At 42.9% G+C, this 144,179-nt stretch overlaps 1 protein-coding gene across 1 annotated transcript; it reads right to left on the reverse strand.

Annotated features, from left to right (window-relative positions):
• Positions 1-20,929: 20,929 nt before the first annotated feature.
• Positions 20,930-95,566, reverse strand: LOC137795618 (cadherin-2-like). The gene is made up of 16 exons (XM_068593212.1): positions 95,404-95,566; positions 88,415-88,547; positions 60,807-61,024; positions 57,898-58,071; positions 55,331-55,486; positions 53,256-53,400; positions 52,999-53,171; positions 52,117-52,254; positions 51,445-51,630; positions 49,788-50,041; positions 45,974-46,116; positions 42,113-42,346; positions 40,101-40,334; positions 35,045-35,184; positions 28,614-28,775; positions 20,930-23,840 (listed from the first exon to the last, which is right to left on the reverse strand). The coding sequence occupies exons 1-16, from the start codon at positions 95,443-95,445 to the stop codon at positions 23,634-23,636; spliced, it is 2,739 nt and encodes a 912-aa protein (XP_068449313.1). The 5' UTR covers positions 95,446-95,566; the 3' UTR covers positions 20,930-23,633.
• Between the last annotated feature and the right edge of the window lie 48,613 nt (positions 95,567-144,179).

The raw sequence follows: 144,179 nt of genomic DNA on the forward strand, positions 1-144,179 counted from the left end.
TTCAACACTTCTGTCAACAAAGATTTGCGTCATAGCGTGCAACACATGTTTCTTTTCAGGCAGGTGGCTGTCGCCAACAAACCTGCGGATGTGTGATGGGCCATGGATCCCAAGGGGAAAAAGAGAAAGTTAGCTGAGGAGAACAGAGGATTCAACAGTTCTTGGACCAAATCATTTGCTTTCATTGACAATGCGGAAGGATCGCCTGCATGTTAGCTTTGTAATGAGCAGATGATCCGAGTGTCTGTTGAGTTCACTGCAGAAGTTTGCTGCACTATATGAGTTTATCACCCACTTTGGGTCGCATTCACGAACAACCCGACTTAAAAAAGACCAGACCCGGTGCGACGCTAGCCGTTACCGGCCCGGACCCCGGTACGACCGACGCGGGCTGTTTCCGGCACCTTCGGCCCCGTTATCAGCCTCACATCGGCGGCCAAGCGGTCTTCAGACCGGCCCCGTTACTGGCTTCACACCGCCCCTTTTCTTTTCTTCCGCAGAGAAGAAGAATTTCTGTAGAAATTCAAATATGCTTAAATTCAGCGGGGAAGCAAGAAAACAATGACACAAACACACGATTTTAAACGTATTTGTAACAAACAATGAAACTAAAATATGTGTATAAGCAACATATTTGTAATACGTATTACAAATAATAAGGCTAATATAGACACTTACAGCATGTATTGCCTTCATTATAAGGCTTATATAAGGCTTTTATTTTTTTGCGGCTCCAGACAGATGGGTTTTTTGTTTTTTTGGTTCAATATGGCTCTTTCAACATTTTGGGTTGCCGACTCCTGGGTTAGCCCTTACCACAGTGAAAAACCTAGCGTAGAATGGAGCGTTCATTGTGTGCCACCTGAGTTAACGCCAGTTGGGGCTGAACCGAGAGAGACTGGGACTTGTTTGTCACTCGCTAGAGGCTTGTTAGTGTCGGTCAAGTTAACTTGAACAACACTCTTTTCCAAAACCTGCGTGTTCTTGTTGCCTCAACCTAACTTCTTGTGAAGACAGAAGTATATTTCAAAGTGGACGCTATGACAACTAAAGCTAGAGTGGTAGTGAGTCAATCTCCGATGCCAAGGGTCACTGATCAAGCCTCAGTATTTGACGTAAAGTAAAAAAATGTGTGAAGTTAGCGTGACCAGAATAGAGTTTGTGAACAATAGGACACTTTGTCGCGGGGCGGGCTGTGGGGGAATGTGCACTTTTCTTTTTTCAATATTTTCTTGTTGACCAGATGTGCAGTCCATTGATCTGTAGCTGTTGTGATGTTTTATTGTATGAAAAGCAAGGGTACCCTCTGCAGCTGTAACAGAAGTGTCTGTTTTACTCACAAAAATGTCTGTCACTTTACTCGATGAGCTCTCTCCTCTTTCTGCAGTTTTGTGTTTTGCAGAGTGCATGTGAGCTTCCAAATCGCTGCCACCTTTATTTGCCACTGACACGTAAGTGCCTGCCCTGCATGTCATGCACTCAGCTTCCAAAGCATCACGACCGAGGCAAAAACATGGGTATTTTTATAGGAGTTCATCCGTGAACTTACATTTACGTTTCGGCATGGCTGCAGATGTCATGTGCTGTTGTAAACATTGTAACTAGTGGAGGTGACAAGGTGCTCAGCGTTGCCAGGTTGGAAATGGCAAAGTATCGTATCAAAGGCTCAAAATGGTCGGATTTGGAGAATAATTATGTGCATCAGTCGACCAATGACTTTACAGTCAGAGCTCGCACAAAAAGGTGGAAGGTAAGGGAGATACCATTTAAAAAAACTTGTAAGGGTGTAATAACAGTTTGTGAAAGACCCAGAGAAACACAAATGTCCAACGAGGCAAAATCCTGGACGTTTTGGAATCTCTGCTGGACGCAATTTTTAGGTCTCGAAAAGAGGACATGTCCAGGAAAAAGAGGATGTCTGGTCACCCTCGTAAAGTTATAACGACACACTATTTGGTATGAGTAAAGCATGAATGAACTTAATTCATCATTAAAAAGCATTGTCCCAACATTAACACTTACTAGTAACTCATTAGTATGCAATTCATAAACACAGTTATAAATGTTTCATTCTTGATTAATAATCTCGACTATTATGCGTTTCATGAAGGAGTTGTAACGGTGTCTTTAGAAGAATGCTCATTCTGCCCGGTAACGGTTCGTGGCTCCCTTGCTACCAGGCCTGTCATGATGTGTTTGTCTGTTTCCTGTTTTATTTTGTAGTCCTTGTCTTGTGTGTCCTCTAAACTAAAACGTAAACCTTCCATAAATAACACTCCATGAGATATCGGACAATGGAACAAATATACAAATGTGTACAAACACAACTCCCTAGGCAAGAGACACAAGACATGCATCCCAACAAGACTACATTAGAGCCAAACACTGTATATCTGGTCCTCTTTGTTAACCATTAGTCTGCAATACATATAAAACGGAGAGGACCTAATCCATTATATGTTTCTTTTCTCTTCCAGAGGCTAATGGCTATCTTGTGTGTGTACCGAAACGGGGACAAGTATCCATGTTCTTCATAAAATATGACGGAGGAGGCTTCAGCAAAGAGACTCAAGAGCATTGTAAATTATGGAAAAGATTGTGTTTATCAGGAGGACACACGGCTGCTGTTGACATGTGGGATTGGGTACTGCAGCCGAGCTGATGAAGTTGATACAAAAGGAGATGTAAAACACGTCTTTGGTCATAGTCAGGGAACTCAGACTTCAGTGATTTACTACCCCCTGTGTTAGGATTGTATCATTTTTTAATGAAACTAGAAAAGTGCATATCTCTGCCTGGTGTGTGTGTCACAAACAAATATAAGGGCAAACATAACAGAAACAGACATCTGTTTTTTAGCTTTATAGTCAATAACAGTGTTAAATGTGACTTAAAAAGCAGTAATTACCGCAACCACGAAAGGTTCTTCAGCATGCAGTCAAATGAGCACAAAATTCATTTGGCTTAAGGGTCCAGCGAGATCAGCTGTGGACAGACAGACACAGAGATCCACATACACACATATGACCAATTACATTATCTCCTGGCAGATATAATGATACAATGTTGCTGTTTATCTCTTCTTGTGTGGATGTTATCTTTAAGCAAAAGACTTCTGTTTAGTGACACTAAAGCAATAAATCAGACAGGACACAGATATTTTTAGACATGGCCTTACATCATTCTCCCCATACTCTCATTTCATAAATCATAAAAGCTGGTGGATTCCTCCTACGAGCAGAAACAAAAGAATAAATGTCATCATAAATATTTGCAAGGTAAATTCAAAGCTGCCAGTTAAATGGATTAACTTGTGTGCGTTTAGTCTACACTGACCTTTCAAAAATATGTTTTCATCTGAAAATAGTCCCCGGTTGAAATTAGTCATTTCCACACAGCCCCATAAATGTTTAGATGAGAAATCAGTGAGGTTTTATTGGTTTTGTGTGGTCGTTGCAGACATTTATCTGCACTTTCACTGCAACAACTCACAGCCCTGAGCTGTGCTAATGGCTCGAAGATTGTGCGCGTCATTAATAATAATACAACAAAGGTTGATGAACGGCTGACCTTTGGTGTAAAACGTTGCAGTTTAATTTTCTCAGCATGTGAAATACACTTTGATCAGTGCAGCCTGTTACGTCTGTAAGATATCGTACAAACCATTTCATGACAATATATTGCATCTCAGTTCACAAAATATATGTTGCCTCCATTCTTTTTGTTCTCACATCATGACAGGTTGACGGCAGCAAACAAACACAACGTGTCATGTCTAGTTATTTATATTCTGAGAAACAGAATATAAAATCGCCTAACAGTTTTGATCAATGCATCGTATTGTATTGTAGTCCTTTTGATACATCAATGGGGATCTAAACAATTTCTTTTGAGGTGGTTGATATTCTTTTTTGTTTTTTCTCCTTAGGGGGTCAATATGAGCAATAGATGATTGTAGCTTCGTCCTGAAATGATCATCAACCAATGAAGGCAGAGCTGGCAAAGACATGTTATCTGTATCCATGATTAAATCTTCTGCCATTTCACATGTGAGATATTGTCCCTCACTGACCCACTCCTGGATCCCCTGCAGTTCGCCCCCACTTCATTCTCCAGCATCTGGATTCCCCAGAAACCTACACCAGGATCCTGTTTGTGGACTTCAGCTCTGCTTTCAACACCATCATCATGTCTCTGCAGCGTGAAAAGCTCTTTCAGCTGCACGTGCCCGGCGACTCCACCTGCAAGTAGATCACAGACTTCCTGTCTGACAGGAAGCAGCCCGTGAGGCTGGGGAAACACGTCTCAGCCTCTCAGACGATCAGCACCGGTTTCCCCCCAAGATTACGTTCTTTCCCCTTTGCTCTTCTCCCTGGACACCAACAGCTGCACCTCCAGTCACCAGCTCAACAGTCTAAAGACAATGGAGATGGCCGTAGGTTTCAGGAAGAAAGCAGCCCCACTAGCCCATATCCCCCTGTGTGACTCTTCTGTCGACACTGTGGAGTACTTCCTCTTCACTAATGAATACAAATGTAAGAATATGGATTGAATTAAATACCCAATTAAAAACAGAGCAATGAGGATATAATTCATTAACACACCAAAACAGCGTCCCGTTGATGCCTTAGAAACTCGTTCTCCCTCCAAGCACCCCTGCATGGCACTGCAGAGCCGTCCTCTTTAGCTTTTAGTTACATCATCTAAAGTAGAAAAAAAACATCTACTGAAATGTACAAAATAAACAGCACCTGTCCATGTGCAAAGTCTAGTAACCGTACTGTCTTAAAGCCCTCAGGACAAAGTAGATTATTAGAACAAAATTGTCTAGCGATGGTGGAACATTCTGATGATGGTGAAGAGCTTGTCTTTCTGAGCTTGTCTTCCGGGCAGCAATTTCCTCCAGTTTGGAAACAGTCAGGAGGAATGAGTCACACTCAGATTGACAGAGCATCTGTCTTGCTGTCTGTTAATGTCCACAAACTTGTTAAAAGCTTGAGATCAACGTTAAAAGTCCATTTAAGATTACTGCTTTGTGAGTTGAAACCTTTTTTTGCATCAATAACTTCTCATGATCTTCCTCCAGCTGTACGTTGGAGTTTAGTCAATTACCTTGAGTGTAATTGACTAAACTCAAGGTAATCAATTAGACTCAGGCAGCCACTTCCGGCGCTCCCTTTTACAGCAGCTTACGCTCACTACTGAGCTTTTCTTTATATTGTAATGGTAAAATATGTTATAATAATAACGTATAATACTAGGATATGTATTATAATGTTTCTAATGGTTTTAACTTGATAAGAGTACAGAAGGGCATTCCTAAATAGGTGTATATGTTACAACTGGGCCTTCAGGAGCAAGACCAGATCACACCACACCCTAAAGCATAAACATGCAGAGGTGGAGAATGCACACAGAAATGTACACAGAAATCTACACAGAATTCTTAAATGTATACATGACTCCCTTGGCTGTTGGCCTTCTCGAAAGATATTACGTCTTCTTTCAAAGATGCTAATTGCTTCATTTTATTTTCCTTTTTTGGTAATGACATTAGACCTATGCATGATGTTGTATGCATTCTAATACCTTTTTTGGTAAAACCTATATATTAATGTATTCACGCCTTCTCTTCACTTCTTATGTGGTCATCTTGGACCAATAGGAGAGACGCTTAAGTTCCTATAAAATACCGTGTCTAACATGTTAACGTTGAAGACTTCTTCACAAGTCACTGGATTTGTGTCTGTGAAGCTTTGTCCCTTTTCAAGTCGAAATAAATGAAGAGACATATGTTGATCCGTCTAGAACTCTGTTCATTTTTATATTGATTAAGAGCTTAGATTCTTCTCCTGAACCACAAAGACATTTTCTACAACAATATTGTCCTTGTTTTTTTCAGTTATTTTTAAAAATATCCAATTACATTTTTTTGCGATGCGCCATGCGATGCGCCATCTTTAAAAAGATCTGTCCTGTGCTCCAACCACAGTCCTTCCACTTCTGCTTCCCACTTTGCTCACACGCTCTGCATCAAACTGAGTACACTCATCACAAATATGGAGACAGCTGGAGGCTCAACCTGTTTCCAAGAGAAAGAAGGAATTGAAAATGGGACTGAAATGTAAAAAAAAAAATCAGATGACTGAAATTTGACATATGCATGCATTTTCAGTAAGACACTTATATTAATAAAAAATCAGGTGCCAAAATCCAAACATTATTCTTTCTGTAAAATTGAGCACTGGAGACGATGTGGCCCAACTTATACTGTCGGATCTGCTGGACCAGGTCCAGCGAGTGCAGCCAGGCAGAAGACCTTCACCTTGTAATGGGGATTCAGCTTCACGTTGAGAGAGCCCGCCCGCTGCAGCGCAGCTTCACTCACTGGTTTTAGTCTCAACTCTGAATTATTCAGCTGGAGTATAAATAGGGAAGCACTCTCTCCCAGTGAGCGGCCGTGGGGTTAAACTGAAAAGACCCGGCAACATGCCACTTCATCCAAGAGCTGTCAACATGGCTTTGTTGAAGGGTTCATGCTCTCCACCGTCTGCCCTTGTGTTGGAAGCTCAATAGATGATGTCTTCATACACTACTGCTTATAGGCTGAACCTTTACATACACAGTATCATGTGACTCAAAGTTCATTTTAAAGTGAAAAAGTTGACTATTGATAGCTGTAAAATATGAGATAGTATTTAGAGATGTTGTTTGGCATAAAGCAGACAGATGGCAGAGGGGATAGATGACCTGTTTTGCAGGTAAAACATATTGACATCCTAATGGATGCAGCAGAAACTATTCTCCAGCTAAGATGTGCTCTGGTATGAACATTTGCTCTTGGTGAAGAGCAAATGGCTCCATGTTTCACTCCAATAATCTTTGAACAGATGTTAATTACATTGCTCTGGCTTTTTGTTGGCTGCCCCGCAAAGTTATAAAACCAGCACATCCAGAAAAAGGTGAAAGACTTCGACTAAAGAAAATGATAGAAGTGACCGAAGATACCTGCAGATACCTGTCTGTTGGTCACCAACAGTCACATTTTGGGTCCTATAGTAGACTGTGACACTGACTGCGGTCGAATAGTCAAATAATCACCTCCTACCGTCTAACCCTAAGCACTTTTCCCTTACCTCTGTGGAAACGTCACGGGGTCAAGGAAAGATGGGAAGGAGAATTCATGAGGAGTTAGGAAAAGACAACCGTGGTGTTTAGAGAATCCCACTCCACTTTCACTAAGCGACGTGACGGCAGGCGATGTTAGTGACGTCAGTCTGTCTGCAGCGGTGAAACTACAACGTTGTTGTCCATCTCCACCACAATAAGCATCTTAAATACTTCATCTGTCTTCTTGCAGTGTTGCGTCATGCAGACGATTAAACAACCCGGTTCATATATTACTTTATTATTGAGGTTGGAATAGAAATGAACCAAGGAATATGAAAGTGAAACCCAGGGATTTTACACTAAGTACAAAGCTACTTAACTGTTTCTGTTCAGTTTCAAACCTGCTGAATTAAATTCTTTATCCCACTAACAATGTGTGTCATATGTGTGTCTCAAATCCATTTATGTTGTTTTGGTTTATATGCAGATTATAATCTGATCATAAAAGATTTATGAAACACCATACAACTTCATAGTGCTTTATTGAAATGTAACAAAATAGTTGAATAAAAAAAGATGATATTCATAAACATAAGTCAGGCTGAAGAGCTCGTCCAGTTTAACTCTTTCATTAAAGCTTCTGTAACTAAAGTAAAATAAAAGAATGAAGACTGAGGCTGCAGTTCAACACCAGAGAAAGAATATCAAATACAGCAGTTTCATCACTTTACAGCCGTGTTCAGCAACAGCAACGTAACATTCATAGTTTTCCAGCCGGTTTAACAGATTATTGAAAGTATTTACAAGTTACGCTATTTATTATTTACATGATCTGTGTTTGTTGCTCATGATCGTTTGTTCTCGTGAACGGCCGAATGAAATGTCACATTAAATGTGGCCGCCGCAAGGGACTGTGGGTCGGCATTATCTCCTTTCCTTTCGTTAAGGAAGGTCCAGTGGATCCTAAGCTAAAGAAGCTAAGTTAGGAGGCATGAAGCTCCTTTCCTTAGAGAATTCGACGGGCACTTATCATGGCGGCCACTTAGGTACTTCCGGATCATTTCCCTCAGTTAGGAAGGTTCCAAACCAAAAAGGATTATTCGACCTCAGCCTTCGTTCCTGAGTTCCTGACGAGAGTCAGCTGATTACCACAGCACTTTGAGAAGCACGACAAGCACCCTATGAGGGTGTGGAAACAACATGTTACATCTGCAGCTCTTACAAGCTGCACAGTAACAAGTCAGTGAGGTTGAACCCTCCTGGAGTGGAACCCATGGGTCTTGGTAGTTTCAGATAAATGCCTGCAAGAACACTCTGTTCCTGTGAGGTCAATAATGTGGCACATTCTGGGAACCGCTGAGAGGCCACTTTCACCCTGTAGCATTACAACCTCTATAATTGCAAATTAGAATTATTATTTGCAAGTTAAAACATTTTAATATGTATTTAGTATTATTTGTTTTAGCCTTTGATTAAAACAAGTGGCAATTGCACTTTTAATTTTTGATAAACTGTTCATAAATCATAAAAAAGTTAATCATGTTTGAGCTAACAAACATTATCCAGTTCTTCAACGATGCAATCCAGTTTAGGTGAAACTGACAGCATCGATGCTTTCCTTTGGAGGAAGAAGCAGCTGAAGAGAGAACGAGTTGGATGAGTGCATACAATCAATCAGCTGTGCTGACTATCTATCTATCTATCTATCTATCTATCTATCTATCTATCTATCTATATATATATATATATATATATATATATATATATATATATATATATATATATATATATATATATATATATATATATATATAATGGGACTTCAAATGTATGAACAACATAGAACACAATGTTTGGCTAGAGCATCAATCAGAAGATAAGAGTGAAAAATGCATTAAAAAGCTGAGCAGGTTATTAGAGGAAACGTGGATAAATGAAGGATGAAAACACATGGTCCAAGCAACTGCAGCAATGTCACATGAATGTATGAATAGTTGTATTATCACAAACAACAATGGAAATTGAACTTCTGATATTTATTCAAAACACACATAACACAATAGTGAACAAGACAGGCTTTGTTATCTTGCTCTCGGTGACCAGGGGAAGAAAATAAATATTGTAGCCGACACAGATCAAAAAGAAGAGACAGAGAGAGAGATGCTGCAACAACAATAATATAACTGCTGTAATAAGAATAGAAAAAGTAACAATATAAATAACAGATAATACAATGATATTAATAGCAGAAATAACTATAGAAATATGACAACAACATAAATAATAATTAACATAACAATAACTATAATTAAAGCAATACCAGAATAAACAATTTTCCTTCTTTTTACCATACCGCTTAGCTATGGAACCCGTTTAAACATATGCATTTGTTCCACTTTAACATATAAACAGCTAAATATTATTTCAGCAGTCACCTGTATACTTTCCTTCATCAATTTGTTACATTATTTTGTTCTCATAATGAGGGGTGGCGTAACTATCCGAGTGTGAGCACTATCCTGCCCCATTGTTCAGTTACTTCACACCACTATGAACACATTGTTTTTCTATAACAATATCATTAAGGTGTAATAGATTAGTCTGTCATGAAATGGTCAAAGTAAAAAAAAATAGTATAGTATGTCATGACAAAAAAGCCATTGAATGCTTTAGCAAACATGTCATAAAAAACGTAGCACAGCAGCATAGACGAGCTCTCCGGTTATGGGAACACCACCTCGCTAGCAGAAAACACCACCATTGATCCCCCGGTTGTGTTGGAGTTTTCCCCTGAGAACGAGAGGCTTGCGGAGAGTAATGCTCTAACTGTTTGTGCTCATGCAGAGATCAAATATCGACATTGTAATCGTATCATCTGATCTGCGGCCGTATGTCTGGACACTCGGGTGAAGAGAGGAGCCGAGCCATCAACTCATCACCACCTGCTGGTGAGTTGGATCAGATGGAGCCGGCTAGAAAGACCTGGCAAGCCCAGACGTGTAAGGGGTGAACTGGGAACGTCTGGCGGAGCGTCCTGTCCGGGAGGTCAACGCCCACCTTTGGAAGAACTTCTCACACATCCCGAGGGAGGTTGGGGACACGGAATCTGAGTGGACCGTGTTCAAAGCCTCTATGGTGGACGCGGCCAACAGAGTCTACCCCAGGCAGCTTCCGTCAGGTTATTTTGAGGGGGGCCTCGAGGGGAAGCCATGACCTCTTCCTCTTGCCTCTACGGCCTGAACACAGCACGGTGGCCCTGAACACAGCACGGTGGCCCTGAACGCAGCACGGTGGCCCTGAACGCAGCACGGTGGCTCTGTGCAGGGGTGTACTTAGGAAAAGGCTTGTGCCTTCCGGGAATAACAGACACATTTAAACTTGATTTGTTCAGGGTTTTGTAAGTTGTGTTGAAATTCTGGGTTCATCTTGTTGTTTTGATGTCTTTGAAAGATTCAAGTGAGAAGTGATGCAATTCCCTGTCATTCTTGCTTTTCTGGTCCATCGCAGGTTCATAAATGACACCTAAAGTACACAAGATGCATCATAACTACAATTTTTTTTACACTAGTTAAATATTAAATTGTAATGTACATTTATTTGTATTTGGCTGGAAGAAGACGCTGCTGTCGGTTGAAATCTGATTTCAGTTGTGATGAGTGGTGACGTTCTTATACCAACTGAGGAGGTGTCGTAAGAAGCTACAGTAGGAGCAAGCTCAATTTGTGGCTCAGGCACCTCATAGAGGCATGTACGGTTTTTACCGCAGATGCCCCTAATGACTTAGAGGCATGTCCGGTTTTTAAAAGCACAGGATTATTTTTGCTCACGCAAAGACCTGTGACTCACTGAAAACGGGTCTGACACCAGCGTTCTACGTCGTGCTGGTGACACGACTTAAAAACGAGTGGCAAATACGTAGCATTAGTGGAAACTGCCCACGTAATTTTTTGTCCGAAGTGAACCGGACATGCCTCTACGTTATTTATGGCATTTGCGTTAAAAACCGGACATGCCTCTATGAGGTGCCTGTGCCACGAATTGAGCTTGGCCTCTCTCAGAAGCTAAGTACTGTGTACATAACATTAACAATATAATATAATAATGTAGTTCTGAACAGTTATTCTAGTTCCAAGTCCTCTCTAAACAGTCCTTTAGAGCTTATTCCCAGCTATTTTAACCTATCCTGACACCTTACCAAGAGCCAAGATCCATTAGAGGAAAGCTGTCATTAACTGATGCGACAGAGAGCTGCATTCGACGAAGAGGGCCTCCCGCTCAGGTGGGGTTATCAGTGAAAGCTGGTAGACGTCAGGACGGACAGCAGTGGGACAGCTAGCTTAAACAGATCTTCAACCATTAATGGAGATCCCGAGCCTTTAAACGGAGAGCAGGTATTTTAGATAGCCCTGTCTGACAGGCTTTTCTCCTGGTAGGAGGTCTTCAGCATCATCAGATTATCTTTACACCACAAGAACTCTATCTGTGTTAAAATGGCTGCTCATTCCGTTCAGGCGCTTGGATAAAATGCTTTTTTTTTTAAATCTCAAAGTCCCGGGATGTATTTCAGTCCCAGTACATTCCTGCTGAGAGCTGTGAGCCAGCTTTCTCCACTCTGAACATTATTAAAACCAAGTACCGATCCAGGCTCACCAATGAGCACCTACACGAGTGCATGAGAATGGAATGGCACTCACTCCATTAAAATACTTGCAGGGCAGTTAAATGCCCATTTAATTCTCCAGGAAAGGAAGAGGAAATAAACATAAAAAGGTGAAGAGAAACGGATGCTGCTCTGAGCTCGGTTTGCAGTCCGCCGGGCTCGGACTAATGCTAATGTCGTAAAGATAGCTGTTTGTTTTCCATTCTGTTATTGTTGAAACGATATGGAAATGCATGTTGTTGATGTTATGTATGAGACATAAGGTGACTACAGGATGGAATCGTAACATTTTGAGGTTGTGACCTTTCGATAGGAGGATATTTTAGTATATTTTAATTGAAAAGCGCTGCTTTAGACACATCCAGGCTGCCTCTTTGGCCAGATTTCCAGTCTTTTAGCTGGGCTAGCTGGCTTCTGGCTGTACCTTTACATTAAACCCACAGATGCTCTATGTATCAATATTCTCATCTAACGCTCCACCAATAGGTCAAACGTTAGCTTTTAGCTCCTCCCACCTCATAGAGAACACCCTGGCAGCTCTGCACAGGTCCTTCAGCTCCTTCAGCTCTTTCAAGTTCTACTGTTTTTCACTGATAGCACTTTTTTTGTAATGTCTCTTGTAAATGGACCCATACACGCTTTTCTAGTCTTCCGACCATTCAAAGCACTTCAACACTACATCATTCACACCCTTATATACTGATACTGATGGAAGGAGCTACCATCTTATCTCATCTCATCTCATATTGTTGCATTACTGTTTGTTCACTGGCTTTATGGTTCTCTCCTACTGCTTCTGCTGCACTCCCTGTTCACATTCACCACCATGTTGTAATTGTCACTTGACAATTGTTCAGCCAGCGCTGCAAGGTTTTAGGGACAGATGTTCCAACTGGAGCGGACATGTTCAGACATGTTGTTGCTGTGTACAGTCCGAGGTATTTCACGTGGGTTCTAAATCCTGTTCCCGTTTCCTGAATGCGAACAATGCACCCACATTAACACATTTGGATGAGTTCCTTATGAAAAAACATGAAGCTGAAACACATCAAAATGCAAGTTGCACTGGAGCCAGGGAGGAAAAGCCCCCGAGTAAACGGGTAATAAAGAAATAATTACGTAATTCGTTTAAAAGCAGGACATCAGTTAGAGGAGCAGCAGTGGGACACGCCTCATTTGTCACTTAATAACCCGAAGATTACTGCTGTCTATGCTCGCATTTAGAAAATCGAGCTGCAAAATTCCTGCTTGTTCAGACAAAAGATATTTAATATCATAAGCAAAAAACATGGAGCAGATGTTTTACTGAAACAATATGAGCATCTGTCTTCAGCAACCCATAAACCCATATCAGTCATACTTTCTCTCACACACACTAACACACACACACACGCAAACACACACACGTACACTAACACACACACACACACAAGCACGTACACACACACTAACACACACATGCACTTACACACACACAAATAAAACACACACAGGCAGGAGGACGAGAAATAAGAGGATTAAGAGGAGCCGTGTTGTACGTTCTCGGCTAAAAAAACAAATGAACTCCTGTTCTGCTGGGAGCTTTATTTGGACACTATCTGCACTGCAACACCTTCAGACACTATTGGACAAGCAGGAAATGACATGGGAAATGCAGACAAGTGGAAATGTCACACATGGTGCATACACACACATGCACACGCTTCACATCGCTTATGGAGAAAAAGAGACATGGGTTAGGGATAATAATCAACGTTTTGGGAGGTTCAGGGACACTCGGGTCCGAGAGCAGATCTGAGAGGTTTCAAAGAGGTCTTCTTGTTCTCTGATAGTTCCTCTTCTGAGCCACGTCACGAGAAGCCATGTTAAGAGCTGTGCAGTAACACCATGTAAGTATGAGGACAAGATGTCACGTTCAAAGGAAGGAGCTTCAAGGAATGTTCAGACACTGAACCTCCAGTTGCTCCGCTGCGCTTTTCAGTAGCCTTCTGCTCCTGAAATGCCGAGGAGGCTAAATGCAGAAAGCAAACTCCATGTTTGTATGTCAAAATATGTAATATGTCGAAAGTAATAAAGCTCAAACCACAAAAATCTTTTAAAGCCTTACTTTTTAAATACGGTCTCATGCCGGTATACCTCGTCCAAATTGTTCAACAAACAGTAACCTTTGACCCTGGAGAGTGCTGTTTGATTCCCGAGTGAAAGTACAACTTTATTTTGAAAATTCTGTCTGCTTGTAATGAAAGAAAATTGTCCAGTGTTGCACATGAGGCGTATATGAAGACGTTTTACAGAGTTTAAGTTCTTATTTTAAGCTACACCCTGATGCTTTTCCTCAACCTAACTAACGGGTTATGTTGGGTGAACCTTTTTGTGGCCGTGCTTTTTGTGGTGGGAATCAACCTTTTTAATTTTCTTGAAATGTATGAGGAGAAACAAACGTGGAGTGAAAACTCTTAAATGTCTTTTAGTATTGAAAAGACACTTGGAATAACCCAGAGGAAAGGCGTAACAGAGTCTACATGCAGTCATGCACCTTCCAAGGCCAAGGCCATTGTCCCTGTCTCGGTGATTGCATGGTAAGTGCTGCTGTCTCCAAGAAGAGGGGAAGTGGGGCGATCAGGACGACACGACACATCAGACATAAACATTTGATAAGATAACTGTGTTATTTGGGTTTGGTGACTTTGGATGAGCTGTCTCTCTCGGGCACACAATGTTCAGAGTTAAGCGATACAAGTTACATCTGAAAAGAACAACATGATACATGTCCACAACACTTCTCTAGACTCCTCCTGTGAGTCCAGCTGTGTGGAGAGACCTCTAGCTATCTGCTCTGCAGCAACGTGGTGGAGTAACACCGTGATGAGCGGAGCATGGAGTCACACTCCCTCGGTTTGTGTTGCCAAATAAAACCTGAAACTTCATGGACGTTGAAAGCAAGCGACAGTGGAGCTTCACTAGAGCGCTGCTGTACTTCTAGAGTAAACCTCATGTTTATGTTTTGGCTGCATCGTGAAAGATACAATACGCAAACAGGTTTTGGGCAAGTTACTCAGAGAGGGACTATTTACTTATTACTTCTTCAAAATTAATTGTATTTCTTGGTATTCCAACTTATTAGATTACTAATTATATTACTTTTGCAAGTCCTTATCATTCCCTTTCCTTCCTTTTTTATCAAACCATACCAAAAAAGATGTTCAAAGGTGTGTGGCCTGTAGTCTCCCAACTATTGATATTTTAGATCTGCCAACCTGTATGCATTTAACGTAGCAGCAAAGTACGCTGGTACAATGAATCGCTCCAAACTCTGCAGCAGGAACACGTTCAGCATGTTAGGATCACATAACACATGATGAGAAGCTTCCAGGCCAGCATTTACCTGAGGACACAGAAAAGCCCCCATAAGATACTGTAAGAGGGTGTGTGTGTGTGTGTGTGTGTGTGTGTGTGTGTGTGTGTGTGTGTGTGTCTCCAACAACCTAATAACTACATATTAATGAAAAACTATCATATAAAACTCTAATAAGGCGGTAGATGTAGCTATAAAATGCTCTTCCACAGTAGAGGTAATGGTGCGGGAAAGCACCCATCACACCCCTAATGACTGAAGACCGGGTTTCCTCCTTTCCATTACAAGTGTCACACATACGGCTACTCTTTCTGAACACCTTGTGTTCTCAGTGGCCAGCTCATGGTGATACATACGTCACATGACAACATTGTGTGTGTCAAACTATTTCTCCAAAATGTCTACAGTTGATTACAAACAAGATTCATACATGTAACCATCTTTCATCCATAAAAGGACTAAACTTAATTTGACTCAAACTAAGATTGGAACAATCAATGTCTTTGAAATGCATTCACAGGTTACACACATTACACATGTGTGTTCATATGCCTCAACCTCACCGATATGTCTAGTGCTTTTGTGTATGAATCTGTAATATCAATTTCACTGTTACTTCAAACTGAATTAAAGAGTCAATGTGAAACATTGGCTTTTTAATTCAATGCTAGAAACCCTTAAAAAATGAAGGGTGTCCTAAAGTTGTGATTGTGTGGTAATGCCCACTTGTTCTTTCCCTCCCTGGTAAATGTTCTAACAAATACACAATGTAATGCATTCACCACTATTGTATTGTGGGAGGGGCACATGGGCCTGCAAGACAAAGCAATAGAGCTAATGTAGCGTGAATGTCTTAATGAGACCAAGCATACTTAAAACGTCTCCAGAAGCTTCAAATGTATGCATCAGAAACACATCAAATTGACACTAAAGATGTAGATTGCTTATAACTTAGTCCATCAGGAATAGGTTTCATAAAAACATAATTTCACTAAACATTAAATCCACCTCAGGGCACCCTTCAAGAAAGGAAACTTGATAGCCAATCAATAAATTCAGTGTCAATTCTGAAGATTACTCTTTTATACACACAATGCCAAATCAACCACCTTAACGTGTAGCACAGCAGCGCTTTATACCACGCTAATGAGCCCTTTCTCTACAGAAAAAACCATTGAGCGAACCTAAGTGCACTGAAGCCAGCGCTGAGCACGACATCTCGTTCTGTGACAGGCTCTTAAGTTAACGTCAGGCTGGAATTGGAGGGGTCTTGGGTTTGTTTCCGAAGATTGGGAACACAAACATTATGTATGTTTCAGGTCAGACTGATGACATCTACAACTAAACAAAGAAACTTCAGTTTCTGAAATGAAAGGGAACAACGGTGTAGCCAACTGACTGCTTCCTTAAAAGTACAAACACCATTTACCTTTCCAGTTAAAGAAAACAAAAATATGAATTAGACTACTTTTGAACGGCTCTCGATAAGAGATGACTGAGCCAGCGGCTTGTAGCTAACGATGCTAACAGCTAATGGTGCTAACAGCCCTAACAATGCAATCAGCCACAGTACTGCAGACGGATACATTATAAAGCATTTTTGCTTTTTCAAGGGTTAGAAGTCTAGTCGGTAAAAAAAATGAAAATACTCCTCCACAAAGTTTTAGTCATCAGATCTTCCTCAAGCCTGAGTAGGTTTTGGAGTCTCTCTTGTTTGCTAGTTAAAACACAGTTTAACATTTTACATCTAGTTTAAACAAAGAAGAATGTGGGCACATCACATCCAAACAAACCAAGTTGGCCGGGTGCTAGATAAAGGAGCTCAAAGATGAATACAAAGACGGACTTGCTCACAGGCATCATTGATTTGGGATGTTGCAAACTGAGTCCATGCTCTTCCTTAGGAAAATGTATTGTGAAGCTTAAATAGTGAGGCAAAAGGTGCATTCCAAATAGGTTTAGTCGCATGTTTTCGTTGGGGGACTGTTGAGCTGTCAGTCACATAGATATCATATCTCATCTTATTCATTTAAGTTCATGTTATTGTCATGTCTCATGAGGAAAAATTTGTTTTGCAGCAGGATACACAAAAAGAGAAAAAACATAAATAGGAGAACCCAGTGTAATTATACATTTAGAATAAGTGGTCTTTTGGTGGTGCTGAAGCCGTAGCTTTTTGGGTGAGCGAGTCATCTTGAAAACAACTGCTGTTACAGTTTTCAGAGGAAAGGGTCCAAGCGCCGTCGCATTGCTTTTGCAGGTGCTGTAAAGCTGGAAAACTAACTGAAGCTAAATTAAACAATGCATTTATCAAGTTATGAGAAGCATTACACTGGGGTAAATGGTCCACAATCATGTTTCAAAATTTTTTACTTAAGTGCTACTCCTCCAATCTTTCAACCTATCGGCCATCGATCTGATGATGCATGAGCCTCTTGGCCGAGCAGCTAAGTATATGTGTGGGGTTCTGGTGTAGTCAACAGACGTCCGTGCCAGGACAATATTTTGAGTGCTACCGTATCACGTAGTTTTTTTTGCCTGTAATGTAACGCCGTAGTTCCTCACACTGTCACTCACCAGTCCATCCCTCCTCCTCGAGCTCTTGAAGTCATGGGAAAATATTATTTTATGATTTGGTGGAACTATTTACTTAATTGATGGCCGTATTGATTGATCTACTCAGATGCAAAATCTGAGAATTAAACAATTTTATTTATTTCATATTTCCCTCAGTATAACGCTTTTTCTCAGAACTTGAGATATGATGCTGCAGTTAGGTTTCCAGCTTTATAGCACCTGCAAAAGCTGAGTAGACAGCCAGACACACACACACACTCTGATAAACACACACACACACACCAAGCAGGACAGCAAACAGAAGGTTGTCTTAATTGTGTGTGCTGGTTGAATATACTGTTGACGTGCCCTTGGGCTTGAACACCACAGACACTGTGTGTGTGTAACATGTCAGACCGCAGATGAAAGGCCAGAGGAGGAAGAAGAGGATTAAACGCTGCCAGAGAGAAGCTAGACGCTGTGTCAGCCTCTTGTTTGTTCCAGAGCGATACATCTACTGTGTATATATATATATATATATATATATATATATATATATATATATATATATATAGGTTTAACTATGTTTTCTTCTTCTCATAAATCAATGCTATTGGTCTGTGGGTTTGACAAACATGTAACCAATTCAAATTATGAAATGGACTGATAATGCTCAAATCTCATAAATCCATTGGATCCTCAAACTGTCAGCAAAATCTCATATCCCCGCCTCGCCTCTTTTTTTAACAAAGGCACAGCTATCTACCGATGTGACCTCGGACAAAACACTCCGAACGGACAAACGACCCTCGTAAGAGTCCCCTGAAGGATGCGGGCCATGAAGAAGCCGAATGCCGGCCTTAGACCCCCTTAAACCTGACGGCAAGGCTACAAGGTATTCTTCTCTTTTCTTGTTCGATAATGGACGCCGCGGAGCTATGAGTGCAAAAGGAATAAAACATGTATAACTGTTCAGGAATTGCATACTAATAAGTTACTAATGAGTGTTCATGTTGGAACAATGCTCTTTAAATTATGAATCAAGTGTTTACTTATGCTTAACTAATGCTAAATAGTGTGTACTTATTATTAAATGCTCCCCATTTTTTAGTTTTTGTAAAATCCTCTCAACATTTTAAAATGTAAGTTCTTAATTTTCTGTTAACGTGTCAATGCCACTCTTCTCCAGCACGAGTTATGATGAATCATAGAAACACATGACGGACGACTGATGAACAGTGTACGTAAAGGCGCCTGTCAATCACACGTGTACTCTGAGTAACAGGAAACATGAACACAACAGCTTCTACAAAGATACAAGAGTGACAGATATTTCTGAATCTCTGTTCAGTTCGTGGTTTGTAGGCTTACTGTCAATCAAATGTGATGAAGTCACACCCACAGGTTCACAATCTGTGGAGAGCCGGGGTCTTAAATCTGTACAAGGGACAGATATTATTGAGGCAGACACTGTGGGGGCCGGACTCTAAAATAAAGTCTAAATACATTTATTAACCGTTTTAAAACCAAGAGCGTTTTTTCCTCTTTTTCGAGAAAAAAAGGTGTGTTTTAAAAACTAAAACTGTGTTATTTCAACTACAAAGTGGATTTAAATCATTTGAATGGCTAAAATACAGTAACCCTTGTGAGAGTATGTGTAGGTGTAAAAAAATATTAACATTTAATATTTTAGATCTCTGAGATCTCCTCCAACAAGTTTAAAAATGCCAGTTGTAAACGTAGCTGCAGCGTGTTGTAGTTTAGAGAGCAGGGCTCTCGTTCCAGCTGGGCTCAAGCATTTTGAGCATAAGTTTGAGTCAGTTATTGTCCATTACCATGAATCTTGTTCCACTAATTGACACATTCATTGATATCCTCGGCTTCAGTTGAACAATGTTGCATCCAGTTTGACACAAATGGTTGTTGTTTGATGCTCAGCATGCAATGCTGCCAAAGCCTTGTGTGTAAAAGTCTCTGCAGTGCGCTGCGGCGTACAAAGGGCAGATGAGCTGGTGCGGCACCGGAAAACCTTGCAAAGGGATGTTGAAAACTAGAGATCAATAGGCAGGAAAAGAGTGAAAAAATGGCCTTTGCTGAAAAAAAATAACAGGGAATGAAAATCGAGGGAATTTAAATCCAGCTAAATGAAACTGAAGGAAAACAGCAGACAAAAGAAAGCTGCAGCCAGTGAAAGGCTCTTTAGCGTCCAAGTCACACAGAAGAACACCGGCAATGTCTTGTTCCCCTTAAGGACAATAAAGTATATCTTATCTTACATTATTAAAATGTCCATTTTCTGTGAAAAATGTATTTATATGAAGTTATTTTTAATATGTTGATGGTGAAAATGTGAAATCACTCGTACTGATGAGTCTACAGAGAACGATCAGCATTTCTAGCTGACTGAGGGTTTTCATGGTTCTCGTTGTCTCCAGATGAACTCCATGAACACCTGCAAACAGACGGCTAGTTGGTGGAGACCAAAAAGAGAGCTAAAAGAAATAAAAATAACAATAATATGAAACGTACTGCTGCTGTTGGCGTCTGCTGGATGCGTACATTAAGCTTCTGTTGCCAACATGTTAGTTTTTAAGCTTTAAAATGTGTTTATATGTATTGAGAGTGTGAGACTTCTGCCCTGCGGCACCCAATGGGCCCCAAGACCGTCATGTTGGGTCAGTCTCTTTTTATTGTGAGCACATATGCACCTGTGCACATATTGGTGAAATAATATATCATTAGTGAGGAAAATATAAATTACATTCTCTTATTTTTCAAGATTTTTGGGACATGTTTTAAATACCTGCAGTTCTACAAGGCACCGCAGCTTAATTGATTATTTAAATCTTATATAGTGGATATTTATTCATTTCATTTTCACGACACAAAGGTCTCTGCATCCCAGAATAAATGAGTTTGAGTGGACATGGCTTTATGAACGCACTTTACTTCCCACCAACTCTCTAAAGACGGATCTTTGTGGATTGGACAATTTTGGCAGTGAGGCTCATTTGCATTGAAAAGGGCTAATCTGGCACCAAATATCAGTCAGTGACCTCATGGAAATATGTTAAACAGCACGGAGCACCGAGGCTGTCGGCCTGGCAGCGCTGCAGCGTGCGTGTGTAACCCTTTGTGGGTCGTATCTGCACAGACGTAGCGGATCTTTTTGTGACTTTACCGCTCAGTGTGTGTGACTGGTGTTGAACTTATTTGCAAAAGATCTGAAAAATACTGTTTTCCCATAATGAAAAGATAAAAACATGCAAAAACATTTTAATTTGTAATCCAAATTACACATATACAAGGATTCAGGATATTAGCATGTCATTTTCAGAGACCACAGCCAAAAGAACAACAAGAGAGAAAAATACAATCTGTACATATTTCCGTTTACAGTGAGTAGCCACTTGGAGCGTACCAGAGAACACTAAGGCAAACCATCAGCAGACAGGAGGAACGCCGCCTTTTTTATGTAATCCACCAGAGTATCAAGAAGTATCGTTGCTACAAAACAAGGACCGGCGTCTCCCTTTGTTAGCACTCGGCTGCATAAGTTACATTGTGATAAAAGCAAAAACAAAAAACAGAAGGTATCTATCTAAAGTCTAGCATTACTGTACATGTCTTCTCAGTAGCTTTGGAACACCAAACTGGCGAAAAGATGCATCTCGCGTGTACAGCTCTGGTTTGAACCCGTCTGCTTCCCACTCAGAGAAACCCCCACAAAGGCTGGACCGCTGCCCAAAAACCTTGTACCCATTCATTTACCGGTACAGGTAACTCACTATCGTGATTGTAATAAGAACAACATTACATATCGGCCACAAATTTAAGATTTTTTTTTCTTTCTGAATATGTAATATGAAATACATGTTCAATGCAGCAGATGTTTTCATTGAATAAAAGTACCAGGTTGAAACACGAACACCAAGAAAGAGTTGCATTATGGGTCGTTCGTCCTGCTAGTCCTTTGAGGGGTGATGAAAACCAGTCCGGCTCTCTGGGCGTCTGAACTAAACCGCTTCAATATTATCATCGTTTCTGTGTGAAGGAATAACTGCACATGAACACATGTTTAAACGAGCTCCGCGGCTGTGGGAAATGTGGGTCAACTTTGGCAACAGCAAAGTGTTTCTGGTCTTCAAAGAGTCCAAAAAAAAATGTGTTGGAAAAAGGGCCTGTATGGCAATAAGTAGGGAAACATCCATTACTCCAGTATCGCAATATGGTTATTGATGCTGTATCTAAGAGTCGGGGTGAATACTGACAGATTTAACGTAAAATGTGTTTGCACAGTACATCACAAGTATACGCAGATATTCTGTCTTTCCTTTTTCATATCTTCTTCTTTGATTTGTTCCTCCAGGGATCATGAATATCATGTAAAAAGTCATGAAAAATCTGGTCGGAAATTGTCAAAATAACTTCCTCTATCATTTTGTCCGTGTGCGTCAGATTATTGATCCAACTGTCGCTCTGCAACCAAAAGCGCTTCAAATGTTTTTAGATTTAATGTTTGACTCGTTGCCTTGAATCTTAGTTGCTGTTTGTCTGCTTTCAGTTTCCTTTCATCTGCACAAAATCATATTTCATCACCACTTTGCTTCCTTGTGTAGCTAAACTACATCTCATTCTCAACTCCCCATTTGTGAAAGGACATAACAACAATATTTAAACCGCAATGAGGAATAACATTTCCTGCTTAAAAAAAAAGAGAAAAAAAGAAACCGCCATTCAGAGAGAACGTTATTTAAATGGGTCGTGGCGCTAAACGTCCTCGATTATCTGAGAGCTGAAAGCCAGCAGAGGCAGACGTGATGGCAGAATCAGACCTGTCAGAGTGGAGGAAATGAAAACTTCTGATTTGTGCAGGCGTTGTTAACGTGAGCAGTCACGTTGCTACCAGAGCTCTGTGTGTGTGTGTGTGTGTGTGTGTGTGTGTGCATGAGCCCGGTGGGTTGATGCTGCGGCATCGCAGAGAAATGGAACGCCCCCCGTACATGGAATGACACCAGCAGGGACAAAGCTTCCTGTCAGAGGACCCCTCCATGGTCAGTTAAGTAATGTGAAAGGGTTAGTTATTAAAAGACCAAAAACCTAAAGGTGTATATGTGACTCTGCTAACCTCTGGTATCGGGAGTGAGGTTGTCATATTCTGCCTGAATCCGATTGAAAAAAAAAAACATCAACACCCAGAGCCGTACAAGGAACGCCATGTTTCATAGCCAGGACATCCAAGGTCTTATTTAAGCTCCGCCCCTTATAGTGTCCATCCAGTGTGTCTCTGTGGAAATAACACACACAACCCAGAGTGGTGGGTACGATCCAGAGAATGCCACACACACACACACACACACACACACACACACACACACACACACACACACACACACACACACACACACACACACACACACACACACACACACACACACACACACACACACACACCATGGCTCCTCCAGTCGCCGTCGCTAAAACACCGGACGCTTTTAAAGCAACGCATAGAATCAAGACTGAACACAATCAAAAGAATGTACAAAAAGGCACATTTGACCCCAGTGCTCCTGTACTGTGAGATTCAAGTGTAAATGAGCGTCTGTAGCATGGCTGTTGTAGCTTTTAGCCGCCGCGGAGACAACCGCCACTCTGAGCGCACACGGCTCAGGCGCGTTAGCACAGCCGGCGCTCAGATGGTGATGTCCGTTAGCCTGAACTGCTAGGCCAGGAGTCCCCATGGTCCCTAGTGTCATCGACCGTCGTCGTGGCAGCAGGTCTCTTTACAAGCTGAACCGTGGTGATGCAGAAGTGCCGATACCCCCGAGCGTTTACCCCCGTAATCCTTGTTTTCCTCAGCCCGCCCCACCTGAGCCCTGGAGCAGCAAGCGGTGGGGCGGGGGGAGGGTGGTTTTTGAAGGTAGGGGAGGGCGGGTGGGGGGATCGGAGGGGCTAGTCGTCCCCTCCGCCGTACAGGTCGGCCAGCTTGCGGAAGCGCGGCCCCCAGTCGCCGAGGTAGTCGTAGTCCTGGTCGCCACAGCTCGAGGTGGAGTGCAGGGAGCTGAGGGAGCCGGCGTCGGAGCCGCTGCCCTCGTAGTCGAACACCAGCAGGGAGTCGTAGGGGGGGGCGGTGGGGTCGTTGTCCGCTGCCTTCAGGCCCTGCAGGGGGGGAGGGAGGGAGGAAGGAAGAGAGAGAGAGAGAGAGTGAGAATCTTCACCACGAGGCCTCTCTTTGCCTGAGGAGGTCGACTTGCCGGATGTTGATTGACTTGCCCCTATTCCATTTATTTTATTCAAATAACCAAAAAAAGAAAGTTAATTGCCATGTCTAATCTTTATTCAAGTAAATTCATATTGAGTTTTGTGCACGTCCTCTTAGGCCTGCCGACTGAACTTCCTGTTTTTATGGTGAGTGAATGCTGGCATCATTACCAGCCGCCCAACAGGGTGAGAGGGAACAGAGATGTCTCACTCCTTAGCTAGTAGTTTTTTCCTTACCATTTTCCCATTTGGGCAAATGCTAGATTTACAGCCCAATGAGGCATTTTAGTGTCCCTGGGGAAGCGGGCAATCGTCATTGAGGAGCCAGTCGGTCTACTGTTGGTGATGTAGATCGTCTGAGGGCTCCATCTGCTACTCGGGGGCCTCTTGCGGGAGGAGAGAGGTATAGGCAGGGGTAGGGGGGGGGGGGCTGATCAAACCTACACGCCTGCGTTTGAATCAGAATGAACGAGCAAGACATTCATACCCCGCTCTCATCACCCCGAAACCAGAGAGCACTGAGTGAAGTATTGGACGAGCAGGCCTTTCGGCTCATTAAAATAGACTGTGCCCTGTTGGACACCGAAGCTTTTCTACATGACAGAGCAAGAGCCAACACTCCAGAGTGTCTGTGGTGCTGAGGGAAGCAGAATTCATGGTTGAGAGAGCTGTACAGCTTCAACGATATAGAGCAGGATAATTGAAATCCGATAGTTTTTTTGATAGTAACTGTAAAGCAAAGGGTATTAAAGAAACCTGCAGTCACGCTCTGAGCCATCTAAGATCCATGGTAAACCCGGTCAACGACCCTGTTGACCCCCTCAGACCAAAGCAGAGTTCACCTCTCCAACCATTCAAAATGTCAACCTTTGGATCACAAGCCAGCCTCTCTGGCCTCTACGCTACTACTCAGTCCTGGAGAAATCAGAATAAGGGTGAGCAAGACCCGTCTTGTTAAGTAGAAAGGTTGTGCTTATTTCTCTGTGAGTGGAGGGGTTGAGATGGACACGGAGGGATTATGGCGACCGTGGACGAGAGGAGGATTTGGGCGTTAAGTTAAGTTAGATAGATGCTGCATCCATCTCCAGGAGGAGATTCAGCAGATTACTCGGTGTAGCCCGGACTTAAAGCCAAAACTATTTTTATTTAACTGGCAGAATTAAAACATGTGGCCCAAACTAGCAGTCCAGGTCCCCCCCCTCCTACTCCCCTTCCCCTCCCGCCCTCCCCCAGAGTTTTCAATCTGACAAGCAGCGGAAATGTTTTGTGGGCCACGTCTTGTCGTCTGACTGAAGACACTCCCGTCGCTCTGGAGCTCAATGGGAGGAGGGAATTACCGCTGAGAGGGAGAGGCATCAACTTGTCCTGTCTGTCGGATTAAGCCGTCGAGATCGGCTCGCCGTGTCTGACAGCTCCCACTCATTATTCAGAGCTCCGCTCGGCAGATGTCTTTATGGCAGCCCGACGCGGTAGACAAACAATATGAGAGCAGCAGACGTGTGATGAACCCGCGGGTAACCCCACGGCCTTGAGACGGCGATATCAGCCACGTTAGAGGAAGAGTTCAAACGTCTGTGCGATTAACTCTGAGAGTCATGTTAATCCATCTGAGGGAAAGGAACGCTTTGTAGAAGGTTTAAAGGTACTCTAAGGCATCAAATACACTCTGCTCACTGGAGGCAGTAGGTGGTCGTGGGAGGTAGAAGAGGTACGGGAGTTACTGGGAGGTAGTGGGAGGTACGAGAGGTATTGGGAGGTGTGGGAGTTAGTGGGAGGTAGTGGAGGTAGTGGGAGGTAGTGGGAGGTACGAGAGGTAGTGGGAGGTGTGGGAGTTAGTGGAGGTATTGGGAGGTGTGGGAGGTAGTGGAGGTAGTAGAAGATAGTTGGAGCTAGTTGAAGGCAGAGGGAAATAGTGGAAGGTACAAGAGGTAGTGGGAGGTGTGGGAAGTAGTGGAGGTCGTAGGAGATAGTTGGAGGCAGTCGGGGGCATATTTATCAGGGGCGAAGTCCTCATTCAAACTAAGTGTTGACTGGTGTGTTAATAACTGCATGAATACAGCATCTGGCATAAAGACATCATTTTCCGGCCTGCGTGAGGTCAATCAAAAATGAAAAATACTGTAAATAAATAAGATGCACGTCATAAATGAAATACAACGACACTGCTTTTACTTAGAATGTGATTTATGTGCGCGTCCAGATTGAACATTAATCGCACATGCTCAAAGCTCCTGACCCCGCGGTCTGATCCACTATGGCTGAGCACTTGAGGCTTTAAGTCAGGTTCACTTCTGGAGCTTTACTCTTCTCTCAAAGGGAAGAACTTTCCACACATCACAAGATGTTCAGTGCACTTGTTCAAGGCAACACACACTGGACTTTTCTCACTGAGGAAGAAAAACTGAACTGAACTGGAAAACATGAAAAGCACTTATTGCTTTTGTATAAAGTGAATCAATTGCTGGTCCTTAACATCTTTAAGAAGCAACAGATTGAACATAGACCAAAGAAGGAGTGGTTTGTCCCTCACAGGGACCGTTAGTATTGAACACACTGTTTATGTTGTTCCCTAGTAAAATACAATTGTTCATGGTATTGATTATTTCAATAATCGATTATTCAGTGATTCGTTTTTTGATTAATTTGATAAAAAAAAGCTTTTTCTCAAAAAGCATTAATTTGCAACATTGTATTACCAAAACAGAACTGACAGTGCTAATGTACAGTGCAAACAATCTTAACAATAAAGAATTTATAAAAAATAAAGAAATCCATCCATCCATCCATTATCTGAACCGCTTATCCTCATTAGGGTCGCGGGGCGCTGGAGCTCATCCCAGCTGTCAAGGGGCAAAGGCAGGGTACACCCTGGACAAGTCGCCAGTCCATCACAGGGCAGACATAGAGACAGACATAGAGACAGACAACCATTCACATTCACACCTACGGGCAATTTAGAGTCCAATTAACCTATGCAGCATGTCTTTGGACTGTGGGAGGAAGCCGGAGAGAACCCACGCTGCCACGGGGAGAACATGCAAACTCCACACAGAAGGACCTGCCAGACCAGTATCCGAACGCCGCCCCGCACGGGATCCGAACCACAAACCCTCTTGCTGTAAGGCGTCAGTGCTAGCCACTACACCACCGTGCAGCCCCTCCCAAAAAATAATAAAGAAATACAAATCAAAAAGCTTAACAGGAACATCAGGGCGGGGGGGGGGAGGAGTGCGTGACCAGGTCATGTCTGTACGCCGCGGCACATTAAATAGCCTGGAGGTTTTTGAGTTAAGACCGAAATGCGTGACAGTCACGCTCAGTGTGTGACACTTGAGAGCCCTGCTTTATCTAACTCAACAGCGCGGCTCAAACACAGGGAATGAATGACTAGTTAGCGAGCTAACGACAACAGTTAGCTTAACTGCTATGTTATTGTAGCCAGCAATGTGACCAGCGTAGTAACATACGAGAGGATACAACGGGCTTCACCAGAAGCTCCTGGACCTTCTGTCTGCTGCGCTCTACACGCAACGCAAACTTATACTCAAACATCACCGCAACTTATTGAGTGACGTAATAATCACGCGACACAACGAATCAATAATGAAATTCGTTGCCAACTTTTTTAATAATTGATTTTTATCAATTCTATCGATTCGTTGTTGCAGCCCTACTGTCTGGTAACACAAAAAAAGATTTGTGTACTATATATGTATGTATGTTAACTTGCTTTTGCTTCAAAGTGCTGTTATATTGTTCTGATAACATTACTTTAAAATAAAAGCATGCAATACACTAGTTTTTACTTTAATCACAGCCCTAATATATATATATATATATATATATATATATATATATATATATATATATATATATATATATATATATATATATATATATATATATATATATATACACACACACACACACACACACACACACATTATATATATATAGTACGGAGAAAAAAAAATGGAACAGAATGTCCAGAATTGTCCCTTTCATGGGCGTGGTCGGCCTGCAGACGTCTGTGGGATTAACTGAACTCAATGGATTTACCTCCAATTAGGCGGCCAAGCTTGGGCCAGCTAATCCTGACCACTAGCCAAACTAATTAAGAATTACACTGGACTGTTTCTTTGCTTCTCTACCACCTCGGTCTGTTTGTGCACCTTACCTCACTGATACGGATGTATTCTTTCATACCAAGGGAGCAGACTGAGTCAGACCTCAATGTATATTACATCTGCTCTGTTGTTGGGATACATCTCTCTTTGAATGAGCAGTAATCCATCCGACTGCTACAGTGGGTTAGTTCCCTCACAAGGAGTGCCTGTTTAAACTAAACTCTTTGAACTCCACTACCTCTAAATCCTGTGAGGTGACGAGGTAAACAGCACACATCCCCGGCCGGTCTTTGATGCTTCTTACCAAAGAACAGAGATGTGAGGCTGGCACATCTCTAGCTCTGTCTGGACCATGTTGGTTTCCTGCTGTCCAAACAGACAGTTTGTATTTCACTCAAGGAGTGATTCAACACTTCCTGTGCACTAAGCAGTTTGTGCGCCGTCCGCCAAATTGAATCCGGGCCAACAGATTGAATCTCGGTAAACTAGGATGGGACGCCAGACGTCAAACCTGGTGTGCGAGTGTGTGTGTGTATTGTCATACCTCGTGGATGAAGTCTCCAATGTCTCCTGGGTGCGGGGCGGCAGAGCGGATGGGGTATTGATGGTCATGGTGCAGGGGCCTCTCGTCCAGACGTCTGATCCCCACCTTGACGCACTCAGGCTCCAGGGCGTCGGGCTGCTGCAGCTGACTCAGGTCGTAGTCCTGAACAGACCAAACACACTCATGTTGGTTGCTTTACGAGACGTTCATTTTATTCCTAAAACACTAGAACCACTCATGCAACTAAAGGTTAGTTTAATTTGAGTCATAGAATTGTATATTGAAAAAAAACAATCGAGAAAAACAATATTTAGAATAACAGATATACAAGGGAGGTAAGAAGAATAAAAGTCCATCTGCAGCCCGAGTCCTCACTAAGACAAGGAAAATGGATCCTATCATTCCTGTTCTGAGGTCTTTGCACTGGCTTCCTGTCCAACAAATGATAGACTTTGAATCCTGCTGCTTGTTGAAAAAGCACTTGATGACTTAGGGCCTAAATAGGTGGTCTAGGACTGATCTACTTCATGAACCATCCCAACCCCTCAGGTGGTCTAGGACTGACTGGTCTACCTTAGGAACCATCAGACCCCTCAGGTCATCTGGCACTGGTCTATCATTTATAAAGCATTGTTCCACACTTTGTAAATGAAGTATTATACGACACTTAATGCTTCTAACAGGACCAAATATCACAGAGACAAGCTCAAATGAAGGCTAATCACTTTAAAGAGGAGCAACTGGAACAATGAGGCATGTTTCACATTGACCCTCTTAGTCCAGTAAAATCATAATCTGGTTCATTTCCTCCCTCGAGGCGATTTGTTTCAGGGTGTAACGCAGTGATCACACTCCAGTACAGAATCAGACCACCACATAAAGATCCAGAGAAGGAGTTGTCTCGGTCTAGTGCCAAGCGGACTCTGGAGTAATCCGACCTCTGTCCTACCCAACTGACGGATCAAGTAGGCCGACGTCAGTCCGGACCTGATTAATCCAGATTCATAAAATCCTACTTGCCATGTTATAGCATTTAATACTTAAAAAAAGGATTACTTTAAGATATTAAGGTCTTATTTTTAGATTTCAATATCTTTAAAAATGTTTTAAGGATTCGTTGCAACCCTTTATTATTATTATTGTTAAAAATCTTTGCAATTGGTTTTCATGCATGAGTTCTCAGAACCGTCCTGAAACATCCGACTCCTTAAAAAGAGGCGCCATCGGTCTGTTGTGAATTTCACAAGTTGTTGCCTTGAACTTTATTACCAAAAGTGAACAAAGTTATGCTCCACCTTCACAGTAATGTCTCCTTCCTCAGTAAGCCTCTGGCTGTGATACCAAACGTCTGACAGACTGTACTGCCACGAGCTTCCTGGGGGTCACGGCCTCTGATCTCTTCATACTGAACGACGTCTGAGTCGTCGCAGCAGCTGAACAGAGATCGATCGTACTCTCTGGAGAAATTGACTAAAGCGGCCTTTCCAGGACAATAACAGCATGCTGAGGACTGACCTCAGGCTTTGTTCACAATAATGACCAACAACAGAATCCTTTTCACTGAAGAACGGCGGAGGCCTGCCTACGCTGGCAGGGAGGAAATAAGTGCGGTGTGCTTCTCCTTGTATTTCTATACTTACAAAGGCAGAGAGAAGGTCCTTCTACTGAGGACATTCTCTCTTTTTGAAGGACTCTTATTTAAAGAACTATACCAGGATTTATACACGTTAGGCCTATTTCCTGCAAACTGTGTAAACTAGTTTATGTTTATGCTAACTTTTCTTTCCAGGCGGTCATTAGTTGCCATTTATTTCATTCCATTGTTAAGGTTCACGATTATACAGTGTATGGCATATGCAGACTCATTTGATACCCCTGCACTGCATTACCATAGAACTTTAAAGTAGCATTTACAACAATAAAAGCAGACAGTGTTTGCTGTGATGGATGACCAAACTTAACCTCTAATTTCTGCAAGCTGGGTTTTATGTTTTATGGCAATAAAAAAAAAAGAAGAACGTCTGGAAACACGATGGTGATGTTTAGTATGCATAGCTGCACTTAAACATGCAACACACTGTTAGAGCACTATGGAAGTATATTTGGGGTTTAAGCACATACCTACTGGACTTTTACAACGTTCCCACAACCACAAGGCGCCAGAGCAACAGAGCAAAAGGTGCAGCTGCACCCCCACTAAGACCTGAGGGGCCGAACACCATCTTCTATGAACTCTGCTCTCAACAGTAGCACCAACAAGAGATTGTTAGACGCGTTCTCACCGACCGACACTACTCTGTTTGCTTTAGGCAGGGCAGGATACAAAAAGTACACTGCTGTAGTTTGGCGTTTTGAAGCTTTTTCATTAGAAATAAAAGAACTCTTTATTTTACGAGGAAGTAAAAACTGCCATTTTGAAGCCCTGCTTCAGACTTTTGGCCAATGCCAAATAGTTTTTATCTTCGTCGCCATCTTGGTTCTTTGCAACTAGAAAGTAAGTTCAGACAAAGACTGAATAAGACCAACATGTTACAAATACCTTTCAAAAGCTGAAAACACTGTGAACTGAAAACTCATGTTTAAAATATTTACTGAGGGAATAAATCATGAGAGAAATAGAGACATTTTCTATAAACTTTTATACAACCAGAGGAGTTGCCCCCTGGTGGTCAGTAGAAAGAATGCAGCTTTAACACATGAAGCATAGACTTCTCTACAACCAGAGTAGTCGCTCCCCGGTGGTAGATGCTAAAGCAATAAGGTTCGAGAGGCAGTACTGTATCGTTCAATAATGTACTGTTCAAGGGTGTTGTTAGGCCCTCTGCTGCGCGTCGGGCTGGCAACCCTTAAACAGTACATTATTGTAGATACAGTACTGCCTCGAGTACCTTATTGCTTTCATAATACGGTTACCAGTGACATTTTAAACTGTAATAGTAAGCTGCCTTTCAACCCAACATAGTTGTAGCCACCAAAAGTTGTGTATCGCATTTCAGCAGCGAAGAGAAAATAGTCCCGTACATACGTGACGCACATACGGGACTTTAAAACTGACTACCTGGTCAGTTGAAAAAAAACCTGGCCGGTTGAAAGCAGGGTGGAGGATGACACCCAGCCACTGATGAAAATAAGTGCTCTCGCTGCTTCTGTCCGTCTTTTCTCCGTTATTTCCCCCCTCCATGATGTTTAGAGAACTTGCCTCACGTCGGGAAATTGCCGACGGTGATTATCTGTCCCTGGAAATCAGCATTATTTTGTGATCAAACCCTTTTCGTTCCTTGCCTTCGTTCCCTGTTTTACGTGCTCGCTCCCCGCTAATTAGTCTGCTCTCAGAGTGTTAACTAGTCTGCTCTCAGAGTGTTAACTAGTCTGCTCTCAGAGTGTTAACTAGTCTGCTCTCCTGATCGTAAGTAGTATCAACGTGTGACTGTACAGCAGGAACAGGGACCACAAACACATTATTCGCCGCTGACATTCTCCTCGAAAGTCATCCCCCCCAAAATATCAAAGTTTACACGAAACATGTGTACTCTATTTTAGTGTGTACGTAAACAGCTAGGGCTTTTATTGTGGAGGAGAAAAGGAAAGAGAGGAGGATTTGTTTGAGTGAAAAGGGAGACAAGAATAAAGTGGTTGCGGTCTTGTCTTACCTAACGGAGCAGCAAGTTGTTATTTTATTATTATAAAAGTATAGGCGCAAGAGAAACCCCCGCTACACATGTTTGGTAAATGTCAAGCTGGAAATGACAACTAACGGTCGCGCAATTTAAATCTACCTGTTTTGAGTGCACGCTGATATGGAACGCTGGTTAATGTAAACAGGCTGTACAGTACTTTATTGTCTGAATAAACTACCCCCCGTGACTCACTCAACCAATCAGAATGCTTGATTTGATCTACCCGTATTATAATGAGTAATATGTGTTATGTGATTAATTACGACTGCTATCCAGTAATATGTCCTATTTGTGTCCTTGTATGTGAAAGAGGGGTTAGTTGGGGTGGATCATAACAATCTTACTGGAAGCCAGAATTATTGATTTTGATGAGCTAGAATCCTAATTAGAGTTGTCTAAGAGTTTTTGTTATATGGCTACAGAAGGCCAACCAACATGAGGTCCAAATAACGCTGCAGGGGGTTGAGCTTTGATGCAATGTTTGGTCGTCAATCCAAAACAACTCATTTAGAGGTTGGATGACCAAAGTCAGCTTGTGCCAGTAATATAGCAGCAATCACACTGGGACTGATGCTACAATCCACTGTTAAAAAACAGTAAACTATTAAAAATACATGATGATACTGTGGCAATAACTCAGTCCCCCGTGTCTACGGAGCAGACGGGGACATCCAACTCACTTCTCTGGTTTCTGGCTTCGAGAGAGAGGAGCTTATGTTATTGACAGACCTTTCTTCAGCCATGGGGAATAATGTGGAAGTATTAGTTATAGATTGGAGGATCTAGAGGAATTAGAAGCGAGGGAACAACTGCTATCAATGAAGATAAGTGTGTGTGTGTGTGTGTGTGTGTGTGTGTGTGTGTGTGTGTGTGTGTGTGTGTGTGTGTGTGTGTGTGTGTGTGTGTGTGTATGTGTGTCAGTGTGTGTGTCATGCTTAAAGTATGAGTGTGTTGCTGAGAGCTCAGTCTGCCTTGTATCCAATGCTTAAATCCTGACAAATAAGGACACAAGCTGTCAGTAGGAATACAAACTAGCATGGTAATCTAATCAAACAAGAAGAAACAACACTATCAAGGCCAGGGCAACATGTTACTGTAGCGCTAAAAAAGAAGAAGCAAACCTTGTTTTTTTTTTTTTTTTACTTTGTCTGCACAGACATCAGGAATGTTCCTTCCGTGTCACCCAGTGTCCAATAGGCTGCCTTTATTCATGTTTGATGTTTGCCATTATCTTACAAATTTGATTGCGTTTGGTCATTTTTTCATTGCTCAAAATATACACATACAGGATTCAAGGAGTTATGCTGATTAAAACATTATAGATCCAAATGAAAGAAACAGACGTGAAATCATAGAACTACAATGTTTCTCTGTCTGCGTGGGTATGTCCTTGGAGTTATAGTCACCCTTCATTCCAGCAGCTTCGCTCTTGGCGGGTGTATTTGAGGACCAAAGGAGGAGCAGTGTGGAGTGTGTGAAGTTGTTTGGATGAGTGCTTCTTAAGAAAGCTGAAAGCAGCAACACCAGAGGCCAAGCAAGTCAGCTGAACAAGCACTGCTTAGAGTGTTCAAAATGCTCTTTTTTAAAGACCCTTCTGGATTCCAATGGGCTGTTAAATTAGAAGGTTCCTACTCTGTTTTAAGTTTAGCTTGTAGGGAAGATCGCAAACCCTTCTAACGCCACACTGAATTCCCAAGCTTCATCACAAGCGCATCATCAGTTCAGTTCAGATCAGTTCATCCCTGAATCTAAGAGGATATTTATTCAACATTTTTAAAAATTGAAAGCTGTTCCTGAGATGTTGCATTTACAAGAATGGTTCGGACAACCCGAAAGCATAATCTGAATAAAGATAATAAAGACAATAAAAAACTATGACCTGTGGGGGCCATGAATGTCCGTACAACATTTTTTTGCAACCAGGAGAAGGTGCCAGCATTTGTCCCCATTGGACTCAGAGAGCAAGGCTGTGGCTATTTCCTGGAAGTGGTATGCCCCCAGTGCAGATACAGTCCAAACGATTTGTTTGCAATGAAACAGCGCAGTGCATTACAGCAGGTGAATCCCTACCTGAACAGTGCGTGTGGTTGCACTCTTACAGTCACTGCAATAAGCTGCTGCAGTATCAAGTGAAACATGCTGTCAGTCTTGCCGCTGGCTAAATAAGGGTTAAGCATCTTTTTTTTTTTCTGGCGCAGCTTATGTGCCTGGCACCAGCAGAGGAGTGTGTGGAGGGACACAGGAAATTGTTCTCCAACAGAAAGCAATTAATCCTGTTTAGCTCCTCTTTTGTAGTACACTTAATCTTAGCCGGAGGACAGATGATTGAAAACTGTAGGGAAGCATAGACACTGTGTGTGTGTGTGTGTGTGTGTGTTTGTGTGTGTGTGTGTGTGCGTGTGTATGCATGTGTGTGCATGTGCATGGCAGTCTCATGTGCCTTTTACTGTATGCTTCCTGTATGATAATGTGTGTGAGTGGGACTGTGTAGGAGTGAACACAAGAGCAGATTGGAGCTAATTTCTGTCACAACCACCAGTGGACAAAGGTAACACGAGAAGAAAATCCACCAATCACAGGACATGTAGTTCAGCCAATCAGAAATAACACAAGACAATAGAGAGAAACCCAAGCTAAGTTGGATGATTGGTTTGAATTTGTTATAACTGCGTGTGTGTGCACGTGCTTGTGTGTGCGTGCGTGCATGTGTGAGTGCGCGTCTGTGTGCGTCTGTGTGCGTGTGTGTGCGTGTACCTGGTCCTCCTCTCCTCCCCCCTCCTCGTCATATTTCAGGATGTTGTCTCTCACGTCGTCCTCCGGGTCGATGAGGAGCTGCTTGGCCTGCCGCTCCTTGTCCCTCCTCTTCATCCACATCACAAACAGCAGCACCAGCACTGAGGAAGAGTGTGGACAAAAGAAGAGCAAGACATTATTTAATGAACAAAGCGCGTCTTCTACCGCAGCAACACTAGACTCACCGCCTCGCGGCACTTTGCCTCGACCAACCCGTCATGCAGCAGTTTACACTTAAAATGTCATTGCTTCATCAATTTATCATCTCAGACATTCGTAGAAAAATGCAATAATTAGCATATGAATTCTTCAGTTAGTTTAGTGTTTTCAGTGGACTTTGACCACCAAAAACAAATCTGTTCATATTTTGTTTACTCAAGGCGTTCTTGAGATATCTTGATCGTGATAATGGGACGGATGTGAGGTTACCGTGACCTTGACCATTGCTACCAAAATCTAATCACTCCCGCCACGCTGCGGATTAGAACACGCTGCGCTGGCGAATCACGTAAACAGCGATCCAGAGCGATCCAGAGCGATCCAGAGCGATACAGTACTGGGAAACGAGAGGATGTAAGGCGTTCATCGTAGTGCAATCACCCATTGTCACCCGTAGTAGGTCAATTACATGCTGACGCATTACAAAGAGCGAGGTGGGCCAAACATGGTAATAGTCCATGGGTCAAACCAACACAGGACTGTCATCCTGGAGACCACTATTCGTGTCCCAAGTGATTCTAAAAGTAAATGTCGAAGATATTGTCACATGTGTCATTCGTCAAATCAACGTCACTCTTTTCCTCAAACATAAATGGTTTTAAACCTAGCTTCTGGTTCATTAGGAAGTGAACCGACACTAGACAGCGGCTTAAGGCGTCATGGTTGGATGGTTGGGAGCCTCGACCCGGCTGGGGTACCTGGAAGGACCCGGCATCGCGACGACAAAGCTTTTACAGGTGACAAGTCCAGAGGAGACGCCCCCTTTAATGTCTCAACGTCTGGAAACACAGCTTTCCTCTTAAGTCAGAATGATACTGATCTTTTTTTCACACACACAGCGACACAACGAGCAGCCAGTCCTCCCGGGGATCCGGTTCACTCTCATTAATGCAAGATTTGTATCGCAGCTGCAAAGCCTCCATTATCTCCTCAGCCTCCTGTAGACGGTCAAAGGTCAGTACCAAACAACAAGTGAAATCCCCTCACAGGGACACAAACACACAGCTCTTATTTTGAGACAACTGCTGGGTTTATTAACTTGATGTGAATCTTTCTCCTTCTGATCCTGTTAATCCGGGTGGATTTAGGAGCCCGAGGAGCTCAGGGTGTGTGCATGTGTTTGTAGTCTGCTGTACCTGCAAGAGCCAAACTGCATCAGGGCGCCGAGTGGAATTCTAAGTGAGGACAATTCAACCTTTTGGAAACCGTGCGCGAAAATTGAACCGAATGACACAATTTTTTGTGTCCTTCCTAATAGGCCAATGCTTTGTTTTATTGTGATGTTTGTTAGATAGTACGATTCTTTAGGTCCTAGTTTTACCAAAAATGTGTTTTAGAAGTATGTGGGTTGTCGTTAAGGCTCTGAACCATACAGTTTGAACAAGTCGGGAAAGCTTGAGGAGGCGTTTTTAGAGAATCTGACTCGTATTCATGCTGGATGTTTATAGTTATAATCAAAATATCTTTTAAAACTTTTTTGCAGATATAATTTTTCCCCAAGACTTTGCTGAACAAATACACACAAGTATTGGAATTAATTTGGGGCTCCTACGACAACTCAAACACAGAGGAAAAGAGATCTAGAGACAAATCGGTTCCATAGTCTTCAACGGGTTAAACCCCAGAGAGGCGATTGGAGAAATGGCTTGTCACCATTAGCAACGTCTCCCAGTGAAAGCGACGGGGAGGGCTTTCACCGGGATGTCAGACGGCACACATCCAGTCCATCTGAAAGAACCAGGATGCTCCAGAGCTGGCCAGGGTCCACCGCGCAGTCAATGTGCCACATAGTGAGCCGAGGCCCGAGGCCGGCAGCCCATTACTGGTGTTGTCTCTGTTCCTTCCTCTTCCTGTCCTCTTCACGCGCTGCCCATGAACTCAGATGCCCAACATCTCCACCCAGCTGCTAATGGTGCTGCCATAGCAACTGTCTAATATTTGAATTGAAAACTCCCCGCGGACCGCTCATTAATGAAACATGCAGCTTTGTAACTTTTTAGGAAAATGGAAGCCCAACGAAGTCTTTCAGAAACTGCCAAATTAATCTCTCACAGGCTAATTAAAACCATGGGCGCCTCAATAGTTTGTTCCAGTTTCAGGTTGAACAACATCTTCAGACAAGTCTGCCTTCAACACAAAACATGTTCTTTCATATTTCTGAGTAGTCATTTGCAGAGCCTTCGTGAGATGCATCTGCCAAACCAGAGGACCGGTAATAGAAGAGTTACCACTTCCACTCCTTTCAGTGCCGGACCAACTAAATCTCTTCAACTAATCACTGAACTTCTGCTTAATCTAATGCTTCAACTCTCTTCAGGTACAAGTCCTTTTAAGACCTTCATTTCAGCTGATACTTCAACTTCCTTCAGCACGTCCACTCATAGTCACACTTCAGCTTCATTCAAGAAGTCCACTTCACTCCACTCTATAAATAAATTCAGCAAATATACCTAAACTACATCTTGACCCCTTTAGCTCTTTCACAAAAACTGACACTTCAATGCCAATTTAAATGTACCACTTCACATACACTTCATCCAGCGAAACTATGAAGCACTCGCTTGTAAATTACATTTGTAACTTCTCTCAGTGATTCTGCTTCTGGTACACGTTCATCGTATTTTTCTAAAAGTCCAGTTGGTAAATGTGCTTTTATTGGAACGGTCAAATCTAAATTTGAAATCAAAGCCTAAAAAAAAAAGAAGAAGCATCACTAGGAGCAACCCCGTAGGAGCCAGAGAGCCATCTTGCTTGCTATTCCTTGCGATAGAATAAATGCATGTAGCCGGTCGTAGTTCTGTTTGCACTCGATAGCGTGAAGAGCTGAGACACTTTTGTTTGACTCTGTGTCCAAACACGTGAAGTGCCACTTGATAACAAGAAAAGCTGCAACCGGCTTGACATCCACTTGGGATTAGAGGCTGGGATCTCGGCCATGGCAAACCTATGTTTTAGCAAACGAGTGCAGCTCACAGTGACTGATGCTCGCTGCTGGCGGAGCCACACAGGGAACAAGAGGGAGCATTTCGTCGCCGCTGAATGCAAACAACAGATACAGAACAACCATACCTTTCCTTCCTGTGGCCAGAGAGGGGCCACTGCCCGAGGGCAGGATGTTTACTGCTGCAGATTACCGACTGTTTGGGTTTTCACCCAGACAACTCGCTCAGACAAAACTTGCTAAAAGAGGCGATGTACTCGCTAAAATAGGCGAGTATTTCAGTTTTCCCCCGGTGTGTCACGTTTAACATCAAATACACTTCAGAGAGCAGGGAGAGAAAACCATAAACAAAAGCAGCATGAAGGCCAGTGAAGATGTTGAGTGGTTAGAACTATTTTATATCTGCTACTGATTCAGTCTCTTTTTTGGAACGCTCTTGGAGCACTGAGGGTGTCATGTTTTTGATAAAAACATTGGTCCTACTGGACAGTCACTTGTCTAGGGAATACAAGGCGATTGTACATTTTCCCATTGGAGACAATAGCCAGATGTGGTTAGGTGTTTGCAGGCCTGGACTGGGACAAAAATTCGGCCCTGGAGTTTTTTGTCCATTGGTGTCATTTTTGGCCAACTCGGTTCGTTGATGTACTGTACACATAATCACACAAGCCCTTAATAACACTACTATACTGAATATTATCAATAATATAATGAAGTATATCATTTTTCAACACTTTAGAACTAGATTTACACCACACACTATCTATTATGTCAAGTTTATAGACAACGTTTCTGAACATTTAGTGAATGAGTGTTTATTCACAACATGTTAGCGAGCATACACACCTGCTATCACCACCACCAGCCTCCTCCTCCCTCTCCTGTACCACCGTGGCAGCTGGAGCTTCACTTTCACTGTCCGACAACACCTCCTCCTGAGAGGGACCCGCCGCGCCCGCCGCAGCCAAAGCCCCGAAGCCGGAGGCTACGCCACCGCCGCCGGCCCCCGCAGCAGCTAACATGTTTATTATGTTTCTGCCCTTAGCAGCATCAGTTGCGAGAGCTGTTTTTTTCTTTTCCCTCAGTTTTTCTACATCGCTTTATCGTTTTTTCTCCATTTTTGCTTTCTCTTCTCTCTCACAGATTGCTAATGATGTGTCATTAGCTCATCATTAAAGGTGATTGGATGGGGAGGGGTTCTGGCCAATGCGCGGGCGGGACTACTGGGCCTATTATACGGCCGATGGGCCGCTGTATTTAGACCGAACGCGTCGCGTCTACCGTGTTAGTTCACTCGCTTGACAATGCGTCTTTACATACAAAAAAAAAAGATCAGCCACTGTCGTGCCGGCCCATAACTGACCGGCCCACAAGGAAAACTCCCGGTACTCCCTATGGCCAATCTACCGCTGGGTGTTTGTGACTTTTTTGTCCAGTGGAAAAGAGGCTTTAGGGGTGTTTCTATTGTTTTGTCCACCTCCACTTACATTTACAAGTTCACACTTTACAAAACAAAGCATGTCCACACAGCCAGACAACAACAAGGTGTACATGCCGGCTGTAAATTATATACAATTTTCAATCAAAAGTATTTTTGAAGTCAGAACAGTGCTGTACTAAAACACCTATAACTTTCTACTGTTGAAATTCAAGAGTATGTTATGTCAAGTGTAACATTTCCTAACTGTATATCATGTGAGCCAAGTGCTACAGAAACAACTAGTGTGTGTGTGTGTGTGTGTGTGTGTGTGTGTGTGTGTGTGAACGTGGGTGTGCGTGGGTGTGCGTGTGTGCGTGGGTGTGCGTGTGTGTGCATGTGTTCGTGTGTGCGTGTGTGCGTGGGTGCGTGCGGCTCACCTAACAATATGATGATGCAAAGGAGGATGGCAATGATGGCTCCGGTTCCCAGTCCAGCGGCAATGATTCTTTCCATGTCCACGCAGTCGCCATGGTGATCACACTGGCAGACCTTGACTCTCAGGTAGGACGTGTTGGACATGGGCAGGTTGCCCGAGTCTGTGATCATGATGGGAACCTCGTAGGTCCCACTGTCCAGGGAGCCGATCCTCAGCCTCAGCTGGGCGTACTCGCCTGGGGCGTGATGAAGGGGAAACACATGAGAAAATTGTAGGTGAGCGTGGTCATCCCTCCCTCCTTCACTTTATCCATCTTCATCTTTCATGCCCCTGCACTCCATCACACTGGGAGTCACAAGAGCAGCTGGAGGTTCTTTGCATTGCAAAAAGCATTTCAACAGCTCTAACTAATGGATTGAAGGATTCTGCATATTGTCCACAAAACTCATAATTAAAGATAACCAACTACAAGAGAAACAGATAGAGGACCAGAAACTTTACCACAACATCAGACCATGACAGCACCCACAAAAACCAAAAAGAGTTACTGTGAGGCAGTGGCGGGCCTAAACAGAATCACAAAGCTATAGCTATTTTATAATATAATTATATATATATATATATATATATATATATATATATATATATATATATATATATATATATATATATAATTATATATATATATATATATATATACATATATATATATATATATATATAAAATTATATATATAATTATATATATACACACACACACAAAAGTTATATATATTTTTTATGTTATTATTTATTTCACAAATACACTGCATGTATTATAATTATTTTCTCATTGAGCATCTACTGGCAGCATCTCAACCTGCTTGTGAGGCACATGCGATGGAAACTGTAAAGTTCTGCGTAGCTCGCTGTTAGCTCGCAAGCTAACTAGTGTTGAGCATTCTCTACCTTGCATAAAAGTCTCTAGTCGCTGAGCGTAGATTTCTTCCTCACCACGGGAGTACACTTCTGTGGTAAATATTCCAAACTCAAGCTTCACTTGTGGCCTTTACCACGGTTTAGGACCATATCTCAACGCGTTCTTCGATGAAAAGAACATGCCTCAGTATCATGACAACAATAAGGCTGTCACTTTGGTCAATCTGATGGGCCTTCCAGGCTAATGGATACAAGCCGTGGAGGATGAGAATCTTACAGCTAGACTTATAGCCAGACTGGACACTGCTGAGCAGTGTCCAGAAAATGAATCTCAATAAAGCAGTGGATTTACAGGACCATTTACCAACAGTCCTCAAGTCAAAAGGCACCAGCACTATCAAACCATTGTATACCTAAAAGGTGGTCAATACGGAATTCAGAGCATATCTATAGCCTCCACATGGCTTTCTACATGAAGACGGTTTTAAATATTTTACCATAGAAAATGTCCCTAAATTGACAATACAAGTCACAAGTCAATTCACAAGTCTTTATAAAGAAATTTAAAGTCAGGGTGTCTTTCAGGTCAGTCCATGCTAATCTGTAAACTGATACATTTTCTCACAGTGTTAGTGTTCAATCAATAAGGCTTTCCTGTTGCCTTCCTCTTCTATTGTTTTTTTTTCTGAAATAAAACGTGACACTTGGATGTTTGCTTTCAAGTCTTTGGATGTCAGGTCTCAAGTATCTCAGTCATATTAGTCTCCTGGCAGCCATGTCCAAGTCAAATAAATGGATCATTTTTGTGGCCTTACGTCCAACTAAAGCCTCAAGTGCCACTCTGGTTAAAATGATTTGTGGGCCGGGGGTTACAGAACATAAAGAGGTAATAGCCTTTTTAGACTCTCAGGAGTCTAAAAGTCTGCAAGACAAAAGTCAATCCAGTCGGTGGACCTCGAGCTGTGGAGGTACTTTATAAACAACCTTGATTTCTATTATGGGGCGTATTTTTATCTTTAAGCAGATACAGAATGTGAGAGAGTTCATGCATGACAGAAGATTAATAACAAAGCGGACACATTATACCATTCTGACCATTAATGCGATTCAGCGTCCAGTTGCGGCGTACATCTGATGGTCGGTTGGCCAGCTCGAAGGCGAAGGGTCCCGCGTTGGGGGTCAAGTCGGGGTCACTGGCTGTGATGTTAATGGCGTTGGGATCAGGCTTCTCACACATTTCCACCTCAGGTGGGAACACGTGAGGTGCGTTGTCATTTATGTCCAGCAGATACATCTGAAGGGTGCCCGTCCCGCTGGCAGGAGGGATACCTGGACAACAGTAGGAAGATGTTCAATATTTTATGTTACGTTTTTACTTACAAAACATGTCTTCTACCACAAATAGCTAAAAGCTCATTTTCGACTTTGGTGAAGAGATGACCCTCTCTACCCTAACTCTGATATTCTTACCAGAACCAATCTCACTCCTCAAGCCTAAACCGAGCCAAGCCTATAATAAATAAATCAAGAGAGAACGAGAGTAATTTATATAGACTTCTATACAAGCAGAGGAGTCGCCCCCTGGTGGTTGGAGAGATAAAGCAGCTTTTTCACACATGAAGCATCGACTTCTATACAACCAGAGGAGTCACCCCTAGTGGTCAAGAGAGAGAATGTAGCTTCATCACATGTGGTCAATGGCTTTACTTATCAGAATTAAAGGGTGCTACCTTGTGGGTCTTGTGAAATTGCGACAATCCAGCTGCCATGCAAGATTAGCATGATAGCTCATGCAGTGTTAAAAATGAAAAGGGTTCATCCTCTGGGGAGAGGTGATGTACTCTGAACGGCTAGCTGCCCATTAAACGTACTGCTACTGCTAACTGAACCAGACTCAACTGCTGTATCTCACTACTGCATTTTATTTCTTAAACTTTTATTAATTTTATTTGTATTTTTTCTTGACTATTTTCTTGTTTTCTAAACTGATTTTAAATCTGCTTTTAATGGTTTTATATGAAGCACTTTGAATTGCCTTGTTGCTGCAATGTGCTATACAAATAAACTTGCCTTGCCTTACTGCAAAACCATTCCTTGGAAAGGAGCCAAACCAACAAGGCTTGCATCTAGTAATAATTATTGTGTATGCATACAGAAGTCAGAAAGGAGGGATACAAACATATTGGTTTGGTTTCAGTCTTTTGAATGGATTTGTTGATACATAATATCAACAACCTTATCCTTTAACACGATAGGTAAAATCTTGGAAGGCAGCATATGGGGGGATAATCAGCGCTGTATTTATTGGACAATAATGCATGCAAGCTGGCTAACTGCAGAGTATGCACAGCCTTCCAGCTATGCATACTATTACAATGACGGCGCTACTACATCCCTTATCTGAGATGAATGCCTGTCCTCTGTATTCCCTATGGACACAGTATGGACCAGAGTATGCTCAGCAATAGAAGGTGACCGGTGCACATATGGTGGCAGCTGAAAAACTGCAGACATTTACCCTATTGAACGGGCTTGCCTGTGTTCGTCTTTGTGTCCCCAGTGTGTACGTGTATTTTTTATTTATTTTTTACCGGTGATCGCCTTGCAGTGCACGTGTGCTCGACGAGGGCAGAAAATGTGCTGGGACAGTCAGTAAACAGGAAGCTGGGAGCACAGCGGGGTCTCTGTGTGGAGAGCATTCAGGCTGGCGTGGAAGCTGAATGACATTCCTCTTGAACAATTTCCCCTGAACAAGAATCCCCCTTTTTCTGTAGCTATAAAGCACTGTTGTGATCAGCAAAAGAGCAAAACTTTGGGAACAATGTACTATATAGGCAAAAGAAAACGTCTTCTTAGAAATCAGTGGGAGCATTGTGTCCAAAAGCCAACGCAACCCGCCAAGCCTTTCCTAATCGGCATATGTGATTACGGTAACAAAGAAGGACAGTGCGCTCAGTTTTATACAGGAAGGAGTCTTCCTCTTCCCATCATGTGAAATGAGAGCTTGACTTCAGGCTGAAGGCCGGTCAGTACTCAACGCAAGCCCAAATATGCCACGTTTAACCTCAAACAAGAGACCATCTCTTCCTCCCATTCGAAGGGATGTGTGTGACAGTAGCAGCATTGTTGGTGGGTTGTGTATTACAGGGTTGATGTGACATCACTACAATGGCTAAAACCACATATAGATGGATGACACATCTCCACTTCCTCACAGCACAGAAAAAGGGAAGCCCAAATGACCTGGCTGTATGGACTATAGACTGTCTATTAAGATCTATGTTTGAAACAGACAATCCAAGATATGAAAAATTAAAAGTTCCATCCCACCTCAGAGCAGCTGACAATCACTGCTGTCAATCATAATGCCACACCCCCCTTTTACAGCATCAAATAATCAATTAAAACCAAAGTTCTCTGTAAAATGACACTTGAACATATATAGTGGAACATGATGGAAAACATCTTTAGGGGAAATGTATTTGACGAGTGCTAAGATTTTTTCTGCTAACAAGGCGGGGGCAGGATTTATGAGCTATACTGCAGACAGGCTCCAGGGGGCGAAAGAGAGCGTTTGTGCTTCACTTTTTTTTCTAAAAGCATTAGCTTGTAGCAAGTAGCCTGAATGAACACTGGATGAAAAATAAAACAGACACCTTGATCAAGTACCACCGCAATCAGAAAACACATTCTTCTTGCAGCTGACATGTAAACATCAGGTATGACAAATAAGACAAAAATTGTCTTTGGAGCATGTTTAGAAACTCTCCTTTGGTATAAAGCATCATCTCAGTTTTAATTAGTTAAAAGTAATGATGCGAGTAAGCTAATCAATAAGGTTGTGAATGCTAGCACTAGCTGTGTGTGTAATGACTGTGTGTCAATGGAGTTTTGTAGCTTTGAAGAGAGCAACATAAGGACTTCTGTTACCAGACAGAAGAGTCTGTCTGATGACGAGTTGAAGCAGCACAACACAATCCATATCAGTTTGAAGGCTGTATTTAGAATATTTAGAACACGTTCCCTTGACGTCTGGCGATCATTTCTCACGTGAAACTCCCGTGCTGATACTTCGCTTGGGATCAAAACATTTTGACTATGAAATACAGACTTTAACCAGTGTGTTACCTTCGGGATGTAAGGAACATTGGTAAGCAACAGAATAATACAAAAATAATAAAATATACCTGGCTTGCCCTTTTAGTTACTTTTTCTGAATAAATAGTAGCGGTGCAAACAGGGTTTGGATCAGATTGGATCAGATCAGCACAAAAGAAAAAAGGAACAAATATAACTTTTAGAGGTCTGTGATTATGTATTTTCGCAGCTGATACGAAATGCTTATCATTGATGATCCTCAATAATAGACACAGATCTCTTTGTTTTTTGATTATGCAAGAACAATATATTTCAACAGCTCAGTAAACCAACAACAATTCTAAATGCTATCTTTTTATTTGGTTCTAGTATTGTATACTAAAAGATTGTATGGATTAAAACACATTTTGTCATTAGTAGTTTTAATGATTTAATATAGTTCTTACGGATAATGTGCTTAGAGTCAGTATTAGGAAGTCATCTTTTATATCTAATTTATATTCATGTGAAAACATCAAACATCCGGATCACAGCGACTAAAAAAACATAAATGATATCCTGATCACATATTTGACTGAATATTGGAGGATGAAGATCGTTAGTAAATGTCACACTGTGATGGTCAACGTTAAACTGTGTCACTAATGAAGACTTCACATGAGGGCCTCTAGTAGGCAGCAGTGGAGCTTTCTATTCTCAACAGAGGAGTGTTGAAAAGAGCAGAGTGAGGGTTGTGTAGTGATGATTAGCTCTTAGCTTCACCAGCTAACGCTCCAAGTAGCACTGCAGAACCCGGACGGTAAAACCAGCAGCACAGCAATTACTGAAAGGGCACTGAGGCACAGTGTGTGTGTTCACCGTTATCAGAGGCCATGAATGTGACGTTGTAGAGGTTGTTCTTGACGTAGGGAGACTCTCGGTCAAGGATGGCGATGGTGGAAATGCGACCGTTAACCGGGTCAATCTCCAGCCAGTTAGCGGGGTCAGACATCTTGGAGTACCTAGAGAGAGAGAGAGAGGGAGGGAGAGAGAGACAGAGAGAGAGAGAGAATGAGCACCAGCACAGAGGCTCTTTCTCAGCTCCTGGCTTCGGGCCCAGCAGCTCCCAGCAGCTGATACATGGAGGCTGCAGCACTCTCACAGTCGACCACAATTCACTCATTTATTCTTCCTCGAAGTGATTCTACATGTAACAGATTTGAAAATCACATCAAAAACTGTGTCTGTCAGTGGAAATGTGTTCTGTAAGTTCTGGACTTGCAAACCAGCCAGAAGCAGAATGAGTTTGGCGCATCCAGAGCCGTGATGTGTTTATCTGACACCGTGTAGTCCTGCTTCTATCTGGAACAGCAGATAGAGTTGCGTTGAATCAACAGCAAAGTAGCACAGCTTCCCACAAAAGGTGAGCAGAGCTGCCAACAAGCAGCCGCTCACCGCCCCGTGAAAAGGGAAATATTGTCCATTTGTCATGTTTTTAATTGGAGCGATAAAGAGTTGAAAGGCAAGCGATGAATAAATGGACGAGCTACACAAAGCAAAAATGCTCTGTGGCCCGCACTACGGCGCACAGTGCTATACGCTTTATGTGCATGTGTGTGCGTGTGTGTGCGTCTGCATGTTTTTGTGAACACAGAGTGAGTCCACCATTGGCTGTTGCTAGGCTACAAAGACTTCAGCACTACATTTAGAAACAAATGGCAAATGGTGGGATGTAAAAGAAAGAGCAGCATCGAGCAGGCGCTCCCGTCTGCAGCTGAATGAGAGCTGTAGAGCCGGAGACATTTACATCCGCAGTCAAGATGTTTGGAGAGGAAACACAGCCGGCCTTCAGCTCTTTATCTGGAGGCTGAGAACAGCGTGCGCCCTCGCTAATGAGAAGGCCAAATGTTCTCCCTGTACAGGAAAGAGGGAACGGTGTTGTACATAGGAGCAGCCAGACCCTTCTCTACAGAACCGTTACAGGAGGTCGGTCCTCACTCAGCATTGTCCGCATTGTTACTCGTTTTGGGACTCAGGGTTTCATTTCACGACGACTGCAGTGCGGGGTCTCACTATATCGTCTCCGCATTGTCTGATTTATTTGGTAACATCAAACAGGCAGTGCTCATAGAAAACAATATTCATACCTATAAAATTCACCTCTGCATTGCCTTTTTTTAACTGTAAAGACATTTCTTCCTGGTACTCCTTAAATACACACATATACAGTATACATATAGATATATGGTGTATATACACATATACAGTGTCCATATAGTGTATATACACATATACAGTATAATTATACAGTATATATACACATATACAGTATAAATATACACATATAGTGTATATACAGATATACGGTATAAGCATACATATATTATATACACATATTCAATCCCTCAAAGTCCCGGTCTTGACTCTGTCTCGATACACTCTGGTCTTGGGCATGACTTTTCGTTCTGTTTTTGAGTGAACAGCTATAAATACTTTTGCATTCTGGTAAGGCATGTGGAACCAACCGGTCATTTCTAGAATAATTAGAGCAGCGATTCCCAAAGTGTGGGCCACTCGTGGGCCACGAAGGTACTGCAGGTGGGCCGCGAGAGGTCAATTATAAATAAATACGCGTTGCTGAAGTCTACGCATGTGAGACATCATGCAGGGCTCTCAAGGGTCACGCATTGAGCGTGGCTGTCACGCATTTCGGTTACATAAATGCATATGTGCGTCAGCACTTCTCCCCACGTAATGTGCTGTTGGACCGGGCTGTCCTGTCCAAGTACCGGCTTCCCCGTGTGGAGGTCCAACGCCTTATCATGCTCGTGTCACCACACATCCAGAGGCCAACCCGCTGCAATGTTGCCCTCAGCCTGCGTTTTTACGCAGTGGGGAGCTTCCTGGAGGCGGTGGGGGACGGCACCGGCCTCGGCAAGGCATCGGTTTCACGGAGTGTGGCAGCCGTGACACCGACCTCCTGCATCATGCTCGAACACACATCAGAATGCCCACCACACGGGACGAGGTCATGCCGTGGCTGGAATCTCCGGGGTGATTGGTGTCGTGGATGGCACACACACACACAAACCCGTAGCGTAATTGCACCTGTGTGTGGGGACCACAGCGTGTTGTGTGTGATTTATGAGCTAATAAAGTGGTGGGTGATCGATTAACCTGGCATCGATATATTTAGTTTCATCACCACGGCGGTGGACAGCTCCTACTAAGAGAGTCTTAGGAAGCTTCTTTGACAGGATTTAAGAAGGCAGTCAAGAACGCATCTGGGAAACACTCGTATCTTAGTGTTCCTTCTTAGCGAACCCCTTCTTTCGAGCCTTCTTAAGTCCTTAAGAGCGATCGAATCTGGGAAACGCAGCCATTGTCGGTTCATACATTTTAATCGGTTAAATTCTTGAGGTGATTTAATAATCCGTAGTTTAGTTCAAGTGTCACGCATTGAGCGTGACTGTCACTCATTTCGGACCTCCCGGCACACAGCTGTTTAGCGGCGCGTATTTGTCGTCCTCAACCACCCTCCGCCGACAAAATGACACTCCAAGATTTTTTTAAAAGTTGGCAGCTCTGGAGTTGTGATGAAAGGTTTGGGTGGGCCGCAGAAGATTTTCAGATTTAAAATTGGGCCGCGGCATTCTTGAGTTTGGGAACTGCTGAATTAGAGCAACCCAATTAAATTACTGATCCAATCAACCAACCAACCCCCCACCCTTAACCCACCAATTAACCAACCAACCAACCAACCCACCAATCACACCTCCACCTCCAACCCACAAACTAACCCACCAACCAACCAACTAACCAACCAATGAACCCACTAACCAATCACCGCTCAACCCAGCAACTAACCAACCAACCAACCCCATTAACCAACCAACCAACCAACCCACTGACCAATCAACCACTCCCCCCCCCCCCCCCCCCCCCCACCACCACCAACCAAAAAAAAAGATTATTACTTGTTGAATAGCACTTTACACCCTACAGCTGTTATTATGGTCTTTATCGCTAATGATATTCTTGGCATAACAAACTGTTTTTAGACACAGTGCACTTAAAAATGATTATTAGTAAAGTGGATGTGACAGCTGAGCATGTAGAGGCAATATACTTCACTCAGTAAACAGTTAGCTCGGAAAATTAACCTACACTTTAACTATATGTATTTTTAATTCATCCATAAACAATGTCTGGGCCCTTGTTGTCGCTCCACTAACACTTCCTGTCTCATATGAGCTAATGTTCCCAAAGAGGAAATGAGGAAGCAGCTATGAGATCTTCAACAGGCAGAGAACGGCTTAATGCTCATTCTACCTTTCATCTAATAACATGAAGATGTGCACTGTATTAAGATGTGTATGAATAGATTAAACATTATTGTAACCAAGTCCTTGCTTGCATTAAGTGCATACTAACGAGCTAATTCTTTTTCAGTCTTACCTTTTCAATGACAGTCATTTACAGTGACTTCACAAGGAATTCTAATCAATGGAAGGCTACATGAGAAAATGAAAAGGGAAAGAGATATTCAAAAGTTCTTCTCATGAAAAGACAGTAAACGATATCTTCAACTCTCCATTCCAACATGCTCAACCTCTTTACAGTGAATGATACGCCAACCAATTTTGACTTCAACTGAATCTCCGTAAGAGGAAAGCCTCTCAGGTCTTCTTACCGGACAGTTTGTCTCAAGAAGCGGTCAGGGTCCTGGGCAGTGAAGCTGGTTAACAGGGACCCCGCGGGCAGACCCTCCTCCAGTTTGATGGATTTGGGATTGGGGCTGAACTCTGGACTCTCGTTGACGTCCAGGATCCGCACAGAGACGGTCGCCGTGGACTGCCGCGGCAGGTGGATTCCACGGGCCAGCGGGACCTCGTTCTCGGCCTCCACCGTCAGCATGAAGGAGCGGGTCAGCTCAAAGTCTATGGGCTGGAAGAAGGTAGACTGGATCACATGGGGCCCCTCAACAACCACACAGACTGTGTTCGGCTGTTTTGAATCCTTTTTCAATCATACGAATATACTTTGCTCTTCCATGTGGGAATATAGAGCAATGGTGAGTAGGAAATATATAAATAAAAAATCCATAACCATTAGTGGGATGAAATTAGATTCATTCCAATTCTTTTCATAATAAATACAAAATAATAAAATAGGATTACTGGAAAGGATCAAGCCTATATTGAAATGCTTCATATGATATCAAACTATTACTTTGATATTATTTGATGTTTGGAATGCTCATTGTGTAATATAATGAAACATAATAATGTTACATAAGTCTCTACGATGACTGATTACATAATGGAGCAAAAATGGAAGCACCTGCTACTCCTGCAACAAACAACGGTGCTGACGGAGACCAACAGCCGTGGACATATTTGCAAGAAATGTTTTCTTATGTTGGAGTGAAATATTTTTTGTATCATAAGATATTTAGCAGTGTTTCTCACAGGTGTCTGGTTTTCAAATTTAGCGATACACAATGTATGTTAGGCTAACAATTGTTGGCTATCATAAATCAAATGAGAAAATTAGTGTAGTAGACAGATCGCCAGTGAGTTAGGGAGCAGAATAAGTGTTGACAGTTGTGAAATATTGTTGATTTGGGTCATATTAGCTATAGATATTGCAGCACTAGTTGACTAACGTTAGCTAACGTAACGTTAGCTAGCCACCACACCATAGGAGTGACCGAAGTCGTGATAGCGCAGCATTACGATTTGAACCGCGTCGGAGTTGGAGATGCGTGCAGGTGCAGCAAGCGAGGCTAGCTGTTGTTATAAGTTGTTATGCTTACAAAATGTCTATCCAACCATTTCAGAAAAGGCTCCTGGATGATCACAGCCAACCCAACTCCTTGTCTTTGGTGGCCACTGCACTTAAAAGAATCAACTTCATAATTCTCAAAATTCTGACCCTTTTCTTTTTATTTACAACATTTACTTGTACTTTTACTGTCAATGCTTAAGTACATTTAATATCAGAAAATCAATTTTGATACTTAAGTACAGTAAATATCAGATACTCAGGTAGTATTCTAATAGATGACTTTCACTGGTGTCTAAGTGAAAATTTCCTCTAATGTATCTTTACTTTTACTCAAGCATGGCTTTTGTCTTGAACAAACAGTCTTTGCCAGAACTTTTCACATTGGCTCACATAATCCTATTAGCCAGTGTGATGCTAACATCTGAGGGTAATCGTGTATAATGGCAGTGACTGCTCACTATTAGTGCATGGGTGTGCGTGTGTGTGTGTGTGTGTGTATGTATGTGTGTGTGTGTGTGTGTGTGCGTGCGTGCATGTGTGTGGCAGAGAGCAATTCCCACCTTGACCACAGTGAGCAGGCCTTCGTTGGTGGTGTGGTCGGTGGGGATGGAGAATCGTCCGGTGGGGTCCCCGGCGATGATGCGGTACACAGCGCTCCAGGCTGAAGTGTGCGGCTGGTCTTTATCCGTCACGGTCAGGTTCGCCACGATGACGTTTACCCTGTTCTCACGGACCTCCCCGAAGAACTGAGCGGCGGACAAAAAGACGACTCGTCAGCTCCACAGCATGTTTTAACACCAATGTGTCACAATGACAGGAAGCAGGACGATCAACCAAGGCCAAAGTGGAGATGATGGATTCTGCTTCCCAGAATCAAACACTGATAAGGCTGGCAGAATCAGTAACCTCTTTTAAATCACTTCTTAAAACGCATTTTTATAGAATTGCTTTTAAGTGATGTCGTCTTTTTATGTTTTTATTTTTATGATCTATTATGCAGTTCTTTAGTTCCCAGTTGTTTTCAAAGCTTTTATGGTAAGGTCTTTTTTGTCTGCTGCCATGTGGGTTGTGTTCATGCTTTGCATATCTGTGAAAGCACTTTGTTTTTAAAAAGTGCTATATAAATAAAGTTCTTCTCCTTCTTCTCCTCTTCCTCCTCCTCTTCCTCTTCTTCTTCCTCCTCTTCCTCTTCCTTCTCCCACAGCCATGACTGTGTGTGTCTGTAGACCTACTGTGTCGGTGGTGAACTCAGGCGGGTTGTCGTTGACGTCGGTGATCCTGATGAGCGTGGTGGCGGTGTTGGACAGGCCATACGTGGGGTTCCCCTCCATGTCCGTGGCCTGGATGATCAGCGTGTACTGGGTGACTTTCTGGAAGCGGAGAAAGGAGAGTCAACAGCTGACCCAAACCACGTCAAACCAGTTTAAATATTGGAGCACAAATCAGAGTTAGAAATTGATCCAATTGAAGCGTTTGCCAGAGGTGAAACGTCTTTCTGTCCAGGCAGCAGCTCACCATCGGCCCTGCTGAACTACAGCGTTCAGGGAGTTCATGACTGCTAGATTCAACAGGGCTTCTTCACGCCTCCTGCTCAATTTTAATGACATTTTTTAACTTTTAATAGGAAAATAAGATCATTTCCAAGGCAAAAACTTGACTTTAACACAGAGCAAACTTAGTGCTTCCTTCTCCGAAACAAATGGCTTTTAATTATTTTCAAGGGCTTAATTACAAAAAGCACTTTAACAAAAAGATGATAAAGTATTCTTGGAGGGTTTGTGGGAGCCATGTTTAAAGTTTAATGGACAGTTTCAGGAGTCTCTAACCCTCTGCAAAGCAGTAAAGATGCATTTGATTCCCTCGTGGACTTACACAACTAACTTTGAAGAAGTAAGAGGCAGATTTAATGCATTTTCAAACCGATGAACAAAACCCTTCAAAACAAGCTCTTCGAACAGCATGACGGAACATTGTGTAGATGTACTGAAGCCGGAGAAGAAGCCACAAGCTGTCGCTCCGCTGCAGGCTGAGAAGCAGATGCTTCATGTGGGTTTAGAGATGAGCCCAACAAAATGTCCACCCAAACACACCCAAACACACACACACACACACACCTCCCGATCGAGGCCCGCTGCCACAGTGATGATGTCACCCGTCTTGTTATTAATGGTGAACATGTTGGAGGAGGGGCTCTGGGGATTCTGGGAGAGGATCTTGTATCGCAGCATCCCATTGGCAGTTTTTGGATCGTCCTTATCCACTGATGTCACAGTCATCACGAAGGATCCTGCAAGCGGAAAACACACAGCGTGTCACCAGATATGAAGAGGAATTCAATTCACAACAAGGATGTGTATGTGTGTGTGTTTACCAGGCTTAGATCCCTCTGGTACAGAGCCGTTGAAAATGGTGTGTGTGAACTCTGGTCTGTTGTCGTTCTGGTCGATGACATTGATGACGATGTCGATAGGGTTTTCCACCTGATTCCCATTTAGGTCCACCGCGTGGGCACGCAGCTGCACACACACACACACACACACACACACACACACACACACACACACACACACAGTGTCACTTGTGCAGAGAGGAGATTCCTTTCAATAAAGTGGATTACATGCGATCCCTTCACAGCTTGCATTAAAGAGTGCTTTGGGTCATCAGTTTTCAGTCATGTGACCACAAGAACGTACAGGTGTGAATACACCCCCGAAACGCAACGAATATTTGTACAACATTTCATGGTAACCCGACAAATGGATGGTCGATTGTAGGCAAAATGCAATATTGTATTCAGCTGCAAAGACCTCTTTAGATGCAGGAGCCCTGCAGAGCGTGAGCGTCGTCCTTTAGGGCTCCAGGGTTCTTTTCTAAGTTGTCCTCTCTGTTCCTCAGGTTATGTGTGAACTGCCCTCGCAGGTCTGAGTTACAAAATCTAATTGAATGTAATCAAATGTAGCCGTAAAATTCAGCTCAGACTGGAATATTCAAATCCTAAAAACTACTGAAAAAGAATCAGTGCGAAGTATTGAAACACACCTTGCAACATTCTAGTGTTCAATGAACATAATGTCATTTTGGAAATGGAGAATCTTTTTTTTTTTTATAACCGTCTTTGGTCTTCCCAATTAAAACAGTAGGTCTGTGTAATGTATGTATTTAGCATAAGACGCTCAAAAATGCTGAATGTGGCTATTGATCAGGCGTCAACATGAGGCGAGCCAATGTCTCCCTCATGAATAAACATCCCAGCTCGCTGCTCTGACAACTACATCCAATCACATGAATATTCATCAGACAGCTTAAATGCAAATCACCCCGCTGCGACTCCAGATTTACACTCCCCCGTGCCGTGTGTGTGTGTGTGCGTGTGTCTGTGCATTCCTCCAGATCAAAAGGTGAGACTCTGCTCTCAGAGGTCTATGTGACTGTAGATATAGTGAGCCGACACCACAAGGCTTTAAAAAATGCAGAAGAATTTCCTCTTGATCTCTGCGCACGAGAGAGAGCATGTACAGCAAAGTGACAGCAAGGAGGAAAAATAAACACGGGGGGGAGATGACATGCAACCGAGGGGAGGGAGGGGAAGGCACAGAGCAGATTCAGCCGTCGAGTGAAGCAGGAGCTGCATCAGTGATGCTTACGGCCCGCGTTACATCGCATTCTGTGTGATTTGAATCCAGTTTCAAAGTCCGAGTTGAACCCATCCAGGTTCAACTTTCAACATTTTAAAGGGGAAAGTTTCATTTGAGTTTATTGGCATCAGTCATGATTAGATACCGACAACGTTTCATCAGCCATGGCCTAAATAAGCACTCTTGCTGCTCTGCACATGCTGTGGAAGACACAGATATGTCAGAAGACCAAACGCTGTCGGGCCTGGGATCCGAACGTCTTTCGGATTCGTTGGATTTCACTGAGCTGCATTCACTATGCAAGACACCTGGGTCACTACAGCGGAGTGACACCCAAACAAACAGATTCTGCTGTGATTTCATTGAAAGTAATAGATTAAAAGGACGCCAAAATAACTACATAATCATGTTGATTTGTAAAAAGTCTGGATGCATGTTTTGTCAGGTCTGTACACAAGACGACATGCAGACAACTGTTAAAATGCTCGCTTTCTATGGAGTATGGATCTGTTAGTACTAAGCTATGCTGCAGCTGCTTCAAGACTTAAATTAACAATATATGGAAGCAACGCTATTGTTTATAGTATTGGTTTATACACATTCATGCATGCATTACTAACACAAAAGAAATTCTTCATGCATTTCTAAATCAACAGCAACAACAGCAGAAGAATCTCTCGCTCAAGCTGAAACATTCCAACCATTATGTGTCTTTGCATTGTAATCACGTGCAATTGGGTGTGAACATGCCATGAGGAGAACTAAGTGAAAGACCAAAACTTGAAGTTGTCTGTCAGCAGAAGAGTCTTACGTGGAAGTTGGAGATATGCTCTCTGTCCAGTGGCTTGGTGACGGACAGCTGGCCCGAGATTGGGCTGATGATGAAGATGCTGGTCGGCGGCTGGTCGGCCCCAGGGCCCGTCACGCTGTACCGCAGCATCCGGTTGTTATCCCGGTCTGAGCGGATCTGAAGCGCAGACAGACGAGAGAAAACGTTTTTCAAATGAGATAACGATACACAGAGAGCGCCAGGAACAATGAATAGTGATAAGTGGTGAAGTATGTATTAAAAATAAATATTTCACTTCTGCTGCCTTAACTGCAATCAGTGTATTTTGGGGGATACATACATAACATACGAGGAAGGTCATCTTCCTGAGTTTGACCTGGGTGTGTCTCGTACATCAGTCTGATTTTAGGCGCACAGGCAGCATCCAGCAAAGGCTGGAGGCCGCTGCCATGCCATTACAGAAAATGAAGTCCGAATAAACTGCGACATCTGTTAATATTCTGCACGCTGTCCGTGTGATCGCAGCGGAGCGGTGGGGAGACGGTGCGCAACGCCAACACAACCAATATAACCAACACAACCAACACATCCACAAAAAAGACAGAGGATGAATATGGACGCAGCATCGTTTAGCTATAAGAATCATTTTCGTTCAAGGTTTCTACTTGAGTGAGAGAGCAATATTATCTGAAGGACTTCCTATGGTTTCAATAAAGTTGCAATAATAAGCTTAAGTTAATTAAGAACAAGGCAATCTGATACTGAATTCGCCTCAATGAGTCAATCCAATTATTTGAGTCAGTGTGGGCCTGATATCCGATATTAGAGCGTCCATATTTGAAAGTGGCCGATCCAACAAAATAATCTAAGATCTCTCATAGAGCTCCGAAAAAATAGTTGCTCAGATAATTTTGTTCCATACACCGCTCGCCGAGATGTTAGCATCCTGCGGTGTGTTTGGCTAACCAAGCTAAGAGCTAACACAACTAACACAGTTAACCTGAGAACTAACGAGGCTAAACACAGTTAACAGAGCTAAGAGCTAACAGGGCTAGCACAGTTAACAAGAGCTCACACGGCTAACACAGTTAACAGAGCTAAGAGCTAACAGGGCTAGCACAGTTAACAAGAGCTCACACGGCTAACACAGTTAACAGAGCTAAGAACAAATCAGGCTAACGTAGTTCAAAGAGATAAGAGCCAACAGTACTAACAGTTAACAGAGCTAAGAGCTAACAGGGCTAACGCAGTTAACAGAGCTAAGTGCTAATGGGGCTAACACAGTTAACAGAGCTAAGAGCTAACAGGGAGGCGTCAAACAGTCAATATTAAGCGTTGCATATGCAGGACAGCTGCATAGATTAAAAAGAGAGTGAAAAAGCTGTTTGGTATTTATTTAATCAAACGTTACTGAAGTGGCTGTTGCAGACACACCTGGCGAGGGCTTCTTTCTTGTGTTAGTAATGTAGCCGTGACAGCTACATAGCTAGCAGAAGAAAGGAAACGAAACATGTCTCTGAAGCTCAAGGAAAGCCTGGGCTTGCTTGTCTTGGTTACGTCATATTTGTACATTTCTTAAGACCTTTATGTCTCGAGAGTTTGACATCATATGTGGAGTGCCCCAGGGGTCAATTCCTGGTGTAATGCTTCAGTTCATGAATGTTACATCATCATCTAAAAACACAGTGTTTGTTGCATAACCACACAGTCACATGAAATCACTCAAGTGCATGGACGACATACATTATGGATTGTACCAGAATGTAATCCTTAGCTGCAAGAGATATGCTTCTATTGGGCTTCAAGGTCTCTGTAAAGTACCGGACACTGAAGATGCTCATGGCGATCTCATATCCAAGGCCGTGTCGGCTTCTTCAAACTGAATTGTAATGTATCTAAAGTCAGAGGGCTCTTGTCACAGATGGATGAGAGAAGTTTATGCTATTATCTGCAGCGTAACGCGATGTGCTCCTTACTGCTCAACCTACGGGCAGACAACAGTTGCTTCTGTTTTTTTACGATAGAAATAACATCTCATCACGTTTTACCACTTCTCAGATGTCGGCATCGGCATTCAGTTGATTCAGAAAATTTCCCTGAATTTTGTGTTTTTTTGGCAAAAAAAAAAGAGAGTCCTGCATTGCCTTCTCCTTCCATTACATCTCTGACGGGCCCTGTCAGAGCTCTGAGGTCATCTGGCCTTTTGGGTGTTTGCGAGGCTTCAGCGCAAAGTTAGAGAAGCTGCTTTTATGTTTCCGTGCTCCCAGCTGATGGACTATTCTGTCAGACTGCATCAGAGCCGCCTCGCTGTTAACATTTAAAAGCAGGCCGACAACATCCCCCTCGTCTCCTGTGCATTTGATTAGCTTTATCTTGTTGTGCCTGTCTGTTTTAATTACCAATAGTGTAGTGTGTGTGCCTCTAATGCGCTGCCTCCATGTAAAGAGCACTGTATTTCCCTCCAAAGGAACCTGCTCATGTCCCTGCTTTGGGGCTCGTGAGCAAGAAGTCCTCACAGCTACAGTAAGACAGACTGTGTGTGTGTGTGTGTGTGTGTGTACGTGTGCGCGCATGTGTGTGTGTCTTACTCTGACGAGTTCCTCAGGGAACTGTCCTCGTGAGTTCTCGGGGACGTTGATGGGCGGAATGACCCAGTCCCTCTTCACCCGCCTCAGAGTGCCATCGCCCCTGACAACCACGCTGCGCCATGGAAACAAGATCTCTGGTACCCGCTGAGTCAGTGTTGCATCACTGGGCTTCACCTGCAGAGACAGTAAACAAGCGTTGAGTGCAGGGAAACATGCACACACACACACACACACACACACACACACACACACACACACACACACACACACACACACACACACACACACACACACACACACACACACACACACACACATAGCTGAGTTGCAGGGAAGGCTTGGTGACTCAGGGTATTTTTGACCTTATTCCACTGGCTTGGATTAATGCTCCCATTATAGTCCGTCTGATAAATTACCACCACCTGTCAGAGTGTGTGTGTGTGAGTTATGCATGACTGGGCAGTGAGCAGCTCCACCACAGGGCCCACAGAGGACGATAAGGATCATTTCCTTGGTCCTCCCAGAGGTCCGTCGCTTGTGTAGGTTGTGGAGGTGTTTAATTAAAAAATAAAATAAACAGTATCTAACAATAGCCACGTCTATGTTTTCCATCCATAATGATCATTTTGGGAGAGGGGCACCATGGGTCAGGATGTCCGGTGGGCTCATTTGGTAGATCTTGTTTCTTTACCGAGCCGAGTGTCAGTGAGATGCCGCCGGATCAGCAAACTACAAAGAGTGGATGACTTCAGTGACAGACTTTGCCTCATGCGGGTGTGTTGATACTTCCTTCTATGTCCTCTATGTCTCTGTTTTCTGGATTTGAGTATGAGTTGCTCTTTTTCCTTCCATCCAAAAAAGACCCCTTTCATAATTTTCCACATGGCCAATTGGGTATAACGTCACAGAAGTCGTCCTCGGTGCAATAACAGTCGTGTCCAACTCAGCTCTTCTCTTCTGGAGACAAAATGTTTTCACTCACTCATGATATCTTTTCAATTGACGAAAGGTTTATCTGAGAGATGCTGAAAATATTAGAAAACAGCATGTGGGAAATAGTGGGTGGGGAAGAAAGCAATTTAACGGTAATCCCCCAAAAAATGCAAAGTAGAAGAATTAAAAGCATTTACCAAATGAAATCAATAGAGTTTGTATGAGATCAGAAATCAGAGGCCTGCGGCTAAAATACATCAAAATGAGCCAAGAAGACACAACACGTCACACATCCACGGTGTTATTCTATGGTGACCCGGTCCGACCCGCGCTCTGTAAACACACCGTCTCCCTCCTCACGGGTTCTCCTCGTGGAGGATCGCGGACAACTCTTCCTCTCAGGGAGTCTCCTCCTCACTGACACCGACAGCAGCCAGAGCATACGACAGCCGGCTATTTCTGGGCCGCGTTTAGACGAGCAGCCAATCAAGGCGGCGTCTCGTCTGCAGACATGCAGAGGGCTGATTAGCGTCGCTCGACATGAAACGAGCTGGCAGATGGCTGCGTGAGTCACTTTGTCTCTGCAATCAGCGCGTGGCCAACTTCAGACGCCTGCTGGGCTGGAAAAGACGTTTTCTATCTGCACATAATTCATCCAACATTACTGAAGCCCCGGCGGGGTTAATGATTCTGTGTGTCATGAACTACAGCTTTCCCTCTCAGAAAGGCTTCACACATGACGGTGTGTGACCGCTGTCAGGTCTGTGTGTCCATGATGTATATGTAATGTATACTCACTGGCCACAGTACATATGTACTGTATACTCATGAAAGACAGTATATATTTATATATATACTGCGTACTCACTAGCGACATTATATATGTACTGTATACTCACTAGAGACAGTATATACAATATATATGTACTGTGTACTTACTATAGACAGTATATACAATATATATGTTCTGTATACTCACCAGATACAGTATATATGTACTGCATATTCACAAGAGACAGTATATATGTTCTGTGTACTCACTAGAGACAGTATATATGTACTGTAAACTTACTAAAGACAGTATATACAGTATATGTGTACTGTATACTTACTAGAGACAGTATTTATAATGTATACCAGTGGCGGGCCATAGGTTATGTCACTACGCGTGCTGAGCTGATCGCGGTTACGGTCAAATTAGTTTTGCATGTTACTTTTTGTCGCCGGCGACAGGTGCCGTACTAAAAGAAAGTCTCCAGCTACAATCTGTAGCTGTTAGCTCACGTGTCCTAAATATATGTACTGTATACTCACTAGAGACGGTATATACAGTATACGTGTGTCCTCATGTGTGATGTGTGTTCTTCAGCTTCTAGCATCATCCTCTGAACATGTGTCTTTGACCACAAACCAGCTAGCCAACAGTTAGTGAAGCTGGAGGAAAGATGAATGTCCAGAAGAGAAGGAGGAGAAACCTCATGAAGGACCTGATATCAACAGGTTTCTGGATATGAACAAATATCTCAACGCCGACCTGTTCAAGGAGCTGTGAGGAGGAATGAAAGAGGCAGGCTGAGTGCACATGGTCCAACAAGGCCTCCACAGATGGAACACATCCACACACAGGACGGCACCATCGGGACGCGATGAACGTCAAACACAGCCGAGAATGGTGCCGGTGATGAGGATGAGGATTGTTTTACGTTAGTCAGAATATGCACGTTTAAGCAGGAATATTAGTGGAAACTTTATTTCTCATTAGCCATGTAAGAGATTATTAAGAATATTGTCTTTTTTGGAATAAGGGTAAAAAACTGAATATTTGGTGCATGGAAATGTAGTCATTGAGAGCTGTGTACACTAGAATTAACCCAAGTATAACACGCAGTAATGACCCATTACTAAAAAAACATGTCCATCACAAGTATCCTGAAGCCAAAGTTACACCCGGTGGGTTTACATGGAAGTGGTTTTACCTGTTCGGGTCCGTTCGGACGGACGTGGAGGTGCACTCTGGTCTTCCAGACCCGTTTGGACTGCGGGTCTTGGGCGTACAGCACTTCTACAGCTGTTTCTCCTCCCACCGGGCTGAGGCGGCGCAGGGCGTAGACCACACCGTCCTCACGCACCCCGAAGTCAGACAACTCGCCAACCTGGAACCACACCTTCCCTCTACCGCAGTGTGTGAAGCTCACTGAGAAAGAGAAAGAGAGAGAGAGAGAGAGAGAGAGAGAGAGAGAGAGAGAGAGAGAGAGATCAGATTGAGTGGTCAAAGCCAACGGTGTACACCAGCAGCCCCGCTGAACGCATTGGCGGGTTCACTTCTCATGCGGTCATCCATTAGTATTAGTCGGGATGCCACATGTCAGGCTGTATTTCATGAAAAGAGAATACTTATAGACGCAAAGAACATTTGAATATTTCCAGCTGTGTCATCAAAATAAATTACTTTTTGGTTTGAACCATCGTAGGAAATGTAGCTTCATTCCAAAAGTGGTGGAGCTTTGAGAAGTATTTTGAAGGACTCAAAACATCTTCAGGAATCTAAAGCATGTCGAGATACATCAACATTTGTGTTGTGAAAACCAGCAGGCTAAAGAACTGTCACAGTCAGGACATTCTCAATATTTCCTACTTATGGCATTAATGAGCTACTTGTCATCAAATTAGACAAACTCTGAAAGCTGCAGTGTAATGGTAAATAGTAGATAAACTTGTGCTTGTATGGTTTATTTCTCGTCTTCCAACCACTCAAATATTCTCACTCAATACTATATTAAAAAAACATGCTGCTTTTAAATTATTTAGCCATCATACAACACACAGATGCAGAATATAATGCGTGAAGTCGTCGAGCAGCGCAAAAGAAGAGTTCTAAAGCTGCTTTAGGGGAAATTTACGAGATGAAACAGGCTTTTAAGAGGTTAAAAGAGGGGGGAAAAAGCTGTGTAAAACCTGCCTTGCTTTCAGATGAGCATTAGAGGAGCGATCGATGGACCTGGCCAGAGAGAGTTTAGCTTGCCTGTAAATCCCAAAGCCTGAAGACGGGATCTGCAGCAGTAACTGGACCGGCTTTCAGCAGAAGCAGCAGCCTTTTTTATTCTCTCTCCACGCAATTTCCTCGTCTTTATTTGTCTGCAAAGTACCTTTCGTAGAGAAAAAAGCTTTTTTGCTGCCGTGAGTGGGGCGGGGGGGGCACTGCGACTGTATTTCCAGAAATCATCTCACGTTCTAGCTTGTTGTGGTTTGAGCAGACGCCGCACACTCATGCAGAACAAAGCAGCCGACGTTCAAATGTCAGCTCATCGCGACCGGCGCATGAACAACAAGTCTGGAAGTGCTGGAGGAAGGGAGGGAAGGAGGGAGGGCTCCTGAATGCTCTCCGGTTCCTCTGCCCATTTAATTTCATCAGTAATAAATCTGTAGATTACTTTTAGCAATTAATCAAGTAATCTATAAAATCCCCGAGCCCAAGGGGATCAATTATATTCAGCTTTCAACATTTGAAAGCAACTCCAGCTATAAATTATTAAAACTGAAAAATGCAGTTCAGATCTTATTTAAGAGACTGCAGCTGTTTGTGTGAGTTAAAGCTTTTAGAAAAACTGACTCATTGGATCATTTTGACTGATGATTGGTAATATTAGACGGAATGATAATTATTTACATGGTTATTCTCTTTTTTTTTGAAAAACATTCAAATGATCATGGTGTGATGTTTGCAGTGATTTGTACCCACCACGATTTTTTTTCTGAAGTTTGTAGAATACGATGTGGAGGCCAGCACCACAATACTTTACTTACAGTATATTACAGTTTCAGTATATTAGTATTTTGACACACATGCCTATAAATACAAATATAATGCCTTCTGTGATTTGAAAATTGTAGGATGCTGTATCGTGATTTCGATCAGATTTGATTAAAAATGTCTAATTTACCAAGACGATCACATGATGTGTGTCAGGGAGCCGCCATGTTTTTTAGACATGGCGGCTCCCTGACTGACTGAAGTCTTCTGACCACTTAAAGTTCTTCTCCACTACAGGTCATCATTCACACACTGATGGGAGGAGCTACCGTGAAGGCACCACCTGTCCATCAGGACTAACTAACACTCACACACTCAGCTGCAGGAGCACTTTGGGGGTAAGTGTCTTTCCCAAGGACACAGCAACATGGACTAGCAGTGCCGGGAGTGCACTAACTGGTGAATTACATTTGAATTACAATAATGAAAGTGGAGCCTGTGATCACATGACTCACCCATGTGTTTGTACATCCATAATCTGATGAAACAAGCCAACACGTCACTTCCATGTTTCAGGAAACAAAGATCATTCTTTTGTTTGTGTTTCAAACCTTTCAAGTCTGAATCATGGACACCTGGGTGAGGATCCTGAGTGCTTTTATTTGAATTCCATCTTTTCTTCAACTTTTTCTCCACTCGGGTTTACCGCGTGCTTCTACGTTTGAAACATCCTGTTCCAAAACTGTCCACTGCAGTACAACGTTGACCCTCTACAACCTTTCAGACCTCATTGAGCAGGCAGGCGTCCACAGTTTCACTGACTCGTATCAAATGTTCACCAACTCTCCTCCACTCACAGTGAATCAGATGCAGCAGGATGTCTAGTTGTGTCGACAAGACAAATGTTTCTTCCCAACAAAAAATCAATACTTGGTCATTCTCACAACTGCATTACTCCTTTAGTGGTTACCTGATGTCAACAAAAGATATCGACCTGTGGAAATTCTGACTTTCTGCTGATGAAGGTATCAGTATTTTCATTGGATGGTAAGCTTAATAAATACAACCAAAAAGGCATCAAACTACCAAAGACTGTCGGGGGATGCTTCTGTCATGTTTCAACAGGAACACTGACATTTTTTCCTTTCTGCATCAGAGCTCCTTCAGACACAAACAGAAACAGATGATTCAGTCATCAACAGCAGAGAGGAGCATCTCAACATCAGCATCTCAACAGCTTTCTGGTCAAAGTCTCTGCAGCGTTTGGATCATAGGAAACGCTTCTCGTTGCGCCTGAGCCCCGAGCTCTCTCTGAGATGATGTAGGAAATAAAACAAGAAGAAAAAAAAGAATGTCTTTATTAATTCACATCGTGTCGGTTTTATTCTATTTTCCTGTGACTTATTAAAGCGTTTTCGGGCTGCGGGCGGTCTGTGATGATAAATCAAATCAAACAAGCTGAAAAGGCAAAAATCATTTTCCAGTTGAGCTGTTCGGCATATGCACGCCTCGACTGAGCGGAAGTCACTTTGTTTTAAGGCAAAACAAAGTTAAAAAAACACTGAGAGTTCTGCAGTGAAACTCTCTCAAACTGGATCTGGTCCATCAGAACCAAGTGAACATTGGAGTCTTTGGTCCTGGCCGTCTCCCATCACGACTCCAGCAACTACACTGGGGTCATGAAGGCACAAGCATCATTTCCACAAGGAAAATGACGTAAGATCACTTAAATAAAGAGTCAAGTGTTTGACGGGATGAGCAATATTCTAACTTATCCAGTTCGAGTGTAAAAGGTTTATCACTTGAGAACTTTAACTTGGGATAAGCACATTACATCCTCATTATATTTTGTCTCAGGAGGTAACATTTGGGTAGAATGAATTATTGATTCGTCTTCTGGAGAGTACAAGAATGTCATGAAAATCCAGCATCCATAAGTTATTTGAGTAAACCTTTTTCAATGTTAGTGAAGGGGTAAATAGGACCAGGCACCAGAGGAACGTCAGTGCATCGGAGCATAGCTGGGGAACCAGAAGAGAATGATGTTCAAAGAAAGGTTTTAATCAAAGAAGCAAAGGCAGAGATGTCTTATAGTCCCTCGTATGGCTACATCTCCAAACAACACTGGATCCTTGGAGTCCGTAATGCTCCCTAACCCACGGTAGTCTTTTCATTCAACCCTTCCTGCCTGGAACACATAAGTCACAGTAAGCATCATCTCAGTTCATCATGGACATGCTGTGCCGCTGTGCGGACCATGAATATCAGAAACTGTATCAGTACGACGAGCTCGCCCAAACATCCTCCTCTCTCTGATGGCCTCTACCAGCTGTGTCGAGGCTCATAAATTATCCATGGCCATGTGGAAAACCCCTCATGCCGCTGCATGGTGTAAGAGCATCTGGGTTGCAGTGTGTGAAGGGAACTGGGGCAGAACCAAGCGTGAGAGCGTCACATGCTGCTGCCCGGCTACAGCGCTCATAGTCGACCAAGCGCAGCACGACAACGTGGCCGAGGTATCCACGGCCAAGTCCACAGCGTCCACAGATCAGGGGCTGAACCCTGAAGCCGCCATGTTGTAAGAGCAGTCACAAAACAAAGTCAGACTTTGTTGTACTGAAACATTCAACTATTTATAGTGTTCTGCCAACTGGCGGCATGGCTCCAGGGAAGCCAATGTCTTCTCTTGATCTTTCTAATTGGTGCCAAACTACTTTTCCTAATTTAATCCTAATTGCTTTGGTGATCCAACAGATATTTCTTCTGCTTCCGCAGCAGGTCAAAGATCTCCTCTCGCCTGTAAAATATCCCAACATGTTCAAAATGGATTGGCACAGCATTTTGTACAGACATTCATGGTTCTCAGAGGCTACTGGCAACTCTTCTTTCTAAAGTACTGTTATAAAGGCAAAATCACCCATCTATAATGTCATCAGCCCATTAAATGGCCGTTATTAACTGTAAATACTGTAAATATTTCAATTCTTTTGATGGGGTAATGCATCTACACACATTTTTAAAATAGTCCTAATTTCAAGCCTCGCGCACACATACATGTTTATTTTTGTAAACACAATGATGGCTGATAAACTGGCATGCGTACACATTGGTAGGGCTTTAGAGTTGTTTTTTTATGGTTAGTGCAGAATGGTTAATAATTTATGAAGCCATAATCACATTTTAAATGTTTCTTGAGATAAAGTACTAGAGGAAGGGCTGTGAGGTGCATATACTCTCATGAATAAGGCCAAGTCTCAAAGAGCGCCTCCATAATGCCAAGAACCCCAATCCTGAATGTGCCACACGAGGGCAGCTGATCTGATCAATAACCACACACGCACACGCACACACACAGTCAGGCAAAGATCAAAGATTAAAAGACAACAAAGAACAGAACGCGATTAAAGTCACAAGTGAAAGCTCCAAAACAATTTTCTGTCTGCGAAATACTCACAAACACTGCAGAACTTTCAGGCTCCCGGCATTCGAAATGTAGGTGTGTGTGTACGTGTACCTGTGTGTGTGTGTGTGTGTGTGTGTGTGTGTGTGTGTGTGTGTGTGTGTGTGTGTGTGTGTGTGTGTGTGTGTGTGTGTGTGTCTGACAGGTAGGTGTTGCTAGATAAACTCCTGTCTAGGAACAGCCACAGGCTCCCTGTGACAGCCCGGCCCACAAACAGAATATAGAGGAGATGTATTTCATGAATGTGAATGTCATTAAGAGCTCAGCCGGTGCAGCAAACAGAAAGGCTCAGTGTACATCGTACATCAACTGGCATTGGTGTTTCTATAAGGAGTGAACTATTTCATTTGGATTCATTTACCTTGAACAAGCTTTTCAGAAAAAGACATGTAAATGATGTGATTATGGTAACTGAGATTACACTTATCTAGTAAATGAACGTATCCTCTGCAGGACTGATGTCCATGTAGTGGTCCAGCACTGGGATGTGTTGGACTGCAAAAAAAACTCTCACACGTTTACCACCAGCTGTCTCTGGGTCAGACACACTAGTCCAGAAAAAGAACAGGCTTGGAAACTAGATTGAAGTAAACTTAAACTTTATTAGATTTGTCATGTTACATAATTTTTCATACAAACATGAAGTTTGCTCTCTACATTTAACCCGTCCTCAGCATTCCAGGAGCAGTGTGCTGCTGAGAAGCGCCGGAAAGCAACTGTTGGTTCAGCGTCTCGCTTAAGGACACTTAGACATGCATGTGGTGAGACCGCTACCTGCGGCTTCTCTACCCATGAGCCACAGCCGCTCTGTGGACCTATAATGGTTTCATGGCGTCATGATTCCAGAGACCGAGACGAGCGTTCCCCTGAGTGAGAGGAACGTCCACGCAGACGTCAGAAATCGCTCAGCAGTCACAGGAGTAAAACGCTTCCCTCAGAACGTCTTCAGGAGCTGCACATCCCGTTTAGCACATCAACTCCTTCCCTCCACAAGAGGCGGAAAAACACCTTTACATTCTGCCAGCTTATCCGTCAGTTATTCTTTCTTTTCTAAACCGGGATATTGGAACAACAGCTTGGAGTGTCACTGCATTTGAAGAGCTCCAACAGCTCCCTTGCGTAGCTGTAGCCACGCCCTGCTGAGAGGCAGAGCTCCCACACTGCTGACACCAGAGAGAGGCCAACACCATCCACCATTTACCCACCACCTGAAACACACCTCACAACAGTATTATAAATACACATCTAGTCTGATGTGCTTGTGTCTGAAGGGACATGTAGCCGCAGGATGAAAGACGTTAATGTGAACCCGTGCTTTAAATATTGGGAATGATTATTCACAATGACAGATTTATTTGTGTCCAAATATGCACCTGACTAACTGCCTTCTCGCAGGGCGGTAGGGAGTTATGGGCGACGCGTCACAATAAGGACGACTAAACTATCAGCGGAGTGAACTCAAACGTACCCATCTCTTTTCAGAGCCACAAGACTCTGTACACATGAACATATTGTACCAAATGGCCTAAGTCAATATTAATATTCGTTTTCTATGTTGTTGAACGTTGAATACTTTCATATGGATATTTCTTCCCCCAGAACAAAGGCATCAACCAATCCTTGTTGTCCTGAGCCGAGATAAAACCTTTATTTGCTTTTTCAACTTGACAAAGGCAGCGTGGACTTCTTCCTTTCTTACCTTTCACAAATAAAGCCCCAGACATGTATATTCTTAAAGTGAGTTATTTCACATGTTCAAATTGTGTATCACATGGTAGTCTCACATCAGTGTTGTGTATCACATGGTAGCTTCACATCAGTGTTGTGTATCACATGGTAGTCTCACATCAGTGTTGTATATCACATGGTAGCTTCACATCAGTGTTGTATATCACATGGTAGCTTCACATCAGTGTTGTATATCACATGGTAGCTTCACATCAGTGTTGTATATCACATGGTAGTTTCACATCAGTGTTGTGTCTCACATGGTAGTCTCACATCAGTTTTGTATATCACATGTAGGGCTGCAACAACGAATCAATAAAAATTGATTATTAACAAAATTTGGCAACGAATTTCATTATCGATTCGTTATGTCGCGCGATTATGACGCCACTCAATAAGTCGCGGAGATGTTTGAGTATTGAACAAAACAGTTGAGCGGAGCGGGCAGCGCAGCAGACATAAGGTGAGGTGCAGCCTGTTGTATCTCTCGTATGTCACTGCATAGTCGCGTTGCTTGTTAGCTAGGCTAACCGTTGTCGTTAGCTCGCTAGCTAGTTGTTCATTCTCCGTGTTTGAGCTGTTGGGTTAATTAACGTCTTCGTTTTAAAATACCGCGGAGGCTTCAAGAGGAGCAACGAGTAAATATCTCCTCTGAGGTGCAGAAGGCAGACCTGCGTTCAACAGTCTGATATAATGTGGCTTCACGCAGAGGAAGTGTTGCTGGGATTTGTAGTTCAATACCTAATGAACAACCTTTATTTAGGTAAAGTGCAGTCCGTAAGTTATCCGTTGATACATTGAGTGTTACTTTTGGAATACCATCTCTTGTTCTCTGAGTTCTGAGTGTGTGTCTGTGAGTGTGTTTGTGTGTGTGTGTGTGTGTGTGTGTGTGTGTGTGTGTGTCTGTGAGTGTGTGTAAGTGTGTGCGTCTGTGAGTGTGCATGTCTGTGAGTGTAGAGAACAAGTTCTGACAAATCCTGTTAAGTTTTCTGATTTGTATTTCTTTATTTTTTATAAATTCTTTATTGTTAAGATTTGTTGCATTGTGAATTTGCACCGTCATTTCTGTTTTTGTAATAAAAGGTTGCAAATGAATGCTTTAAAATTATTATTTTTTCTCCGATTAATCGAAAAAATAATCGACCGATTAATCGATTATTAAAATAATCGTTAGTTGCTGCCCTAATCACATGGTAGTCTCACATCGGAGATTTGTGTGGCCCTGTATCTCGCTACCTCGCTTTGTGGCGCATCAGCACAAATCCCACCAAATCGCTGACTTGCTCAGAGATATAAATCTGCTTTATGAATGTGGTGTGACGGTGGATTTAACATTCAGCGAGCAAGCACGCACGCACACACGCACACACACACACTTGATGGTCTTGTTGGACTCTGGATGAGATGGACTTCATTCTAGTCGGAGCAGCGCCGTGAGAGACCACAAGAGGTGCTCTGGAGAAATCAGACTGTCCGCTGGACCCCAGCAGCCGCAAAGACAATAACCGGTTCATTCTTCAATCACTCAGCTAGTGTAATAATATGTGTAATGTACCGTCTGTCTGAGATGCACATAAAGCCATAGCAACACTGAGCCCTTTACAGCCACGCAGTATCTGTCATGGCGTTATGTTTATCCAGGCTCTGACCAATCCCTGCATTGATTGGCCTCTTATCACAGTGTACACACACACACTTGCACACACTTGCACACACACGCACGCCAGGTGGCTTAGAGAAGTACACTGCCGCCATGTTGAGGCTGATCTCTTCGCTTCGACGCCGTCTACACACACTGGACTCTACAGTACCAGAGGATGATTCAGCTGATCTCTAACAAGATGAAGTTGAAGTTTGGTCCCAGAGCACGGCGCATGTGTTGGATAAACCTTCCATTCATTTGCAAACATCAGCAAAGACGCGACGAATCTGTTGGACAGAAACTGATATAAATAATTTAAAATGTTTCAATCGTCTTTTCATATTGGTGCTCTTTTTTCATTATCAATTAATCTATTCATTATTTTGAAATAATTGAGTTATTATTTGATCTCCAAACCAGAAGCCCCTCCTTACGGAGCGATGAGTCATGTGACACTGTATATCCAACTGTCCCAAAGGTCATCCCGTCATCATTTCATCCTATCACACATTTATGTGAAATGATCATACTTAGCCTTTACAATGTGTTGCGTGACCTTTGACGTGTAAAATGTAATCGGTTCTCCTGGAGTCAGGAGCACGTTTGTGTTCCTGAGGCAACCGTCCAACGGAACGACAACACCTAGCCTTCGTTGACAGCTGTTGCCAAAGCCGAGTCAGAAAGAGTAAAAGATCCCATCAAGACTTCTCAGAGTCCACAATGACGTCATCAAATAAAATAAAACCCAAACCCAGCCTGTGGACATGCAGTGAATGAAAAGGAAAAGAGCCAGACAGACAGACAGACACCTGTTCTGCATGGTGGTTAACATGCAGCTCAAGTCTGAGGGAGGGACGGCTGACACACGAGAGCAAAGAGATGGAGAGACGAAAAATGGCAGAAAAAAAAGAACAGATAAAGAGAGAGAGAGAGACACACACACACACACACACACACACACACACACACACACACACACACACACACAAACAGGGGAATGTGGGATCTCAAAACCAATGAGACAGTGAACAGCTCCACTTTTAGATCTGTGCCTGAGCAAACATGAGACAACTACCAATTATCACCTACTGCACCTGCCAGCGCACGCACGCGCACACACACACACGCATACACACACACGCACACACACACACACACGCACGCACACACACAGCAGGCCGTGTTCTCCTTTCCAGCGGGGCTGGATGGTGTAAATGAAGCCATCTCCTTGGTGTTAATGAAGCGTTCACAGGTCTGCTCCCTCCTCCTGTTCACACATCCTCCTCCAGCTCCTCCTGAGTCTCTACACCATCCTGCATGATCTGTGGCTTAGAAATCCTAAATAAACCTTTTTATCCGTTAAGGGCAAGGTGTTAAAAGTTCAGCACACACACATCCTCTCCTGCACCGCCGTTTCCTCTGGTCGGCACCGATACCCCCGAGGGAAAGGCTTCGGGGAAAGTCTTTGAAGCCGACACCTGAGACCTTTAAGCGGTCTGGTATCACACCGAGTTGACCCTGGAGGGGTGGATGACACGGGTCTGGTTTCTGGAGGAAATGGATGCGGTGCCGACGGAGGCCGACACCAGAAGCCGGTTCATCACCAGATGGGGGTGTGAAGTCACCCAATACGATTGGCCCAATCGCCATTCAGCGTTTCCCTATCAGAGTCACGTTGGCTGTTAAAATGTGTTCACTGAAAGCTAGTGGTGTCTGCACCCGGTTCATGACTCGGGGGGAAACCAGAAGCAAATGTTTACTTTACGCCTCTCAAGTTCCACTACGTCACGGTTGAACGACTCCTCAAGAGATATAGATATGTACAATAAAGAAAAGAGTCTCTCTGAATAAACATCAGCACACACACTGAAAGTGTTGGTCTTTAGCCGTCATTGGCTGTGATGATTTCGTGTGTATTGAAGGCGGCTTCAGACATGTTAAATGTCTTCAGCATAGGGTTGTCTCGATACCAAAATTATGACTTCGATACGATACCTGCCATTAATATCACGATACCGATACTTACGATACGATACTAGAATTCAATACGATACCATAAATATGATGCGATACTGGTACAGTGTTTCCCCTACCATTATGATAGGGGGGCAGGGCGCCCCCCTGAAGAAACCCCTAGCCCCTCTGTAATTTTCTCTATATCGCCAGATCACAAAATGTCATTTACGGTTCTCTTTCCTATAGAACATATCTACACATTGTTCTGTTATTAACCAAACTAAACGGCCGGATATCATTGACGGGCTCTACACGACAGCTTGTCATTTCTGTCTCTACGTGGTCGCGTGTGAACGTTTCACCTCTCCTCTGCTCTCTGTATCGCGCACGCCGTTGTTCCCTCCCGATGCGCAGAGACACGTGCACACACACGTGAGCGCTAAGCACACAGCAGCGGACAGAGAGCGTAGAAAAATATGTTGCGTAAAAAGCCGACAACTACATATTTTAAATGCTCCCAGGTTGAAGATGGCAACAGCATCGCTCCTTCATGGAGCACCGGAGCGGCTCTCTGAACCCGGAGCAGCTCTCCTGCTCCAAGTGAAACGAGCCAAAGTGCTGGTGTCTTGTTCCAACAGTGAGCTGCTGGTTTCACACATTACAAAGTACACGGACATAAAACTAAGTCATTAATAAATACATGGAGAAATGCCTGTACTTTGGGGTAAACGTTCGCGCTACGCCGTTAACAGATTACGCTGCGCATGCGCAACTCGGCGATTTTTGGCGTTTCGCCAAAAACTAATCTCCGTGAAGTCGTATTTTCTGCTGTTCTGTCTCTCAAATCAGGAAAAAGATCTCACTTCAACATGGAGAGTGAACTGAGAGCGTCCGTATCAAGTCTACAACCGCGTTTTAAAAAGATGTGTAGAGGAAAGCAGCTCACTGCAGCACTAACACTGATACAACCTGATGCTCACACATCTGCAGTCTCATTCTGCTCTGTTTGAGCAATTTGTTTTAGTTTTCCAATATCAGCTATTTAGTAGTAACTACATATTATTTATTTTTTGCACAGATAGAATACTGTGATAGAATACATTGTTCTAAGTGATTGCAATTTTTTGGTCTCGTGGGGCAATCTGGTTGAGTTATAAGTTATTGTAATGTTTATTCTGTTATTTATAAAAGCACAGATAGAGTCACAAAATTATGTTATTTACAGAAAAAGCAATGCTTTTGGTGTTTGTGTCATTGTCGAGGACGACATCATATGTATACATTAAAGATTGACACATAATTAAAGGGTAATTTCACCAGAGTATAAATCAGCCTTTACAGTCTGCACTGTATCCGAAGTATGTCCAGATTACACTCCTGGCGTCTTTTTTTTCTACAAGCTGAGGACGGTTGGCAAGAGCTCCTGAGCTCAGGCCATGTCTCCCCAGGTCACTGCTGTGAGCGCTGCTGCTCTGCGAGCCGGAGCTTTAAGCCCCGCCCCCCTTGAGCTTCGTCTCCATGCACTCTCTACATGCAGCATGAGAGAGAGAGAGAGAGCGTAGTAGTTTTAAGGAAGCGCTATTTTGAGAAAGTACCGATACCTAAAATATGCAAAATCGTATCGTTTTTAAGGTACGGGTAGCGCTGTACTTTTTTAGTATTGGTATACAACAATACTGGAGCATCAGACACGTTACATGTCTTCAGCATCAAACTTTTTTTGCCCATTTCATTCAGCTCACATTTATAGTAGGCATAGTATCATCCAGGCCATAATAATTGTGTTTCACGATATAAATAAATATCTTGAGTGAAGGTCCCGTCCCCACTGTACCAGTGATGATGCGTTCCTCTCCTCCAGCACATGAGTCCAGTAGTCTGGTCCAGGCTTTCCTCTCTGAACTGCAGCCAAGCGAGGAGCCGCTTGTTGCATCACTCTTTGTGAAACACTCGGCTTGTGTTTGTGTTGATTTGTTTTTACATCACTTGCATTGATACTACGTTCAGAGGCGTGATCCATGATCCATCATGAGGGGCCTCTTCACTTCAGGCCCTCACTGTTTTTATTCACTGCTTAGTGTCAAAACACTTTTAGAATCTTCAGTCAAGAAAAACTAAAATCAAGAAAATTGTAACCTGGTGTCCAAGAATGCAGCAGTGTTCTTCTTCTGACGGTGCACTCTGTTCGCACAACTCACCGCCTGAAGCTGGAGGGTCAATAGATTCATCTCTACATGAGCTTACTGTGACCGTTACATATCTGATAACTGAATGTTAGTGAGACTGACCGTACGCTTTATAGACGCTATCCTTCATACACTATAGATATTGTTACATTATTACGTTATTGACTTATCATGCAATATATCTACAAGACAGACATTATTTACACGATAAACTTATTGTATAATTAACCTTAATAATTCAAACATAACCTCAAAACATTTGACATTATCAATGCATCATACATACAGTATATAAACCTCCATAATGTATACCCTATGAATTTATTGTATGATTTATAGACATAACCTTCATAATTTATACACTTTTGTACTACAATAATTTGTTAAAATGTCATATCAATGGCATAAAATGGTCTTAAAACCACAATAATGCGGCTTACGCTAATCATTTATGGAACAATAATATAATCAGACATAATCAGGTGTTGTGACCTCAGAGCGCAGCACGACACTTTGCTTCCTTTAAGGGACACAAACACAACACACAATCATCCATCCTTCATCTGTCCTGCACTTTAGGGAATCTGAAGAAAATACATCTGCACAATATTCAAAGTGGCTGCTTGATGGAGTATACTACCACAAAGGATGCTATAAATATAACCTCAGACACACACAAAGCCAACCTCCTCTTTAACATCACTTACACATGCACAGAAACACTATTTATACACATGTCGAGCTGTAGTTTAGCTTTACAGCAGGTCATGAGTCACACGCTATATGAGTGTGCTGAGACTCCTCCACTGCTTTGGTAAACATTGGAGTGAGAGCACGGACGTGATTATGACAGAGTCACGCATGCACGCGCACACACACACACACACACACACACACGCACACACACAATGTGGGCAAGGGCTGTTTTCAGCCGTACACCACTGTTGGATTATGGGTAATGAATGCCAGCCTCCCCTCTTCGTCCTCCCCCTCTTCCTCCCCCTCCTCCCCCTTCAATGCTGTAATCCTGCCTGAGCCTGCCCCACCCCCCCCTCCTCCCCCGCCCCCACCCGAGACAGGACCACACCTCGCTGCTCCGGACGCTGAGACAAAACATTTGGGTATTTAAAAAACCGGTCAGCGAGCAACATGATGGAGGTGTGAAGTGTGAAAGAGGAGCCGGTGTCCCTTGTGCTCTAGTTCAGTTCATTGGATGGGGAAGAGGAAGGGAGAGGCGCCCACATAGCTGTATAGTACCATGTACACACAGATCTCAGTTGACTGGTCCCAGTGCTACTCGGCCTGTACAGTCCGCTGCATCAGATATGTCCGGAGCACCGCGGTGCAGCTTTGTACCTCAGCCCACAGCCTCCTTCAGCAAATGTAATCGTCTCAAGTGTCACCGCGGGACCAAAGAACAAGAAGTTGAATATGTCACATCTTTAAGTTCTTTCTACCTTTTTAGATAGTCTGGGTCCACTGCTTGTTCAAAGACACTGGCTGAGGAACAAATGATGGCCGCTCGCATTCAGACGTATCACAGGTGCTCAAACTGTAACTCGACCTGAGGCCGGGACACTGGAGGGCCATAATGAGGAGAAAGACACATGACTGGGTTTTGGTGGACAGCCTATGGAAGCTGCCAACCCAGATTAAAGAGCCCCGCCCACAAATGACCCAGCATGCACTTAAGACTCCAGAGAAATGAGGGTTTGATTAAAGCCACACACTTGTAGAGGTCACTGCAGGATTTAAGTGGACCAATGGAACAGTGAAGTGTGGGGAGATGTCTGAGGTCACCAAGAATCACCAGAGGGCACCGACCAGCTCAGAACATTTATGTTATTTAGCATCAACGTTTATTGATGTAAAAATGTAAATACACAAATATCATCTGATATTATATCTTAATCAGATTTTTAAATTATTAAAATGTGGGCCAATATCAGTTTAACTTAAATGTGGCTTCAAGAGTTGGAAAAGAATAAATTGAACATTAAACTGAAGTTAAAGGCGCCACACAAAGTGTTTTCAGAAATGTTTCAACATAAATACCTTAAGTTATTGCCCTTTTGTTGAATTCAAAGTTGAATGTCAAATCTCCAGAACATGTATCCATACATGTCCATACATGATTGATGCCAGCATTATTCCCACGCACATATTACATAATCATATCCAGTCTATGACATCTGTGTGTGTGTGATGTGTTTTCATTTGGGCAGAACAACGACTAGTATGATGGCAGCAGAGCCCTAACCGAGCGTGACAGCTCTGTTGATATATCACACACACACACACACACACACAATGAGACAACGGCCGTCCATCACGGCACAGAGACAGATAGACCTGTCGGGGTCTGAACACATGGAGGCCCGTCACAGAGAACTGATGGAGTCCGTCTCCAGCGCCACACCGAGCCATTCCACTCACTAAACCTGACGTTGAGCGGACACTTTTTTTCATATGTTGACTGTGGATCAGTGGTAGAGCATAGTCGCCCTTTAATCAAAAGATCGGTGGTTTGCACTCCTCTGGATGTGTTAAAGCTGCATTCTCTCTCCTGACCACCAGGGGGCGACTCCTCTGGTTGTATAGAAGTCCATGCTTCATGTACTAACATGGCGTCACCGAAATTCAACAAAATTCTTCTTCTCATGTCTTCACAGTGAGTAGAGTTTAAGAACATCAAAACATCTATTAACAAACACTCACACAACTTAGTAGTATATTATATATACACATTTTGGCTTGTTCCATTGCTCCCGTTGGAGGCTTCCCATAAAAACGTGGTTAGTGGTTCTGATACAAAGGGTCCTTAAGTGGGTCGAGTGATCTCAAAGACGGCAGGAAACATTGAATTTGAAGACTTCACTTATTCACGTTTTGTGGAAAATGTGCCCTCTTGTTTGTGATGTTAAGGGAACTTTGCATCCCGGCAATCAAACTACTTTGTTAGCGTCACCACTGCCTCTAGAACAGATGGCTCTGTAGATGAGTCAACACACACACACACACACACACACACACAGACACACACACACACACAGCGCTGTCCGCTTCACTAACGGAACAAACCCATCTTTAGTTTGCTGACTCCTACGTATTGTTAGCTGAGTTGGGAAATGGTTTCTCAAAATAGCCGACAATGGCAACTGCCAAGCCCTGTCCTCTTCCCACTGGACGGTAAACCAACTACGCGCACTAACATCTGGCTTCTGTCCTCCTCAATGGTAAAGACTACACTGCGGGACAAATAACTGCAGGGGTCAGTATCTATCGGCTCTGATCCGCAGCAATAGAAACATGGCACTCGGTGGACTCACTAAACTACGGCATACTTCTGACTCATTGTCATCTAAGTGAGTTGTGTACATCTCTCCAAGCAGTGCCTGGACAGTAGAAAGAGAGACTGAATATTACGGTCATATCTTCACAGGCCCTTGTGCCGCTTTATACTAGGAAAAAAAAAGACAAACAGTCTACTGCCTATGTTTTATTGGATTTCTCGTATTTAAAGAACCCGCATGAACACACTCATTTTGGAGGGAAAGGAGCATATGAGTGCTAAGCTTTACCATGTAGGACAAAATACATTACAAATATAATTTCTGCAGATCCCTAGATTGGGATTGATTGCAAAAAATAAAAACCTGTTCGTACTTCAGGCAGGAGGAAAACCGGTATGTACGACTCCTGCATTGTGTGAAGTTTAGTGTCAGAGCAAGCAGCTGTTGTCTGCAGAAAAAATGATCTGACTGTCTCGTTTGTTGCGTTAGCTACCGCCCGGCACACGTCGGAGTCGGCCTCAGATCTTTATCCACCGCCGTCAGACAAAGCTGTTCTGAATGCAATAACTGCCGCAGGGCATCACCCCAAACGTCAGGTGTCGGGATGCGACGTAGCAGAACTGTAAACACCAGCAGGTCGTGATGGGAGCGTCGGTGGAGCGGTGAGAAGTGTGTGTTCTCCTTGGTGCCGAGATATTCTACGGGGGAGGCCTCACGAGGAACGCTAAAAGACAAGACTCCGGGCGGGACACACAAGCAGCTGTTTACAGCAGCGATTGCTGTTTTTACTGCTGCTTCTTGTTTTTTATCCTGAGAAAGTAATGGAAGCTGTTAAACACAGCACCACACATGTAAAAATCAATACCAAAAACAGGGAAATTCCACCCGATTCAATACAATGGTACAATACAAAAAAACCTAATGAATAAATACCATGTACTTCAACATAGATTGCACACAGTTTTTAAGGATTACATTTGAGCACATCATGAGTCTACGTATCCTCATTCAACCCCTCGTATGACATCCTACCAAAGGTACCCCGTTACATGCACACGGTCTCAGTCAGGTGGAGGGACCACAACTACTAAGTCTGTCTGAAGTGGTGAAGTGGAATGGTTGTTTGGGTTCAAATAACCATAGGGACCGTTACTAAAGTACACAGGTTACGTGATAAAACCGAATCGATTATTTTCCCATGCAGAGCTACCTGCCCTCTCCTTATTGTCTTCATACTTCCTTATTTATAATACAATGTGAAATTTTTGGTGTGATGATCTTGTTATTGCAGCATTGGCATTGCCGGATGAGACCAGCCCGCGTGATGACAACAATTCCCCTTCTCCCAATACAAATTTATACTATTTATACCAACAGAGCTCAAACGCACCATAGTGCAACGTAACGCAACCTCTGTAAACTGTGATTCAGCCTAGCAGGCTGCCAATGGCTAACGCTGCTAGCGCTGCTCACGCTCCCTCTGCCAAATTCAACACGGCTCTGTTGATCACGATGCAGCTTCATCTGGACTTCGCCCATCGTGCCCAGGGCGTTGTTAGTCTCGAGCCCGAGTTCACATCACATTTTTCGGGGGAACGACTTGGTTCCAAAGCGTGAGTTCCTGTGACATCCCTAACCAGGTGGGCCTGATCTCTGACAAACTAAGAGAAGGCCTCGAGGGAGCGACTAACTTGGAGACCCACCGCCAGTTTTGTGCAGAATATCATACCATGGCGTTATAAATATTGATGCATTAATGTGTCTGTCGCTTTAATGTTGCAGCCGGTAAAGGTAGGGCTCATTTTGATTCATATATTTGACATACTGCTGTGTTGCCTCTGCATGTCCCTGTGAGGACTAAAAAAGCCTTAAATATACAGATATTCTTAGTCTGCACCAAAGGGATGGACCAAGCAACATTGCCATCCCGAGAGCAACAACGCTCGTGTTGGTAAAACGGTTGACCAGTAACCTGATGTGGCAACTGATTCTGCAGTTTCTTAACTCAAAAAACACGACAGTCAAGTCATCAGTGGATTCTAGAGCTGCACTTCAATCCTTTTATTGCTCTAATCTGCTGTTTAAGCTCTGGGGAAGGCCATCTTTTCTGCAAATAGCAGATGAACAGCATCCCCCCAATTCATACTGACACTGAAGGAACCCACACAACCCTGAGCTCCACCACTCATACGTGCACACGCATGTGCGTGCACGAGCGTGCGCGTGCACGCACACACACACACACACACACACACACACACACGCACACACACTCACTCATTAGTCAGATGTGAGGTCAGGCATGCAGCCATCATTCATTTAACAGAAAATGGCTGAGAGACAGAGATGGGAGGGGAGCGGGGAAAAGACAAATGGGAGGACAGGATTTAGTGGAACATGAACAACCACAACTGGAAAAGCACCCGTGGGAGTACACACACGCGCACACACACACACACGCACACACAAAATCTGCAGAGCTGAGAGTGGCACTGCCTGGCTTTTGTCAGTTGAACATGCAGATGTTATAATGAGAGCCAGCCCATCGTGTTGTGTCAGCTTAGTCACCCCCCCTTACTTGACGGATGGAATTAAAATCTGAGTGGAAAACTAAATGAAAAGGTTTCCTCAACATGTGTCAATCATTGAGGACATCTGTTATTGCGTGGCATTTGTTGAGAAGATTATGACACAGATGTGTGAGGTGTCATGGGAAAGTAAGTTTGCAAGGGACTGGCAGCATAAACAAAGGGTTGGCTTCACACGTTAGCATTCTGGCCCAGGGGGAGGGGAGAAACACAATTATAGTAGAGGTGGGAAATCAGAGGTCCCTCGATACAATATCGTCACGATACTTAAGTCACAATACGATATTATCGCGATACTGCAATACATTGAGTATTGCGATTTATTGCTTTTTTTTCAACCGCAATTTGTCCCCAAAGGAAAACTTTGTCAACAAAAAACATCATTGATTTTACTATTCTAGGACCAAAATGTTTAGAATTGATTAAATAAAAGATCGATACTTGGCTTCTGTGTATCGAAACAATATCGCTACGCAAAATAGCGCAATACTACGCTGTCTTAATTTTTTTCCCCCACTCCTAGTTTAGAGTTATTTAAATTATTTATTTTAAATCGTCCTGGGCGGAGCTAAGGATGCAGCAACAGCAAAAAAATGTTAAAAGGATACGTTTTACAAAAGGTTCTGAATCCCCTCAACCACAAGAGGCCCTGCAGCCAACAGCCACCAATTAGCTCAAAAAAGATCAGGATTATGGGATGGCAGTATGCGAGATTAGCCGTGGACGGTCAGACAGACGCACAACCCAACGCATTATCCCTGCCGGCTGTAATTAGCTTAATGGTAACAGCGCTAACGCTGCTCTTGCAGCTCCACACACACACACACACACACAGACACACACACCCCTTGAGTGACCTCTCATTCGCTCCTCACACTGCGGCCAGAGGACCAGGAGGCATGTCCCTCCTCCAGACCTTGACTCTGTCTTGTCTTCGTGTTTTGGCAGAAGTGTCCTCGTAAATCTTCACGTTCCAGCTGCGATATCAATCAACCCCCATCACATGCAAATTAATTAAGAAACAGCGAAACGATGAGCATAAAAACAAGACAAAGTGTTGCCATGTTCCTCACAGGTTGGAATGTGGGTAATTCCTGGTTGCTCGATTGCGTTTACGACCTCTGCATTGCAGCAGTCAGGTTCAGGAGAGACGAGACCCTCACTAGGGAGATCATTATAGTCCATCTCATGTTTGATTACATATAGATTTTTGATAACATTTTTATCTTGATTATGATGACACTGCTGATGCTGGGGGAGAACATCCTGCCTTTAGCCATGAACTGACGCCTGATTGGGTGTGACAAAAGGTATCTTCCTCCCTGGCCTCTGACTACTGGCGTGGAAATAAACGGCGGCTACTCCTGATTGGTGCTGACAGAAGCCTCCCGCCTCCCCGCCAGCAGTTCACAACGTTTAGTCATTTAAACCCCTCTCTGACCCAGAGGCGTTCCCAATGAGTCCACCACTAGATCCTGATGACCTGATGTGGAATAACGTCACGAGCTAAACGTGATGGAAACATTATCAACAATATCTTCAATTCATCAAATGTTCTGTACTTAGCAATGAAGGGAATGTCCAACAGCGCACGCGCGCACGCATGCACGCACGCACGCACGCACACACACACAATGGAGCATTTTGCCCAGTGGCAACTATTTCCATCATAGAGAAAGTTATACTTGTACTCAGGATGTACAAATATTGAACAAACGTGCTCCCAGAATGCAACAGGTCACAGTGAGCTAAAACACTGAAAAGCATCTCTTCTGCTGTGAAACAGATCCTGAGATCAATAAACCTCCTCATCCCGACGATCACAAACCCTCTAGCATCATTTATTTATCATCTGCGTTGAATAAATCAAATCTAAATCACCCAGAGATGCTCGTGACGTTGCTCATCTGACCAGATGGGGGCGCCAGAGGGAAGGTCTCGGTCATTGGGATTAACAAGTTTATCAGAATGGGTGCACGGACTGACCCTTTGTCCTCCGAGTGGAACTATGATCCTCAGCAAACAAGTCCTCATCGGTACCGATTCGGACCTGCTGGAGATTTATGTTCCCCCTGCTGTTGTCTCCAACCAATGAGAGGGACTGTTTTACAACTCTGGATCGACAGTATCACCGTGATAAAGCACCTGTCCTTCAGATATTATGTATACCTGGTTAAGTTATGTATAAATCAACAGAAATTCCAGAAAGTGGATGATGGCTTTTATCCGCACTGCCCACCACAGACCTGGTACTCACGATATGTTTGATCTGAAAGAGCTGCTGATGTAGAATGGACATCCATCCAAAACCAGATGAATAATTTACCACCTGGGAGTGGTACAGATTGAGTACTTTCAGCTACAAAACCCAACATTACATCAGATGCAGAAGAGGAAACAGCAATGAACATCCCACTGCTAACACGTTAATAAGGCCCTCAGAGAGAAACAATGCAAGAGCAGTCGTCAATCGGCAGGGGGAAAGAAGATGGGACTGATTCAGAGGGAGGGAGGGAGGGAGAGGGAGGGAGACGGAGAGGGAGAGGGAGAGGGAAAGAGAGAGAGAGAGAGCTAGCTCATTCTGTATCTTGGCTGCCCTTTCCTGAATCCGGCTGTGTGGGTGATATATAGGCTAGAGTAAAGTAGGGCAATCCCCTGCATGACAAGAGAAGAGCACCAAAGAGAAAGGGATGGAAAAACAAGAAAGAGAGGGGGATTTAGAGGGAGAGGAATGCCTCCGTGTCTGCTGGCCCGTTGATGGGACGGGGTTTTCCACGGCCGTGCACGGCTCGCACTGCCCGGCAGCCACATCGCTAGCTCTCAGCGCCTTAATAGGAAAGATGGATGGGAAAACGGGAAGGTCACTGCAGTCAGCCCGCGCTGCGCTCCACGGGAAGTGCAGGATGGCCACTGACCTCAGTCTGACACACGCACACACACACACACACACAAATGTTCTCTCACACACGCACACACACGCACAAGTATATCACACGTCTAAACCCACAATGACAAGCAAGAAGAGGACCCAGAGAAACACCTTCTAGGTCTCTACAGGAGCCCAGAACGGACAAACCAGACACTGCTCCAGAGTGAGCCGTTCACAGGGTTTTCACATTGGTTTTCACATTTGTTGTCCGCTGAAAGAGGTTTGTTGTTGTTACTGTTTCCAAAGCTAGCTGGCATCGTATAGTTTCGTACTACGATCGAGTGGACTAACACTCGTACACTGTTGTCAATCACTCCATGAGGAGATGTCATCGACTGATCAGAAGTTGACTTTTAGTCTTTCTTCCTCCAGGACTTGTGGAAGGAGCCACACTGTTCCACACCTAATAATGTTAGCTCCACGTTATCTGTGTGCATCATGGGGCAGCCCGGGTCCTGCCTAGGGGCCCTTTTGCAAGGCACCAGAACCCCCACAACTGCTCCCAGCCCACTGGTCCTAACAGCAGGTTAAATGGAGAGACTAGGTTTCATGGAGGCTATAAAAGCTGATTTACATTCACATTTACATCATGCAAATTGGACTGGGCCTGATTCAGGGAATGTTTGATGGATCGGCTCCATAAAAGCTGACGGGTATCCAGTTCAACGCTGTTCAGAGACGACTGAGATAGATGGAGAGGACTTTGGATGAACTCTTTAATCAAAAAAGCCTGAAGACAGTTTTGAAAACAGACTGTATCATATAACCTTCAGCGCTACTTCACGTTTCCCCGTTCCTGGCCGTTTCCGTCTCAGCACCCCTCACCTCCTTTCCTTCGCACCCGGTCCCCCAGACACTCGGTCTGTTTATAATTATGTATCTCCTCTCCATCCTCTCATTCATTATTCAATCATCCTCTGCTCCAATTAAATAATTAACAGCGCCCAGAGCCATCAGACTGTAACCCCGCGCCGGTCCTCCAATCATCTTCAAGCGGCTCAGTGACTCCTTCACACCGCTACCGAGAGAAACCAAACGATCCAAACACTCCATCCAGACTGACTGTCTTTTTAGTATCATGGGGAGGAAATATTAATCATATTTCATCTGGAAACACATATTATAAACAAAACAAAAAAAGAATAAAAAAAAGCTAGCCGATACTGACATCTGTCCATTAAACTTTGAACACCTGTTCCAAATATATTTAGCTACGTAACAGTCAACAAAATGCTGATCTTAGGGACGCACCACGCTACTCCAGATTCTGATGAAGTACTGATCCGAAGCTGCATGTCTCAGTGTGCAAGCGACTGGGATCATTGTTTTATGTGGAACAATAAGCTTGACTTAAACATTGCTTCCCTCACTTTGTAAAACTAATTGTACCAAACATATACAAAGATATAAATGTACTGATTTGTTATTTATTAAAATAATGATACATTATTGTATAAACCCACGTCCAAGAGCAGCATCGGTGCGTCTGTAGCCAACATGTTCAAAACCTTCTTTTCTGTGAAATTTCCGTCGATCACCGCAAACAAACAGAATCTAACTGAAACGAGCCAATTCTAGACGACTACAAAACAAGTGAATCTCAACTGTCCCTCCCGGCTCCATTATAGTCAAGATGGAGGCGAAAATAACAAAAACAGGGATTTACTCACTTGGTAGCCTTTCTACCGTTAGCGGATCAAGGATGGTACAGAAGGAATCTGCGTTAGCCTTTTGGTACTGAAGCTGTGGTTGTCCCTGACAGACCCTACCGAATAAGTCATTGAAACAACAAAACCAATCAATAATATGTGTTTAAAAGGCATCCCTGCCAGCACAAGAGTTGGAGCATGCAGTCCTGAATGAGCACCATCAGGTTGACGAGTCCAGAAGTATGTGAAATTAGCTCTGGACAGACGGAAAGACACAAAACATCACGACTGAATGCATTATCTCCCCAAAGGCTCACGCTTTCAAATGAAATATTTCCAGAAATGACTTGTAAGCAGATTGCTGCACACTGGGTATGTAGGTATGATGCTATTTACAGCCTTGCTAACATGGGAAACTAATGAGCTAACAGGAATAATTCTAACCGCCATTACCATTTATTAAAATATTTTAAATTATTAATGTGTAAAAGCGTGAATAAAGTAAGAACACTTGAGCTCAGTGAAGCTATAAGTAAGCAGTGTTCTTTATCTCTGCTAAAACTCATTATTTTCCAGGACACCGTATTAGGATTCCTTTTCTTTTTCGGGTTCACACAGAGGAGCCAAACAGTTTGGAAGTTTTTAATGGTGAACAGTTTGAGATGTGGGAAGTCAGACAATAACCAAGAGCACACAAACTATCTCTCTCTTCATCTTTCCAGCAGCCCGCTCGCTGCATATGATGTAGCAAATTACTATTTTTTACACTGACTGAATAAACAACACGGCCCCCTTTCACCTACACACACTGACACACACACACACACACACTCTGACACACTAGCATTGAAACCCTCCTCTTGCTTCCCTCACCGCTCTGTCAGCTTCAGTCACTGCTGCCTTGTTACACTTCTCAGAGCTCATACAGCTCCACTGAAGCGCACACGCACACGCGCACACACACACACACACACACACACACACACACACACACACACACACACACACACACACACACACACACACACACACACACAGCTGTGGTCAGAAAAGGCTTGCTCGGCTGGTTAGCTCTGTTTCATGAATTCTTTTGGAATAAAATCTAAAGAACAACAACACTTCCAGTCCAGCAGAGGAAGAGGACCTGCCTGACCTTTTATTCCTCCAGACAGCAGAGCCTGAGCCAGAGCCTGCTTCATATTCATATTCATACGCTTCTACACGCTCACAGTGCTGAGCACGACGACAGCTCCTTCTGTTAAACTGAAACGCCGCTGCTAGATATGGAAAGCTAAACAAGACGGTTTCCTAGGAACAGAAACTCATGTTCGACGACACAGCGGTGACGGCCCCAAAGAGGACGGGGCCCGTAAAGGATGGGTCCTGCAGAGGACAGGGCCCCCGGAGAGGACCGGCCCTGTGTCCTCTCTGGGGCCCGTTCTCTCTGGAAGTGTCCAAGTGGCTGCCATGACAAGAGCTCTACCGCAAAGGATAGGAACTTCAATGTTTCCTTACTTAGCTCCTTTAGCATAGGAAACGTGGGACCTTCCTTTATGAAAGGAGATAATGCCGACCCACAATTTCTTGCTGCGGCAACATTTAAAGTGATGTATCATTCGGCCGTTCACGAGAACAAACAATCATGAAGACAAACACAGATAATCGTTGTCAGGCCTGGACTGGGACAAAAATTTGGCCCTGGACTTTTTGGTTCAGACTGGCCCACCACAATCCGCGCGCAGATACTGTGCCAACTTGGTCCATTGACGTACTGTAGATATAATCACACAAGCCCTGAATAACACTACTATACTGAATATTACCAATAATATAATGAATGGGTGGGCTTGAGGTCTCTGGGGAGAGAGATGATGTACTGGGCTCAAACCTGGACGTGAAAAGTAGAGAAATAGTATTAGGAATTACGTAATATGTTTGAACACCCCGAATATGTATGCAGATGTTTAATTATTATTCAGTGTTTCATTAGTTTTAACTGTATAATGTGAAATGGGTCATTGTCTCCTTGTCTCTTACTTGATGTAATTTAATGTGAAAATGTCCATAAATAAGTGTTCAAAAAAGAAAAGCATGGACAATAAACCATAAACATTGACAGAAAAAAATAGGTAAAGCATATTAGAACAAATTGGACAGTGGGCAATAAAAAAGTGTATTAATACTTAAAACACTTTAACTCTGGTGACCTGATTTGTAATTAGAAAAATTGTGAAAACGCAGATCTGCATGCTCAAACAACACCACCATGAAATAGTGGTTAATTAATCAGGACAGTATATCATTTTCCAACACTTTAGAACTCGATTTACACCACACGCTATCTATTATGTCAAGTAAAGTTTATAGACAACGTTTCTGAACATTTAGTGAATGAGTGTTTATTCACAACATGTTAGCGAGCACACACACCTGCTATCACCACCACCAGTCTCCTCCTCCCTCTCCTGTACCACCGTGGCAGCTGGAGCTTCACTTTCACTGTCCGACAACACCTCCTCCTGAGAGGGACCCGCCGCGCCCGCCGCAGCCAAAGCCCCGAAGCCGGAGGCTACGCCACCGCCGCCGGCCCCCGCAGCAGCTAACATGTTTATTATGTTTCTGCCCTCAGCAGCATCAGTTGCGAGAGGTTTTTTTTTCTTTTCCCTGAGTTTTTCTACACCACCTTTTTGTTTTTTCTCCATTTTTGCTTTCTCTTCTCTCTCACAGCTTGCTAATGATGTGTCATTAGCTCATCATTGAAGGTGATTGGAGAAGGTATGTGAGCATCAAGTTGCATCAGTATTAGTGGCTGCAGTGAGCTATATTTGTAGAGGGAAGCAGCAGCTTTCCTCTACAAATATTTTTTAAACGGGGTTGTAGATAGGATAAGGCTGCTCTCAGTTCAGGCTCCATGTTGATCTGAGATGTGTTTTCTTTTGTGGGAGATGAAACAGCAGAAAAAACCTGACGGAGACTTCTGGACATTGACTTTTGGCAAAACGCCAAGAATCGGCGTGTCGCGGATGCGCAAGTTTAACCTGTTAACGGCGTAACTAAACATTTGCCCGACAGTACAGATATTTCTCCATTTATTTATTAATGACTTAGTTTTATGTCCGTGTAGTTTTATGTCCGTGTACTTTTGTAATGTGTGAAGCCAGCAGTTCATTGTTGGTACAAGAGACACAAGGCACGTTCGTTTCACTTTCAGTTCAGAGAGCATCGTTCAGAGAGCTGCTCCCGTGCTCCTTGCAGGAGAGCTACTGATGCCATCTTCAACCTGGGAGCGTATAAAACGCAGATATAACTTAGTTGTCTACTTTTCACGCGGCATATTTTTCGATGCTCTCTGTCCGGGTGCTCAGTGCTCACCTGTATGCGCGCAAGCGTCTGTGCGCATGGGGGCGGAACTCGCGCAACCACGTAGAGACATACATGACAAGCTGTGTGTAGAGCCGATCAATAAAATACGGCCGTTTAGTTTGTTTAATTACAGAACAAGGTGTAAATCTGTTCTATAGGAAAGAGAACCGTAAATGACATTTTGTGATCTGGCGCTAAAGAGAAAATTACAGGCGGGCGGGTTTTTTTTTCAGGGGGGCGCCCCGCAAATATAATGGTCGGGGAAACACTGAATCACTGTTGATGAACACTGCTGTAAACTGATCAAACTGCTTTAAAGGGATCAAACTGCTGTAAACTGATCAAACTGCTGTAAACTGATCAAACTGCTGTATTGATCTGCTCTCTCTGGTGTTGTACTGCGATCAGCCCTAGGTTTCACTTTATATTCCTTCTTCTATTTATATCCCAACCTCGTTACTAAAGTAATACTATGAACGAGGTTCTTTATATTAATAAAGTAATACTATGAACAAGGCTGTTTATGTTAATAAATTAATACTATGAATGAGGTTCTTTATGTTAATAAAGTAGCTTCAGCTGACATACACCCCCACATCCACACAGATGCTGATTGATCCCGGTTCTTCGTCAACTGATCCACAGTGACGCGCTTTAGAAAAACCCATTGGGATGTTTATGTTCTCTGGGACAAACTGCTGCTCTCTTCTCGACAGACCTGTTGGATCATCTCACTTGCTCACGGCTGCCGGACCAAACCATCGACACATTCACTTTATTCCCAAGATACGGAGGACTCATCCTCAGCTGTGGGTCACTGAAATACCTAAAGTGTAGTAATCGGGTCACCGCAGGCCTGACCACATCCAGTCTAATGTCAGTCTAATCCTCCTCCTCAAACTCAGTCCCTTCAAGCTCCAATATGGTTCAGATGTCAGCAGGACTCTTCAACAACCCCCACCCAACAGCAGGGGATTACTACTGGAGCTACATGTGTGTGTGTGTGCATGCGTGCGTGCGTGCGTGCGTGCGTGCTGACCGTTGAAGACGGCCTGTCCCTTTGCCAGCTCTCGGTCCACTTCGATGACGTAGTCCTCCTGAGTGAAGCCCCTCGTGCACGGCAACGACCCGCCTGACGACGAGCGCTCAGCCTCTCCACCCAGAGCCACCAGCTGGGGAGAGAGAGAGAGAGAGAGAGAGAGAGAGAGAGAGAGAGAGAGAGAGAGAGAGAGAGAGAGAGAGAGAGAGAAAAAGATTGAGAGAAAGAAAGAGAGAAAGAGGGAGAGAGAGAATTCCATTGAATGCATTGTGATTGTCTGCAGTTGGAAGGTGGTGTTTTCTTTTTCGCTTCATTCCAAAGTACATTTTCGTAAGCAGGAGAACTGGAAAGCCGATAATGCAGCACATGTTATTGCCTGGTTTTAAATCAAAGTCTCTGATGAAGCATTGTGAACAAGGACACAAGCAGACTGGTGACTTAGTTTGTTGTGCAAATTGTGCAACAGTGAAGCAGGAGAAGGAACGCTGCGTGTCGGAGGGAACATGAACCCACCTTAGACCGGACAGGACAGCGTTAATAACCAGCAGACAACTGGGTCAATTTATCCCAACCACAACTAGTCTAGACGAGCGTCTCTCCTTGTTTGAGCCCGACATTACCCCCCACTACTCCCACTCCTCATATAGGCATCTGTTGCAGTGCGTGTGCGTGTGCGTGCGTGCGTGTGTGCGTGCGTGTGTGCGTGCGTGCCTGCGTGCGTGCATGCGTGCTCTTCCATGATTAAAGTAGTGAAGCAAAGAGGGGGTGCTGTGGTTTGATTCCACTTAACCTAAAAACTTTAAACCCTCACTGACATGTTTGGGAGGAGGAGGAGGGGGGGAGGAGGAGGAGGAGGAGGAGGGGTTTTGGTTGAGCGCGTCCGGCTTTTATCTCTTCCCCCTATTGGCAGAAGGAATGGGGGAGAAAAACACTTAGTGCGGCTCTGGTCGGATGCTGTGCTTCTCGTGACGCTGCACAGGCTTCAGTGGGGACATTTAGAGGGCAGGGAGGGGCGGGAGGGGGGGGGGGGGGCAGAGGTCATGCAGGGGAACAATATGTCGGTTCATAGTACTGTATAGATATAAAATAGGACTTAATCCCGCCAAAAGACACACCCAGCAGCTTGTAAGTAATATTTACATTTAAATACTCATTTGATCATTTAAATATTCTGTATTTTATATCAGAGTGCACTATTTCATTTGGCAGATGGGTAATCATGACTTCTCTCTGATATTCAAAAGGCCAGATGATGTAGCAGTTTATTGACGATGTAATAAGTAGATTAGCTAAGAAAACCTGTTTCATCCTTGTTTTTGTCTGAGGAGGATTAAACCCGACAGGATACAGTGAACAGCACCTTCAGGATTAATGGTGCAGGGCCAGCCGGGCTTCGGCCGCTTGGCTTTGACAAAGAAGCGTTTCAACCTCTCACACTGCTTGTTTTGAAAACCCAATTTTTCAATTTACGTTCAGACCACGGAACTATACGGTGAGGTTTAGTAAGTGGTTTCACGCGGACGTGAACAGAGGTCTCTCGGGTGAAAGTCCCATGTGACGAGCAGCCAGATCTCCAGCTAAATGAAAAGGATCCGGAGGGATCTCCTCCCTGAGCTGTTGGCGCATCCACAGTCAATATGGGACGAGGCCTTTCCTCTGTGGAGACACTCTGATAACAGAGTTTCAACATCCGGCCTTCTTCTTCGAGGCCAGCCTCCCACCATCCCGCTCCGATTAGAGAAGTACCGGCTTGTCATGTGCAGGACGTGACCTCTCCCCTGGTTCAGCTGATAGTCTCACCCCTCAGAGAACAGCTCGTACTCTGAACAGAAATTAAGAAGACGCTGATAAGTTCCACCAACGAACAGCTGCTCATTGAGTTCAACTGAGCTCGGGACTCACAATGACCTACATGTATTAGAATTAGGGCGCTAACGCAGAACTATTTGACTTCTCCGTTACTTTGGTTTGCTTCATTGTGTTCCATTACAAAGTCATCATTGCACTATATAGTATAAGAACTATTGAGTTTGTCAAATTAACAAGTATTTCCTTTATCTATTCTGGTGATTCTTTTTTTCATTAATAGATGCAATGTTTTGGCAAAACATGTAACTAGAGAAAGTGTGCATCAGAGTATTTCAGACAAAAGATGGTCTTTAAATAGCTTCTTTTCTTTTGTCGAACCAGCCAAGGAGTCCAAACCCCAAAGATAGCATTCAATCAATGAAGGTAAAGATCACTGGGATGTTTTACAGGAACAGTATGGAGCATGTCTTGGCAGAAATGGAATATAATTATATTCATCAACTAAATCTAAATGGTTGTTTCCTTAGAACAGTGGTTCTCAAACTTTTTCTGTCTCGCCCCACTTTGGAGGAAAAAAATGTTTGGGCCCCACCGCCCCAACAACATTGGAACAAAATGGTCCAACTTTTTGAGACTCCTCCATCTGTGCTTTTTTAATTAATAGATTAAAGAAAATGGAAATCCCTTTTTAAGAAAACCAGATTTCTCCATCTGACAAAAAATAATAACATGTGCAATCACCTTTGGTAAAACAATGCAAATAAAGTTATAAATGTGCAAAAAAAAAACCTAATATTTAGCAAAAAGATTACCAAGTAAGCCGGTTGGGTCCCTGTTTTCTGTGTCCTTGAGCAAGACACTGAAGCCCCAGTGCTTTACAGCAGCACAAAGCTCCCTAAATACTAAGGATGGGTAAAATACAGAGAATAATATAATTATCCCACTGTGGGATTGATAAAGGATTCTTTAAAAAAAAAAATATATATATATATATATATATATATATATATATATATATATATATATATATATATATATATATATATATATTTTTTTTTTTTTTTTTTTTTTTTTTTTTTAATTTAAGAATCTGCATCTTCCCTCGCGCCCCACCTGTAATACCTCCACGCCCCACTAGAGGGTTGCACCCCACAGTTTGAGAACCACTGCTTGAGAATGAGTCCTTCATGTCTTCATGAAGCTGGTCCTCTTCACGGACCTGATGGTGCACCGCCACTTTCTACAGGAGCCCAGAGCGGACAAACCAAACACGGCTCTACTTTCTTGTGTTCGCGTGAGCCAACAGTTCTGCGACATACTTAGAAGTTTCAGTTGGTTGCAATATACAACCTCACAGATAGGACGCTGCCAAATCCAACACACTGGCCCTTTAAGAATGAATGAATCAATTCTCAAAAATGGTGACTGGGTAATTTTCTGTAAGCTGATGAATCGGTTTATTGTTTCAGTTCCACAATAAACTATAGGTGAGTGTGGGAATGTGTTGAGAGCAGCCTCTCTGGGGTTCCTGCTTCTCCACAGGGTTTCTACTTGTCCTCCTTTATTCATACCTTAAAAGACCTTAATATTGCAATCAGGGGAAAATTCATGGTCAATCTCATGGGATTGTACTTATTAAAAACCATGCATAGAAAATACCATAACATATTACAATCAATGAATTATCCCCATGGCTGGTGTAAAACCCCAGAATTTGTTCCTGAAATTTAAATTGAAGGTCACGTTACGGTATAAATTAAGTGGTACATGCAATGCTATTTTGTACACTTGAATCCATTAATAACACCTTATTATAGTGTTACACATTCATTTTCCCCTTAATTCATACCCAAATCAGAGGCATTCTGTTTGGAATAAAAATCTTCTGAATTAGCTTTCATTTCACCTGAAAACGTGTCAGAAATGTAAATCAAAGTTATGATCTCCTGAATATAATGTAAATATCCTCAAAAAACTGCTCAGAGTTCAAAGTAGAACGATTCAGCCATTTAATGTAAATGAAAGTCCAATCTCCACATCTCAAGTCAAACAAATGAGTATGTAAGTATGACATATTCCAGTAAGAAACAGCAGTCACACGTAGCTGTGACAATACTAACACAGACAACATCTTGTGTGTCCAGTACTAATGCTGAATAAGAATGAAGAGAAAACACTGACAGCTCCCAGACCAGACAACGCCATGATAGAGACCTGTTAATCGCCTTCTCGCACCATGTTTACAATGTTTACGAAGGGAATAAATCAAGAGAGAAGTACAGTTATTTATATAGACTTCTATACAACCAGAGGAGTCGCCAACTGATGGTGAGGAGAGAGAATGCAACACTCATTTATTCTGGTGTGTTTTCTACCTCCCCGGTTATCAAACTGTATAGACATTCATCACTTGTTTACATGGTGCAGCGGGAGCTAAGGGTTCTTCTCATTTTCTTTTCCCCAATGCAGGCAGTAAGTTAAACCCATCTTGACATCTGGTTCATCGGCTTAACCAAACCTTGTCTGTTTCATTTTTTGGCTTATCAATTCCAACAGACATAATATAGAAGGAAAAGGTTTGCAGTGAGACAAAGAAATGGCCCTTTTCTGGATCAAAAATAAATCTGCATCCATATCATCAAGTACGGGATCCATATATCACAATAATTTGCACCAACCAACCTTTAAGGGGAAAGGTCAACCAACCGGGTCGTGATCAGGAGGGAGGAGAGTAAACATCAAACCTAATCAACTTCCATTATCCGCTCTTGATTTAGCTAAAGGCTTTGGGAAACAGGGGGATTGTTATCTCTACCGATGCTCCACCCCTTGCAGTTCATGGATGTAGACTATCTCAGTAAACGGTAAGATACGGAGCTACGTGGAACTAAATCATGAATCATATCACGATACCTGATACGCATTCATGCCACAGCCACATACAGTAGGAAACAGTAAAGGTGTCTTCAGGTACACATTTAAAACATCTGATCAAAGCCATTACAAAAAGCTAAAAAGACAAATGTTTGAAAGGGATTTAAATAACCCTGTGAGACTGCTGACCCTGCTGTTTTAGAGGTATAGCAGGGCACTGGTGATAGGATTCATTTAGGCCCTGACCTTTGACCCCCTCTGGCACAGCACTGTCCCCTCTATTGATTTCTCCACAAAGTGTGTATCACCTCTTTTTCCGTCGACATTGGATCCTGCTCGAGGGGCATTTACAAGCTCCATGTTTTTTTTTGCTGGCTGTGTTTTCTGGATGAATACGAATAATGCCTCCTTAAAGCGACAGTCCACCCAAAATAAGAACAAAAAATGTTTCTTCTTGCAAATGTACTGGGACTATGTGTTACTCGGCTTGTGGTGCTCAAAGGACAAGAGATACATGTAGTTCTTACATCAAACGGCTCACAACAAGGTCTTTGGATTATTTTTAGTAACCGGGTCCAGTGTTCTGAAAAGAGACATTGCTCTTGAGTTTATCAAATCTATTCTGAGGGTGCTTTGAGCACCTTAAGAGTCATGGAGTCCCATTATATTGGAAGTGTCCTAAAACCTGCATTATCTCTCCTGACCACCAGGGGTGACTCTTTAGGTTGTAAAGAAGTCTATATAATTGACGCTACTTCTCTCTTAATGTATTCCCTCAGTAAACATTCTACCATTAGTTTATGTCTCAATCTCTAGTTTCAAATCTTCTTCAGCACAGCATGTTCATTCAGTAAATTATGGTCATTTAGAGTCAAACAGACCATAAAAAGGGGGACGCCTAAGGGCAGGACTACAAGGTGATTGACAGGTCTCTGCAGCTACCAGAGACCGACACTGTCTCCACATCACTAATCCACACGCTAAATACGTTAACCTCCATTCATTGGTTGTGAAAAACAACATGGCCGTAATGGAGAAGGCTTCATAACGTCAGTCCACTAACCAATGACTGACAGTCAATAGCTGATCTCTCCCAAACTAGACAATTGGCACCAACACCATCTAGACTGATAAATAACATTATAGGTGGGAGAAAAACATTTATTTTAGATTTTGGGGCTGAACTGTCTCCTTAACATTGATGCCAGACATTTGTCCAAACCCTAGTCTTATAAATTTGAAAGTTTTCCAGCACTGTTGTGCAGCTGAAATGACTGAACCCCCCACGAAATACTGAGTCAAAGAGTGCTCAATCAGGACAGGAGCTGCACAAGAGTTACAGCAAATAGAACCGCGATGGAAACACTGGCGTGGTCCTTAACGACCAGCCTTACTTCTGGGAATGGGTTGAACATCATGTCTGGACTGTAACCCCCAGGGAGTCTGTCCCTACCCCACCAGGGTCCTGTCCCTACCCCACCAAGTTCCTGTTCCAACCCCACCAGGGTCCGGTCCCTCAGGACCCCCAGGGTCCGGTCCTGCCCCACCCCCTCCTCGCGCGACCACTCCGGGTCGCGGGGTTCTTCTGAGCCGGATGGCTGCCTTTTCTGTGGAATGACTGCAGTAACAGCACCGCCGCAGCACGCGCTGAAGACCAGACAGGACCAGACACGGCTCCTAAACCCGCCTCGCTCCCATCGTGTGCACGTTAAACGTTATGAGACGACCTTTACAACAACAAAAAAAGCCGTTTTATTTAAATGGAGATCGGCGCGTGCTCAGCGCAAGAAGCAGAGCCGCTGCGCACCGGGAGGGAGGGGGCTCAGCTCGACTCAACTGGACCACAGCCCGACCCAGAAGTCAAGCACCTGCTTCGAGCGAGAGCTAGCACCGCGTCACGGGGGACACAGGACGGCACGCGCTCACCACAGGGACCGTACGGTAACGTCACATATGCCGCCTGTACGGCCGCGTTGAGTCGGTCCCAGACCCCGCAGAGCTCCATCCGTGTTTGTTTGATAAAGGACGGTGTCTTTCGCGTGCGGCGGAAACCAGGAGCAGGTCTGGGATCAGCAGCCCTGTGCCGCAAGTACAGCGCTGTGATGTGACCATTTCCTTTCTTCTTCTTTTTAAACGATAGTCGCGCACAGCAATGACTTTATAAAAGCATTAACTAAGCACGGATATCGACAGCAGCAGCACCGTGCCGCTACCCGCGGAGTCCCGCTGCGTGTCCCACTGTTATCCCGCTGCAGCCTCCGCCGAGCGGCGCTGCCTCGGTGTAAAAAACATTGGGTTGTTTTTACCTGCAGAGCCGCCATTAGCGTCCAAATCCCCAAAAGATGCATTTTTTTTTTCGTTGTGTGTTATATATCCCTCTTCTAGAACCGACAGAGTCCGCTGGACGTCAGGTGATTAATTCCCGGTAAACCCCGGTGGCATGAGGCAGCCTTCCTCCCTCCACCAGCTCTCCACTGAGTCTGGCTGCTCTACCGGCGCAGCGGCGCTCCAGCACGGCTCTCTCTCTCACCGCCTGCTGCCTCGGTGCTGCCCTCTAGCGGACGCCGGGAGCAGTGAGCCCGGCTGCACAGAGGCTTCCTACCTTGTCATAGTTATCAGGCACTGAACTCCGGTCAGTGTTTGGTCCCTGATATACTTAAAGCTTTCATGAGTGGATTAACATACACATAAAGCGATAATAAAGTCAGCAAGTTATCACATCAGTTACTGAAGCTGCAGCTAAGAAACACACATGTCACTTTAACATTGCACGTTAACATACAGACATAACACTTGTTTACACTACTGTTATCTGTTTGACTGACCACTTTATTTTGTACTTAAATTAACCATATATTGCACTATTGTTGATTGTCTCGTCTAATGTTATGCACCTCCCACCAAGAAAAAAAATCCTTGTTTGTGTAAACATACCTGTCAAATAAATGGTTCTGATTCTGATTCTTAAAGGAATAAGCTAGTGGCATTACGCCGACTGCAATGGACAGAGCCACCTGGCAATCAAGCTTATACATCTTCTGTACAGTATCTCCAATGCCCATACTGCATTGAAATAGTTCCAGGTGGCTTAAGCTTCATCCTCCATCCTCCCCATCTGCAGAGATCCCGTATTAATTGTAGTGCAGTGTGTGTGAGTGTGTGTGTGTGTGTATGTTTATATATATATATATATATATATATATATATATATATATATATATATATATATATATATATATATATTAAAACATAACCAGCTATGAGGATGCACCCCCACACCCTTTTAATGGTCCTTGCTTGTGTTTGAAGTTTGAAGTTCTTTATTGTCATATGCACAGCAATTATACAGATGAGCTGACGATGGAAATCTCAGATCTCAGGCTCCCTCCACCAATGCTCATTAAATATTAAGAAAATCATGCAAATGAAAAGGAAAATGTGGATTAAAGAGATAAAATATAACACAAAATATAAAATGAGATAATAATGAACTGAATGTGATCAGGATTAGTAAATGTATATTAGGATGTTATGTATATTCACGTTGGTGATGAATGGACTTCGTGGTCCTCATGGTGGCAGCTCTTGACCATGTGCTGTGTGGTTCAATTCAATTTGTTTTGTATAGCCCAAAATCACAAATTATCTTTACAATCTGTTCACAACATCCTCTGTCCCGGGACCTCACATCGGTTCAAAAACTCCCCCAAATAAGCCTTTAATTAACAGGGAGAAAAAGGGAAACCCTCAGTAGTACTACAGAGGATCCTCTTACCTCCTGCCTCCTACTTCTTACCTCCTACCCCTTACCTCCTAAATCCTGCCTCCTACCTCCTTTCTCCTATCTCCTGCCTTCTACTTCATACCTTTGACCTCCTGCCTCCCAAATCCTGCCTCTTACCTCCTGCCTCCTACGTCCTGCCTCTTACCTCCTGCCTCCTACCTCTTACCTCCTACCTATTACCTCCTGCCTGCTGCCTCTTACCTCCTGCCTCCTACCTCTTACCTCCTGCCTTCTATACATCTTACCTCCTGCCTCTATACATCATACCTCCTGCCTCTTACCTCCTGCCTCCTTTGTCCATTCTGTTTAATCCAACTCATCTTACTTTTGAACCGGCACCAAAGCTGTTTACAGTGAATCTGTTCACAGCAAAGCTTTCTCCGTCATGTCCAAGGAAATGAAATGTATTCAAGGAATCAATGATCATTTATTGGCATTATGCAACAACAACATATAGTTGTATTACTGTCCAACACAACAAACACATGACAAACAAAACAAAAACAGAAGTGCTTTTTATTTTCATCATAAGGAATGCAAACAGCTGCAAGAAAAGATCATTCTCTGTTCAGATAAAATGGCCAACATCATCACATTAAAAACTCAATATCAAGATAACTTTATTCTTCATCTCTGACTGTGTTTGAGCTCCAATCATCATGATTGTAACACAGAATCCTGATCTCTGTGCAGCTTGATCCTGGACCCGATGGGTACTCATAATTAGCTCTGATCATGTGTGCTGTGAGAGTAAAGTAGGAAGAGAACGTGTCTGAGTGGCTGAGCTCAACAGGTGATTGGAGCAGAGTAAAATTAACATGTACATTAAGGCTGCAGCTCCTCAGGACCGTAGACGAAGCTCCTGTGTCTCGCCAACTGCCAATTTAAAAAGAAGTTTTTTAAAAATCAAGCAAGGATTTCTGCCCTGGAGCAGAAAACAGTCTCTGTGCTTTCTGTCCATGACCTGGGAAGTGAAGCAGGTTATCCAAGCATCATGCTTAATTAACATCAACGTCAAGAGAACAGTTAGTAAGAAACCACTAACTGTTCTCTTAAAAAGGAGGTTTATTCTCATAATGTTCCCAGCAGGGTGTCAGAAGAAACCTGTCAATCACCTTTTAGCCCTGCCCGAAAGCATCCTGTGCTTTGTGGTATGTCTGACTTAGTAAATGAACATCATGCTTTATTGAAGAAGACTTGAAAGATGAAGGTGGAGTGGTATAACTTCCTCACTCAGTTAGTGAGTCAGAGACAGACTTCGGTCCAGCCCAAAACAGTAAATGTTGACTTTTAGGGGTGCATCATCTATTTTGGAACAGCACTGTTTCTGTTGCTCCATTGTCATATAAGCCCACTAATCACAGCTCTGTGCATGGAATGTATTTCCAATATAAAATGTAACAAAAACTAAAGGTTTTAGGTTATGTGTCCTAATCCTGACCCCCTTAGATCAGAACCTGGATAGAGAGAGAGAGAGAGAGAGAGAGAGAGAGAGAGAGAGAGAGAGAGAGAGAGAGAGAGAGAGAGAGAGAGAACGACCCTGGCATATGTTCAATGTGAAACCAAAAGTGACCAGATTAAATGTACAATGTAACAAGAGTCGTAGTTCTGATTTTCAGATTTTTTTGTCCTGGTACACAGAACAGAGATGTATGTCGCTCTCTTCTCACCGTGGTTCCTTAAACTGAGCAAGATCGAGGAGCCCACCGGCTGTAACTGGTTTGATAATGAGAATCCCTTATTTTTCCACCTTACCTGTTAAATGTACAGAAGGGTTGAGTCACATCTGAGATGTATCTGAAGTTAGACAAAGAAGTTTTTCACAATTTTTTTGTTGAGGATATTTTGGGTAGACCTGAAGTCATGGCTGGATGACGCATTGGAGCCGTCCTATAACCTTCCCCTGACATCAGTCCACAACATTAAGCCCCGCCGCCTTCTGAACCTGAGGCCACTCTCTGATAAAACCAACTAATATCCAGAACATTTAGATAAGGCAGCTCTGAAAGGAACTGCAGCAAAACTATTGCTCATTCTTTAATATATATTTTATTAATCATCTCTCATGGGAAGCTGCTGCTTAAAATAAGCTTGAACCGGGTCACCCCACCCTGCCTTTTACCTTGTGCCTCCTACCTCCTGACTCCTGCCTCGTACCTCCTATGTCCTGCCTTCTGCCTTCTATGTCCTGCCTCTTACTTTCTGCCTCCTACCTCCTGCCTCTTACCTACTACCTCCTGCCTCCTATGTCCTGCCTCTTGCCTCCTGCCTCCTATTTCCTACCTCTTACCTTCTGCCTCTGCCTTTTACCTCTTGCCTCCTGCCTTTTACCTCTTGCCTCCTGCCTTTTACCTCTTGCCTCCTGCCTTTTACCTCTTGCCTCCTGCCTTTTACCTCTTGCCTCCTGCCTTTTACCTCTTGCCTCCTGCCTTTTTTGCTGTCTTAAACAGGCGCTTTAGGAGGGGGGCTATAAGGAGGCTCAGTGTACTGGTATGTTTGTTCACCCATTGGTGATAACTAATTACTAAACACTTTCCGTTAATTGAAAGATGATGGAAAAAAGCAGACAAATATGAGGTTAACATTGTGAGACAATGGTAGCTGGATTAGGTTGAGACAACAAAACAACTTGGTTGGGTTTAGGAAAATAAATTAAGTTGTGGAAGTAATAAGTATTCACACACATTGTGTAAACAAAATGTTGTTTTTGTTTTTACACAAAAAAGGTATCCTGGGACAAGTTCCTCTGTTTGCTTGATGCATGCATCCATATTCTGCAAAACTACATCATGCCTGCCTCCATTGAAATAAGAAGCGCTGTCTTTTTGAGGTGCATAATTTTTTGTTTTGTTAATACTTAATGTGTTAAAATGTTCTCTGATAAATCAACACTACTGTAACTAATGCATGAAATTATTTGAAAAGGTCAGATGAGTTTTGTACAAGAAAACTTGGAAAGTCAGGATTTTATAATATAAGCATTGAAAGTTCAACTTAGCTGTCTAAAAAGATCATTGCGTGACATAAAATTAGGATGAAATACATCCTCACTGAAGAACGATAAAGACTTATTGACATTGATGACTTCAATGCAAGAGAAAACCTGCAGAGTAAAGCAGATGCGGAAGTGTCATAACACTTGCATTATCTCTCCTGACCACCAGGGGGCGACTCCTCTGGTTGTATAGAAGTCCATGCTCCATGTGTTAAAGCTGCATTCTCTCTCCTGACCACCAGGGGGCGACTCCTCTGGTTGTCAGTGACAGGCTGTGAGCAGTCATTATGCCAGCTGCAGAGTATACCCTCCTCTTCTCTACTTCTAATTAAAGCATTCTTCTTCTATAACTTAAAGTAGCACAACCACTTGACTAGGTGCCTACAGCGCCACCTAAAGTATCGGGGGGTGTGGTGCAGGGTGTTTCTGTCCTACTCATTCAGAGTGAGTGGGGCAGATCCAGCGAGCAGGCGTCACTGTTTTTAACCGGCGGAGAGAGAGAAGAAAGAGAGACATAGAGAAAGATGAGATGTGATTGGCCAAAGAGCGTTGAGGTGCATGCGTCAAGCTGGTCAGTGAGCTGGCTACCGAAACAGAAAGCAAAGCAGCAGGAGCACAGACAGGAGCTGCTCATTGACAAAATAATTATAATACATGTAGTGTATTTATGAGAAACAATTACATTATATATATATATATATATATATATATATATATATATATATATGTATATATATATATATATATATATATATATATATATATATATATATATACACATATATATATAACTTTTAATTATTAAAAAAATAATAATATATATTTTAAAATTATATTATAAAATAGCTATAACTTTGTGATTCTTTTTAGGTCAGCAGAAAAGGCCTAGCTGGCCCTGACGGCCCGCCACTGCTGGTTGTATAGAAGTCTTTGCTAGTCAATACAGCATGATGTTCATTTAGTAAATAGTGGTCATTTAGAGTCAAACAGACCATAAATCAGGGGACGCTTTAGGGCGGGGCTACAGTGATTGACAGGTCGCTGCCGTTACCAGAGACGTACACGTCGTCTTTACGTCCCCCCTTTGCTTTCAAACCAGCCGTTTTCCAAGATGGCGACTGCAAAATTGTCAAACTTAAGGCTTCATAACATCAGTCCACAAACCAACGGGTGACTTCACGATGACTACGTCCACTTCTTATACTCATACAGTCCATGCTCTGCTGACATTATTTATTATCATTGTATGGTACAGACAATGTGACGCAAATCTGATGATTAACAAAGAGCGAACAGAAAATAGCGATAACAGAAAATGTACAATCACTAAAATATATAGTGCAAAAACTGAAACATACCTGTTTGTAATTTAGACAATTTCGTCCACCGAATAGGAAGTGAATGTGAATCAAACAGCTAAGGAGCAGACGGGGCAGAAGACCTGGAGGCAGAGAGGCTCCACAATGTACGTATCCAAACCTCCAATCAGTAAACCTCTCAAGGGCAGATGTAATGAGGACCATGAACACAAGAAGTGTGAGATGCCATTCCACAGGTTGAGCAGACTGGACCACAAGTGCACTTCAAATTGAAATTTTTTTCATCTGGAACAATCATGCAAATTACCGATGGGCCGATTTAGGCAAAACCAACAGCCAAGAAACAAAGGAACGGCCTTGAGGGATAATCTGCATAGTGGAACTGAGACAGTCTGAAAGAAGGCTCATGTTTGGTTAAAATGGAGCTTGAGGAGAAAGAGAGTCCCTCTGATGTGGGCCTATTTGTCATCAGGCATGGACATGTGCATTAAAATACTGTGATATTCTAAGCAAGTGCAGAAGCCTGTGATTGCCTTTGGCTGAGGCTCTCTGCCTACAGGGGGAAACAGAAAATATATCTTAAGATCTGTAATGCAAAGATTCATAGGGGAATGATGAAAAAGGAAGGAGAAAAAAATCAATCCAAAAAGAAAACACCTCGAACATAAAGGACAAAGAAAACTTTCGCTATTGAACAAAATCCAGCTTTAAGTTGTTCTTGGCATATTTGACTGTCACATTTATAAAGACATGCAGCCATGTTATCTCGACTGAAAAATAAACTTTATTCAACGCCACAAAAAATGCCGTTGAGAGAGATGAGTCATCCTCCTTTTTAAAGGCATTACAACAAGCTCCCTCTGAGGAAAACAACAATTACTGCCTCTCTTCACTCAACGTGGGCGTTTGTTGTGCAAAGGGCTACACTTTTCTTAAGAGGTGCTGTTGGCAACGACTGCATGTGTTAAAAGTTGTCAGTGTGTCCAGAGGCAGCTGTCTGAAGTCTGAAACATCCTCATGTGATGTCACTTGAGTCAGCTTTGGTCGGGTCTGCAGACCGTTGTTAGAAAGAAGTGGGCTCACCGGGCGTCAGTAGCTGCTCAACTAAGTTCCAGGCTACGTAAGCCACTACTAGCATAATACAGCCCAGTCTTGTACCCAACTGTGTGTAGTTGAGTTGCATTGTGGGTAATGTAAGAGCATGGGTTTTAAAAAGGAATCTCTGGTTCGGCTGTATGGATGTTTTTTTTTTACTTTTGAGAAATTTCCATCACAAGTTAGACAATGTTCTCGGAGTGTAATGCTAAAATATGAATGCAGCCTACATGTTTACATATATATATATATATATATATATATATATATATATATATATATATATATATATATATATATATTTATATAGTTGAAACATTTTTAACTGATTAATTGCATGATTTTTCTGCGATTAATCGCATTATGCACCAAATTCAATAATAAAATTAAGTAAAAACTAGTAGATTGCACGCTTTTATTTTAAAGTCATGTTATCAGAACAATATAATAGGCACTCTGGAGCAACAGCAAGTTAACATACTGTTAGAAAAATTCACTCGACCCCTCGGTGTAAAATCATTAAAACAGGAACATTTATTCGTTGCAAGGAAGGAGCAGAGTCAGAAGTACAACATGATAGACAAATTGCATATGCAAGACTGCTCAAAGATCTCTCAAAGGACCACCTCTTGAATACACATCATGACCCACGAACAGAAACCCTCATGACGTCTTCGGCCTAATCAGGAACCTTTCCCTTCGTCCCATAGAGTGGTTTGCAAGAAATGGTCATATCCTAACAAAGGAAATGCACATTCTTTCAGACAGAAACCTACAGATTCCCCAGTCTCATTGCTATCAGGAGACATGCTGAGTTTGTGTGTAAGATTAAACAGAGACAGTAAGATGAGAAGTCTGAATATAACAGTGAAACAGTAAAGGATTAAGCGTGAATAATTTTTTCTTCCAACATACATACATATATAGTTCATAAATCTGTTTTCTTTTTTTCTGAACAGGTACTGTTCAGTAGTAAGGGTCCCTGTGAGGTACAAACCACTCCTTCATTGGTCCATGTTTTACCTTAAAGATGTATGTTAAAGACCAGCAATTGATTAACTTTATACAAAAGCAATAAGTGCTTTTCATGTTTTCCAGTTTAGTTTTTCTTCCTCAGTGAGAAAAGTCCAGCCTGTGTTGGCTTGAACAAGTGCACTGAACATCTTGTGATGTGAGGAAAGTTCTCCTGGGTAAGGATCCAGAAGTGATCCTTACTTAAAGTGCCCTGCCATAGTGGATAAGATCGCGGGGTCAGGAGCTTTGCGCCGCCATGCGCGATTAACTTTCAATCTGGACGCGGAGGCTGCTTGTGTGAGCACTCTGTGGGTGGAAGCTGCTTGTTCCAGCACTCGCTGCTCGTTAAGAACAGAAGCTACATAGCGATACATGCTTTCACGTCAGGCTCAAATCATCAACACTGCCTGTCGGCGAGGCTACAGAAGCGCGCGCGCACCTCCATAAATTGCTTTCAAAGCAAAAGCAGCGTTGTATTTCATTCATAGCGTGCATCTTATTCATTTTTCATGTTTGATTGACCTCACAATGGCCAAATTGGGAGAGCCGTAAGACGCCGAGGGTTCATCATGTTCAGTCAAAGTCTTTGTATGGCTAAGGACACAATTTAAAGTTTGTCTGAGGACACAATTTAGCTTGTTATTCTTTTAAAATGAGCTCGTAATTGGGCCACTTGTGATGTAATCCAGTCAGAGCCTCCTTTGTCGTATCTCAAGTGGCTCATCGGACCGTAAACAATTGACTGGCGTCCTTATTGGTATTCTTTACTTTGAAGTAACGAGACAAAAGGAACCCACAATGCACACTTCTTGCCCAACTGTCCATTAGCCTTTTATAAAGCCTTTGAAAGACCACCTCATCATAATAAGTGTGGACATGTTGGCAACAGAAGCCATCCACATGAGTGAGCTTTGAATCCAAACTGGTAACAGCATCAAACTGGCTGGTTGTTACATGTTCGCTTGTCAGACTCAACTTCTGCACTTCTGACTGGTTCAACCGAAAATGCTCATGTTTGTTTGAAAACAGAAATTTAACAAAGACTAATTAATTGGTATGGTGTGAAACCAGTTATAAAGAAAAGAAGAAGCAGTTCACTTTGTGGACGGGGACTCTAGATTATGAATATGAATGTGATGAGTTCATGTGAACTGAGCCGTGAGCAGCACTGTTTGCCAAGGGAGCTTTTAAAATGATGGTTCTCTGAAAAGTGTTATTTTCACACCACTTGTATACAAGTGTTGTGTTGAATACTGTTTTCCCCCACCTAAAGCCTTATCCCCGGATCCTTTCAACAGGAGGTAGACACCGTTCAGCAGGGGAGCAGGCCTGGACGTAACACCAGCAGCATTGTTCTTTATATAGCCATAGTGAAGTTAGAACATACAGGACAGACGGACAAGAGCAAACACCGCCACCCCTGCATCAGACTTTTAGCTGAGTCTTTTTTTTCATTATTTATGATAAAACCTTACTTCTGCATACAGATCTGTTGTCTGTTTCCATGGCAACAGGTGCCCGACAAGTGCACTAAGACATATTTTCTGTCTTAAGCTCCAGGCTGCTTCCTTCCCCTTCCTCTCATGCGTATAGATTAGATCTTAAATGAGCAGCGTGGAGCGGACGGACCCGGTGGGAACCCATAACGCTGATGAAGCTTCAATGGGACGCCTTCCTCCAGAAGAGCGTGGGGAAAGCTCGGTTGTGTCCGTGAACCGGCTGCAGGTTTTAATCTGGGCCCGGTGCCATTGTGGATGACCGGATCACTAGATCACTCTCTGCTGCACGGCGGTGATTCATCTCGCCTCGGCCCGACGGACTGAGGCCGGCCCGGATTCACAGGGAGCCCAACGGGTCAATGGCCGTGTATTAACTGTACAGGCACTGTTCATGGTTGGGGGGACAGGGCGAGGCTTTGTTTCCTGCTCTTTTGGTGAATTTATTTGCACTCAAATGTCTTCATTCATGCTAAAGAGAGCATCACCGTCAGGCAGCAAGTGACAAGTCAAAATATAAAACTATAATAGAATCTAAAGCAGTAAGGCTCTGAGGCCTTCTGTGTCACTTTCAAATATTTATTCTAATGTAGATCAACTTTTCCTCATTTAATCTGCTGAGTCAGCGCACATGTAGGAATGATTTAGTCATTGTGTCTGTTGTTTGGTGAAGTGTTCTCTTCTTTTAATGAGCCATGGATTCACAATAATACGGAATTTCATTTGAATTGTATTTCTGCTCCTCGTGTTCTCTCTGAGATGTGGAGGATAAAGGTGTACGTAAGCTTGTTAAAGCCAAGCTGCTAAAGGGGGAAACCTTCAGGTTCAGCTCCATGTGGGCTCACTGAGCGCCTTCACAATGAGAGTCAGTGTCTGGTGCACGAAAACTTTCTTATCTCAAAGTTTCCCTTCTTAAGATAACGAATAATTAATTTCTGATCTTCAGATAACGTCGTGAAAAAAAGAAAGAAAATGAATGATTTCCCGTATGGTCGTGTCCACGTTTCAGAGTAACTTTACTCTCAGAAAGCTGTTCGTGCTGTGAAACAGCTGCAAAGCTGCAGAGATATAGTTTGACTGTGAGACAGAGAACTGTGTTGATTCACTACTAAGGACCTGAAGTTAAGAGTTACATTTCAATAGTCAAGATGTTGAATGGACCATTGTTGACCCTTCTACATTCAAACAATGTAAATACATAAAACCTTTGTGAAAGACTGTTATTATTATTATTATTATTATTATTATTATTATTATTATTGTTATTATATCTCTCTAAAAATTTTAAGGTATTAGTTTAAATATTTACAGTTTTTTTCTCAAGAGTTTAGCACCTTATTCATAGAAATTATGAATTGGCTACGTGAGAGGCCTTGTTCTCGTGTGCAGTGGTGTCAGCTGTGATGAGCTCTCAGGTCAGAGGTCATCCCTCATGTCCTGATGCCGCTGTGTCCTCTGCAGTCCTCCGCTTGACTGAAACGTTACACCTGCCCAGCAGAAGAAACGCATCATGTTCATCTGCAGTTTTACACGGATGAGCTGCAGCATTTATTCAGAGAGACAGACCGAAAGCTCCTCCGTTCATTTACAACTTCCCCGCTCACATCTTCCTTGCTCCGATCGCCAGCAGCTGTCTGCCATGAGATCATCTCACTGAGCTGTTCCTCTCACAACACATCCATCAGATTGTCAACACCTTCCCGGAGGATTGAGCAGCAAAAACAACTGCTATTGAGGAATCTGATCAGATGCTTGTGCGCAGAGGCAAAGATGTAAACAGCTGTGAAGCATATTCCAAAGGCTGTCTGTAAGAAGTGAACGTCGCCATAGGGACATCACCCATTGGTTTAGGGACTACAGATTTGAAGTCTCAAGTTCAGCATTTTATCTGTTGCCATCTTGGAGTGGCTAAGTACAACTGAACGCTGAATACGTAAGCAACCAAAAATGTTTCATGAAGTGAAAACACACTGTGAAAGGGAAAAAGTTCTAAAACAAAAACACAGACAACTCAAAGATGTTTACAATGTTTACTGAGGTAATACATTAAGAGAGAAGTAGAGTCATTTATATAGACTTCTATACAACCAGAGGAGTCACCCCCAGAGGGTTAGCATCATGTCTGCGGGATGTGTGTGTGTGTGTGTGTGTGAGAGAGAGAGAGAGTGTGTGTGCGTGAGTGAGTAAGTGAGTGTGTGTGAGTAAGTGAGAGTGAAAGAGAGAGAGAGAGAGAGAGAGAGAGAGAGAGAGAGAGAGAGAGAGAGAGAGAGAGAAAGAGAGAGAGAGAGAGAGATAGAAAGAGAGAGAGAGCGTGTGTGTGTGTGTGTGTGTGTGTGTGTGTGTGTGTGTGTGTGTGTGTGTGTGTGTGTTTACTATGGTGTTACTTTTCATCCCATCATGGTATTTTATGACTTCTTTCACAAAAAGATTTGCAAGAGGACTTTTGGCTTTTAAATTGGTATTGAGTCTAGTCTTCCTTCAAAGCGTGTGTGTGGCTCTTAAGAGCTGCAGGGACACGTCGGGCCAGACTGGAGGCTGACCCGGCCATCTTTTATTGCACCGCTGCAAACTGAAGGCTGAGCATTCGCCGGAGGAATCGTCTCACGGATGAGAGCTGCTCCTGCAGCGTCTGTGGATGAGAGTTTAACGGTGCAGCGATACCCCCAGACCCCCATTAGGAGCTATTCAGTGTCAGATCCAGTTTAAGTGCTCTGGCCACTTACACAAGAAGCAGACCACACAGTACATTAAGTAAAGCTTCCTATGGCGAGGCTCCTTGGTCAGCCGGGATGCTAACTGCTCGCGTCCAAAGCATTTTACCTCCCATCAAAGCAAAGTGTAGGCTCGATAAAAATAAGCCCCCATGCTCTGGTTCTGACTGGCTCTGACTCTTTGTCCCACACACAGCGCTCAGCTACTATTTGAGCGCACAAAGACTCCACTGTCGGAATGCTTTCCAGGCTCCTCCTGACTGATACATGCACTTCGCCTGGAGGCAAGATTAGTCATCAGCCTCCTCATCTCTTAAGGCTGGTTAACCATTAAGAGCAGTAACCCCACCAGGCTCTCCATGAACTAGGTCAACGCGTAAAGAGATTTCAAAGGCATCACAGACATGGAAGAGTCATCGCAGAGAGACCGTGTGGCTGTGGCCAAAGGTCAACCGATGAACGTCCATTTCTGCCCGGAATCGAGAAGGGGAAGATGAAATGAGAGAAATGACAAAATCGTGGCAAAAAAGAAAATTATGAAGTAAATCAAACATTTTTCCACATGTTTAATAAAATCTCAATTGTAATGATGTGATTTTCGGAATGATGAAATGATTAGAAAGCTCTTTGTACAACAAAAAAAACACAAAAGCACAGACTGAACATGGAGCTCATCAATGTTGAGCCAGTCCTCTTCGTGAGCAGCTCACTGCTGCTGGAAAGAGATCCTTTACTTCATGCACCGTTTGTTTCACTACATACTGATTTTATATTTGAGGAAACAACTCCACACTGATTACAAGGATAATGTATTGTCCTTACGCAACACAAGGACGCACAACAAAAACAGAAACATTCTTGTATTGCATGTTTTTATTTTCATCATATGAAACAGCTGAAACTAAAACATTTCCCTCTTCAGATAAAATGGCCGACATCATCACATAACAAATTCAACATGAGGTAAACCTTGTCCATCATGATGTAAACACAGAGTCCAGACGCCTGTCACACAAAGCTGGATTTCGGCTTAGCGAGGTAACTTCTGGATTAACTCTTGGTTTTCCATCTTACGAAGCTGGTTCACTTCTTAGCGGGGTACGTTGCCCCGGTAACTTACGCTGAACACTTAACCTGTTCCAAGGCAGGTTAAGTTCCCGCATAAGTTCTCAGCGGGGATAAAAGACGCCTACTGGCTAATCACTGTCTTGGAAAAATGGCCTGCCCATTTCTACAGAATCCTGTTGAGGAAGGTGCACGGATAGTTCGAGCAGCGCTCCGCAGAGAGCGCGTGTTTCGTGGCCGGCAAAATCGTACATCATACATGAAGCCTAGAAGATATCATAATAAACTCACTGACAGCTTTGAACTATGTTCTTGTTTTTTTTTTTAACTTGCTCCCGTGTTCTTTCAGCTCTACTGGGATTGCAACTGAAATGAGGTTAAATTGTTAAAACGAAAAGAGATTAAAAATACACATACATTTGAGACAGTGATTTATTTTACAATCTGTGTAATTTATGCATTGACGGAGTCGGCGATTTTTGCCACGTTTCCTTGCGGCTTCTCGCTGCTGCAGCAGTGTTGCTTTATGCTTATTGCTTGTATTTTTTCATTATATTTTTCATACATTCTTAAGATTACATTTTGCTCCTCCGTTGTAAAATACAGTTAACTCCGCCCCTTTTATGTGCATGCGCACAGATCTAGATGAGACACTCTTGGGTTGACTTAACAAGTTGATAACCAGCTTTGTGAGACCAAAAAGCGAGACCGTGGACATCTGGTTATTGCAGCTGGATAAGTGAGGGAAACCCCGGGTTAGGCTGAGTTAACCCCAGGTTAACCCCAGGTTAACTCAGCTTTTTGAGACAGGCCTCTGGTCACAATTAAACAAGGCATTAAATTGTGTCCTCAACAATTTTTCAAACCTGTTATTTTTATCAATTTCACAAATTGGTAACGCCGACTCATTTGATATGACTTATGGTTAACGCACATATTAGTGACGAGTAGAAAAATATTTACCCTCGTAAAATAAATGTAAAAACAGCCATTTGTAAGAGACTGTGGACAGAAAGTCAAACCCAAGAGACACAAAAGACTTGTTTACAGCATTCACTACCAAAAAGTGCTGCTGGAAAGAGTGAAGATGGGATTCTGAAATGCTAAATCGACGGATTCGTAGTCCAGGCAGCTGTTATCATAATGGGTGATCGTAAAACAATGACTTTGATGCGTGCGGGTTAAGTGCTGCTTGAGGACACTTCATTAGCTCCTGCATGTCGACGTAGAGTGTTTGGTGTTTTGCTGCTAACTGGTTTGTGTTTCTTTACATAACTCCTCTCATAAAAGTGGAAAAACATTGTGTGATGGAACTCTGTCCAGCCTCCAGCATCTTCATGCCATGTGTCACTGCCGTGCACTCACACACACACACACACACACACACACACACACACACACACACACACACACACACACACACACACACACACACACACACACTACATCAGGGTGTACAAACCAAGACCATCAGCTGAGATTGTGGTCTAATTCAAGTTGGCAGTTAGGAGTCGGGATGAGAGCAACGAGTAATCAAGGAGACAGACAAGAGAGAGAGAGAGAGAGAGAAAGAGAGAGAGAGAGAGAGAGAGAGAGAGAGAGAGAGAGAGAGAGAGAGAGAGAGAGCGCAAACTATGGAACATGAAAGCAGAGGGAGGAAGATATTCAACTCGACAGTATCTGAGTCCCCTTTGAAAGGCGGAAGAGAGAGATTAGAACAGAATTAGAAGCTCTTCATTTGCCAGAAAAGAAGAGCAGCTCAGACTTACAGGCAGAGCACGCACTAATGTACTGGTTCAAGCAGGACCACGCATACTGGGAGCCATGCAAGGCCGATGGTCAATTAATGGGCATTGGTATTGGCATGCAGTTCTTTAAAGAATACCCGAGCCTGTTTGAGCCACACAATACATAATTAACACATAAAGACACAATGTACTCAACTACCGATCTTAACCTTGAAGGCTGCATGCTGGATCCTTAATGATGATGGGTGTCTGGCAGGACTCCAATTTGACTTTTTATTTTTGATGCCATGCTCCTCTTCAGTGTGTATTCTGACAATTCCCAGGAAACCCGGGATCCATGTTTAAAAGTGTTCTTTTCCTAATTATGATAAATCAATGGTGACTCGGCACTGAAAGTAGCCGGAACCACAGCTTGAGTGAACTAAACCATAGAGGATAGAGAAAGTGGAGATGCCATAGAGGGGTGCTCATAGAGGATGCTCATCCACAGGGAGCAGAATTGAACAAACTTCCCTGACACATCATTCCAAATGGGACAAATGAGGAAATTTAATTTTTCTTGTTTTGAATGAAGTCATTATTATGAATTATCCCATTTACTATTTTCTACGTCATGTGATGTGCTTAGAGAGGGTGTGACTTGTTAGGATGGCCACATAGCAGCAGGAAGCTCGACAAAAATCAACCCTCTACTAATTATCACTCGGTATCCCCCAGAACCATAAATTGGTGCTCAGGCACCCAGAGGACTGTTTTAGATGTAACACCCTGCAGAGGAGACACAAATGAGACGGGGAGTGCATCCCAAGTCTCTAAATTGCATCCCCGTTTCGTTCACTTGCGTCCTATCCTTGGGTCTTAGTCCCGCCCACCGGGGATGCACGGAGAGACGCAAGGAAACCAAGCGAGGAGAGAAGACGCGAGGAAACATGTTTTAACAGACATGACACGTCCTTTCCTCTGAAGCGTCACGTGAAGCGTCACGTGAAGCGTCACCTGAAGCGTCACCTGAAGCGTCACCTGAAGCGTCACCTGAAGCGTCACCTGAAGCGTCACGTGAAGCGTCACGTGAAGCAATGTCGGTTTGTGATGACTGCAGCCGACTGACAGCTGATCAGCTGTCAGTCGGCGGAGTTGTTTTCTGGTCCGGACCGTTTTTAGCGAACATATTAATAAAAATTCACTTAAAATATTGATACAAGTTGCATGTTTTCAATTGAATTAATGGTTTTAAACTACAACTTCTATAAATAAGACACAGCTATCATCAGTGTCAGAGTGGAGATGTTTTCTCTGTAGTCTGTTACCTGTTAAACAAACTGCATTGAGTGTTTATACACTGTGTTGTGTTCAGGGTCTTGCTTATACGCAGGATCGATTACCAGCGGAACAAGTCTTATTTATTAAGTATTTACGTCGGCATGTTTCGAAATTCTAACATTATGGCTAACCCTTTTGAGTGTTTCGCTCCTTAAAGCTGTGATCCAATGTTGGAGGGTCTTCATGACATGACTGGATTCGTAACAGCCACCTTTAATTAACCCTTTCTACTGATCGGGAAATGACCAGAACACACAGCAAAGAAGGGCGTCATGCACTAAATGTGTAATGTAAATATGAAAAAGTGATGTAGTCTTTCCTTTGTTATCAAAATACATATATGAAAAGATATGTGTCTAATAACTCTGTATAATGTCAGAATAATACCATGTCGCCTATAAATACATACATTCAACTACTTGCATTGCGTGGAAGCGGCCCAGCATACAGGGTGACATGAGAGGGGAGAAGAGGAGGGAAACATCGAAGCAGAGCGATGGAGAGAAAATAGACGTGTCGAGATGAAGAGAAAAGACGCCTGAGGGGAAATGGAACGATAGGGAAGAAAAAAGGCTTAAGAGAGTGAAGGCTGAAGAAATGGAACGGACGGAGGAGAGACGGGGGAGTGGATGTTTGAGATTAAAACAAAACAAAACAAGGCCTAGAGATGGACGGAGAGACGATAGGAAACGGCAGCGTGGAGGCGATGGGGGAGGGAGACCCGGGTCAAGGGAGGGAGAGGAGCGAGACAGTGAAGAGAGAGATGAGAGGAGCGAGTGAAGTGGAGGATGGAGGAGTGCGGTGATCAGTGCTGGGCTGCAACCCCACTTAGTGACCAGGCTGAAAGCTTTCCACTTCAGCTGCCTGCACGCCACACACACACACACACACACACACACACACACACACACACACACACACACACACACACACACACACAGTGTGACTGATGCCGGCTTCAATACTGTCACACACACACACACACCTTTTCACATCATGCAATGCAGTTTAAAGCCACGCTAGGAAAGATTCGGGATAAAGTCTCAGCTTTCTTATCGCTCCAAATCGCAGCATCAGGCTCCATCAACGCCTCCTCCTCCATCCCACCCCCACCCACCACCCCCCTTCACGTCCCACCCCTCCCACATTCCTCCTACACACGAATGAAGTCCTGCTATCTCGCTGTGCTCCTCAGGCTGATGAGTCAGAATAGAAACGGGACAGAGCGGTGGCAGTTTTTTGTGGTTACCCTTCAGGAATTATGGTTATTGAAGTCTTTACAATTCTGTTTTCCCTCCGCCTCAGTTTGTCAGAATGTGTTGGGCATAGACTGTGCTCGGTGAGCTGCATTGTCCATGTTGCATTGTCCAACATCTATATTATTGTGAGCAGGACCCATATCTTTAAAGTCCCAGCATTAATAATAATCACGATTCTTCCTGTATCATGTAAGGACTTAGAGCTGTGGATCTCACATGAATGATGGTTGATCATGATATCATTTCATTCATGAGTTTTGTGAATATTAGTATAATTCTCATGCATGCATGCAGAGCCAAACCAACAATGAATGTATGAGCTAACACTGCACTGTGTGAAGAAACATCTTCTTCCTCTAAACCACAGAGCTCCATTAAAAACACATCATGAGCCGCCCAGTTCCACTGTGACATCACATGTGTGCGCGCACACACACACACACACACACACACACACACACACACACACACACACACAGCTGAAGATAGTCCTCCTGTGTGAGTGACGTTCGATGAAGACAAAGTGGACACTAACTTCATATTCTTTGTCTGGAAGTTTTGTTCTTCTTTTGAACTATTTAGAGACTGAAACGTTGTTGCTTTTTTCATTTCACAGGATTTGTTGACTGACAACAATACACAATGCTTTTCCTTTACCTTGAAGAGGAGAACCTTTTTGTCCAGTAGACCTGCTGGAGGAGGACCACATCAGGCTGTCTGGGGTCTAGTAGACCTGCTGGAGGACCACATCAGCCTGTCTGGGTCTAGTAGACCTGCTGGAGGATCACATCAGGCTGTCTGGGTCTAGTAGACCTGCTGAAGGACCACATCAGGCTGTCTGGGTCTAGTAGACCCACTGGAGGATCACATCAGGCTGTCTGGGTCTAGTAGACCCACTGGAGGATCACATCAGGCTGTCTGGGTCTAGTAGACCTGCTGGAGGACCACATCAGGCTGTCTGGGTCTAGTAGACCTGCTGGAGGACCACATCAGGCTGTCTGGGTCTAGTAGACCCATTGGAGGATCACATCAGGCTGTCTGGGTCCAGTGGACTTGACTTCTGTGGCTACTTGTTGGTCATGCTTGATGTGAGAAGCTCCTAATCCCCCCATGAGTGAAAGATCTCTGCGTATTTACAACATTACGACTCAGATAAATGTGTCAACAGATACAAAACAACATTGTTGAGGAGAAATGTTTTTGTCGCCGTCACGTTCATATGGCAATACCATCCTGAGAATTATACCTAGGTTCTAAAAATGCTGAGCTTCTGTGAGTCCTGCCCACAGGAAGTACTTGGATGCTCATTAGCACCTCCTTTTCTTGCTGGATCAGGTGACTTTTCTCTTTTAGACGCATCATACATACATCATGAACATGTTGACAATGACCTCACAAGAGTGCCGCAGATTTTAGAGCCAATCCAATGCATGATGGGAAACGAGCTGATTGGCGCTTAGATTTGACAACAACATCTTGTTTAGTACAAAATCAATGCCTCAATCAAAAAGAGGACGTCTGGTCACCCACGTAATTCTCATTACTCACAAAAGTCCAGTGATCACATTTTTGTTTTTCAGCCTGAAACCCACGTACATGCATTTTTGCATACATTTCATCTACCCCCAACTATAAAATAACACACACACAAACACACACACACTTCTCTCTCACGGACAAACACCATACTTATATACACTAAATATATGATGTCTTGTTAGCTTGTATCTCACTGTTTTGTAGTCTTGTTGAAGTCATGTCCATGTAGTCTTTGTTCTATTTGTGCAATAAAAAAAAAAATTGAAAAAAAATCAGCCAAGGGTAATGTAAAGTGTGTAATTATCAGTTTTGAATTCCAATTAAAGCTTAACAATGCTCCATTAAAAAATGAAAAAATTAAATATTAATTGGTCGACAGCTTTTTTTCAATCCATTCCGCAACTGTGCTGCTCAGCTTGTCACAGGCAGACGTAGTGAGGGGTCTACGTTGTTCAGTGAGGCTGGTTTGACGCATTCCTCTTGAACGCCCCTCGCCGACCAACATGCTGCGTGTTGAGATGTTAAGGCTGGTTGTGCTGGTGAAACGACAACGTCTTCCCGCAGAGCGTACATCTGACATCTGCGTGTGTATATATATTGTGATGTCATAAGAGGAATGGTCATCAATGGGAGGTACATTCCTGCCCGCTGGTTGCAGCAGGGACTACAACCAGCATGACATCCCAGTAACAAAAACTACAATTCCCACTCAGCAGTGCAGGCAGGGCAAGGCGGCTGCACAGCTGAAAAGGATGAGGCTGATGAGCCTGAAGGGAGCTTGTGTGAGGTGGAAGACTGAAGGACTTATGTTTGTTTGGTACAACAACTGTTGTTGGAGTTAAGTTTATTTTTTTGTTGAGAACTATCTAAATACAGAAACTTTAAGTTAAAGAAACCCTCGCCTGTCTTTATTTGTGTATCAACGCCTCACCTCACGATCCCGGCCTCTCGAGACATCACAATATATATAGATATATCTAAATATATATACGTAGACGTCAGATGTATATGATATATATCTAGCTGCATTAGAGCGGAAATAGTTAAATAGGTATATTGGAAGCTCATTCTGCTCATGCGTTAAAAAAATTAACGCATTAATCATGTAATGTAATCATAGCGCGTTAATGCGTTATTTTTCACAGCTTTAATATATATATATATATATATATATATATATATATATATATATATACATATATATATATATATATATATACATATATATATATATATATATACATATATATATATATATATACATATATATATATATGTATATATATATATATGTATATATATGTATATATATATATGTATATATATGTATATATATATATATATGTATATATATGTATATATATATATGTATATATATGTATATATATATATGTATATATATGTATATATATATATAGTAGGTGTGGGCAGATTAATGCTATAACGCGAGATTAATCTGGCAATCCTTTAACTATTTGATCATGCGTTAACTGCATGTTTTTTTTTTGCATTTCTTTGTTTTTGCATTGGGAGGGTCTTTAATCTCTCCAGACGGCGTAGTTCAGACCTGGCCGTCGAATGGCTCTCCCAGTCCGGCCCACGTGAGGTCAATTAAACATGAAAAATAAATGATGCAGCTATGAATGAAATACTACGACAATGCTTTTAGTTTAAAAGCGAATTATGTAGGTGCGCACACTTCCGTAGCCTCACCGACAGGCAGTGTGACGAATTGAGCCTAATTTTAAAGCACATATTGTTATGCATGTTATGTTTCCGTTATCAACGAGCAGCGAGTGCAGCAAGACGTGCGGGTGCTGCAACAGATGGTCAGTCTACCGGCGGGTTCCGCGTCCAGATTGAAAGTTAATCGCACAAAGCTCCAGGCCCCGCGGTCTGATTCACTATGGCGGAGCACTTCTTCTGGATCTTTACTCTTCTCTCAAAGAGGAGAACTTTCCTCACATCACAAGATGTTCAGTGCACTTGTTCAAGCCAACACAGGCTGGACTTTTCTCACTAAGGAAGAAAAACTGAACTGTAAAACATGAAAAGCACTTATTGCTTTTGTATAAAGTTAATCAAGTGCTGGTCTTAAACATACATATTTAATGTAGGCAACAGACTGAACATGGACCAAAGAGAGTGGTTTGACCCTCACAGGGACCCCTACTTCTACCTGTTCAGAAAAAAGAATTTTAAACTATATATGTTTGTACTGTAGAATCATCGGAGATCTTGCCGGGGAAGAGGAGAGGAGGACAGCTCTATGCTGTCAGGTCCCCACAGTGAGCTGCAACATGTCTCAACCCGTATAGCGAGTGCGTGCATCGTCTTCTCCCTGCCTGTTTGACACCATCTCATCATTATACTAATACTGCACAGTTTTCACCCAAATATACTTACCTTAAGTCTCTTTGGTAGATTCAGTCGTCACTTCTGTATCTCACGGTTGGTGGACAGGAAAGAGGGTTAAATTGTTCTAAAGAACCAGAACTTTGTTTGGTGTCAGTCACTTACTCAATCGTACGGCTGAGATTTTTTATTTGCACTCCAATCACTTTAATCACAACAATTTCAACTCAATGAAACAGTGCTCAGTGTATAAAGTAAAAAGAAAAAGAAAAACTAAGTTCAGAGCTGGTGTAAAAACACTCTCTCTCTTCTGTGGTCCTGCTCTAGACTGCCAGGCTCTCTTCTCCTGAGAGCAGAAGTTTCTTCCAGACTGAAGCTGGAGCCCTGTCCTCCAGACTCTAACTGGGTTCCCTGTCCCAACCCCTAAGGGCTGGGACAAGGAACCCAGTTATCTTTCCAGTGAGTTAGCCACACGATGCTGCACAATGGCTTCTGGGACTTGTTGGTTCAAGGAATTCAAATAGATTTGGGGATTTTCCCTATTTTGGACCTTAAAGGTGGCCGCCAATTCTTATCTTGGAGATGTACACTTTACCTTTAGGGCCTTCATATTAAGCTCGAGAGAGGTCCCGGGTCCAAATCCTAATGTCAGACGAGTCACCAATTGTTACGTCCCCCGATTAAGGTCCAGGGGATAGGTGGTATCAGTATAAATAAACCCAGGATAAAAGAGTCAAGCAGAAGGATGAGTAAATAATGTTATGCTGGGGATGACCCAACTAACGAGGTAAACATCCAGGTGATAATCTTAATAACTCACACACATGTTGACCTTCCAGACCACAACAATCCCATCAAAGCCCTCACAGCTGATCAATACACCTTGAGAATGTTTGCTTGTGGGTTAATTATCACCTCTAAATGTAGTTGATGTTCCGCAAAGGCCAAGCATTAATCAGGCCGCTGCACCTCACACACACTCAATGACTATTTGTTTACGTTCGACAAAAGACTATTGAGTGCACCGGACATATTTCCATTATCAATGGGACAATCCATGCTGTGCTTAGCAGCAGTATTGAACAGTTCTCAGCGTCAGATGTCTCTGAGGAAGACGATGTTTGCAGGTCATGTACCCCACGGCAGTTCTCATCACATCTCCACTAAAACTTAAGTCTTAACGTGTCAGTTCACACAGACAACGATGTTCTTTCAGTGCTGTGTGTGTCCATGCCTGTGTGACCCCTTCTGTTACTTGACCTCCCAGTCTTCTTCCTCTCATGTGCTTGGTGAAGCATTAACCCCACAGGCAGCAATTCAAATCACACAAATCTTCTGCCTTTTTATACGTTATGACATTTTAACCGGTATCTTCTGGATTGTTCATATGCTCTTGTTTCCCTATAGACATGTGAAGCTTTTCCAAATCAAATTACATCATGGACAGAAGCAGAGCCATTGACCTGTATTCACCTTCTTCCCAGTATACCTCTGAAAGGTATCTAATTGCCAATCAACATGATGCTGTCCACTGAAGAAAACAATAGTTTGTGGTATTATTTGTATAGCACTGTATTTTCACAGACACTCCTAACCTGACACTCCAGATGGTTTGCTACACAGAACTATCTGAGAAGCTGTCATTGGAAACTGTTTGGAAAAGCGCTGGCAGAAAAATATGTCGGCGGTGATTGAGTCACCCATCAGTCAATCAAACATATACTAAAGTGATGAGAAAAAACATCTTTTCCATGAAGAAAAGCCTTCAACTCAGTTTTTGCTCTTTTTTCAATAAATAAATAAATACTCCAGGTCTGATATAACTGATATTTCTGATCACTGTATTTAGCTCGCCAGCTTGCTAGCTAGCCAGACTAGTTCAATAATCAATAATGTATACGTACAAACTATTAAACATACTCAATACTTAACCATCATATATTAATGTGCTTTATGACTGTGTTGTGTCTTTCCATTTTCTGTTGTGAAGATAACTGAGACTTGTGATAGCTTTCAGGAACTGCTTGTAAATGCTTTGTAAAGCATAAACAGTCTTTACCTTATATGAGGTCACAGAACATACTTAACTAATACTTAACTAAAAACTGATTAACTACCTGAATTACTTATGTGTTTCCAAAACTGACAATCGCATCAACTTCAGCTACTCCCTTTTTATTCTACATGCAACTACTTGTGTATGTACAACCAAGCTCGTTAAGGACAGAAACTACAGAACAATATGTGCTTTCGCGTCAGGCTCAAACTCGGCAAATCGTCCAGCGAGGGTACGGAAGCACACGGCGCAGAAAAATTAGTTGCCTTTAAAGTAAAAGCCCCCCCTCCCCCCCCCAAAAAAATGCAGTTCATGCATGATCTAATAATATATATATATATATTCTGCTTGACCAGGACCACACCCCTAAATGCATTGAAGCAACTGCCATGTGATTGGTTGATTAGATAATTACATTAATGAGAAATTGAACAGGTGTTCCTAATAATCCTTTAGGTGAGTGTACATCTTTAAGGTAAGCAACAGACTGAAGATGGACCAAAGAAGGAGTGGTTTGTCCCTCACAGGGACCCTTACTACTGAACGCTATCTGTTCAGAAAAACATATATATATATATATTTCTAAACTATATATGTATGTATGTCAACTTGCTGTTGCTCCAGAGTGCTGTTATATTGTTCTGATCACACATAACTTAATATAAGCCTGCAATACACTAGTTTTTACTTCATTATTGAATTTGGCGCATAATGCGATTAATCGCAGAAAAATCATGCGATTAATCAGTTGGTTTTTTTTTCAACTTTGCCCAGCCCTAATTTTTATGTTCCATTTGTAATCCATAATGTTGTAAAACGATTTTATCGGGCTAAATGCGCACCACAGAGCCCTCGGGCACTCCACAAATTGACAATGGGAAAACCCTAAACCCTCAAGGACTTCGCGCGAGCCGGCCTTAAAGCCCATGAGTCCGTAAGAGTGAAGATTGGGATTGGGCCTACTTCTCTCTTGATTTAATCCCCCAGTAAACATTGTAAACATTAGTTTGTGTCTCAAACTCTAGTTTCAAGCCTTCTTCAACACAGCATGATGTTTATTTAGTATATTATGGTTATTTAGAGTCAAACAAACCATAAAGCAGGGGACGTTTACTGTGTACCGTATAAGGCGTCTCTAAATCCCTCAATTATCGTCCAATACATTCACAGCCATAGTATCACTGCCTCTACACGTTCACAACCAGCTACTCAAAAGATCTATCAAAGATGAAAAGTGAGAGAGGGAAATTTTAGTCACTCAACTATATAAAACATGGTTTACACAGTTGTTTTTCACCCTGATGGGTTTGCCCTCCACAGTCAAGCAAGACATCTTCAATTTTCTTTCATCAATTTCAAGGTGGAAATGGAATCATGCTGGCACTGATCTATTGTTACCCCCCACCGGTTACCTGCTAAGGAAAAATAAAGGAAAAAATTGATGTTGAAGACTGAAATTAGCCCTTAAACAGAATTCTCAGTTCAGTTAGCTGTTATGGAGAAAAACACACCACACAAGCTCTCACAAGTCTCTAAAATAGACCTGCAGGACAAAAAAAACTGCTACAAATGAGTGTTTTGTCTAATGAGATGGTGCGGTTGTGACAGAAGCGCTAATAATGTGTGGCGTTACTCTGCAGACACCCACTCACATGCAGCCGACAGTGTGAATGTGATCTAAAGCTCTTCCTGGTCAATGGTTGAATCTTCCATTCCCCCGCCTCTTTCAGCCAGGAGCTTTGAGTCTGATGGCATCTGCATAGGAGCATTACTAAAGGCTGAGGTCTGAACAACTAAACTACAATACACAACATCTTGGGCTTACAGAGCTCATCATTAGCCCCGAGAAGTATTTATATGTAGAAGTGTACTGCATGTATGCATCAGAGTATTTATTTGTAGAAGTGTACTGTATGTCTGTATCAGAGTTTTACAGAGTGATGAATCATTAAGGCTACAGACAAAAAACGTGTGTGTTTCAGGTGAAAGTAAGGGAAACATACCTGATTTCATTAAGGTAAAAATCAAAAGTAGTGTAAAGAATCAGCTATATTATTAATATACATAACTAGAAAGAGCATTTCCTGCAGAAAATGCGATAAAATGCAAAAAGCTGAAACTTGTTGCTGAAATACATGAAAAAAATAGCGGAGTAGATTAATATATAAATAGCAAATAATTACTGAAAATATAGAAAGAAAGAAAAGTTGAAAGGAAAACGGCATCATCTAAATCAGGGGTGTCAAACATACGGCCCGGCCCGCCAGGGTGTCCAGTCCGACAGAAGAAAAAAAAAGGGTTTTCTTTCAGATCAAAGTTGGCAAAGCTGGGATTCAAACCACTGAATGTGAACGCGTCAGTGGAGCTGTTAATCCTGACATCTGTAACCAAAGTGACCTGCACACACACGCGCACACACACACGCGAACGTGCACGCGATCATAATAACACGTAGGCGCGGCCGTTCACTTGCACTCGCAGACAGACGAAAACGCAGACAGTTAAAACACTATAAAAGATATCAAAAAGGCTGAGTAATGCAGTAATAGCTGAACATTTTGTCAACATTTTAAATGTGAAATGGTGTCTCGAGCTGAAGGCATGGCAGAATAATAGCTGAAGGTTTTGTCAACATTTTAAATTTTAAATATTGTCTCTAGTTTAACGCATGAGGAACCTGTAAACGTTTGAAGTTGAACATGAGTTGAAGATTTCCCCATTGGCTCACATTATAAAAAGATCATTAAAAAATCATGAAAAGCTTAATAATTTGAAGTTTTGAAAAGTGCGAAATATGAAAAGTCAAACCATGTGTGTCCTTAAGTAGCTGAGTATTTGAATAATTGAACTTTTTTCTGTAGGTGAAAATATGAAGGAGTAGATATGGTCCAAAATACGTACGGAAGAGATAGTTGAATAAGTTGAATAAAGATTTGAAGAACAATAGTTGGAATGCTGAAGCATTCTAACTAATAACAGATCCACATGCATGTTCCCATGCCTCCAACGGTAATGCGTTTGTTCTAGAAAGAGTTATCAGACAGTTAACGTGTACAATGTGGCTAAAAATCTATTTAAAGTTTGGTAAAACCTGCAACGGTCCGCAGTGGAAACTAACTAAGTGCTTGCTCAAGTACTTTACCTGACAATATCCATTTACTACTACTTCCTTTTGTAGATTTCAGCCAAATAGTGTAGTTTTTGCTCCATTGCATTCATATAACAGTTGTAGCTACTTTTGTTTAGCCTACTTTTCAAAATAAGGATTTTACGAGGAGGATTTTGATAAAAAATAATAATTGTGTCATACAAGAAGCTATTTCAGAGGTTTCAGATGTCTGTGAGTCCTTGTTATTTCCACCAGTTCTCACAAAGTTTTAATAACTTTAAACGTTAATATATATATATATATATATATATATATATATATATATATATATATATATATATATATATATATATATTATTTTCTAACAAATCCAACATTCAAGAAACTGAAAACACATCAGAGCTTTGTTCTTTTTTCTGATGACCTCACAGATTTATTTGGGAACTACTGGACTAAACTAGCTAACTGTATTTAAAAGTAGTTCCAACTAATTGCAACTCGAGCAGCTTCAACAGTCACATGTTGTTCTTGTATTGAGTCAACTGACTCCTCGTCAAAGTCACAACTTTAACCTCTGAGTCAACAGACAACAGCATTCTGCGCTGTCATCGGAAACTGCTGACATCAGAATAGAAAAACTAAAAACTCTATGACCACTGGCTGGCTCAGCCGCTGTGGAGTCCCGTTCCCAAACTCCCCGATAGCCAGTCTTCCCCTGCTTGCATTGCTGATGTTGCTGATTTCCACACTTCATTGCTCATTTCTCCACCTTAGACGAATATATCTTATTTATCACATTCCCTGAGCCAGTTTGTGACTGATGAAGGCCTAATTGTTGGTATTTTCGACCAATCTGATTTATGATCCTTGCAGTTTGTCACTGCTAAATTGAATTTCTGCCTTATATTAGCATGTTTTGTGTTAACCATTGTGATTAGAGAGTATCACATACAGTTTTGAGTTACAGTTTATTTTGTAGGAGCCATGCAGCTCCTTTGAAGCCAAAGCAGTTAAACACAGGACTCTCAAGTTTTGAAGACAGGCAAGCCTGACATATATCCCCTTGGAGCCGTTGACAGGGGGGTGTAGAGAGAGAGAGAGAGAGACGACGGTGACGACGACAAATACGCGGGGGGGTGCTTGATTCCCACGTGGTGAGGGGCAGCGCACGACCAGGTCATGTTTGCACGCTGCGGCACATTAAATAGCCTGATGTTTTTGGCGGGAGGGCGTGATTTAAGACTGAAATGTGTGACAGTCACGCTCAATGCGTGACACTTGAGAGCCCTGTAAACAGGATACCCAACCACTTTGTTTTCACATTAGTGTGTCAAAGAATGCGGGGTGCGGAGAAAAGTCTAGCCGGCTATTTCCTGGTTATCTCATAGTTGCTGTTTGGCTGGAGTAAAATCTGTCTGAGGATTTGGGCTGAGACGAGTTAGATGCTGAATGAAATTAGTTAGATTGAGGCGCTTACCTGTTAGTGTTTGATTAACATTTGCAGAAAGAAACCGCCAAGCTGTACTTGAACCATTTGGAGTAAATTCATGGTCTTCCTATCATTTGTAAGATATTTGTATCATATATAAGTTTAAAAATAGTAATTTAGGATTTGTATTTTCCCAAATATGGAAGACTAGGCAGACCCTGTTCTTCATCGCTGCCTCTTGTTGGCTAAAGTATCTTGTCAGTCACATGAAGCTCCTATTGGCTCAAGTGAAGAATCAAGGGAAGAGGCCCCAGACCTGACGCTCTCGCTCTAAATCTTGTGGCTGGTCCCATTGCCCTTGAGTTGCAGATTCTCTAGCGCCTGCCCTTTGTGAAATGGGACTTTCCCACTCTTTGAACAAACCTGTTGATTTCACCTCTAGTAACCTGACTGTCTATGGCCTGTTGTACAAAGTGGATGCTTTAACAAGATGGATACGATTTGTATAAGGCCTTAATATACTCTTATATTCGTAACACTGACTTAGCCAATAAAATGCACCACAGTTCATGGTTTGTTTGGTTTTGTTGGTGTGATCAAGAACACCAAGCTTGTAGCTTATTGTCCTCTTTGTGTCTTTGGATCATTTGGTTGGACTTCCTTTGTTTAAGTCCTAGAAATCAGCCCCTGTAAATAGTATTTTTTGGTGATAATTCTGCACAGAAATATGATTCAGTAGAATTTCCACCTCCGCTGCCTTCGTACGAGATTCACACAGCGAGATATGAGCATTCTAAACATGGAGCTGTGAGTCAGAGAGAAGGTGCCGAGCAAAGAGTTTACCCTGAGTGAAGTTATATTGGAGAGGATGGCGGAGCTTCAGAGGCTGGAGGATTGAGCTAGCTAACGGGGAGATAGCTGGCTCCAGTGTGTCTGTAAGACTGAACAGTGCATAGTCAACTATTTTCACTATCACAGTTAACTTTCCTTCAGTGATCTTAGTATGACTAGTAGTGTTGAATATCCGTTACGTGTTTGCAAGACTGTAACAACTGATAGTTTGTTGATGTTAACACATGCAGCTCATGTCTTGAGCTGTGTTGGATCTCCGTTGTGTCAATGTCAGGGCTCTCAAGTGTCACACATTGAGCGTGACTGTCACTCATTTTGGTCTTAAGTCACGCCCTCCCGCCACAGATCGTATTTGTCACACTAGAAAAAAACTCTTGGCTATTTGATGTGCCGCAGCGCACAAACATGACCTGGTCACGCTGCCACTACCACAAAGGAATCAAGCACGTCTCCCTCAAAACCCCCAGGAGTTCTGCTACACGAATAGCCAATCAGAAAAAAAAACATATTTTGTGTATCTGGGTAAGATGTAATCCAGCAACCAATGAAAATAAAGCATCCTGGAATTGCCGTCTGATCTTCCGAAATTGTCGTTGTCGTCGTCGAAAAGGACGTTTTGGGTTATTTGGGTACTGTAATTCTGAAAGCAGAGTGTCGTTAATGTAATCTTGCTGCAGGCCACTGAGGTGCTCATTCTGAGCTCAGAATATTAAAGTGTACTGTGCGTCAAGGGTTGAACCTAATTTCCTGCTGACCACACTCATCTATACTTCTCCCTTTCCTGTATTCCTGGTAAAAAAAAATCTTCTGTATTTTGAGGTGGGTAGTGTTTTACCTTGTTACGGATATTCACCGACAGAATATACCTTGCACTAGTTTTGTCATCCTTGGACTATTTTAGCCTGAATTATACTTCCAAACATCAAAATATGCAGATGAAAGATTTTTTATTTATTTATTAAATATCACGATGTGTAAACAGTATCTTTGCAAAGTTTGACTTTGATTAAGTGAAGTTAAATATTTTTAGTTATGTATTTAGTGCACATTCCCCCATACTCACAAGGTATAACTGGCTTGGAGGCTGTCATGGCCAAACTCTTAAAAAGCATAACCTTTATATTATACACAGTATTTCTGATGTCATGTAGGTCAAACATATGTAATATGTGCACTGGTTCTTTGAACTAAAAGTGCCCCAACTATTTCTGTGAGTTCTTGTTTCCTGTCTTTAACCATGCTCTGTCTCAATGTCACATGGCTTAGTTCTCTTAGCATTCTCATGCATATCATCATTATGGGAAAAGTCTGTTCTCAAAACATAACTTACACCACCCTGATATTGTACACTACATTAAATGAATTAAAGCCATGGAGATGTCAAGCTAATGCTAAGAAGAAATAACTGCCCCACTGGTCCAAAGAAATAAGAGCTGTTACAATATTCAAATATTATATTTGAAGTCGAAGGACGTATTGACTGAAAATGCTGAAATCAAACCAGAAAATATTGATTTGATTTTAGTGTTAATTTAAATTACTGACAGTTTGCCTCCAAATAAAAAATAATGGTTTTAAAGAAACATTTTGTTCCGATTAGTCTTTCTGTGAGTGAGATGTTTTTTCATTATCTTGAATGTACAGACATAATGTACACGGTCTGATGCCATGTCCTGGGAGCTTCTTGTTGACAGCATCAAGTCTATAGTTCCTTATTATGATGTTAAAGTCATGTCTTCCACATTTCACCTGCCAGTGTAATATGACTTCAGAGAAATACGTTGACAGTAAACAATATTATCTCTTTTAACCCACGACTGAACACAACATGAACATTTTTTTTCTGACACGTTGATGTTACAACCACATTTTAGCCGGTTCAAAAGACGGTGATAAAAGATCTGAGACACGCAGACCGAATATCACCCAGTTTTCAACTAGAAATCTAAAGTAAAATTCAAGTTGTGATCACATGTTAATCAGGAACTTCTTCAGCTGCTTCATGCATCAAAACAACAATCCAGATCAGAGTTTTCCAGAACGCTTCAGCATTACATTTCCATGAGCTGATCATCATTGTATGATCGTGACATGATGCTAATCATAAAACACATTCCCTGTGTGGGAAGCGGACGCCCTCACACATATGAAATGGGATCGAATGAGCGGACAGGTTTCCAGAGGCGTTGCGAGTTGGTCGCACAATGACGTAATGAACGCGGGGCCAACACTGGGACCCGGCAAAGTCCCAGCGTGGACACGGGTCTGCCTGTGCATTAAGTCTGCAAACATAAACACAAGTTAAAGATCTCTGCCAATGCAAAAAGCACATGTCAGTGTACTTTAAACAGAACAAACGGTTGCCACAGAGGCATGTCCCTGCAGGGCTGCACATGTTTTACCCTTTGGCATGGTTTATTTTACCTTTTCCCTCTTTTCCTCTAACAATTATGTTCCCCAGAGTGAATTGAAGGAGCTTTATTGCGTTGTTAAAAGAAAATGTCCCATTTCTAAAGAAACAGACATGTCTCTGAAGGCCTCCCACCTCTGTCACACTACACCTTGTACCTTAAAGCCATAAAAGCATACTTTCATATTTAGAGAACATGAATATATAAATATAAATGAACATGCATAGAAAATGTGCTGCTTTTTGAGCCAAAGAGCAATAATTATATATTTTACCAACACACGTTAGTCAAACCTCATCATTACGATGAGAACTTTATAATAACTGCACACTATTAGAAAGCATGAGCAAACACTTCTTCATCATTTATAAAGCATTGTCCAACATGAACACTTATTAGTATCTTATTATTATGCAATTCATAAACACAGTTATACATGTTTTAATCTTGATTAATAACCTTGACTATTATGCGTTTCATGATGGAGTTTTGATAAACTTTATAAATGATGGATTCCCCTTTTTTTGAATGAAGTATTATGAACCTTACAACCTAAGGACTTGTAGATGATTAATTAGTAAATGAGTTAGAAATGATTTAAATGTAAATGATTCATGCATTCATACATATAATTTAGATATGCACTTATGGTTAGGGACTATGTTCATATAAAACTTTATTAATAAAGTTTAAATTATCCATAATTCAATTCATACATAGTCTCTTTCTCTCCCACGATAACCAGTCCACTCAGCCTCTCTGTCCCACTGTAACCAGTCCACCCAGCCTCTGTCTTCCACTATGACCAGTCCACTCAGCCTGGACCTGAAAGAGGAGACTGTGATGCTGAAATCAAAGTGATTGAACGGTCCTGCAGCTCAGGAGCATTAACCGTCTACCCCAGGCCCGGTCAAGCTGGCTCTTTGCTTGGTTTCATGAGGCTCTTACGTTCATATCGAAGTTTTTCGATATGAACACCAGAGGAGTCTCTGGTGCATGTTTTAAAAATAGTAAAAAATTTGGAGCTTTGTCGAAACAAAACAAAAAATCGAAACAAAACAAAAAATCACCCCGATGCGACACAGGCGCGCACACAAGTGAGCACAATCACACTGACACAGGCGGCACACACAGTTGGCAGAGAGAGAGAGACAGAGCGACAAAAAATATGTTGCATGCTTTTCCCATTTTCCTATTCCTCCAAAAGCCGGAAAAGTGCTACCTTGACTATACTGTATGTTCATAGTTTGTTAAAAGATTAAGATAAAGTATTTGCACAATTGACACCTGTTTTCTCAGTCTGCCCACCCTGGTGTTTATGTTCAGCAGTTTGTTCTCCAACAGGTGAGGTTGAAGTGAAAGAGGGTTGTGGCACATGCCTTGTTCATGTGATTGTACGTGTTTCTGGACCTGTGAGATCTACACGACTATGACAGCTGATAGAAACGGTTTCCTCCGACGTCGAGAGGACATGCAGACCTCTTGCCCAATGCATGCTAGGAAAGATTTGCAGTTCTACCATGAAACTGAAAGAATAAGCGCAGCCCATGGAAAATTCATAAGAATTCCTGATTTGATTAGATATTAAACAGTTCTATCACAATGCATTTTTTTCTTTAAAGAATAAGAAAACGCGTGCCTGAGCCTGTGCCTCACATTTGCATCTTCATGTTTGAGGAGGATAAAACACTAGAGTGTTGCGTGACCCATTTAAACATCGGCGTCTCTCAGAAGCAAACGTAACGGCAAACAACGGCAACGCTTCACATTTTAATGGTCAGGACCAGATCTGCAGCAGTTATGAAACCCAGTATTCCCACACGAGCGTCTCCTCTCAGTCCAGCCTGCAGAGATACCGCCACGGGCTGGCGGCCACTGGGGCCACAGCGATAGCCACGGCTAGGGCTTCAACGAGGGCCACAGCAAGGGCTTCAGCGAGGACCATCTGGGCCACAGCAAGAGCCACATCGGGGGCCAACAAGGCCACAGCAAGGGCTACCAAGGCCCCAGGATGCTGCACAGTGGGGTCATCTGGGAGCAGAGGAGTATCGGGCTTCATTATCACGGCAGCATCACCCAGGGACGAGAAGGCAAAGCTCCTCAGCAACCTCTCTGTCAGAGACAAGCCGCTCTGAATTCACTCAGCTAATATCTTTCACATCAAACACCCCTATTCTGTTTCACGGGCTCCCGGCTTTTATCCAGCCTCCAAGAGAACGCAATTGTGATGTCTGTGAGAAGCCTGGAGTTTGACTTGTGTTAAGAGAGTCGGGGAACAGAAGGACTCTCGCAGAGGGTTTGTGTTGGAGAGAATTAGGTTAATATCGCTCAACCATTGATTTCCTCGGGGCGCTTCTTATCAATGTTTTAAAAGCAGAAGTTGATTTTCTTTTCTTTTTTATGTTCAAAAAGGCGAGAAACTAGAGCATGTGTTTCTGTCCTTGCTCGGCTCGCTGCAGGAGGAAAGCAAGAGCTCCTCTTCATGCAGAGGAAAAAGTATCCCAGTAAATGTGATGTTTTATTCAGAGCCTCTTCTCTTCATCATCCTCAGCCTCCTTTTTCCCGGAGAAATCAGATTTTACCACCGCAAACTGAAAAGTACCTTTGCGACAGACTTGGCTGCCGCTGAACTCCTGACATCTTGTTGATTCTCGCTGGCTGAGCAGGTGCGTGCTGCTCAGCCAGACTGTGAGCATATTTGTATGCAGCATGAGATGCTTTGATCAACATAGCAGCTCTGGCTGAGGGCAGGCAGAATTTCTTAAAGTCAAAAAGGGCACATTCAGTGGGAGAGGTGACGCTGAAGCTCCTGCAGCTCGAGCAGCGCCCATCACACATTCAACCGATACAAAGACACATCAACATTCAGATGAAAACATTGTGTCTCTAAATGTTACACTCTTTCATCAGCTTGTCCTGAACTGTGAGTGGCTCTGGCGATTAAGGAGCCGGCCTCAAATGGCCATTTAGGAAGCTGCAGTTTTTGCCACTTCCTCTTTGGCTTCATAGTTGAGCTTTGGCAGTTGCAGCCTGGGGGTTAATGCTGAGGGAGCAAATTAATTTTGAAGAATGAAAAATATAATCAGTTACAGAGGGAGACAGCAATGATTGGACACGGCCATTTCTAATGCTGTGTTCACACCAAACACGGCAAGATTTACTGCGTCAGTTGTGTCGCGCAACAATAAAAGGGTTTTCACACCAAACGCAGCGTGAATAATCGCGCCGCCTCAAAGGAGGCGTGGCTTATCTTGGTGGCTTCTCTCTGGGAAAAGAGGGATCTTTTCCGCTCTCGACCATGGAAGAAATAACTACTAGTTCTGCTTTATACTTGTTCTGGAAGTCACAAAAACCATAACCAAAACATCAAACACCCTTTGGTTTGGGGTTCATAACACCATCTGTAGCCGCACACGACTCGGGGAATTTCACCGTCTCCAGGAACTGCGTCTGTGTTCATAATATTATCAACAGCGTCTGAATGACGGCCGCTATCAGCGCTACTTTAGGGGGACCGGCAGGAGTTTGATTCAGCACCAGCCGGGATTCTGGCCTACTATTATGAATTATGAATATTGTTATTATACTTCCTCTGCATCAGTGGCACATTTCAAAGTGTTTCCCTGAAGATGAGAGGTTCCAGTGTGTGATAGTTAGCGTCAGCATTGTTTCCGTAAAGCCACCGTTTCTGACTGCTGAGCATTTGGAAAACTCATATGCCGGAAAGCGTTTCTGCGTTACAATGACTGGAAACTGATCTGTTTTGTTGTTTACCTCCGCCAGGTGTACACCTGTGAAGGCATATTGTGTCGAATGTGTGTGAGTGTGTATCCGTCTGTCCACGACTAATCTCAAACACTACACTCCATACCCTCGTTTATGACTCTTGATGACCACGATCTGAACATCTTCAGATTTGTTCCATACCTGATTTTAAGCTCTTTAATAGCAATATCTATGAAAATAAATGTGCTGTAATTGGTAGATAGACCCCCTGTGGACAGGAAGCCTACGTTGATTTGTCACGTAACAGTTATTTGAACTCTAACCACAATCTTTTCCTCAACCTAACTAAGTTGTCTTATTGTGGAAAACAACCCTAACATGTGACCTTTTGACAAGGCGCCCTAACCGTTGCTCGAGAGCACGCCACTGACTTACAGATTTGTTTCCAGGACAACATTTGTAGCAGCTGCTGCTTCTAAAGTAAGCTCCACCGGAGCGGCCATGTTTACGCGCTGCTTTATGCTTCATATAATGACAGGAAGTCATCACTTGGAATTCTGCTGCATGTATAATTTATCAGCTGAAAAGTTCAAACTCATGCAGAACTCATATTTTAGTGCTCTCATGTTTTAGACATCTCTTACATCAGTGCGGCTCGCTGACGTATCTTAAACACAAGTATTTTGTTTTTAAAGCCTTTTCAAATGAAGATTCGGCATGCCATGCTTGTGAATTGGATGTATTTCAATAAGGCAACAGAATACATTTCCAAGCCTAAAAGTAAAGTATGATATAAGTTAAACGTTCCGTCAGAGTGATGTATGACGCTCCCACCCGCACAACTCACTTGCGGCTATATTTTGTATACAATTGTAATGGTGTCTGAAAGTAATGAGATTATGCTCTGTTGGACAAATGTAATCTCATGTGGGTGATTGCATTAGTAAGCAGGTAATTAATGACGTCTAACAGATGAAGTGAGGCCTGATGCTTTACAGCAGAGCGTTTAAACGGAAGGCAGCTCGCAGTCTGGCTCCATGGCGCCGGACTGACGCGTAGCTAAAGACAAGACGGATTCCACAGCTGGGAATATCACCGGAGACATTACTGCAGCCGCTCGGCACAACTGAGAGATGAAGTACAATAATATGAGAGCATTTTTTGGGGCTGAGAGATGGAGAGGAACGATGGGTGAGGACCGATGAATCATTCATGAGCGTGAGATGGCTCCAAAGCAGGAGACAAAGTTAGACTGCACCCCGTCCTCACCCTCACCCCATCCTTACATCCACCCTCACCCCGTCCCTTACCCTCGTCCGCACCCTGTCCTCCAAAGTCCTTACATCTGTCCTCACCCAATCCTCCCCCCAGCAGCTCCACCAAGCTGACGCTAACGCTGTGATTCTACATAATTGTCTGGGGCCTGCTCTGATCCTCGGCGGTGTCCCCCACTCACTCTCACCTCGAGTCCCCCGTTCTCCCAACTCCCCTCCTGCCTCCATCCTCCCTTCAGCTCTGCACACATCACTCGTCTGGGCCCTGACTTGGCAACGTGGTGTTCAGAGATGGGTTTGAATTCTAAATGGTCTTCATATGTGGAGCTGACGTGTCCGCCGCCCACACGGCCGGGAGGCTTTTAGGGCTTAAGAGCAATCACACACAAAAACATGTAGTCCCTAATACATACAGCATGTTCCGTGCATCAAATATGCATACACCTCAAAGCGATCTGCATTTGTAAATTATCATAATAATTCATGCGCAGCACCGAATCATTGAGGGCTGCAACAGGATGACGTCAGAGTGAGAGCCTGTGTCCAAGTAGAAGTTTTTTTATTTAAGCAGCTTCACGGAGCGCTTCAGCCCAGAACTACTACATCACCACCACTGTGCTTTTTATTGTCTATTTGGACCACCATATATTTGTTCCACATTGTTAGCAGGAGGACGTCTACTTCATACTTCACTCTGACAGCTGTGACATCAGAAAAAGAAGACACGAGGTGCACGGTAATAAAAAGCACATCAGTCACCAGCAACATAGAGCATGCACGTCCAGTCCAGCTGCTCCAAAATGAGTCTCAGCCTTTGAGTCATGCGGCCGCATGCACTCTCTTCTCAAAGTGAATACAAAAAAAAAGGAAAAATAAACCATAATTGAGACTTTAGATCCTGCTTGTCTCATTCCAAACAGTCTCTGTACAGAAAAAACAATCAACCTTAGCCAAATGATCCACAGAACATGGACCTCTTGATTGTCTCAAAGATTATGTATAGCTCGGCGTTGAGCCTCATCAAAGCCAACTACATGCTGGTGTTTTCTATGACATGTTTGTGATGCCGCTGGAGTTTGTTAAGAACTTCTTCATGACAGCTCTCACACTGCAGACCTTTTGCTTCATTGTTCTAAGATGGCGTAGCGGACCGTGTCACAGGAGATTCATAGAGAGGACCCAAATGCAGATGTGAGTTGAAAGAAAGTAGCTTCATTCTTTCCAAAATAAACAGCCGGAGCCTCAGAAACAGAATTCCAGTAGAACGGGAAAAAAAAACGGATCAGGAACAGAACAGGCACACTCAAACAGTACAACACGACAAGCGACAAACAGGGTTTGACTACACAACAGAGGAGGAATGTGAAGAGCAGCAACAGAAACAGATAATATGGCTGACATCATAGGGCCTCTGTCACAAGAACCCACGGATGGCTTCCTGATTTTTGCTGAACCTGCCTCCTGTCTTCCTCTGCACCTGAGTCTCCGCCCCACCACACACAATTGTGACAGTCTCCTCTCGTCCTGCTCTCCTCCTGCCCTCCTGCCCCGGCAGCCCAGTGCTGGACAGGGTCTGGCTGGCTGGTCCTTGGTGGGCGGGACCATCTCGAGATCCGCTGCTCTCGATCTAATAAGCCACGCTTCCTTTTCCGATGTTAATGAGTGCATTCTGTCACAGGCCTAAGTGCTCCAGGAATTAACAAGAAAAAACAACAAATTAAGAAAGAAAAAGAGTGAATTCATAATATTCACTGATAGATGTGCCTCCAAATTGCCCAGAATGTAAAGCTAATAAACATTTGTGTGGCCCAACGCAACTTGCGGAGAGAGCACGTTGGGTTTCAAGTTCTCTCTGGGGACAGTTCAAGTGCTCTTATAGGCCCACTGGACCTTAGGCGGCAATTCATTACACACACACACACACACACACACACACACACACACACACACACACACACACACAATTTTATGTTAATTCTCTACCTGCTGTGGTACCAAGAGCTCTTGAACCACAGATAAGTTCATGGACATCAGGGAAACAACTTTAGTGAATTTATTTCACCCTACCATTACTATAATCTTGTGTTCCCTATTTTTCCTTATCACAGTTTTGCCCGCCAGTATTTCTACCTTTACATGTATGACTTTATAATCTCACAAATGTTTTATTTTTTTCTTATAAATTTGCAACTACCCTCCATGTAGCTGTTTTTTTTCATCTTAAATGTACTTTAGTCTTTTTTAGAAATGTTATCATAACATAACACCATTATTACTTTTGCATGCCCTAAAATTGCTCTAATAAGTTGTAATAACAGTTGAGTAATTGTTTTGAGATTGAGTGAATAATTTCACATGTTTTTATTATAAGATATTATGAGCATTGGTCTTAGGAGTTAAACTATAGAAATGATTGCAACCAAATGTGCAGATGGTTATGGTTATGGTTTTAATTGGTCTCATAATGGCACTTCCACTTCTCCTTTGTGTAGCGACAGTGTCGTGAATTATATTACAATATTGTAAATAATTTACAAAGAGTTAACATGGTTCAACGGTGTCTGTTCTTCTAATCCCTCCGTGGAGCGTGAGAAATGTGTTTGTGTGACCTCTCCTGAAGCCCAGCAGGTCCATGTTGGGTTTCCTGCCTGTTAGCGGCCCCAAAACAATCAATGGATGCACTTTTAATTATTGCTGTCTTTATTATGAAAAGCCTCTTCACTGGGTGCTGTGCTGGAAGCCCAGCCAAGGCGTCCTGTCGCACACAAGCCGACCCGCATCAGGTCATGTGCTGACCCGCATCAGGTCATGTGCTGACCCGCATCAGGTCATGTGCTGACCCGCATCAGGTCATGTGCTGACCCGCATTAGGTCATGAGCTGACCCGCATCAGGTCATGTGCTGACCCGCATCAGGTCATGAGCTGACCCGCATCAGGTCATGTGCTGACCCGCATCAGGTCATGTGCTGACCCGCATCAGGTCATGTGCTGACCAGCATCAGGTCATGAGCTGACCCGCATCAGGTCATGTGCTGACCCGCATCAGGTCATGTGCTGACCCGCATCAGGTCATGAGCTGACCCGCATCAGGTCATGTGCTGACCCGCATCAGGTCATGTGCTGACCCGCATCAGGTCATGAGCTGACCCGCATCAGGTCATGTGCTGACCCGCATCAGGTCATGTGCTGACCCGCATCAGGTCATGTGCTGACCAGCATCCCAACGATCTGCATCTGAGAGACTTCCAGCTCTTCGCTCAGGTTTCGCCTGCTTATTTTGTACTAACCAACAAAGTGTAACAACAGCAGCGCGTTAGATTACAATCAAGAATTGATTCACCTTAACCAGAGCAGCGCTACCATGGCAACTGCACTGTATTCATGCTGGACTGTGAGAAATGCCTCATTATTTTTGCCTTTCTTCAGCAAATCGAGGTGCTCCTTGTGGCACACCACCTAAAACTCATTGAATGGAACATTTACATTTTTAGGAAAAATAAAGGTTTTCCTCAGCCACGCTCAACTAGTCATGCCACAAACATCAGGAATCCTGAAAATCCCTTATAGAGTAAGTTATAGTGAAAACCTGAGGGCCCTGTGGGTGCTGACACTGGGGACCACTGATCACCATCATCCTCATCCTCATCATCAGGAAAGATCACCCTCCTGTTCCGTGCAGACTCTCCATGTCTGGCTGATAACTGGATGGAAGTCTGGGAACAGGAGTCTGCCAACTGCAGCGGAAACTTTTAATGAGCCTAAACTATATTGGGATTCTAATTCACACTCTCTCAGCCAGGTAGGAATGAACACACACACACACACACACACACACACACTTGAAGACGCATATTTACAGCACTATACAGCAGTGCTATTTTTGCACTTGTACTAAAACACACTATAAAAACTCACACACAGACACACACACACACACGAAAACGCATATATTCGGCACTATGCGACACCATGCAGCAGTGTTCTTTTTGCACTTTTACTAAAACACAATATAAAAACTTACACACACTTCAGGTGTGCCTTCCTGCTATGTTGGGGACTGATGAACAAGAGCAGCCCTCATCAGGGCTAAAGCAATTATTCAGAACGTCCTCTCCAATCATGGCTGTGCCGTAGTAATTACCACACCGACTAAAGAGGAAGTGTGTCTGCAGCGAGAAACGGGAGCACTGCTGCAGCCGAGAGGAGATAAACTGTTCATATACACGTATGCAGCACATACAGAAAGAGACAACCTCCCATGCTGTTAAACGTACAACATGTACCACATGTACAGCATGTGGCACATGTACAACATGTGAGATAAGAGATAAAATAATCCTTTATTAGTCCCTTGGTGAAATTATAGGATTACAGCAGCATTGCTCACAAGTAAAGAAAGATTTAAAAAATCAAGTAATATAAATAAACAGTAGAACAAAAAGTAACAGTGAGAAGAATATTAAATTTACAGATGGAATAAAACGTGTATAAAAGTACTTAAACATACTTTAACATAATGAAAATTGCACATATTAGGTACTGCACAAGGAGAAAGTGTTCACGAGTGTTCAGAGTGCTCAGAGTGGTTCCTCAGACACCGGGGATTAATCAGCCGGTGGCTGAAGGAGCTGTGTAGCGCGGCCAGAGTGTCCTGCATGGCGTGAAAGGCGTGATTTATCGGTTAGTTTAGTCATCATCCTCCTGTCCCCCACCACATGCATCACATGTACCACATCCAAAACATGTACATAGTAAAGCATTGTAAAGAGGCTATTTTGAACGTTTCATTTTTTAACCAAAAGTTTTTGACACGAAAAAAAATAATTGTACAACTCTCGTCAAGCTGCTTCCAGGGGAGCGTTCATACTCAGATTGTAATGCTAACGAGTATATTCACAGCACACATTAAAACAGAACTTTCCTTAAAAGTGATTATTACAGGGACCTGCTTCACGCAGTGATCAGAAGATTACTGAGGATGTGATGTATGCATGAGAACTGGAGATGAACTTGGACAACAAACACTAAATTCTGACTCAAAATACAAGTTATTGTGTGCAACTGCACAGGGCCGGTGCTGTAAACTACAATCACTTGTCTGTCTCCGTCTGAATGAATCAGTCTCTCTAAAACGCAGAGGCGACTGACATGTGAGAGTTGGCTGTTGAAAACAACTCTTTTCATCTTCAGACGCCAATCAAACTAACAAAGAGACGCTGCTGCAATGGTGGGCGACGCGTCCTATTGTTTACCTCTCTCTTTTGCTCTTACAGTTTAGAAGCATTTTCTTCATCATCCCTGACTCGCACACGCACGCACGCACACACACACACACACACACACACATTATTGAGACCTCTACTATCAGCTTTGTAGAAGGTATTGCAGAAAAACATTATCTTCTACTTTAGCACAGCCTACGCCACTAATTAATGTCTGCCGGGTACTACATCTCCTCTCCTCCAGACAGCCTGTAGTTTAGTTCTGACGCTGCCATCAAACAGCCGATGTGTCTGTCCTCTGTAATTACACTCCACCACTTTGTGGCATTGCCCTGCACGCCTCCTGGTGTGAAGCCTGAGCATAGGTTGAGTTCAGTCAAGTCAACTTTATTCATAGAACAATTTATACACAAGGCGTTTTTAAACCGCTCCGCAGACATTTAAATGAACATATGTTTTAACCAGATGATGAATCAGAAAAAAAATGTACAACTTGAGTTTAATCTGGGATCCGTTTTCACTCTGGTATGAAACTGCAGCGATTAGTTCGCTCAGTCAGCTGCAGCGTCCAATCAAATAACACTTCCTGGAAGCTAGCTCTTGTGAGAACATATGGAAGAGCAAATCAAATATACTGTATAAATGACATAGAAGCCTAACAAGATCAAATCTCTCCTCCAAGACCAGTTTGAGAAAAGAAACTCCAGGTGAAACGACTGATTCCAGATCAGCCGCCTGAACTCAGCATAAACGGAGCCTGTCAAAACCTAGACGCTAGAATCCCAGGACTTATTGATGACCGCTTTCCTTTTTTTATGTGCGTCTGGTGAGTGAAATGATGATTATGTGACTTTTTTTTTTATTTACAGTCATATTTAATCACAAACAAGCCACAACACTGTTGTTACTGCTGCACCTGAGGGTGGTGGTGGTCTGTCCTTACAGAGAGAGAGAGAGAGAGAGAGAGAGAGAGAGAGAGAGAGAGAGAGAGAGAGAGAGAGAGAAAATTGTATTAATAAGTGTTGGAATAAATGTTAAATATTTAACTGCAAAGTAATATGTGATACCTCTTTTAGCATTCAATCATATGGGGATGTTTGCTGGAATGTCTTAAAAATGCATTTCTTATTAGAGCATGTATTATTTAAAATTAATTTAGTTTAATTAAAAAAACGAAATATTGTTGAGATATTATTCAATTTGACAGTGAGTTGTTAATATAACTTCACTATATACAACACTAAATTAGAGCGTGTGACTTTATTGAGATTTTCCAAATTCGTGCATGAGGAAATCCTCTCTCTCTGTTACTTCTACCGAGGTACAGGAACCCAAAAGCACGACCAGGACACTTCGGTTTACTCAAGTTCAGGCAGGGTCAACACCGGTAGATCCGTCATAAGGCTAACAATCCAAGAGGGGAAGGCAGAGAACCCGTGGTGGAGAACCGGCAAATATGGGATGGTACTCTGGAATAGCACTGGAGCGCTCGGCTGTAACACACACAAGACAATCTGGCAGGGAACGAGTGGAGGCTTAACGAGTGAAGGACTAATGAGATGTGCTGCAGGTGAGGGATGAAGGCTGATGCTGTGGGAGGGTCTGACGTGACAGGAGGGTTAACAGACAGGTGGGATGTGTGGCACTAACTGGACCTTGTTAAATTTGAATATAATGTCCCTGTCCAGACCATTAGACAGCAAGCGCATCGTTAGTTATTCACTGTAAATACATTCGGATAACATCTTATAAATTATCATTTTAGCTGCCTTCATTTTATTGCATATCTATGGTATAGTGCTGGTTAGCACACACAAACACACAGGTGTATACGTCTCACAGTGACAGGCCCATGCATTAATTAATGCTGCAAAACAACGCATGACTGTGTGTGTGCGTGTGTGTGTGTTTATGTTTGTGTGTGTGTGTGCAGGGGAGATGGATCATGGCTGGTAGAACATTTGAAATGACACACCAGTCCCTCAAACTTCTCTCTGGCGCCCGGCCAGACCGTACACTGGTTACATGTGGAATCACATGACATTAACACATTCACATGATCAGCTGTGGCAGAACTACGCTACACTTTCCCTCTGAGATGTCTGTTCCTCTAATGAAGCTCCCAGGAATAGGATGAAATTACAAAGTGCCTTTTGATTACATAAAGACGGTTACACTTTTAACAAGTATTTCTGATAAAAACCATTTCAATGCATTTAAGCAAGATAGTTTATCAGTATGCACGGCTTTGTCTCTAATCTGTGTGCGTGTGTGTGTGTGTGTCTCATATGCAGAACTGGTCTTTGAATTCCTCCTTGTGTGAATCTCAGTCCTCTGGAGAAGTGCCAAATGAGATCAACTGCAGTAGAATTCCTCCGCTTCCAGAGACACAAACACATCAATTACAGCCCACCCCAGCTCTCCCTCTGATCCCTACCATCCCTCCCTCTTCCCCTCGATTCACAGCACTCGGCTCCTCTTCTGTCATCTTCCTCTGTCCGTCGTTTCCACCAAAGGAACCGAAGGGAATTAAGCAAACATATGCAAAGTGCTCTAACGTATATGGTCCACCCGCTGTTTTCTAGGAGCTTTGCATATGTAAATTAAACATGTAAATACAAGGGTGGGCAGGCGTCTGCATGGTGAAACATGGCCCACGGGAGTATCGCACACTTTCATCCTCAGTTTAAACCTCTTATTATTGTGTGTGAATGGTTATGTCTTTAATCTATATATTTAAATGAACACAATCTGTACACCCAATAAGCATCATTGTGCAATTAGAGGTAATCACTGAGCAGCATATGACTGTGTCCACGTTAGCGTTGGCATTCAGGAGAGCCTCGGTCCCCGATGGCCTCCATTCTTCACAGGAGCAATATTAGCAAAGCTAGTGATTGGCAGTTGAAAATGTTAGCGTGCCCTTCACATCGCTCAGCCTGATATTAACACGGCTTCCGAATGAGAAACCACACTCGTATCTAACGACATAGGCGCAGAGTTCTACACATCCTGTGTGCTAATAAATGCCCTGGATTCATGACTGCGTAATCTCAAGGGACACACACACACAGAATAAAATCTGGAATGCAGCAGAGCTGAGGAGACGAGCTGTGTGCCGGCCACCCACACATTGTGAGGAGAGTCAGAGCAGACAGAGCGCTGACGGCTGATGGATGTTTGGGCCGAGAAAGAGGGAATTACAATAACAGTATATATATATATATATATATATATATATATATATATATATATATATATATATACATATACATATATATACATATACATATATATATATATACATATATATATATATATATATACATATACATATATATATATATATATATATATATATATATATATATATATATATACACATATATACATATATATATTTTCAAGATTCAAGTTCTTTATTATCATATGCACAACAGTTGCAGAGAAGCAGGCAATGCTCATTTTGGATATCATGTTCCCTCAAACTATGCACATTAAATATGTATTTAAAAAAACATTCAAGAAAAAATATGATAATCTGAGAAATGGCTAGTGCAAGTTTGAAGATAGGGCTAAAATTGATACATGGATATAAGGTACAATAAATGAATAGATAGAAATGTGTGGCATACAGCATTGCAAGTAAATACACTGAATACAAAAAGGAACATAATACATGTAGATGTATGAGAAATAAATAAACAGTGTTTAAATAGTCAGTAAAGTGTACAAAGGCAAAGTCACAATATAGAAAGTAGTCTAATGGCCTGAGGCATGAAGCTGTCCCTGAAGCCAAAGTTATAATTCCTGTGCCCCCGAGTACTAAAGGGTCCTGATCATGTGAAGTTAGTTATCAGAGGCCAATGTGTTGTGTCCAGTCCTGTCCACGCTACAAATGTTAGCATAGTGATCTGTGCAACGCGTCCCCAAGCAGATGAACAGAACTGCAGCTGTCAGTGTACATGTCTGTTACTGCAGGACTGAACGCTGCAGGACTGGGTGCTGCAGGACTGAATGCTGCAGGACTGGGTGCTGCAGGACTGGGTGCTGCAGGACTAGATGCTGCAGGACTGGGTGCTGCAGGACTAGATGCTGCAGGACTGGGTGCTGCAGGACTGGGTGATGCAGGACTGGACACTGCGGTGCCATCTGTCAGACAAGCAGCAGGCAGAATAGTTTGCAGGGTGATTGGGGTCCCTCTTTCTGCACTGCTGGATGTGAAGTCCTTCATGAATGGCAACTCCGTCCCAATGAGCTGTAGAGTCTCACCTCTACAGAGCCTAGTGATTGAGGCCAACGCAACAGCCATATGAGGTGGTGAGGCAGCACTTGAATACTCTAGAATAGATGATGCACCTGTATAAGTTGCAGAGTATCCTGGAGTCCAAGTTGAACCTCTTCAACATGAGGAGGAAGATGATCAGCTGTCTTGATGGCAGGGTCTGTGTGGTGAGACCAGGTCCAATCCTGGCTGATGTGAACCAATGGCATAAATATCAACAGTGCAACTGCATAGAGACCCAGAACTGTCCGCTCTCATGTAGGACGACAAATGTATCGCAGCTGGACTTGTGCATCAATCATTTGTGGTTTGAGGCCATCGTCTGCTTTGCAATCATCTTGAGTGGTTGCGAGTGAAATGGAAATGGATAATGTGGTCTGTGTGTACGAGACATTACGGTCACTGTACACTCAAACTCAGTAGCAACAGCCAGATTAGAGAATTAATTAATTAATCAATTTTCCTCTTTTGAAGGGTGGTTTCCCAAGGTGGATTTAAATATAAAACTGATTACCTCTGATTGCTGGAGTTGAGTGCAATCACTCTACTTCATCTTTCATGTATTTAAGATGCATATTTATGGAGCCTGTGAGGCTTCTTAATTATTGTTGCATATTTTGGTATTATTAGATGCATTTATGCTCCAAACTCATTACAACTGCTTTGTACTGCTGTATTTTGTGTTGTGACAGAACACTCCCCAATAGACGTTTCCAAAAACCGAACAAGAGAAACCTGAAATCAATTCAGAACCCTGGAAACTCCTCTGCTGCTGCACCGATATGCTGATCACACCTGATCATGCTGTAGTAAAGTCAAACTGATATAGGGAGGATTGTGGCTCAGTGGTTAGCATGCTCGTCTTTCAATCAGAGGATCAGTAGTTCGAGCCCCAGTTTCGCTAGTCCCTGTTGTTGTGTCCTTGGGCAAGACACTTAACCCCAAATTGCTCCCCATTGCTGTGTCTACGGTGTATAGAGCAAAAATGTAAGTTGCTTTTGATAAAAGCGTCAGCTAAATGAAATGTATTGTAGTTGCCATATCATGCAGCAATATGCACTGAGGTAATTGGCATAACTTCAAACTTATTTACACTTATTCGATAATGTTAATAATTCTTTAAATGTTGTAAAGTAATAATCTGCCCAGATCTTTAGCTTAAAATTCACAGTTGTTGGATTTCTGCTTTACTTCTTTTAATTTTCCACTTCAAGCAACATTCAAGTATTCATTGTCACCAGAAAATAAGTGATGCAAAGCTATTTCAACGAAGTGCAACTTACAACGATACTCGACTGTACTGAAAGCAGGTTGTATTTAGCGGTCTGAAAATGTACTGGACAATGCACTTCTACTCAATCAGTCAAAACATCTTCCCAATACAATAACGATCTCTTGAAACAGTAACAAATACACAAGTTATAAAATAAATGATGAATTCAAGCATTTCGATCTAGATGTATAGCAGTAAAGACACAGAACTCTTGCTTAGTCTGGCAAATTGAGACAAAACAGGTGCAACTGCTTCAACTTACTGTGTTTCACAATTAATAGGAAAAAGAAAAGTTCTAACTACCATATCATTACGAAGATGTTCTATAGAAAATATTGTCTGACACGAAACTGTACCGTGGTTCAAAAACATTGAGGACCGCTGGTCTAGATATACTATCTAAAAAATAACTGGTAATAAAATGATGACATTGATAGACCATCAACCTCTGGCGATAGGATCAGTCGGGTACAAATCCTACAATGTGATCAAACTAAATGCGTACACACAAATGGTGTGAGGCAGAAAAGCAAAATTTGCCGTATACGTGAAGACATTTGTGTGGCGCTATCGCAGAAGCCTATCAACATTATCACGCTCCTCCTGTGTTCTACTGACGTCCTGCCATGCCGAATTAAGAAAACTAAAAAGTGTAGTGGTAGGAGGGCACCCGGAGCTCTACGATGCCTCATGAGTAAAGACTGGAAGGGACTATGTGAACAAATGTTTGTGGATTAGCCTTAGGGTACAAACTACATGAGTGTTGATGGAGCTGCTACACCGTATTTGCTTGTCGTCTTGCGGAGACAATATGAATAAAAAAAACAACATATCTGGATCATCAGGTAATCGTTTCAGTATCCCATTTATCTGTTTAATGCAATTAAATCCCAGCAACATGTGTTAATTTTGGGTTCATGCGGCTGTAATGAACCAGCCGAGATCTGCCTGGCTAGCTGAGTGAACGCAGCATAAAAAATGAATGACGAATTAAAACTAACACCTTCTCATCCCAACTCATCACAAGCCCTTTAAAAATAACTTTCTGATGGATGAATAGCCCAGTGAGTCTAACTGCAGTGGCAGAGAACCGTTGGTTAACGTCAATTCAAAAAAACACACTTAGGTAACAACAACATGGAGTTAGATTAATGAAAAAACATCATGGTTGGTCTACTATAAATACACAAGCTAAGTAAATATACTAACATAAGTATGTTTGATGCAGAACTTCCAAATATCTCTTATGCCATGTCATCACATTTCCCTCCGAGCATAACATGAGGACATAAACAAGTTCACGTTGTAGTTACTTGAAAGCCTGGTGCATCTCATGCAGACACTAAAGATTGTCTTTTGCATTAATATTGGAAAGCACTCCTTATTGGAACTATTGGATCATCGGGTAATGATTTGGATCATTTTGTTGTTCTCCATTTCTTTGTCAGATGTATTCACTGGGGTCTAAAGCCATGCACATCCACACAAGCCGCCGGTGCAACAACAAAGTCCATTGATGGGACTCCCATTGAACAGAGTGGGTCAACCCAATGACATTCTCTACAAGTACCCTTCACTGATCTGCTCCTTCAGTCCTCTTCTGGTTACAGGGACCCTCAGACCGGGGCCCTCAAGCAAAGTCAAGCAGAACTAACACTTGTTCACAGCTGCTCAAAGCCTCTCCCTCTCTACTAAAAGATGACACTGTGTCTTTGTATCGGAATACATATTGTTAGCTCAAGTT

The sequence above is a fragment of the Clinocottus analis genome, unplaced genomic scaffold, assembly GCF_023055335.1.
Source record: "Clinocottus analis isolate CAN_PGR_092001 unplaced genomic scaffold, fCliAna1.0.p SCAF_29, whole genome shotgun sequence".
In the NCBI taxonomy this organism is placed as follows: domain Eukaryota; kingdom Metazoa; phylum Chordata; class Actinopteri; order Perciformes; family Cottidae; genus Clinocottus; species Clinocottus analis.

What these genes read in the sequence shown, in the direction of transcription:
- LOC137795618 (XM_068593212.1), bottom strand. Translation starts at nt 95,445, where the DNA reads ATGCATCTTTTGGGGATTTGGACGCTAATGGCGGCTCTGCAG. An exon ending in TTCTTGAGACAAACTGTCCG is followed by an intron (nt 46,117 to 49,787) that starts GTAAGAAGACCT and finishes CTCTCTCTCTAG; the next exon opens with GTACTCCAAGATGTCTGACC. An exon ending in GACGCTGAATCGCATTAATG is followed by an intron (nt 40,335 to 42,112) that starts GTCAGAATGGTA and finishes ATCACGCCCCAG; the next exon opens with GCGAGTACGCCCAGCTGAGG.